Consider the following 126,245-nt stretch of genomic DNA (forward strand, 5'->3'; position numbering starts at 1 on the left):
AAAGGTTCCAAGTAAATATCAAAAAGTAATGAGGAAATTGCACATCCCTGCCTCACACTGGAGACAAGCTGGATTGGTTCACTTAACTTCTTGTTTATAATGATGCGTGTGCTGCACTCTGAGTAGGCCATTTTTACTTCTTCTAATATCAGTCCGCCGACATTAACATATTCTAATATTGAAAATAGTACTTCATGTGACACATTGTCACACGCTTTCTCCAAATCTAGTTACAACACTGCAACCCGACATGAGAGAGCATCACAGCACTCAAGAACACAGCGAGCTACATGTGTACTGGTGGAAATTGTCCTGCCTTTGATTCCACATGTTTGATGCGGTCCCACTAGTCGCGTTCGCCACTCTGCTGCTCCTGCATGCTATGTAAATTTGTTTATATTTGTAATTAACGAGAGTAGTCTTTTTTTTTTTTTTTTTTAGGGTGAGAAACACGAGCGCGCCGCACAAGACAGCACTTCGCGAAGTGCAATTATGTCTATAAGGCACCAAATTACTGCGCTGATAAGCTCTCCCTGTTAAATGGGAGCAAAATAATATAAAGGAAACATGTAGCAGAGCGTGGTTTCGATCCACGGACCTCTGGGTTATGGGCCCAGCACGCTTCCCTGCGCCACTCTGCTGCTCCTGCATGCTATGTAAACTTGTTTATGTTTGTAATTAACGAGAGTAGTCTTATTTTTTTTTTTCTTAGGGTGAGAAACACGAGCGCGCAGCACAAGAGAGCACTTCTCGAAGTGCAATTATGTCTATAAGGCACCAAATTACTGCGCTGATAAGCTCTCCCGGTTAAATGGGAGCAAAATAAGATAATGGAAACATGTAGCAGAGCGTGCTTTCGATCCACGGACCTCTGGGTTATGGGCCCAGCACGCTTCCGCTGCGCCACTCTGCTGCTTTTTTTTTTTTTTTTTTGTCTTTATTGCCGGTAATCAGCAGTACATCGGAAGGACAACATAAGGAACATATATACACAGACAGATGAACTTCTCATCCGTTAACAAAAATTAATAAGTAAAAGCCGCCTGTTATATGTGAGCCGGCGTTGTTTAAAATTCTTTAAGATTAGCCAGGGGTTCTATCCTGGCCATCCAAGGCGGTGGGCACTCATGTGTAGCAAGCACATCAAGAAAACGTGTTATTTGTTCTCGAAAGAAAACACGGGCTGGTCTTGCATCGGGATCGCAATAGAAGCCAGCCATGCGGGCTCGCCATATACAGTAGAGGCCAGTTAACATTATCTGATCGAAAGGTGTTCCGTCCTCGTCATCTATCGGTAGATACCTTATGCCATGTGGATCAAGAGGAAATTCTTTCTTTATTGTTCGCTGTAGCACATCCCAAAAGAAAACCCCCGCCCAACAGTGTAAAAAAACATGGTCTATTGTTTCTGGTTGTTTGCATATGAAGCAATCTGAGCCCCATGGCATGTAAAAGCCCCTGTCTTCTAAAAACGTTGCAACTGATAGTGTTCCTGTGTGTAGCTTGAAAAAGAAAGTTTTCATACCAGGCGGTACCTGCATTTTTTTAACACGTTTGAAAACATTCTGGCCTGGGCCTCGACTGTACATAGTTCGGTACCGAGGTGAGGGAAAAAGGCTGTCCAATAGATCATTGCGCAGCCTTTTTCTTGTGACCGTAAACAAATATTCTTTGGAAAACCGTACAGCAAGGAAACGAACACTCAGCACAATTGCCTTATAGAATCCGAACACTGCCACCGGTACACTTTCAGAGCTTATAATAAACTCGGGTAACAAATGCGCAAGTCTAACTTTGCAAACCGATTGAAGAAATGAATTATCATTGTTCCTGAAGAAAAAGAACCGTCCGACTAATTGCCTCACAAACAGGTGGGCCAGCCCTAGCCCTCCATCTTTCACCCGTCTGAAAAGATTGTTGCGGCTGCATCTCTCCCATCCAGAACCCCACACAAACACGGCAAAAACTCTGTGAAATTTATGTACATTGGCTCTGTTACAAAAAATGAATTGCATAACGTACCATCGCTTAGCCACGAAAAACAAGTTGCACACTGTAGCCCTGGCAAATACTGAAAGGTGTTTGGCTCTCCACTCCTCAGCCTTCTCTTTAACCCTTTTAAGCTCGCACTGCCAGTATTCGTCGCTCTGTTTATAAGCTTCAAGTGGTACACCTAGTTATTTTACTGGCGTTGTCGACCACGTGACATTCGCAAAGATAGCGGGGGTCTTAGGCCACTCCCCATGCCAAATACCGTGGCACTTGCTCCAGTTTACTCTACTTCCAGTGATTTCGCCAAATTTTTTAACAACATTTATCGTTTGCAAAACGCTCTCCTTGTCATTGCAACACACGGCTACGTCATCAGCATAGGCCAGAAGTTTAACTTCTGATGCTTGCATTGTAAACCCATGAATACATTTGTTCTCAATCACTGCCAAACACAGAGTCTCTAGATAAATACAGAACAGGAGTGGGCTGGCTGGGCAGCCCTGACGCACGGAACGTTGAATGCTGATGGGGGCCCCCAGTGACTTGTTAATTATAAGCTTAGTACTTCCGTTCCGGTACGCCATGGCCACCCCGTCAGTAATTATGGACCCGACATTTATATGTTTTAGAATGGCAATTAAAATAACATGAGCAACACAGTCAAAAGCTTTCTCCAAATCAAGTTGGAGAATAGCAACTCGCGACCTTAAGGCGTCACAACATTCCAGAATTGATCTCATTATGTGTATGTTTGTGCTAATAGTACGTCCCTTGATGCCGCATGTTTGGTGACTACCTACTATGGTTTCCATTACTGATTGTAACCTGCAAGCGATGATCTTCATGAATACTTTGTAATCATTGTTGGTAAGTGATATTGGTCTGTACGACGTTACATATTTTAGTTTCGTAGGCTCGTCGGTCTTAGGGATGAGCATGGTGTGTGCTTCCCCGAAAGAATATGGCAATGCGTTTACTTCATACGCTTCGTTAAAGACGTCAGCGAGAAGAGGCGACAAGTCTGATTTAAACTGTTTATAAAAAGCGGCGCAAAGGCCATCCGGACCCGGCGATTTTCCAGTTTTTAAATCATCAATTGCCTTTTCCACTTCACGTGCTGATATCGGTGCCTCTAGTCTGTTCTTCGTGTCGTCGTTGAGTTGCGGCATGCGTCCCAAAAACGTGTCTCTAAAGGCATCTACGTCAACAGGACTCGATGCAAAAAGCTGTTGAAAGTGCTGGAAAAACACTTGTGCTATGTCCTCACAGTCGGTTATTTCGTGATCATCTACTTCAAGTACATCTACGTGGTTACGCCGTGCGTGCCTCTTTTCAAGACCGAGCGCACGTTTAGTTGTAGCCTCATCTGCTGTCAAAGCCTCTGCCCTTGCGCGTATAATCGCTCCCCGATATCGCTCTTCATCGCATATCTCCAATTTCGATTTGATGCTACGCAAATCGTCTTTGTATGCGCCCGGTTGGCTGCACTCTAAGGCCGTTAACTTTTCCAACACCACCCTTAGTTCTTTCTCTTTAACTCTTTCTTCGTACTTTATTTTGCAGGAGCGATCTATGGCGGCTAGTTTAATTCGTTGTTTAAAATTTTCCCACTTTTCGGTGACTCGCAACACGTTATTTCCCACTTCTTTCAAATATTCCTGTACTTTGCTTAGGAAAAGCTCGTCAGTTAACAATTTGGAATTCATTTTCCACAACTCCCACGTGAAAGTGTGGTGTTTTGCTTTGCGTCCAACATACATCTTGACCAAACAGTGATCAGTGAATGAAAGAGGCGTGACACCGTAGCTGTTACACAGGGGTATTACGTCTAGTGACACGTACATTCTGTCTAGACGCGCGTGACTATTGCCCTGGAAGTGTGTGTAATGAACCTCGCGTGTTCCAACCAGACAGTCAGCCACGTCGTCTAGGTCGAAATCGGTTAATAATTTTCAATAGATTAAGCGCCAAAAGTGACGGCACACAAGAAGAAATACAGACAGGACAAGGCGCTACTTGCAACTGTTTATTGAAATGACAGGTGGCTGATTATATAGCCATGAGGAGAGGGGAACGAAAAAAAGTAGTGAGACTAAATATGTGAATGCGCACGTGCGAGAACACTGAAGATAGAGAGAATCATGCTTAATCTAAATCTAAAACTTATCTAAAAACATACTTTCATTCGAGTATATATTCAAAGACGGGGTACTGATACAGTTGTCCCCTCTTTTCTTAATCTCGTTGGCCTCCAACAATTCCCGCGCAACAGAATCTTTACTTTTATACATGATTGTCGTATCATGAAGCCTCGCTTCACATACCCGTTCATCCTCATTTCCGCAGGCCTTGCAATGAAGCGGCAAGTTTGAACCATATCCATTTTTCAATGATAGCTTATGCTCCCGCAGGCGTTCATTAATACATCGCCCAGTTTGGCCGATATACTCCTTTCCACACTTCAGTGGTATGCGGTATACTACCCCTTCTTCACACTTAACGAAGGGGTTCGTATGTTTAATAGAACACACTACTTTTTTTGAGTCATCCGGACCAATCAGGCGGCACAAAGTAGCAAGTTTTCGCGGTGCGGAAAAAACCACAGGAATTTTGTATTTCACGGCGACATGTTTCAGATTATGCGCCACTTTATGAGAATATGGTATCACCACCGCTTTACCTTTCTTTTCGACTGTCAGACCTTCTTGACTTCTTTTTCTTTCTTTTTTGAGTTTTTTCAATAACGCCTCTGAAACTGCGCTTAAAGCCAAGCAAGGAAAGCCCGCTTTCCTCAACTTCAAAATCTTGTCGTCAAAGCTTGCTTGTGCCTTATGACAGCATGATTTTTTCAGTGCGGATTCTAGGGACATAGTGGCAATTGCTCGTTTAACAGTCTTGGAGTGTGTAGACTCATACGGCAACACCTCTTTGCGGGCACGGGCATCGACAGAGCGCTATCGAAGGTGTTTGACGGAGGCAATGTGCTCAAGGTTTTTAGGTATGTTGACGATTTTTTAATTTTACTGACGGAACGATCTCCCTTGACTTACTCTCATACTGTGCAGGGCATTTTAACTGATTTTAAACAGCAAGGAAAAGGCTTAGATTTTACTTTCGAACTAGCCAAGGATAACAGCTTGCAGTTTTTAGATCTTAACATAACCCTTACTGACGATGGCTCCTGCTGGATGTACCGACCCCGTGCCCGCAAAGAGGTGTTGCCGTATGAGTCTACACACTCCAAGACTGTTAAACGAGCAATTGCCACTATGTGCCTAGAATCCGCACTGAAAAAAAAAATCATGCTGTCATAAGGCACAAGCAAGTTTTGACGACCAGATTTTGAAGTTGAGGAAAGCGGGCTTTCCTTGCTTGGCTTTAAGCGCAGTTTCAGAGGCGTTATTGAAAAAACTCAAAAAAGAAAGAAAACGAAGTGAAGAAGGTCTAACAGTCGAAAAGAAAGGTAAAGCGGTGGTGATACCATATTCTCATAAAGTGGCGCATAATCTGAAACATGTCGCCGTGAAACACAAAATTCCTGTGGTTTTTTCCGCACCGCGAAAAACTTGCTACTTTGTGCCGCCTCATTGGTCCGGATGACTCAAAAAAAGTAGGGTGTTCTATTAAACATACGAACCCCTTCGTTAAGTGTGAAGAAGGGGTAATATACCGCATACCACTGAAGTGTGGAAAAGACTATATCGGCCAAACTGGGCGATGTATTAATGAACGCCTGCGGGAGCATAAGCTATCATTGAAAAATGGATATGGTTCAAACTTGCCGCTTCATTGCAAGGCCTGCGGAAATGAGGATGAACGGGTATGTGAAGCGAGGCTTCATGATACGACAATCATGTATAAAAGTAAAGATTCTGTTGCGCGGGAATTGTTGGAGGCCAACGAGATTAAGAAAAGAGGGGACAACTGTATCAGTACCCCGTCTTTGAATATATACTCGAATGAAAGTATGTTTTTAGATAAGTTTAAGATTTAGATTAAGCATGATTCTCTCTATCTTCAGTGTTCTCGCACGTGCGCATTCACATATTTAGTGTCACTACTTTTTTTCGTTCCCCTCTCCTCATGGCTATATAATCAGCCACCTGTCATTTCAATAAACAGTTGCAAGTAGCGCCTTGTCCTGTCTGTATTTCTTCTTGTGTGCCGTCACTTTTGGCGCTTAATCTATTGAAAGCTATGCACCAACTAGCCCCACAACGTGTTTTACTGCAGTCGGTTAATAATTCAGCGAGGACATGGCAGCTTTTGTCATTTGTTCTTAGGCCTGTTCTGTCCCGATCTCGGAGTACACAATTAAAATCTCCCAGAATTATCACTTTTTTGTTCATGCAAATGTGCGTCCTTAAGGATGAAAAAAACAGAGTGCGCTCTTCACAAACATTAGGTGCATATACACACACAACACGCCACGAATCATTACCAACATTAAAGTCAACGTACACTAACCTGCCTGAAGGCCATGAAAAATAATTTTCGATAGATAAGCCGGGAAGTTTCCTAATAAATAAAATAACACCCGCCGACGCACCTTTAGCATGGCTCACTACCGCGTAGTATAAAGACGTAAACCTTAGCACCATGCCCCGGGTCTCCTCCTCCCCTTCAACCTTTGTCTCTTGCACGGCCAGAACGTCGAGGTCTTGGTCCACCATCATCCGGTACACTTGGCTTTGTTTACGCTTGGCGGCCAGACCTCTTACGTTTAGCGTGCCTAAGCTAAGCGTTGGGTTGGTTGCCATTGCTAATACGAGAACGTTAGAGAGGCCCGGAGCACTGTGCTCACCACAACGTCTAGCCAGCGGCTAGACGCCTCCGGGACCGTCCGGTGGTCTGGTGTGGTCCGCGGACGGCTGTGGCTTGTCGCCGGCTTTCCTATCCCGATGAATGTTTGGAGAGGGCTTAAAGCTGCTCCTTCTCGTCAAAGTTGTCTTTGCAGGTGGCCCGTCGGCATGGTTCTTTGCAGCTGTTTTCCCATCGGTAGCGTCTAGCGGCCTCTTAAAGGTAGCGTTGCCACTCGTATCCATAGGGTCGCTGGTTGGGGGCGGATCCCCACCTTCTGTCTCGCATGCGGCTTCATCAACTACAAGGCAGTTTTCCTTGCTTTTCGCCCGCTCTTCTGCAGGACCCGTTGTCGTCCCATCTTTCTTTTCGAGGGTAACAAATACATCTGTATCTTTCGCTGCCTTCGATGTCGCCTCTGCATTGCTGGCGCTCTCCTTGTCACCAGCCCCCTTGGCAGCGTCCTCGGCTTCAGCAGCATCCATCGTCATCTGCGCGACGACCTCGTTCGCTGGTGGCCCCACAGCTGCAGCGTACGTGCGCACACACTGATCTTCAGAGTGTCCAAAGCTGCGAGAAAGAGCGCAACGCGGTACCTTGCACTCGCGACGGACGTGTCCGACACCTTTGCATCGTAGGCACTGCATCGGCCGTCCAGGCGCTACGACAAGGGCCAGTTCACCGGCAACTCGGATTTGGTGCGGGAGGTCATCGACTTTCATCCCGCTCTTCAACTTCAACAGAACGGTCCGCCACGTTGAGTCCTTGTCGCCTACGCCTCTGACACGCCATCGTTCTCTCGTCACTTCCACGACCTTGCCAAAGGCCGCTAGCGCTGCCTTTATATCTTCGTCCGCCACCCAATAAAGCAGCCAATGAAGGCGGAGGCGTACCTGTTGGTCTTGAGGGTCGACGATAACGCAACGACGCCCCTTCACGTTGAGCTCTTTCAACGCCAGCATCCTTTTCGTTGCCTCGTCACTCGAGAAGGTGACTGCCCATACGTGATTGATCTGGTAGGCTCCAAGGGCCATGACCTCCTGCAGCAGTCCAGTCAGGATGAGTGCATCTCGGAAGTCTTCGACCCTATAGGGCCTCGCTCGCACGTCGCCATGCAAAAACACGGTGTTTTTCACGACAGGTCCCTTGGGCAGTGGTGGCAAAATAAACTGGTAGCTCGCTTCCTCGTCATCGTCCATAAGCCTGTTACCGCGGCCGGTGGCCGCAAAAGCCGCTCCTTCGGAGCCCATGATCCACACTTCCGTACAGCTCGGCTGCCGGAAGTAGAATCCCTGCGCCACTCTGCTGCTCCTGCATGCTTTGTAAATTTGTTTATATTTGTAATAAACGAAAGTAGCCTTTTTTTTTAAGGCGGGAAACACGAGCGCGCAGCACAAGAGAGCACTTCTCGGAGTGCAATTACGTCTATAACACACCAAATTACTGCGCCGATAAGCTCTTCCTGTTAAATTGGAGCAAAATAATGTAAAGGAAACATGTAGCAGAGCGTGGTTTCGATCCACGGACCTCTGGGTTATGGGCCCAGCACGCTTCCGCTGCGCCACTCTGCTGCTCCTGCATGCTTTGTAAATTTGTTTATATTTGTAATAAACGAAAGTAGCCTTTTTTTTAAGGCGGGAAACACGAGCGCGCAGCACAAGAGAGCACTTCTCGGAGTGCAATTATGTCTATAAGACACCAAATTACTGCGCTGATAAGTTCTTCCTGTTAAATTGGAGCAAAATAATATAAAGGAAACATGTAGCAGAGCGTGGTTTCGATCCACGGACCTCTGGGTTATGGGCCCAGCACGCTTCCGCTGCGCCACTCTTTTTTCTTTTCTTTATTTCCGAAGTTCACATGAGGAACGATGAGTCACAAACGATAAAGCACTTCAGCTACGCTTGAGCTGAGGCGAGCAAAGTTAGAATTTCTTCAAACTCACTAAATCATCAAGAAGTGTTACCCACTGAGGTGGGTCATGCTGTGCCCGGATGCATTCCCGAAGGTAAGCAGCGCTTTAAATAAAGTTTTCACGTGCACTGCGTGTATTAAAATCCGCATGCCTTACTTGCATTCGTGTTTTCCACAAGCTGTGGAGGCCAAGAAGCATGAACAAATTATATGGTACATCTTCGTGATCAACCGGTAAAAACCTGATACCATAAGGGTCTAGTGGTAACTCTTTCTTTATAGTTCTCTGTAGGACGTCCCAGTGGAATATCGCGTCCCAGCAGTCCAGAAAAACATGTTCGACTGTCTCTGGCCTCTTACATAAAAGACAGTTCGTTGTCCAAGGGACAAAGATTCCCTTTTCTTGAAGCCACGTTTTGACAGGTAATGTATTAGGGTGTAACTTGAAAAAGAATGGTTTCACGCCTGGCCTAACTGGCATCTTCTTCACTCGCTTTAAGATATTCTGCCCTGGGCCTCCACGATAAGGCGCCCGGTACAATGGCACCGGCAGCATGATATCCGCAAGATCTTTGTACAGCTTTTTCTTGGGAACACTGTACAAATAGTCTGGGGAAAAACGCACTTTTAACAACTTACAAGAAAGCACAACCTCGCGCAAAAATCCGGTGACAGCACCGCACATGTTTTCACCAGAGGACACTATGTTTCTTGGGAGTAGCCTCTGCAATCGGACCTGTATAACCGTTCTTAAGAAGGTGTCATTTTGATCACGAAAGAAAATAAAGCGTGATACCACTTGACTCAAAAACAAATGAACCAATCCAAGGCCTCCACTCTTCACTGAAAGAAACAGGTTTGTTCTCCTTTTTTCCCAGGTCGAAGTCCAAAGAAAGACGGCAAATATACGATGCAATTTTTGAATAGAGGTCCGCGAAGCACACAGCACATTCATGAGGTACCATATTTTTGAAATGAGAAAAAACATTGGAGACAAAGGCACGTGAGAAAATTGACAGATTCCTTCCCTGCCATGCTCCCGCTTTCTCTCTCGCCCTTGACATCTCTTCGTTCCAAAGTGGGCTGGGATGGCGATAACATTCTAGGGGCACACCAAGCTATCGCGTTGGCATGGGAGACCATTGCAGCCGTGAGAAAAATTGCGGTGTAATATCCCATTCCCCGTGCCAAAATCCAGAACTTTTTTCCCAGTTTACTTGACATCCAGTCTGGTTACAAAACCTTTCCAGAATGTTTGTAACTTCACAAATGCTTTCTCTGTTCGTGCAAAATACCGCTATGTCGTCCGCATACGCAAGAAGTTTCACCTGAGCAGATTGCAGCTTGAAACCCGTGACGTAGTCACTGTTGATAATGGCCAGACATAAAGGCTCTAGATACGCTGCAAAAAGCAGGCGAGAGAGCGGACAACCTTGCCTCACCGAAGAACGCACTGTGAGACGCTCAGTAAGGTCACCATTAACTATAATGCGTGTCATACAATTTGCGTACGCCATTTTTACTCCTTCTACTATTACACTACCCAGGTTTGCATGCTCTAGAATGGAGAAAAGAATGTCATGTGAAACGCGGTCGAACGCTTTAGCCAAGTCCAGCTATATCATAGCTACCTGGCTTCCAAGCGCGTCAACACATTCCAATACGGTTCTGGCCACATGTATATTTGTTGCAATGCTGCGTCCACTGATGCCACAGGTTTGGTGCGGCCCTACTAATTTGTCGATTACCCTCTGAAGTCGTCTGGCTAGTACTTTCATGTACACCTTGTAGTCGACATTAGTGAGGCTGATAGGTCTGTAGGAACCCACTAACATTCGTTTCTCCGGATCATCAGACTTGGGAATAAGTACAATGTGTGAAATACCAAAGGACAATGGAACTTTTTTACGTTCGTAGGCTTCTGTTATCACTTGTAACAAGAACTGAGAAACCATGTTTAAAGGTTTTATAGAAGGCAGCGTTCAGCCCATCTGGCCCCGCCGCTTTTCCAGACGGAAGATCATCTATTGCTTTCTCGATCTCTTCCAAAGTAATAGGCAATTCAAGACGCTCTCTTACATCATTGTCGAGTGTTGGCATTAGTCGGAGGAAATCCCCTTCAAACCCTTGCGCATGCTCGCGCCTATTGCCGAAAAGTTCAGCAACGTGTTCCGTAATAGCGCGCTGAATCTCACTAGGGTCGCTTGTAATGTGCCCCTCGTATCTTACTTGCCTGATTTCCTTCTTGCAAGCGTGCCGCTTTTCATCTGAGCGCCCGCTTTGAAGGCGCTTCGCCTGCCCACAAGTTATCGCTCCTTGAGCGTATTATTGCTTCTCTGTACCTGTCAGTGTCAATTCTTTCGATCTGACATTTCACGTCTTTTATTTCTTTACTGAAATTTCCTGGCTTATTGGTTTCCATCCTAACCAAGCACTCCAGTTGTTCGCGAAGTTCCCTTTCTTTTTCTTTTCGTTTATACCGAATTTCGCTACTTTTTCCTATAGCTTTAAGCTTCACTCGTTCTTTGATACTTTCCCATTCAACGGCAAAGCAGTCCGCTTGCTCAGCTGGTACACCATCAAGATCGCTTTGAATTTCCTTGACAAATCCTTCATCGTCTAAAATTTTCTCATTTAGTTTCCAAAGGTACCAATTAAAGCGTGATTTCCTTCCCTTCGTTCCAAAAGTCGCGCTCACAAGGCAATGATCACTAAACGACACAGGTTTTACATCATAGGCTGTGCATAGTGGCACGAGATCAGCAGAAACATACAGCCTATCAAATCTTGCGTGACTGTCGCGTTGAAAGTGTGTGTAATCAGGCCGTGTTTCAGCCGAAAACCCACTTCCAACGTCCTCTAATAAATAATCGTGCACAAATTCAGTCAACACTTCCGCGCTCTTGTCCCTCACTGGTCTACACTTCACTCGGTCAGTAGCAGCACATACGCAGTTAAAGTCTCCCAATAGAAGCAACACCTTGTCACAATTCAAGTACGGCTCAATGGAATCAAAAAAACATTTACGTTCACTTTCAACATTGGGGGCATAAACACATACAACGCGCCAGTGTAAGTTTAAAAAGAAAAATCAACAACCAAGAGGCGGCCACTTTCACATGCAAATACAGACTCCACACTTATACCTAACGTGTTGCGAATGAAGATAAGGCATCCACCCGATGTCCCAACGGAGTGACACACACAATTCAAAGTTGGCGCGGAAAGGGGGCACCATGCGGTCAGTACGTTCTTGCGGCTCTATCTTTGATTCTTGCACAGCTATTAGGTCAAGGTCATTATCAATAAGCAGGCGATTAAGCTGGCATTGCCGCCTTCGTGCTCCCAGCCCTCTAACATTCAAAGTTGCTACACGCAATGGGGTTCTTAGCTCAACTACCATACGTTTACGTAATAAAAAGGGGCGCCATCTGCATGGTGCCTACCTCTGTCGACCATGTGATTCTCCCGACTGATGTTCCGCAATGATGTTCGGGGGGTCTGTCAGGCCACCCAAAGGGTTGTCTGGTGTTTGCCTCGACGTGGTCTGAGGCAATTCCTCGTCGCATCCTTCACTTTGCATGCGCGCAAACTAAAGCAAAATAAAATAAAGGAAACATGTAGCAGAGCGTGGTTTCGATCCACGGACCTCTGGGTTATGGGCCCAGCACGCTTCCGCTGCGCCACTCTGCTTTTTTTTTTCTTTATTGCCGGTAATCAGCAGTACATCGGAAGGACAACATAAGGAACATATATGCACAGACAGATGAACTTCTCATCCGTTAACAAAAATTAATAAGTAAAAGCCGCCTGTTATATGTGAGCTGGCGTTGTTTAAGATTCTTTAAGATTAGCCAGGGGTTCTATCCTGGCCATCCAAGGCGGTGGGCACTCATGTGTAGGAAGCACATCAAGAAAACGTGTTATTTGTTCTCGAAAGAAAACACGGGCTGGTCTTGCATCGGGATCGCAATAGAAGCCAGCCATGCGGGCTCGCCATATACAGTAGAGGCCAGTTAACATTATCTGATCGAAAGGTGTTCCGTCCTCGTCATCTATCGGTAGATACCTTATGCCATGTGGATCAAGAGGAAATTCTTTCTTTATTGTTCGCTGTAGAACATCCCAAAAGAAAACCCCCGCCCAACAGTGTAAAAAAACATGGTCTATTGTTTCTGGTTGTTTGCATATGAAGCAATCTGAGCCCCATGGCATGTAAAAGCCCCTTTCTTCTAAAAACGTTGCAACTGATAGTGTTCCTGTGTGTAGCTTGAAAAAGAAAGTTTTCATACCAGGCGGTACCTGCATTTTTTTAGCACGTTTGAAAACATTCTGGCTTGGGCCTCGACTGTACATAGTTCGGTACCGAGGTGAGGGAAAAAGGCTGTCCAATAGATCATTGCGCAGCCTTTTTCTTGTGAACGTAAACAAATATTCTTTGGAAATCCGTACAGCAAGGAAACGAACACTCAGCACAATTTCCTTATAGAATCCGAACACTGCCACCGGTACACTTTCAGAGCTTATAATAAACTCGGGTAACAAATGCGCAAGTCTAACTTTGCAAACCGATTGAAGAAATGAATTATCATTGTTCCTGAAGAAAAAGAACCGTCCGACTAATTGCCTCACAAACAGGTGGGCCAGCCCTAGCCCTCCATCTTTCACCCGTCTGAAAAGATTGTTGCGGCTGCATCTCTCCCATCCAGAACCCCACACAAACACGGCAAAAACTCTGTGAAATTTATGTACATTGGCTCTTTTACAAAAAATGAATTGCATAACGTACCATAGCTTAGCTACAAAAACAAGTTGCACACTGTAGCCCTGGCAAATACTGAAAGGTGTTTGGCTCTCCACGCCTCAGCCTTCTCTTTAACCCTTTTAAGCTCGCACTGCCAGTATTCGTCGCTCTGTTTATAAGCTTCAAGTGGTACACCCAGGTATTTTACTGGCGTTGTAGACCACGTGACATTCGCAAAGATAGCGGGGGTCTTAGGCCACTCCCCATGCCAAATACCGTGGCACTTGCTCCAGTTTACTCTACTTCCAGTGATTTCGCCAAATTTTTTAACAACATTTATTGTTTGCAAAACGCTCTCCTTGTCATTGCAACACACGGCTACGTCATCAGCATAGGCCAGAAGTTTAACTTCTGATGCTTGCATTGTAAACCCATGAATACATTTGTTCTCAATCACTGCCAAACACAGAGTCTCTAGATAAATACAGAACAGGAGTGGGCTGGCTGGGCAGCCCTGATGCACGGAACGTTGAATGCTGATGGGGGCCCCCAGTGACTTGTTAATTATAAGCTTAGTACTTCCGTTCCGGTACGCCATGGCCACCCCGTCAGTAATTATGGACCCGACATTTATATGTTTTAGACTGGCAATTAAAATAACATGAGCAACACAGTCAAAAGCTTTCTCCAAATCAAGTTGGAGAATAGCAACTCGCGACCTTAAGGCGTCACAACATTCCAGAATTGATCTCACTATGTGTATGTTTGTGCTAATAGTACGTCCCTTGATGCCGCATGTTTGGTGACTACCGACTATGGTTTCCATTACTGATTGTAACCTGCAAGCGATGATCTTCATGAACACTTTGTAATCATTGTTGGTAAGTGATATTGGTCTGTACGACGTTACATATTTTAGTTTCGTAGGCTCGTCGGTCTTAGGGATGAGCTCGGTGTGTGCTTCCCCGAAAGAATATGGCAATGCGTTTACTTCATACGCTTCGTTAAAGACGTCAGCGAGAAGAGGCGACAAGTCTGATTTAAACTGTTTATAAAAAGCGGCGCAAAGGCCATCCGGACCCGGCGATTTTCCAGTTTTTAAATCATCAATTGCCTTTTCCACTTCACGTGCTGATATCGGTGCCTCTAGTCTGTTCTTCGTGTCGTCGTTGAGTTGCGGCATGCGTTCCAAAAACGTGGCTCTAAAGGCATCTACGTCAACAGGACTCGATGCAAAAAGCTGTTGAAAGTGCTGGAAAAACACTTGCGCTATGTCCTCACAGTCGGTTATTTCGTGATCATCTACTTCAAGTACATCTACGTGGTTACGCCGTGCGTGCCTCTTTTCAAGACCGAGCGCACGTTTAGTTGGAGCCTCATCTGCTGTCAAAGCCTCTGCCCTTGCGCGTATAATCGCTCCCCGATATCGCTCTTCATCGCATATCTCCAATTTCGATTTGATGCTACGCAAATCGTCTTTGTATGCGCCCGGTTGGCTGCACTCTAAGGCCGTTAACTTTTCCAACACCACCCTTAGTTCTTTCTCTTTAACTCTTTCACCGTACTTTATTTTGCAGGAGCGATCGATGGCGGCTAGTTTAATTCGTTGTTTAAAATTTTCCCACTTTTCGGTGACTCGCAACACGTTATTTCCCACTTCTTTCAAATATTCCTTTACTTTGCTTAGAAAAAGCTCGTCAGTTAACAATTTGGAATTCATTTTCCACAACTCCCACGTGAAAGTGTGGTGTTTTGCTTTGCGTCCAACATACATCTTGACCAAACAGTGATCAGTGAATGAAAGAGGCGTGACACCGTAGCTGTTACACGGGGGTATTACGTCTAGTGACACGTTCATTCTGTCTAGACGCGCGTGTCTATTGCCCTGGAAGTGTGTGTAATGAACCTCGCGTGTTCCAACCAGACAGTCAGCCACGTCGCCTAGGTCGAAATCGGTTAATAATTCAGCGAGGACATGGCAGCTTTTGTCATTTGTTCTTCGGCCTGTTCTGTCCCGATCTCGGAGTACACAATTCAAATCTCCCAGAATTATCACTTTTTTGTTCATGCAAATGTGCGTCCTTAAGGATGAAAAAAACAGAGTGCGCTCTTCACAAACATTAGGTGCATATACACACACAACACGCCACGAATCATTACCAACATTAAAGTCAACGTACACTAACCTGCCTGAAGGGCGTGAAAAATAATTTTCGATAGATAAGCCGGGAAGTTTCCTAATAAATGAAATAACACCCGCCGACGCACCTTTAGCATGGCTCACTACCGCGTAGTATAAAGACGTAAACCTTAGCACCATGCCCCGGGTCTCCTCCTCCCCTTCAACCTTTGTCTCTTGCACGGCCAGAACGTCGAGGTCTTGGTCCACCATCATCCGGTACACTTGGCTTTGTTTACGCTTGGCGGCCAGACCTCTTACGTTTAGCGTGCCTAAGCTAAGCGTTGGGTTGGTTGTCATTGCTAATACGAGAAAGTTAGAGAGGCCCGGAGCACTGTGCTCACCACAACGTCTAGCCAGCGGCTAGACGCCTCCGGGACCATCCGGTGGTCTGGTGTGGTCCGCGGACGGCTGTGGCTTGTCGCCGGCTTTCCTATCCCGATGAATGTTTGGAGAGGGCTTGAAGCTGCTCCTTCTCGTCAAAGTTGTCTTTGCAGGTGGCCCGACGGCATGGTTCTTCGCAGCTGTTTTCCCATCGGTAGCGTCTAGCGGCCTCTTAAAGGTAGCGTTGCCGCTCGTATCCATAGGGTCGCTGGTTGGGGGCGGATCCCCACCTTCTGTCTCGCATGCGGCTTCATCAACTACAAGGCAGTTTTCCTTGCTTTTCGCCCGCTCTTCTGCAGGACCCGTTGTCGTCCCATCTTTCTTTTCGAGGGTAACAAATACATCTGTATCTTTCGCTGCCTTCGATGTCGCCTCTGCATTGCTGGCGCTCTCCTTGTCACCAGCTCCCTTGGCAGCGTCCTCGGCTTCAGCAGCATCCATCCTCATCTGCGCGACGACCTCATTCGCTGGTGGCCCCACAGCTGCAGCGTACGTGCGCACACACTGATCTTCAGAGTGTCCAAAGCTGCGACACCGAGCGCAACGCGGTACCTTGCACTCGCGACGGACGTGTCCGACACCCTTGCATCGTAGGCACTGCATCGGCCGTCCAGGCGCTACGACAAGGGCCAGTTCACCGGCAACACGGATTTGGTGCGGGAGGTCATCGACTTTCATCCCGCTCTTCAACTTCAACAGAACGGTCCGCGACGTTGAGTCCTTGTCGCCTACGCCTCTGACACGCCATCGTTCTCTCGTCACTTCCACGACCTTGCCAAAGGCCGCTAGCGCTGCCTTTATATCTTCGTCCGCCACCCAATAAAGCAGCCAATGAAGGCGGAGGCGTACCTGTTGGTCTTGAGGGTCGACGATAACGCAACGACGCCCCTTCACGTTGAGCTCTTTCAACGCCAGCATCCTTTTCGTTGCCTCGTCACTCGAGAAGGTGACTGCCCATACGTGATTGATCTGGTAGGCTCCAAGGGCCATGACCTCCTGGAGCAGTCCAGTCAGGATGAGTGCATCTCGGAAGTCTTCGACCCTATAGGGCCTCGCTCGCACGTCGCCATGCAAAAACACGGTGTTTTTCACGACAGGTCCCTTGGGCAGTGGTGGCAAAATAAACTGGTAGCTCGCTTCCTCGTCATCGTCCATAAGCCTGTTACTGCGGCCGGTGGCCGCAAAAGCCGCTCCTTCGGAGCCCATGATCCACACGTCCGTACAGCTCGGCTGCCGGAAGTAGAATCCTGCGCCACTCTGCTGCTCCTCCATGCTATGTAAATTTCTTTATATCTGTAATTAACGATAGTAGTCTCTTTTTTTAGAGCGAGAAACACCAGCGCGCAGCACAAGAGGATTGCAATTATGTCTATAAGGCACCAAATTACTGCGCTGATAAGCTCTTCCTGTTAAATGGGAGCAAAATAAAATAATGGAAACATGTAGCAGAGCGTGGTTTCGATCCACGGACCTCTGGGTTATGGGCCCAGCACGCTTCCGCTGCGCCACTCTGCTGCTCCTGCATGCTATGTAAATTTGTTTATATTTGTAATTAACGAGAGTAGTCTTTTTTTTTTTTTCTTTTTAGGGTGAGAAACACGAGCGCGCAGCATAAGAGAGCACTTCTCGGAGTGCAATTATGTCTATAAGGCACCAAATTACTGCGCTGATAAGCTCTTCCTGTTAAATGGGAGCAAAAGAAAATAAAGAAAACATGTAGCAGAGCGTGGTTTCGATCCACGGACCTCTGGGTTATGGGCCCAGCACGCTTCCGCTGCGCCACTCTGCTGCTCCTGCATGCTATGTAAATTTGTTTATATTTGTAATTAACGAGAGTAGTCTTTTTTTTTTTTTTTTTTTAGGGTGAGAAACACGGGCGCGCAGCATAAGAGAGCACTTCTCGGAGTGCAATTATGTCTATAAGACACCAAATTACTGCGCTGATAAGCTCTCCCTGTTAAATGGGAGAAAAATAAAATGATGGAAACATGTAGAAGAGCGTGGTTTCGATACACGGACCTCTGGGTAATGGGCCCAGCACGCTTCCGCTGCGCCACTCTGCTGTTTTTTTTTTCTTTATTACCGACTTCAACGTTCTTAATCTTGGTTTATAAAGGATAAAACGTGTGAGCCACACTTTGGGCAACACTTTACTAAAATCTTTTCAACAACGCTAATTCATCAAATACAAAGATCCATTGCGGTGGAACAGGCAGCGCTTTGAAACCATCTCTCACACACACGACACTCTCAATGAAATTTTCCCGAACCGGTCGAACAACAATGTCTCCGTTTTGGAATTGCAGTCTAGTTTTGCACATTGCGTGGAGGCTCAGGACCATAATAAGGTCATACGGGACATCCTCGGTGTTATCAATCGGTAAGATGCGTATTCCATATGTTTCTAGTGGTAAGTGTTTTTTCAATTTTCTCTGCAGAACATCCCGGTGAAAGATGGCGTCCCAGCAGTCTAGGAATGCATGTTGTATGGTTTCCTGTTTTTTACATAAAAAGCAGTCGGTGGTCCAGGGGATGAATATACCCTTTTCATGAAGCCAGGTCTTAACGGGAAGTGTGTTTGTGTGTAATTTGAAATAGAAAGATTTAGCTGAGGGCCGTATTGGCATTTTTTTCACTCTCTTTAGGACGTCTTGTCCTGCGCCTCCACGGTGTGGAAGAAGGTACAAAGGTGCAGGGAACATCGTGTCCACGAGATCTCTGTACAGTTTTTTCTTTGTAACGGTTGACAGGTATTGCTGTGAAAAACGTACATTCAACAGTCTATATGACCATACCACTTCACGCAGGTAACCAGTCACGGCTCCTGGCAAGTTGTGAACAGTCGAAACAATGAATCCTGGAATTCGTCTAGACAGCCGTGCCTCTAACACCGTTCGGAGAAAAGGATCGTCTTGATCCCGTAAAAACACAAAACTTGACACGACTTGTCGCAGAAACAAATGAGCTAGACCAAGCCCACCTTTCTTGACAGGGAGGAACAAGTTCGTTCGACTCATCCTCTCCCAGGTAGACGCCCAAATGAGAATAGCGAAAACTCGGTGAATTTTTTGTACGCTTACCCTCGCAGCACACAACACATTCATAACGTACCATATCTTAGACACTAAAAAGATGTTGCAGACAGTGGCTCTAGAAAACATTGACAATTGCTTTCCTCTCCACCCGTCAGCCTTTTCCTTTGCTTTCCAAACTTGATCGAGCCAGTACGATTCAGGTTCACGGTAACTTCCGAGAGGCACACCCAAGTACTGCGTTGGTAACGACGACCACTTCAATCGATAAAGGGCCTCCGGCGTGTCTTTCCAACTACCATGCAAGAAGCCGTAACTCTTATCCCAGTTTATCTGGGCTCCAGTTGAATCGCAAAACTTTTCAACGACAGTCGTGGCCTCCTTAATGCTCACTTTGTTTGTGCACAAAATCGCAACATCGTCGGCATATGCCAAGATTTTTACGTGCGCTTCCTGCAGTGGATAGCCTGCTATGCGCTCGTCATTTTCAATCGCCAAACAGAGTGGTTCTAGATACATAGCAAATAGAAGGGGCGACAGCGGGCATCCTTGCCGCACTGACGAGCGCACGCGAAAGCTATCGGTGAGCTCCCCATTAACAATAAAGCGCGGGCTACATGGAGCGAATCGTCACGGCGAACGCGGCGCGGCGAACAGGGGCGCGGCGGCAAGACGTCGAAGATGCGCTGCACGGCAATACATGAGGCGAACAGCGCGCGGACGCCGCCGCGAGTTCGCCGTGTTGGCCCCAGTGTTATCAGACTTAGCATACGCGTTGTGGTAAATGATGAAACAAATATAAGCGCTTTTTAAGGTGGCATATACCGCTTTTATAACTGAAAAATACAACAACACTAGCGCAGACACCAACGTGGTTGCAGAAGACGAGAAAAGGCCCGCGCGCGATAGACCAGCATGCCTAGCGACCGGAACTGGCGCCTCCCGATTGGCTGTCGTCCGCCGCTGCGCACTCGACGCTTCCGGCGGCCCGACGAAAATATTTGGACAGGCAGGTCGGCGGCGGCCGTCATATTTTTGGACGCCGGCCGTTGGGCGTTCGACGCCCAAGGAAGTTCATCGCTCGGACGCCGGTTATTCGCTCCCTGTATTCCGGGCTTAATGCGCGTTAAGAATTCTCTCTACGCCATCATGACGCCTTCCGTTATGACGTTGCCAACGTTCGCATGTTCCAGTATGCAGAACAAAGGCTTGTGCGAGACGAGGTCGAAAGCCTTTGCCAAATCGATCTGCATCATCGCGACTTGGTCGCCAAACGCATCGCAACACTCAAGCACACTTCGAGCCACGTGTACATTTGTTGTGATGCTGCGGCCTTTAATGCCACATGTCTGGTGCGGCCCTACCAATATTTTAATTACACTTTGCAGTTGTTTGGCCTAAGCTTTCGTGAATATTTTATAGTCGACGTTGGCTAGAGTTATCGGGCGATATAACCCTGGAAACAAATGTTTTTCCTCGTCATCACTCTTCGGAATTAGCACGATATATGAGGTTGTGAAAGACAAGGGCAATTTTTTTCGTTCATACGCTTCGCTGAAATCTTGGTGAAGATCACGGGCCAATGCAGACTAGAAGGTTTTATATAAAGTGGCTCCCAAGCCATCGGGCCCAGATGCTTTACCGATGGAAAACTCATCTATTGCGCACTCTATCTCACTCAGGCTTATTGGTAGTTCCAGCCGTGTCCTAACTTCTTCATCGAGCTTCGGTATCAATGAGAGAAATTCTTTTTCGTAGCTATCTTTAAGGTCCCGCGGATGACCTAAAATGGCTTTAAAGTGATCGGCGATCCCTTGCTTGATGACATTTTTGTCGCACGTAACGTGATTGCCTATAGCTAGCTGGCGGATTTCCATCCGACATGCGTACCTTTTCTTGTCTGATAAGGCTCGTTTCGTTGGAATTTCTGCCGCCCACAACATCTCAGACCTTGATCTCACAAGTGCTGCTTTGTATTTTTCTGTATCTATCCTTTCTAGTTCAGTTTTCACTTTCTTTAATTCGTTAACATACACACCAGGCTCGACACTTTCCATGCTGATAAAGAATTGCAGTTGCTGGCGAAGATTTGTTTCTGCTTGTTTCTGCTTGTGTCTAATGACACTGCTTCTTTGAATGGCCAATGTTTTGACTTTCTGTTTCAATTCTTCCCATTTAATGGCAAAGCTTACTGGCTTAGCTGAAGTCAGGTTTTCTGCTCCTTCACTACGGCATCGACAAAAACATCGCCATGTAACAACTGCTCATTCATTTTCCAAAGATCCCCGTTAAAGGTGTGTTTGCTTTGACTTTTCCCGAACGTGGCAGTTACCAAACAGTGATCACTGTATGCTACAGCTTGCACGCCATATTCACAACATAAGGGCACTAATTCGGCTGACACGTATAATCTATCTAATCGAGCGTGGCTATCACGCTGGAAGTGGGTAAATCGCGGGCGAGTACCGCTGGCAAAAACACTACCCACATCTTCCAGGTCATAATCATGCACCACTGCGTTTAGAAATTCGGCACTCTTATCACGAACGCGTGAACATTTTGCTCGGTCTTCAGCATAGCAAACACAGTTGAAATCTCCCAGTAGTATTACGACCTTGGAACAGTTTACGAACGCTTCAAGACGCTCAAAGAAAGATCGACGGTCCGTTTCAATATTCGGCGCATAGATACAAATAGCACGGTAATCCACATCACGAAAACAAACATCGGCCACTAAGAGACGCCCAGTTTCACACGAAAACACTGATTGCACACAAATGCCAAAATTATTTCGCAGGAATATAGCGCAGCCGCCTGATCCACCAACAGCGTGACAAACGCACACATCAAAGTGAGCACGAAAATTGAACACCATTATGTCGGTTACCTCTTGGCTCTCAATTTTTGTTTCTTGGATTCCCACTATATGTAAGTCATTATCCAAGAGGAGACGACTTAGCTGACATTGCCGTCTTCTTGCACTGAGCCCTCTTACATTTCAAGTGGCTACACGTAGCGTCTCTTCAATATTAACCACCATGGCTACACGGTATAATGGTGCCCAGCACAGTTAGACAAGGATGAGTGCTCATAAAGGTGCGCCGATAACCACGTCTAATGCCTCTAAAGGAGACGCAGCTCGACCTTCCGGAAAGGGCACTCAAGTGCAACTTGGGCCCCCGTTCCTGGCAAGGTTCTGAAAAACTAGCGCTCAGAATGACGGCCATTGCACTCACCGACCCCCCAACCCCACTCGAACTTGACAGCACGGAATTACGGAGGCAGTTTACCCGCCTGCCGTGGATCGACCGTAATGTTCGGCCGCGGCATCAAGGTCGACCTCCTTATACCTGGCACTTTGGGCGATGCTTGTATACACCGCTGTCACCCTGTTTCGCCGTCCGGCTAACGGTCTGGTTGTGGGGCCGTTTCCCCGTTGGTTGGCTAGTTGGGCCGGTAAGGGAGTGCATGCCTTCAGGTTCAACGAGGCAGCAGGTCGCCTCCGTCTCAGGTGGGGTTTTCACTTCAGCATTTGGAAAGGCGGTAATGCCCTCGGCAGTCGCTTGTTGGTGTCCTGTGGCAACAGCCTGAGCGACTTGTTTCTCCTCCTGCTCAAGCCGTACGGCCGAATTTGCCACGATGTCTGCTGTTTCACCCGCCGCGGACGACGTGTCTTCCATGTCCGCTTCGTCCATGACTAGGGCAGAGTTGTCCTCGTTGCCCACGGGTCCGGTCACGCTAGCGGACGTGCGCTCGCATTGACTGTCCTCATGATCGAAGCGTCGGCAGGCACCACACCGTGGAATACGGCACTCGCGACGAATGTGGCCCGTGCCGCGGCAGCGTAGGCAGAGAGGAGCCCTGCCCGGCACAACCACGAGAGCCAGTTCCCCGGCGACGCTCACCTGATGTGGAAGGTCGTCGAGCTTTACGCCCGGCTTCAACTTCAGCGTAACCAGCCTTGTTGTTCAGTTCTTATCTGCCACGCCGTGAACCCGCCAGCGCTCGCGGACTACGTCGGTGACATTTCCAAACGGCGCGAAGGCAAGACGTACGTCCTCGTCAGGAACGCTGGGCAGCAGCCAGTGCACTTTCAGGCCTACGTCCTGGTTGGCGGGGTCGATGACGAGACACCGGCCCTTTTTGACCTGCAGCTCTCCAACGCTGACAATCTTTTTCACCGCGTCGCAGTCCTTGAAGGTCACAGCCCATACATGGCTCATACGGTAGGCCCCGAGAGCAGCCACTTCCGGCAGGAGCGATAACTGAGCGAGCGCCTCCGGAAAATCTTCCACCTGGTATGGGCGGGCCCTGATAGCACAGTGTAGGAAAACCATATACAGAACAAAACGCCCTGTTGGCAGAGTAGGCAAAACAACTTGGTACTCGTTGTCCGAGGCAGAAATCCTGTTACCGCGGCCCGTGTGGACCGCTGAAGCCGCTCGTATGGAGCCCATGACATACACGTCCGTCACGCTCGGTGGCCGGAAGTCGTTGCCGTTAGGCCACGAGGGCTACACCGTTTCGGTAGGCATACTTTATTTACAACTGTGTGGTTGGCTGCGAATTCCGAGTTGCCACAAAAGGAAGACAGATGCAGAGGAATTAATGAATGTTTGATGTTTTATGGCACAAGGGCCAAGTATGGCCAAAGAGCTCCATGTCCGTGGTAAAGATACAAAGGAGTCGCGACATTTAACTCTTCACAGAGGAACATTTGCAAGGATAATGTTTCAAAAAGGAAACGCGTACCCTCGGCGGGACTCGAACCCGCAATCCCCGGTTTAGGAGACCGATGTCTTATCCGTTAGACCACGAGGGCTGCACTTCTTTTTTTTTTCTTTATTGACTGCTTGGCATGTAACGCAATTGTATACAGTGCATTTTCGGTTTTAAAAGTGCTGTCACATCACTTTCAGCACGTGAGGGGTTAAAAGCGCAGTTGTTTCATCATAGATTGTTCCCCTAAAAGGGGGTACCACTCAGGCTTTTCAATTTGAACTTTGTACACTTCTCTCAAGTATTCTGCACTCTCAATGAAATACTCTCGTGCCGGTCGCGAATTCAGGTCCTCGTTGCGCACGGCTATCCGCGTCCTCCACACGCTGCGGAGTACTAGTGCCATGAACATGTCGTAGGGCACACCCCCTACGTTTTTGACAGGCAGAAAACGGATGCCGTACGGTGTAATGGGCAAGTCTTTCTTCAAGGTCCTCTGAAGGATGTCCCAGAGAAAGACTGTATTACTACAATTAAGAAATATCTGTTCAGCTGTCTCCGGCTTTTTGCAGATGATGCAGTCTACAGACCAGGCAACAAAAATTCTCTTTTCTCGCAGCCAAGGTTTTGTAGGGAGTGTGCCACTGTGTAGCTTGAAAAAGAACGTTTTGACTGATGATCGTACAGGCATCTTTTTAACTCTTCCTAAAACATCGTCCCCTGGACCTCTTGGGTACAGTGATCGGTATACAGGCAAAGGCAACATGGTTTCTACAAGATGTTTGTATAATTTCTTACGCGTCACCTCAGAGAGATATTCCATCGAAAAGCGTACTTTTAGGATTTCGAAAGCACCGATGATTTCACGCATATAACCCCTTGGCCGTCTTTGTTCGACATTGATCGTTGAAACAATAAATTCTGGCAAATAATTTGACAATCGCACATGTAACATCGTTCTCCAGAAGCAATCGCTTTGATCGCGTAAGAAAATAAACCTGGCCATGATCTGTCGCAACAGAAGTTGAACAAGGCCAAGCCCCCCACTGCGCACAGATCGAAACAAATTTGTGCGACTGGTTCTTTCCCACGTGGAGCCCCAAACATATACTGCCATCACTCTGTGCAGCTTTTGAACTGTATTACGTGTCATAGATAACACTTGAAGAACATACCACATTCGCGAAACAAGAAATATGTTGCACACAGTTGAGCGCGCAAACATTCAAAATTCTTGACCACCCCATTTTTTCGTCTCCTCTCGTAGTTTCTCCGTTTCATTCTTCCAATATTCTTTTTTGTCCCGGTAGTGTTGGAGCGGTACACCTAGATACTTATCAGGCGTTACCATCCATGTGACATTTTCAAACCATGAGGGTGTACTTCGCCAATTTCCATGCCAGACACCGAGGCATTTACTCCAGGTAATTCTACTACTGGTGCACCCACAGAATATCTTAACATCTATTAGTGCCACTCTGACACTTTCTTGATCATGCAGAACACCCCGGTATGATCCGCATAACTAAGCACTTTGACTTCAGCCGTCATCAAGCGGAATCCACAAACTCGTTCATTCTGAAGTTATTTTTGACAAAGAGGTTCTATGTAAACAGTGAAAAGTAATGCTAACGCAGGACATCCTTCTTTTAAGCTTGATACAACCTGAATGCTTTCACTGAGCTGTTTGTTCACTACAATCCTCGTAGTGCATCCAGTGTATGCCATTCGTACCCCCTGCAAAACTACAGATCCCAGTTTTACGTAGTCGAGGATGCACAAAAGGATCTCGTGGCTCACGCGGTCAAAGGCCTTCTCGAGATCGATTGGTAGCATGAATACCCTACACTCAAAATCTTCACAACATTCTAAAATATTCCTTGCAACGTGAATATTCGTCATCATAGGTCTGCCTTTGATGCCGCAGGTCTGATGAGGCCCTACTATTTCTTTAATAACAGTTTGTAGTCGCATGGCCAACACACCCATAAAGAGTTTATAATCAAAATTGGCTAAGGTATCGGCCGATATGATCTAATAAACTGCTGTTACGCGAGATCTTCTGTTTTGGGAATCAACACTATGTGTGATCTGCGGAAGGACGCTGGTAATTCTTTCTTTTCATATGCCTCGTGCAAGACTTCACATAAGGCTTCTGCCAAAGGGCTTTTAAATTTCTTATAGAATGCTGCGGTTAGGCCATCTGGACCAGGTGTCTTTCCACAGGTCATTTTTAAAATTGATTTTTCAATTTCTTTGACAGTGATCGGTGCCTCTAAGCTTGCTTTTATGTCGTCGTCGAGTTGCGGCATAAGTGATAGAAATTCATCCTTGAATGTGCTACGGCCCTGTTTCATGCTTCCTAATAATTCGCGATGATGTTGCACAAATGCTTGTTCAATTATTGCTTTATCGTTTGTGACGACGTTTTGATATTCTATAGCCTTGATCTCGTTTTTAGTCGCCTAGCTCTTCTCGTCTTCCAGCGCACGTTTCGTGGGCATCTCGAAACACCAAAGCCTTCCGGCGCGTGCGCGCACCACAGATCCCTTATATCTCTCTATGTCTATAGTCTCCAACTTTCTTTTCACATCTTTAATTTCCTTACTGTGCATACCCGGTTGCACACTTTCTTGACAGAGTAAAAATTTAACTGACACTGCAACTGCTTTTCTTCCTTCGTTTCGCGGTGTTTTATACACGATGCTCTTTCAATCGCGTCCATTTTTACTTTTTCTTTAAAACACTACAATGTATAAATTAAATTGACCGTGTTACACTCGCGTACTTCGTCTAATTTAGTTTTAACGTTCTGTAAAAACGTGTCATCATCGAGTAGCTTGTCGTTCAATTTCCACAGGTCACAGCTAAATCTCTGCTTTTCTTTTTTTATCGATGGTGAACATGACTAGGCTATGGTCGCTGAAAGAAACGTGCTTCACAGTATAAAATCTCGGCACAAGGGAAGTAATGATGCAGGCACGTAGGATCTGTCAAGCCTCGCCTGACTGCTAAGCTGGTAATGTGTGCACTGGGTGCTCTGAGACAGCACACTTCCTACGCCGTCCAACTCTCGCTCGCGAACCATTGCATTCAACAACATTGTGCTATAATCACGCACCGGCGCTTAGCTTGCCCTATCTTCGGGAGTGCAAACACAGTTGAAATCTCCTAGAAAAATAACTATTCTATCACACGACAAGTGCACTTCAAGATTTTCGAAAAATATTTTTCGCTCTTGCTCCCTATTTGGAGCATATACACAAACAATCCGCCAACTCGCGCCAGAAAAGGAAAAATCATACACAATTAATCGTCCCAATTGATCAATATGTAAACATTCTACTGCAATTTCAATGCTATTCTTCATAAAAAGCAAGCAGCCACCGGATATGCCATGTGAATGGCTGACACATACATTGTATCGGGAGCGAAAAGGCGAAACCGCACGGTCTGTCTGCTCTTGGGATCGATTTTCGTTTCCTGCGCGGCGGCAATATCAACGTCGTTCTCAAGAAACAAACGACACCACTGATACTGCCGCCTCCTAGACCCCAGTCCTCTAATGTTGAGCGTTGCTACGCGTATGGCTGTTTCTAATTTAATGAAAATGTTGTTATTGCTATGAGCAGGGCCACCTCACGGTTCCTACTTGAATTATCACCAGAAAACAAGGAAATTCCACGACTTATGGGTGTCTCGGCTATTTTCATGGTTTTCCGTCGCCTCTCCCCCACAACACTTTCACTTTAGTCTGTTACAGATTACTGCCACTCCAAAAAGCACGAGTCTCACCTACCCAGGTGATGACGGCAGAGGCGGTTTGACCTCTGCCCGTGGGTCGACCAGAATTTTCGGCCGCGGTTTCAGTCGGACGCCTAATCCCCGTTGTCTTCATCGGTGATTCTCCACCCTCGACGCCATCGGAAGTACTTGTCTCGTCTCTGCTTTCATCCCAAGGGCGCTTACCGGCCAGGCCGCTGGCTGCGCTCTGGCTGTCGTCCATGTTGTCCTGTCCAGGTGTAGCCTCTCTTTCATTGGCTGAAGTTTCACAGGACTGAGGCCTCTCTGAGGCCGTTGCAATCCCTGGTTGTAACTCCGACGGCTGGTCTGCAGGCTCCTCCCCGTTGTCGTGTTCCGCCGTTTTAGTGTGGCTGGTTCTGGCGTCGCCAGCACTCTGTCGCGGGCTCTGTCGCCAGAACATGCTGCGTCTTCAGCGTCACCCTCCTCCATGAGTAGCTCGAACGCGTCGCCACCATCCACGCGCCCGGTGACGCTGGCATAGGAAAGTGTGCAGTCGTGCTCCTCATGACCGAACCTCCGGCAGCCGCCACAACGCTGCACTCGGCAGTCCCGACGAATGTGCCCTTTTCCTCGGCAGCGTAGACAAACGGGCGCTCTTCCCGGCACAACAACAAGGGCTTGCTTGCCGCTCACGTTCACTTGATGAGGCAAGTCATCAATTTTAAGGCTCACCTTCAACCTGAGCGTTACCAGACGGGTAACGTTACCAGACGAGCGTTTGTCGGCCACGCCGTGTAACCGCCATCGCTCCCTGCTGACTTCCTTCACTTGGCCGTATGGCGCGAACGCACGCTTCACGTCTTCGTCGAGTACATTGTGAAGCAGCCAATGTACCTTCATCCGCACATCTTGGTTTGCTGTGTTGATGACGAGGCAGCAGGAATTTTTTACCTTGCGGTCTCCCACGCCAACGATTCTTTTCACTGCATCCATATTCTTGAACGTCACCGCCCACACATGGCTCATACGATACCCCTCAAGGCAACAACCTCGCGGACCAGCGTTAGACGAGCCAATGTGTCGCGGAAGTCTTCCACTCGGTATGGCCGGCAACGGACGTTAGCATGCAAAAAAAAACAGTATTCAGAACAACTCGTCATATAGGCAAGTTTGGCAATACAACTTCGTAATCACTTTCAGCGTCAAAAGACCTGTTACCCCGGCCGAAACGTGCCGCTGTAGCCACCCCTGAAGGACCTGCCATCCTGCGCCCACTCAGCTCGGCTACCGAAAGCAGAATCACCACGAGGGCTCCACCTTTGCGGTAGGTATACTTTATTTACAACTGCCTGGTTGGCTGCAAATTCCGAGTTGCCACAAAATGAAGACAGATGCAGATGAGATTACGGGGTTTTACGTGCCAAAACCACTTTCTGATGATGAGGCACACCGTAGTGGAGGACTCCGGAAATTTCGACCACCTGGGGTTCGTTAACGTGCACCTAAATCTAAGTACACGGGTGTTTTCGCATTCCGCCCCCATCGAAATGCGGCCGCCGTGGCCGGGATTCGATCCCGCGACCTCGTGCTCTGCAGCCCAACACCATAGCCACTGAGCAACCACGGCGGGTGCTGACAGATGCAGAGGAGTCGCAATATTTAACTCTTTACAGAGGAACATTTTCAAGGAAAGTGTTTCAAAAAGGAAACGCCTACCGTCGGCAGGACTCGAACCCGCAATCCCCGGTTTAGGAGACCGATGCCTTATCCGTTAGGCCACGAGGACTTTTTTTTTCTTTATTGCCTGCTTAGACATTAACACACACAAAAAAAAATTCATATACACAGTGCACCCACATCACATCAGGTGGGATGGTCGCTAAAATTTCTTGAGGCACACCAGCTCATCAAGGATGCTAACCCAGTCTGGGGTTTCGCCTTGTGCACGATACACTTCTCGTAATAGTGACATACTTTCAATGAAGTTCTCTCGCGCAGAGCACACATTCACATCAGCATGACGTACAGCCATTCTTGTTTTCCACAAACTGTGGAGGCCCAGCAACATGAACATGTCGAACGGTGGCCCGTCATCGCTTTCAACTGGAAGGAACCGAATTCCATAGGGGTTTATGGGGAGTTCTTTTTTAAGAGTGCGCTGCAAGATGTCCCAGTGAAAGACAGCGTCCCAACACTCAATGAAGGCGTGTTCAATTGTTTCAGGCTTTTTACACAGCAGGCAATCGGTAGTCCAGGGTACGAATATTCCTTTCTGTTCTAGCCATACTTTAACGGGGAAGGTGTTCGTGTGTAGGTGGAAAAAGAAAGTTTTCGCAGAAGGTCTTACAGGCATCCTTTTGACTCGTTTCAGCACATCTTTTCCTGGGCCTCCACAGTGAACACTCCTATACAGTGGGATAGGTAACATGCTGTCAACTAAATCTGCGTACAGTTTCTTTCTTCTCACTGAGCACAAATACTCCAGCGAAAAACGTGCGCAGAGTATTCTAAAAGATGCAACGACTTCACGATAGTAACCAGTCGCTCTAGTGATAGCACTAGATGTGGACACAACGAATTCAGGCAGTTCTGTTGCCATTTTCGCCTGAATGACTGTACGGAGAAAAACATTTCTTTCATCTCGCAGGAAGATGAACCGCGATACGATCTGTCTAATGAACAAGTGTGAGAGCCCAAGGCCCCCATTTCGAACTGTGCGAAAAAGATTTGTTCGACTGGATCGCTCCCAAGTGGAGTTCCAGATGAAGATAGCAAACACACGATGCATTTTTTGAACGTTTACACGGGACATGTACATTACTTGCAGTATGTACCAAACTTTGGCAATTAAAAATATATTGCAAGCTGAAGCACGTGCAAACACTGACAATCACCGGCCCTGCCATCCTTTTATCTTTTCTTTCATTGATTCTATTTGTCCGGTCCACAACTGTGTCCGGTCCACAACTTTGCCTGATGGCAGTTCTTCTATCGCCCTTTCGATCTCGGACACAGCTATTGGTCGCTCAAGACTTTCTCTAACGTCGTCATCCAACTTTGGCATCTCGCTCATGAATTCACTCTCGAAGACCAGTCCAGAACGCGTCACATTGCCGAACAATTCGCGATAGTGCTCCACAAAAGCTTTCTCAATCGACGAAGCGTCTGACGTCACCTGGTTTTGAAGACGTATCTGTTGGATCTCATTTCTTGACGCGTGACGCTTTTCATCGCTCATTGCCCGTTTGTTTGGTATCTCACCCATCCATAGGCGTTCATTTCTAGCGCGTATAACTGCTGCTTTGTATCGCTCGGCGTCGATAACTTCAAGCTCGCGTCTTACTTTCTTTACGTTTTCAGCTAATAGATCGTGACCCGCATTTTGTGCGCTTGACAGATATTCTAGCTGTCTTTGCAGCTCTCTTTGTTTCTGTAATTTATCGTGCTGAAGGCTGCTTCCTCTTTCTATTGCAATGAACTTGAATCTTAAATTCCTCCCATGTGGCAGTAAAATATTCATCCTCATTTGTCATCAACTCTGTTATCTTTTCCTTAACTCTGCGCACAAATGGTTCATCATCAAGCAGCTTTTCGTTGAATTTCCACATGTTCCAGTTGAATCGTGTTCTTTTAACTTTTTCCCCAATCGTGAAGCTTACCAAGCTATGGTCCGTGAACGATTGCGGTGCGACGTTATAACTATTACAAAGGGTGATCAAGTCGTCAGAAACATACACTCTGTCCAGCCTTGCTCGGCTATTTCGCTGAATGTGCGTGTACTGCGGCATCATACTGTTGTAGCGGCGGATGCCGCCCAAGTACACGAACCGCTAGCAACCAAACAATCCTCGTTTATTGCCACATACAGTCATATATATACACAAAGCGACACTGGTGCCTCTGGCGGCAGGTGATCCCCAAACCGGAACCGAAACCACATATACAACATATTCCCTTTCTTATAAAAAAAAGAGCTACATGGGTTAGTGATTTAGTAGTGGTAGTACGTAGTGCTCTTGTACAGAATAATATTTACAGTAACAACAATGTGCTTGTCTTATGCACTTAATACAAAAATATAAAACAAAAAGAGGAAAACAAGATACAACTCCATTTATGTCCATATTTCACAACGTCAGCAAACTCAACGCTCGTGCAGATTGTGACAGGTTCATGTTCACTGCAAAACGTGTCTTTCTGTACTTAGTGTCCATAGCGGTCTGGAGGTCGTCTATTCCTTGATGGCTGTACCCTACGCTGAGGTCCCGATGCTGCTGAGAAACCACTGGCGGCAGGCGAAGTCTCTTCCGGCTCACAGCCGGTCACTGGTGGCATAGGCGGCTGCTTCGCCGCAGCCACAGCTGAAGTTCCGCTTGGCGCTTCTGAAACGGGTCTCTCCAAGGTAGGCGGTGAGCTGCTTTCCCTAGCGGTGTCGTTTGTATCACTCCTTTCCCCCCACCCACAGATAGATGCAGAAGCTTGTGGCATCCTTGACAACTTTGAAGCGTTCCACGTTTTTCCATCATCAAGTTGGAAAGACGATTGCCCCTGCTTTCTTATCACTTTTCTTGGGCGGCTAAAAGCCAGGTCACCTTTAAAAGCAGTTGTTTGTCTGCGTACTCGTACAAGGTCACCAATATTCACTTTGGTTTCCCTTGCGGCCCTGCGAGCGTCTGTGTATAGTTTACTGGATTGCTGCTTTTGCTTCACCCGCTCGCGTAGGCGGTGGAGCTCTGAAGTAGGGTCGGTTGCAAATATTGCTGACGGATACCCAACGACATCGAGCCGAGTCCTTGGCAGACGTCCATGCAGGAGACGTGCTGGAGCAACTGCAGTTGTGGCATGCGGCGTACAACGGTAAATGCCCAAGTATTCTGTTACCGTTTGGCGTAAGGGACGCTGCTCGAGTGTAGCCACTTGAACAAAGCTTTTAAAAACTCTGTTGAACCGTTCTACCTGTCCGTTTGCTTGCGGGTAGTATACGGACGAATGCCGCAAGCGGATGCCGCGATCCTGCAGAAAAGCTTGGAACTCTCGAGATGCAAACTGTGGCCCGTTATCGCAAACAATTTCCTCTGGGTAACCTTCACGTGCAAACACTGACACCAAGAAGCCTGTTACTGTGCGTGTTGTGGCTTGGTTGCAAAAGTATACTTCGGGCCACTTAGAAAAGTAGTCGACCAGCGATATCGCATATCGACAATCGTGTGGTGCTCTCTCAAATGGGCCAACAATGTCCATGCCAAGCTTCAGCCACGGTTCCTTTGGTAAGGGGACCGGGTTCAATGGTGCAGCCATAACCTTCGTGCTCTTGTCTGCTGCCTGGCATACACTACACGTTTGAATAGCTAGCTCGACTTGCCTGTCCATGGCTGGCCACCAAAATTTTTCTCGCAGACGTGCTTTCGTTCGTACAATTCCAGGGTGAGCCTCATGAGCCGCGGTAATTATCCGCGCTGTAAGTGATGCGGGAACCACAAGGCGTTCGCCACGCAAAATCAAATTGTCCACCACTGACAGTTCATCGCGAAGTTTGAAGAAAGGTTGAAGCTCACCCGGCAGAGATTTTTGCGCAGGCCAGGACGATTCAATGTAGGCCTTGGTTCGTTGCAGTGTGCTGTCTTCCGACTGGGCCTGTTCAAACTCTTCCCTGGTAATGCAAGAAGATACAAGGGCAACTGATACAGTTTCATCTGGTAAAGTCTCTTCTTCCTGAGGAGGTGACGCAGGGAGACGAGAGAGCGCATCTGCTACTCGATTTTGCGAACCCTTCCGGTACTTTACTGTATAGTTGTACTGCAGTAGGCGCTCCGCCCACCGTGCTATCCGCAAAGGACGCCTTCCTGGCCCTTGCGTAGACAGCAATGCGACCAGGGCTTGATGGTCAGTTAAGCAACGTGAAATGGCGTCCCCACAAGTAAACATGCCATTTCTCGCACGCCCAAACACACGCAAGCGCTTCGCGCTCTCCTACTGAATATCTCCTCTCTGCAGATGAAAGCGCTCGAGAAGCAAAGGCGACAGTGTGTAGTTTCTCTCCCTCCACCTGTTGGAGAACCGCTCCAAGCCCACAGTCTGAAGCGTCAGTGGAAACAACTGGAAGAGATGCATCGAACATCCGCAGAACTATGTTGGACGCAAGTGCCTCTTTGATCTTTCGAAAACTGGAGTCTACTTCGCCAGACCAAACAAATGGTTGCCCCTTTCGAAGCAGAACGCGCATCGGTTCAACCATATCGGCAAAGTTGGGAACGAACCTAGAGTAGTATTCGACCAGTCCCAGGAACGATCGAAGGCTGGCTGTACTGGTGGGTGCCGGTGTATCCTTGATGGAAGCAACCTTTTCCTCCAGCGGAACAATACCACTTACTGTGATCCTGTGACCCAAAAATGAAAGTCCCTGCGTATCGAAGATACATTTGCTGTTCAGTTTGAGTCCTGCCTCTTTAATGCGTTGAAGTACTGCTGCAAGGTTATCTATGTGCTCCTGCCGGCCCCGCCCGAGGACTATAATGTCATCTATATAGAAGAGCACGCCCTTACATCCTTGCAGGACTTTGGATATCATACTCTGAAATGCAGAAGGCGCGGAAGCCAGTCCGAAGCACACTCGTTTAAAACGAAAGAGGCCTTCGTGAGTTATAAATGCGGTCAAATCGCGACTCGCAGGGTGAAGCATGACCTGGTGGTAAGCTGATGCGAGGTCTAGCTTAGAAAAATTTGTAGCCCCCACTAAACTATGCAATAGCTCTTCTGTATGAGGAAGGGGAAAGCTGTCTATTACGACAGCTTTGTTTGCTTGTCGAAGGTCTACACAGAGGCGAATACCTCCCTCTTTCTTCTTAACGACCACAATGGGTGACACCCATTCAGATGCCTCCACCCTCTCTATCACGTCCAGATTTTCCAACCGATGGAGCTCTTCCGAGACCAATGGTCGTAGCGAGAGCGGAAGGCGCCGAAGTTTGGATTGCACTGGCTGCACCGTGGATCGCGTTTTGACGTGATGCACAAAACCTTTCGCGAGGCCAAGGCCTGGATCGAAAAGAGATCCAAACTCGGCAACTAATTCCTTTGGGAGGTTAATATCCTGCACGGCTTTCGTCGGGTCAGGGCGCTGTTCCCATCGAGAATTAGAAGTTAGCGTCGTTTCAAGGCATTGCAGAGATGACCCATCAATCTGTAGACCGAGGGCCTTGATGGCATCGATACCCAAAAGTGAGGTGCCTTGTTCTACGACGTAGAAAAGAAGGCTTGTTGTGCTAGCTTTGTACGTAACGTCAGCGAAGAAACAGCCACGAACCGGAATTGGCTGTTTTGAATAGTCCAGTAAGCGAACAGTCGGGGCCAAAAGTACTTGGCCTTCCCAATACTGCTTAAAAAGATCGTGTGCAACAATGGAAACTGACGACCCAGAATCTACAAGGAAAGTTATGTCCGCACGGCCAATCGAAACTGTGACGTGAACAGCGGAGCGAGCGGCCGTCGTCACAGCCAGAATGCTCAAAACTTCCTCGCTCGGAGAGTCTTGGCTGTCTACCTCACGCACCGGAGTGGAGCCTCGTTTTTGGCAAACAGAGCGGAAGTGACCCATGACACCGCAATGGTGACAACGCTTGCTTTTGGCTGGACAGCGAACTGATGCTGCATTGTGCTGGGATGAACCGCACCGGTAACAATGAGACTGGCGGTTGTGCGACCGCTTCGAGCTCTCGTCGGATTCTGATGTACGCGTAGGCGTATTTCCACGAGTATTTATGCGTCCAACATCTACAGAAGGCAATTCTTGCAGATCATTGTACGCCTGCTCAAACTGCCTTGCCAGTAGTACTGCTCTAGCAAACGAGAGAGACGATCCTTCAAGCAGAAGACGCTCGCGCAAGCTCCGAGACGAAATACCAGCAACGAACTGGTCACGCAGCGAATCTTCTTCGACAGGAAAAAAGCATGTAGCAGAAAGCTCCCGCAATGCAGTGATGGACTCATTCACTGATTCACCAGCTTGCTGAACTCGCCTACTGAAACGATGCCGTTCGGCAACAACATTGCTTGTTGCCGAAAAATGACCGTGCAGAGCGGCGACTGCGATATCGTACGACGATACTTCAGGCCTTGTGTCGCCTGTGCCCTTGCTATCTTCCGACGTTTTATCAGTAGCAGTTTGCTCACCGAGCGTGACGTTGTCCAACGATGGAAGTGGTAATGTATAAAATATGCGCTGACCTTCTACGCCGAGGCTGTGAAGAAGTAGTGCTTTGCGACGATCCGGCGTGCAGTCAGAGGCCCCCGAAGCAAGCAGGTAGTTCTCGAAGATGCGGAACCATTGCGGCCACGCAACAGCAGGTCGACCAGGCACAGGCAGGAACGGGTGCGGCGGCGCGAGTCCAGAAATGCTCATGGCGCCGGAAAGCAAGCGGCGAAAGTCACGCCCCCCGAAATGGTCCGACCCTCGTCGCCAATGTTGTAGCGGCGGATGCCGCCCAAGTACACGAACCGCTAGCAACCAAACAATCCTCGTTTATTGCCACATACAGTCATATATATACACAAAGCGACACTGGTGCCTCTGGCGGCAGGTGATCCCCAAACCGGAACCGAAATCACATATACAACACATACCATCAGTGAGGACTAGGCCAACATCTTCTAAGTTGTGGTCTTCAATTAGTCTGCTCAAAAGGAGAGCACTTTTATCGCGAACCCTTTCCCTTTTTAGTCGGTCTTCCGGAGAACACACAGTTAAAATCACCAAGAAATATGACGAAGCGATCACATCTTAGATATTGCTCGATGCATTCAAAAAACAAAAATCGATCATTCTCATTGTTTGGCGCATAAACGCATACGAGCCGCCACAAATCGTGAGAAAAAGAAAAATTACAATAAGCAAGCGACCAGTTTCACAAACAGTTACACTTTCTTCAATAATACCAGCACTTTTCCGTATTAACAACGCACATCCGCCTGATGTGCCATTCGCATGGTACAGGCCCACATTGTAATGCGCCGTGAAAGGCATCACCATGCGATCGGTCTGCTCTTGGGTTTCTACTTTAGTTTCTTGTAAGGCAACTACATCGAGTTCCTTTTCGATACACAGGCGGCTAAATTGATATTGCCTCCTTCGCGCTCCAAGGCCCCGAACATTTAGCGTGGCAACTCTCAATGCTCTCTCTGGTTTTACCGCCATTTATCTGCAAAAGCAAGCCGATCGCACGTTGCCGCTGAAGAACAAGCGATCCGGACAGACTGCAGAAAATATTGCATGCATAACTTTTCCACTGAAAACCGCTCAATCCACACGCGTACCTTTAGAGTGTACGCGAAGCCCGATTCCAAAAAGGACGCCATCTCTTCAGAACGTTAGTCCGGGCGCCCCAGTAGGCGCCGGGTCCTAGTTAGGCAGTTTTGCCGCCAGCCGTCTGTCCGGCGGGATGTTTGGTTTCAGGCGCACGGGAACACGACGAGCCGCCTGCGCTTTTGGCGGCGGCTCGTCTTTGGCCCCATTGTGAAGGTTGCCGTCCAGGTTGCCGGTCGAGTCCCTCGCTCTTTTCATAGCCGCATTGCTTGCACTCGATTCTTCGACGTCCATCAAGGGAGTTGCCGGTCCGTGCTCCGTGGCGGTCTCCTCGGCAGTGGCGGATTTCGCGGCCGATTCTTCTTTGGTTGCTTCGTCGCATGCCCTTTGCACTGCATCTTTCGGGTCCATAGGCAGCCCATTTGCCACCTTCGTGGATTTAGCAGCCGGCACAGAAGGTGTTGCAACTGTGTCCGCCGGTGATACTAGCACGCGGGAAGCCTCATCAACGTCAGCCTCGTCCATTAACAGGTAAGCCACGTCCTCTCGAAGCGCAGGTCCTGCGACGGATGCGTAAGTCTTAACATATTCCGTATCCTGGTGGCCGTAGCGACGGCATACTGCACATCTCGGGACGCGGCAGTCACGTCGGACATGTCCGGTGTTTCGGCACTTCAGGCAAAAGGGGTGCTCTGCCCGGTACCACAACTAGGGTCTGCTCACCAGCTACACGAAGTTGATGGGGCAGGTCTTCTACGGTCATACCCGTCTTCAGAACCAGGGACACCGCCCGTGTCGACGATGCTTCATTTGAACTCCTTGAACACGCAACTTTTCATGGAAAACATCCGTGACCTTTCCGAACGGTAACAAGGCTGCCCGTATATCCTCGTCCGACACGTTATGAAGCATCCAATGCAGTTTCAGCCGCTGATTGGCTGGGTCAACGACAATGCACCGATGTTCATTCACCTTGAGGTTCTTGGCGCTTGAAAGCCTCTTCACACCTTCGTCGCTCTTGAAAGTCACCGCCCAAAGGTAGCTCATCTGATACGCCCCTAGGGCGATGACATCAGGAAGTAGGCCTAAGCTAGCCAACGCATCTCGGAAATGTTCCACACGATACGGCCTGGCACGCACATCCGCATGCAGAAAAACTGTATTTAAAACTATCCGACCTGTCGGCAATTGAGGTAGCAAAACTTGGTATTCCGGGTCTTCTGAGGCAAAACTCCTAGTACCGCGGCCCTGCTGGGCCGCTGAAGCCGCTCCGACGGAGCTCATGATCGGCACGTCCGCTCGCTAGCGCGGCAGAAAGCCGAATCCCGTTAGGCCACGAGGGCTACACCTTTGCGGTAGGCATACTTTATTTACAACAGCGTGGTTGGCTGCAAATTCCGAGTTTCCACAAAAGGAAGACAGATGCAGAGGAGTCTCGACATTTAACTCTTTACCGAGGAACATCTGCGAGGATAATGTTTCAAAAAGGAAACGCGTACCCTCGGCGGGACTCGAACCCGCAATCCCCGGTTTAGGACACCGATGCCTTATCCGTTAGGCCACGAGGGCTTTTTTTTTTCTTTATTACCTTCTTGGTACATGACAATGAAAGACATACAAAACACTAATATCGCTTTACAAGTAAAAGATGCGAGCGGTGCACTGGCCAGCTCACACCAAAGGATTAAAAGCGTTTCAGTTTGGTGAGGTCATCCATTAATGGGAGCCATTCCGGCTGTTCTTTTTGAGCCTTAAACACATCTCTTACATAAGACACATTTTCAATGAAATATTCTCGTACAGGGAGGATAGTTTCATCTGCATGCCTAAACGCCATTCGATTTTTCCATATACTGTGTAAGCTGATAAGCATAAACATGTCCCACGGCACTTCGTCACCGCTATCTACCGATAGAAATCTTATGCCGTAAGGTGATATTGGAAGCTCGTTTTTTAAAGTTCGTTGCAAGACGTCCCAGTGAAATACAGCGTCTGTGCAGTGAAGGAACATGTGATCTATAGTCTCCGGTTTTCTACAGATTAGACAGTTTGTGGACCATGGGACAAATATTCCTTTCTCTTGTAGCCATGGTTTCACGGGCAGTGTGCCAGTGTGCAGCTGAAAGAAGAATGATTTCATTGAGGGCCACACCGACATCTTTTTCACTCTCTTCAGTACATTCCCTTCAGAGCCAACACAGTATATGGAACGGTACAAAGGTACAGGCAACATAGTATAAATAAGGTCTTTATAAAGTTGTTTCCTTCTAACATCAGCAAGATACTGTGCAGAAAAGCGAACTTTCCAACACTGAAAAGCGCGCACAACCTCCCAAAGAAAGCCCCGCACCCGTACGCGTTTCACAGGGCTGGATGATACAACATATTCAGGCAGTGCCTCTTTCAACCAAATTTGCATTACCGTACGCAGGAAAGCATCTTTTTGGTCTCGGAGGAACATAAATCTTGACACAAGTTGCCTAAGAAACAAATGAGCCAAACCTAGGCCACCCTTTCCAACGGACAGAAATAGATTTGTCCGACTTGTCCTCTCCCAACTCGACCCCCAAATGAACACTGCGAAAACTCGGTGCAATCTCTGGACGCTGGTCCGTGACATACACAGTGCCTGCAGCACATACCATACCTTGGCCACCAAAAAGAGGTTACATACTGTGGCCCGAGCACAAATTGAAAGATCGCGGCCACCCCATTTGTGCGTACATTCGCGTGTGCGCTCATTTTCCGCTTCCCAATATTTTGCAGGTTCTTGATATTGGTCTAGTGGCACTCCCAAGTATTTGACAGGTGACGTTGCCCACTGAACGCTCTCAAACATTTCAGGCGCATAATCCCATTTTCCGTGCCAGAAACCAAAACACTTTTCCCAGTTTATCACACTACCGGAGGCTTTGCAAAACCTAGCCGCGTCCTTCACCACTTCAGTTAGACTTTCCCTATCTTCGCAAAATATGGCGATATCATCCGCATACGCAAGTACTTTAACTTCAGTGGACAACATCGTGAAGCCACGCACTTTTTCGTTTAATATAATTTTTAGGCAAAAAGGTTCGAGATACAGTGCAAACAACAATGGAGACAATGGGCACCCTTGCCTCACGGAAGAACGAACTGTGATACTTTCACTCAGCTGCTTATTAACAATAAGGTTTGCCGTACAACCAGCATATGCCATTTTGACACCTTCCAAGAGCACTCGGCCGACATTCACGTGTTCGAGGATACAAAACAGAACATGGTGGTTGACGCGGTCAAAGGCCTTTTCCATGTCCAGTTGCAACATGGCTACACGTTTATCAAAAGCATCGCAGCATTCTAATATGCTCCGTGCTGCGTGAATATTTGTCGTTATCGTACGTCCTTTAATCCCGCACGTTTGGTGCTGGCCTACGATAGCTTTTATTACATTCTGCAACCTTCTGCCCAGAACCTTCATGAATATTTTATAGTCCACATTCGTGAGACTTATGGGCCGATACTCCCTGACTGACAATCTCTTAACCGGGTCTTCACTCTTCGGTACTAGGACGATGTGACTTCTTCGGAAGGACGGAGGCATCATCTGCTTTTCGTATGTTTCTTGAATTACGCTGTGTAGAATATGCGCCATGTCAGACTTAAACGCTTTGTAAAAAGCTACGCCCAGCCCGTCGGGACCAGGTGATTTTCCGGAGCTTAACTCGTCGATTGCGCGCTCTACTTCCGCTGCACTAATCGATGCCTCGAGCCCCAGCTTGACTTCATCCTCTAAGATAGGCATCAGTGCCAAGAACTCCGCCGCGAGCCCTTCTTCAACACGTGACTCGTGACCCAGTAGTCCTTCGTAATAATCAACAAACGCACGTTGAATAGTATTAGAGTCACGAGCCATTTCGCCCTTGTACTCTATCGCTTTTATATCGTTCTTTACTGCATATCGTTTTTCGTCGCACAGGGACCGCTTTGTCGGCGTCTCGCCAAACCACAACCGTTCTGCACGTGCGCGTCTGACCGCTCCTTTATATTTCTCTTTATCCATCTGTTCTAACTTATTTTTTGTTTCTTTTATTTCTTTTTCGTACTGGCCCGGCTGAGCACTTTCTAGCCTCAGCAGCAAATCTAAGCGGCTCTGAAATTCTTTTTCGTCTGCCTTGTCGCTTTGACGCAGCGCACTCGCTCTTTCTATAGCGATCAGTTTTATTTCTTCTTTAAAATGTTCCCATTTTCCAATAACGTCCCTCTGAACACCCGTTTGCAAACAGTCAATTTTTTCTTTTACTGTAAACACAAAACGTTCATCCTCAAGAAGCCTTATATTAAATTTCCATAGTTCCCAGTTGAACTTCGACCTTTTGGTCTTCGTTCCTATTGTAACCATTACCATGCAATGATCGCTGAACGCAACGTTTTTAATCAAGTAGTCACTGCACATTGGGACCAGGCCAGCAGACGCGTAAACCCTGTCAAGTCTTGCATGACTTGCTTGTTGGAAATGTGTGAACTGCAGACGGGCACCTTTGACAGAGCACTCCCGACGTCTTCTAAATTGTGCTCCAGGACAATTGCATTCAAAAGTAACGAGCTCTGGTTTCGAATGGTCGCGTTAGTAACTCTGTCTTCGGGCATGCATACGCAGTTGAAGTCACCCATCAGAATAATGTATCTAGGAGACTTCAGATAGGGCTGAACCATTTCGAAAAAAGCTTTGCGCTCATTTTCCTTATTTGGGGCATACACACACATTACGCGCCACTGTAAATCAAGATACGAAAAATCACACATCACAAAACGCCCGGTGTTGAAAACTGTAACAGATTCTTCAATAACACCTAAAGAATTTCGAATTAAAATGGCACACCCTCCTGACGTACCAACAGAATGACTCACGCATACATTGTAACGGCTTCTAAAAGGCTCAACCATGCGGTTCGTCTGAGCTTCACTTTCCACCTTGGTCTCTTGCACTGCCACTACGTCCACATCGTTCTCAAGCAGGAGGCGGCTTAATTGATACTGACGCCGCCTCGCTGCCAGTCCCCTTACATTAAAGGTGGCAAATTTAAGTGCTGCTTCTGTTCTGCCTGCCATTTGCGCGACAAATTAAATAGGCCGAACGGCTTCGTGCTCACCTTCAGCCTTAATACACCGAGAAGTGAAGCTCAGCAATTTTCCCTTCTCAAGAGTTCTCGATCCCACCCGTGAGGCGTGCTCGCGTTCTGCAGCAGGCTGGCGCAGCCTCAGCGCGCTGGCCGTCGTAGTCCCGTTGTGGGTCGCCTCTCGTCCCTTGTCAAGCCAGAAGGGAGCCATGGTTGCTACGTCGGTGTAGTCTTCGCCGGCTTTTTGTCCGGCGGGATGTTGGGCTTCGGGCGAAACGTCGGCCGGCGCTGCATTACCGATTTGGGGGGTGGTTCGTCGATACTCGCAGAAGGATGCTGAACCTCTTCGACACAGGCCTTGTCGTGTGTCCTCTTTGCTGGGGCACTACTCATGCTTGTTTGGACGACGTCCATGCCTTCTCCCTCCTCTTGAGGTTTTCCATGTACTGCTTCCGTAGCAGTACTTGTGCTTAGCTCCGCTGCGTCAATCTTCGGGGCTACAACAGCCTGCTTCGACGCAGTGGTCTGGTCTTCAGTCTGTGTCGCTGCCACGCCCCCCTTGACGTCGTTAGGCGCTGCCTGCGGCGTATTCTTTTCTGCTGTTCTCGCTGCCTCCTCGGATTCGTCCGCATCCATGAGAAGTTCGGAGTCGTCTTCTCCTCTCATGTGCCCTGTGACATTTGCGTACGTTTTGACGCACTGCGATTGGTCATGGCCGAAGCGACGGCACTGACTGCAACGGGGAACTTTGCATTCCCGTCGGACGTGTCCTGAAGTATGGCACCTTAGGCAAAGCGGGGCTCTTCCAGGAACCACAACGAGGGCCTGCTCTCCAGCAATGCGTAGCTGGTGAGGCAGGTCATCAATTATGACTCCAGGCTTCATCTTCAAAGACACACAACGCGTTGACGAACCTTTGTCCATGACTCCCTGAACGCGCCAGCGTTCCTTGGCGACTTCCGTCACCGTTCCGTAAGGTGCAAAGGCTGTTCGCACATCTTCGTCTTGCACGTTGTACAAAATCCAGTGGATCTTCATCCTCACGTCCTGGTCGTCGGGATCAATGACAATGCACCGTCGTTCTTTAACATTCACTTCACGGACTGAAAGCAGCTTCTTCATTCCGTCAACACTCTTGAACGTGATAGCCCAGATGTGATTCATCTGGTACGCCCCCAAGGCGACAACCTCGGTGAGAAGTGCCAAACGAACCAGTGCGTCGCGAAAATCCTCGACCTTGTAGGGCCTTGCTCTGACGTCGGCGTGCAAAAAAAGCGTATTTGCAACAATTCGACCTGTTGGTAGCCGCGGCAAAATAACTTCATAATCCTGGTCACTCGAGCCAGCAAACCTGTTTCCACGGCCAAGCTGGGCCGCTGATACCGCTCCGTTGGAGCACATGATGCGCACGTCCGTCACGCTCGGTGGCAGGAAGTGGCTTTCAGGCCACGAGGGCTACACCTTTGCGGTAGGCATACTTTATTTACAACAGCGTGGTTGGCTGCAAATTCCGAGTTGCCACAAAAGGAAAACGATGCGGAAGAGTCTCGACATTTAACTCTTTACCGAGGAACATCTGCGAGGATAATGTTTCAAAAAGGAAACACGTACCCTCAGCGGGACTCGAACCCGCAATCCCCGGTTTAGGAGACCGATGCCTTATGCGTTAGGCCACGAGGGCTACACCTTTTTGGTAGGCATACTTTAATTACAACTGCGTGGTTGGCTGCGAATTCCGAGTTGCCACAAAGGGAAACAGAAGCGGAGGAGTCTCGACATTTAACTCTTTACCGAGGAACATCTGCGAGGATAATGTTTCAAAGAGGAAACGCCTACCCTCGGCGCGACTCGAACCCGCAATCCCCGGTTTAGGAGACCGATGCCTTATCCGTTAGGCCACGAGGGCTTTTTTTTCTTTTTTTTTTTCTTTATTGCCTGCCTAAACACTAGCACACGCACAAAAAAAACATTCATATACACAGTGCACCCACATCACATCAGGTGGGATGGTCGCAAAAATTTCTTGAGGCACACCAGCTCATCAAGGATGCTAACCCAGTCTGGGGTTTCGCCTTGTGCACGATACACTTCTCGTAATAGTGACATACTTTCAATGAAGTTACCCGCCATGCTTGCTCAGTGGCTATGGTGCTAGGCTGCTGAGCACGAGGTCGCGGGATCGAATCCCGGCCACGGCGGCCGCATTTCGATGGGGGCGAAATGCGAAAACACTCGTGTACTTAGATTTAGGTGCACGTTAAAGAACCCCAGGTGGTCGAAATTTCCGGAGTCCCCCACTACGGCGTGCCTCATAATCTGAAAGTGGTTTTGGCACGTAAAACCCCATTATTTAATTTTTTTTTCAATGAAGTTCTCTCGCGCCGAGCACACATTCACATCAGCATGACGTACAGCCATTCTTGTCTTCCACAAACTGTGGAGGCCCAGCAACATGAACATGTCGAACGGTGGCCCGTCATCACTTTCAACTGGAAGGAACCCAATTCCAAAGAGGTTCATGGGGAGTTCTTTTTTAAGAGTGCGCTGCAAGATGTCCCAGTGAAAGACAGCGTCCCAACACTCAATGAAGGCGTGTGCAATTGTTTGAGGCTTTTTACACAGCAGGCAATTCGTAGTCCAGGGCACGAATATTCCTTTCCATTCTAACCATACTTTAACGGGGAGGGTGTTCGTGTGTAGGTGGAAAAAGAAAGTTTTCGCAGCAGGTCTTACAGGCGTCCTTTTAACTCATTTCAGCACATCTTCTCCTGGGCCTCCACAGTGAACACTCCTATATAGTGGGATAGGTAGCGTGCTGTCAACTAAGTCTGCGTACAGTTTCTTTTTTCTCACTGAACACAAATACTCCAGCGAAAAACGTGCGCAGAGTATTCTAAACGATGCAACGACTTCACGATAGTAACCAGTCGCTTTTCTACTGATAACACTAGATGTGGACACAACAAATTCAGGCAGTTTTGTTGCCATCCTCGCCTGAATTACTGTACGAAGAAAAACATTTCTTTCATCTCGCAGGAAGAAGAACCGCGATACGATCTGTCTAATGAACAAGTGTGAGAGCCCAAGGCCCCCATTTCGAACTGTGCGAAAAAGATTTGTTCGGCTGGATCCCTCCCAAGTGGAGTTCCAGATGAAGGTAGCAAACACTCGATGCATTTTTTGAACGTTTACACGGGACATGAACAATACTTGCAGTATGTACCAAACTTTGGCAATCAAAAAAACATTGCAAGCTGAAGCACGTGCAAACACTGACAATCCCCGGCCCTGCCATCCTTTTATCTTTTCTTTCATTGATTCTATTTGTCCGGTCGACAACTGCGTCGAGTCCCGATAGTGCTCAAGGGGCACGCCTAGATACAGTGAAGGCACTGTAGTCCACTGCATACCGGCGAATTTTGTGGGTGTCGCGTGCCAGCTTCCATGCCATATCCCAACACTTTTTTCGAAGTTTATCTGGGCACCAGTGTACCTACAAAAGAATCTTGCAAGGCGGACAGCCTCGACCACGCTTTCCCTGTCTTCACAGAAGACGGCGACGTCATCTGCGTAAGCTAGGATTTTAACTTCTGCGGCGTGCAGCCTAAAACCACGAATGTTTTCATCCCGTATGACTGCCACACAAAAGGGTTCGAGGTACAGGGCAAAAAGCAAAGGAGACAAGGGACAGCGTTGCCGTACAGACGAGCGGACTGGTACCCGCGAACTTATTAACTATAAGCTGCGTGTAATAGTTCATAAGCCATTTTAACGCCATCTACAATGATGCTCCCAACATCACAGTACTGCAGTATAGCGAAAAGCACCTCATGTGACACCCGGTCGAACGCCTTCGCAAGGTCTCGCTGCAACATTGCCACCCGACCCCCAATGGCATCACAACATTCGAGCACATTCCTTGCAATATGGGTGTTCGTGAAAATGGTGCGGCCTTTAATGCCACACGTCTGGTGTGGCCCTACAAGCTGCTGAATCACGCTTTGAAACCGTCGAGCCAGTACTTTCATAAATATTTTGTAATCTGTGTTGGTCAGACTTATCGGTCTGTATGAACCTACTGAAAGAAGCTTTTCCCGGTCATGTGTTTTCGGAATTAATACTATGTGTGAAGTCGGGAATGAGGGTGGTACTTTTTTAAATTCATACGCCTCTGAGAGTAGTCGGTGCAATATACACGCAAACTCCTGACTGAATGCCTTGTAAAAAGCGGCGCCTAAGCTGTCCGGCCATGGCGATTTGCCTGACGGCAGCTCTTCTATCGCCCTTTCGATCTCGGACACCGCTATTGGTCTCTCAAGACTTTCTCTAACGTCGTCATCCAACCTTGGCATTTCGCTCATGAATTCACTCTCGAAGACCAGTCCAGAACGTGTCACATTGCCGAACAATTCGCGATAGTGCTCCACAAAAGCTTTCTCGATCGACAAAGCGTCTGACGTCACCTCGCTTTGAAGACGTATCTGTTGGATCTCATTTCTTGACGCGTGACGCTTTTCATCGCTCATTGCCCGTTTGTTTGGCATCTCACCCATCCATAGGCGTTCGCTTCTAGCGCGTATAACTGCTGCTTTGTATCGCTCGGCGTCGATAACTTCAAGCTCGTGTCTTACTTTCTTTACGTTTTCAGCTAATTGATCGTGATCCGCATTTTGTGCGCTTGACAGATATTCCAGCTGTCTTTGCAGCTCTCTTTGTTTCTGTAATCTATCGTGCTGAAGGCTGCTTCCTCTTTCTATTGCAATGAACTTAACTTGAATCTTAAATTCCTCCCATGTAGCAATAAAATATTCATCATCATTCGTCATCAACTCTGTTATCTTTTCCTTAACTCTGCGCACAAAGGGTTCATCATTAAGCAGCTTTTCGTTGAATTTCCACATGTTCCAGTTGAATCGTGTTCTTTTAACTTTTTCCCCAATCGAGAAGCTTACCAAGCTATGGTCCGTGAACGATTGCGGTGCGACGTTATAACTATTACAAAGGGTGATCAAGTCGTCAGAAACATACACTCTGTCCAGCCTTGCTCGGCTATTTCGCTGAATGTGCGTGTACTGCGGAATCATACCATCAGTGAGGACTCGGCCCACATCTTCTAAGTTGTGGACTTTAATTAATCTGCTCAAAAGGAGAGCACTTTTATCGCGAACCCTTTCCCTTTTTAGTCGGTCTTGCGGAGAACACACTCAGTTAAAATCAACAAGAAATATGACGAAGCGATCATACTTTAGATATTGCTCGATACATTCAAAAAACAAAAATCGATCATTCTCATTGTTTGGCGCATAAACGCATACGAGCCGCCACAAATCGTGAGAAAAAGAAAAATTACAATAAGCAAGCGACCAGTTTCACAAACAGTTACACTTTCTTCAATAATACCAGCACTTTTCCGTATTAACAACGCACATCCGCGTGATGTGCCATTCGCATGGCACAGGCCCACATTGTAATGCGCCGTGAAAGGCATCACCATGCGATCGGTCTGCTCTTGGGTTTCTACTTTAGTTTCTTGTAAGGCAACTACATCGAGTTCCTTCTCGATACACAGGCGGCTGAATTGATATTGCCTCCTTCGCGCTCCAAGGCCCCGAACATTTAGCGTGGCAACTCTGAATGCTCTCTCTGGTTTTACCGCCATTTATCTGCAAAAGCAAGCCGATCGCACGTTGCCGCTGAAGAACAAGCGATCCGGACAGACTGCAGAAAATATTGCATGCATAACTTTTCCACTGAAAACCGCTCAATCCACACGCGTACCTTTAGAGTGTACGCGAAGCCCGATTCCAAAAAGGACGCCATCTCTTCAGGACGTTAGTCCGGGCGCCCCAGTAGGCGCCGGGTCCTAGTTAGGCAGTTTTGCCGCCAGCCGTCTGTCCGGCGGGATGTTTGGTTTCAGGCGCACGGGAACACGACGAGCCGCCTGCGCTTTTGGCGGCGGCTCGTCTTTGGCCCCATTGTGAAGGTTGCCGTCCAGGTTGCCGGTCGAGTCCCTCGCTCTTTTCATAGCCGCATTGCTTGCACTCGATTCTTCGACGTCCATCAAGGGAGTTGCCGGTCCGTGCTCCGTGGCGGTCTCCTCGGCAGTGGCGGATTTCGCGGCCGATTCTTCTTTGGTTGCTTCGTCGCATGCCCTTTGCACTGCATCTTTCGGGTCCATAGGCAGCCCATTTGCCACCTTCGTGGATTTAGCAGCCGGCACAGAAGGTGTTGCAACTGTGTCCGCCGGTGATACTAGCACGCGGGAAGCCTCATCAACGTCAGCCTCGTCCATTAACAGGTAAGCCACGTCCTCTCGAAGCGCAGGTCCTGCGACGGATGCGTAAGTCTTAACATATTCCGTATCCTGGTGGCCGTAGCGACGGCATACTGCACATCTCGGGACGCGGCAGTCACGTCGGACATGTCCGGTGTTTCGGCACTTCAGGCAAAAGGGGTGCTCTGCCCGGTACCACAACTAGGGTCTGCTCACCAGCTACACGAAGTTGATGGGGCAGGTCTTCTACGGTCATACCCGTCTTCAGAACCAGGGACACCGCCCGTGTCGACGATGCTTCATTTGAACTCCTTGAACACGCAACTTTTCATGGAAAACATCCGTGACCTTTCCGAACGGTAACAAGGCTGCCCGTATATCCTCGTCCGACACGTTATGAAGCATCCAATGCAGTTTCAGCCGCTGATTGGCTGGGTCAACGACAATGCACCGATGTTCATTCACCTTGAGGTTCTTGGCGCTTGAAAGCCTCTTCACACCTTCGTCGCTCTTGAAAGTCACCGCCCAAACGTAGCTCATCTGATACGCCCCTAGGGCGATGACATCAGGAAGTAGGCCTAAGCTAGCCAACGCATCTCGGAAATGTTCCACACGATACGGCCTGGCACGCACATCCACATGCAGAAAAACAGTATTTAAAGCTATCCAACCTGTCGGCAATTGAGGTAGCAAAACTTGGTATTCCGGGTCTTCTGCGGCAAAACTCCTGGTACCGCGGCCCTGCTGGGCGGCTGAAGCCGCTCCTACGGGGCTCATGATCGGCACGTCCGCTCGCTAGCGCGGCAGAAAGCCGAATCCTTAGGCCACGAGGGCTGCACCTTTTTGGTAGGCATACCTTATAACTGCGTGGTTGGCTGCAAATTCCGAGTTGCCACAAAAGGAAGACAGATGCAGAGGAGTCTCGACATTTACCTCATTACAGAGGAACATTTGCAAGGATAATGTTTCAAAAAGGAAACGCGTACCCTCGGCGGGACTCGAACCCGCAATCCCCGGTTTAGGAGACCCATGCCTTATCCGTTAGGCCACGAGGGCTTTTTTTTTCTTTATTGCCTGTTTTCTTTTACAGGTCGTGGAAACAGAGAAACATGAATGATAAAAGGAAACATTTGGACCAAGTCATGATCCGGTGTGTTCACATTAAAATTTCTTCAAGTTACAGAATTTTTCCAAGAGAGGTAGCCAGTCAGGAGGCTCTGGTTGCGCTTTATTCAGTTCGCGTATATAATGCATGTTTACAATGAAATTTTCCCTGACAGGACGTGCGCGAAGGTCGGCATTGCGGACCGCCATTCTAGTCTGCCAGATGCTGTGAAGTGCTATCAGCATGAACATGTCGTACGGGACGCCGTCTTTATTGTCCACACTCAGAAAACGAATGCCATAACTCGTGATGGGTAGGTCCTTTTTCAATGTGCGCTGCAGAATGTCCCAATGGAAAACGGCGTCCCAGCAGTAAAGAAAAACGTGTTCTACCGTTTCGGGCGTCTTACAAAGTAGACAGTTTGTCGTCCAAGGAACGTAGAGTCCCTTATCAGCTAACCATTGCTTTACTGGGAGCGTCCCAGAATGAAGTTTAAAGAAGAAAGTTTTTGTTCCCGGTTTTACGTTAATCTTTTTAACCCTTCTTAGCACGTCCTGTCCGTGTTCGACATTGAATAAAGTTCTGTACCGCGGTGTTGGCAACAAACAGTCGACAAGGTCTTTGTAAAGTGTTTTCCGTTTTACAGAGGACAAATACTCTAGCGAAAAGCGCACTTTCAGAAATTGAAAAGAATGCACTACTTCACGCAAGAATCCAGTCACATAATGGTACATATTGTCATTCGATGACACAACAAATTCTGGAACGTGTGAACACAGCCTTAATTTTATCACAGTTTGTAAAAAGCCATTTCTTTAGTCACGGAGAAAACTAAAACGAGACACAACTTGCCTAATAAATAAATGACACAAACCCAATCCACCGTTTCGGACCGGTAAGAATAAATTTGAGCGACTTGTTCGTTCCCAGGTCGATCTCCACAGAAACACGGCGAAAATCCTGTGAAATTTCTGCACATTCACCCGCGACATACAAAGGACTTGGAACACATACCATATTTTGGCTATTAAAAACAGGTTGCATACATACGCCCGTGCAAACATAGAGAGCTCCCGCCCACCCCAGGCGTTTGTTTTTTGCCTGATTGTTTCTGCTTCGTCCTTCCAGTACTCGTTGTTGTCACGATAAACCTCGAGTGGCACCCCTAGGTACTTCAGTGGGCGGGTTTTCCATCCCACATTTACGTATACATCAGGCTTCATATCCCAATTGCCATACCAAAACGCAGTTGTTTTATCCCAGTTAATCATGCTACCTGTCATGGAACAAAATTGTTTGGCTGTATGAACAACTTCACATATACTCTGCCTATCTTGACAGAGTACGGCCACATCGTCAGCATATGCAAGAATCTTTACTTCAGTACTCTGTAATCTAAATCCGTGCACGTTTGAATTTTGGATAATTGATAAGCAAAATGGTTCTAGGTATGTGGCAAAAAGTAAGGCTGAGGCCGGGCATCCTTGTCTGATGGAACTGAGTATGTCAATTTCTTCACTTAGCGTCCTATTAACTACCAGGCGTGTTACACACTGCGAGTACGCCATCTTTAATCCATCGATAAACACGGTTCCAACTTGCACATGTTCTAACACGTTGAACAACACTTCATGGGAGACACGGTCAAAAGCTTTTTGTAAATCTAACTGCATCATTGCTATTCGGTCTCCAAAGTCATCGCAAATCTCTAAGACACTTCTTACTACGTGTATATTTGTCGTAATGCTACGACCTCTTATGCCACATGTCTGGTGCGGTCCTACAATGTTTTGAACGACATTCTGCATTCTTTTGGCCAAAACCTTCATGAAAATTTTGTAATCTGTATTCAAGAGGCTAATGGGGCGATATGACGTCACAGACTGAAGTTTGATGTCATCGTTCGATTAGGGGATTAAAACAGTGTGCGCTTCAGTGAAAGACCGTGGTAGCTTCTTCTTTTTATACCCCTCTTCGATAACTTGGAACAGCGCGCTGGCAATCTGTTCTTTAAACATTTTATAGAATTCTGCTCCGACTCCATCTGGGCCAGGTGTCTTTCCAGTGCTTAAGTCATCAATAGCTTTTTTAATCGCCTGTATACTGATAGGGGCCTCCAAACTTTTTTTAGTTTCGTCGTCAAACTTGGGCACTAAAGAAATGAAATCTTCACTAAATCCATTCCCCACCGGAATACGTTTTCCAAGCAAATTGCGATAGTGTTCAAGAAACGCGTTCATTATCTGACTTTTTTCTTTCGTCAGTCTGCCATTGTACATTATTTCCTTAACTTCTTTTCTTTGTGCATATTGCTTTTCATCACTTAGTGGCCGCTTTGTCGGTGTTTCGCCCATCCAAAGCTTTTCTGTTCTTGACCTAATAATAGCACCTCGGTACTTTTCGTTATCTAAAAGTTCCAGCTTGTTTTTGGTATTTTTGATTTCTTTAGTGAAAGAGCCCGGTTTCACACTCTCTTCCTTTAATAGTGCTTGCAGTTGCGACTGCAATTTCTTCTCGTCTTGTTTCTTCTCAAAATTAAGGATAGTCGTACGTTCTATAGCACTCAATTTAACATCTTGTTTAAAAACTTCCCACCTCGTTTCCCAATCGTCTTTTCCAACTTCATACAGCATCGTTAACGCTTCATTTACTTTTCTAGAAAAAATTTTATCTTTCATGATGCTGTTATTTAATTTCCAGAGGTGCCAGTTGAACTTAGGCATTTTTTCCTTTGTCCCAAGCGTGAATTTTACCAAACAGTAGTCGCTAAAAGACACTGGTATAACAACGTATTCGTCACAACACATCACAAGGTCAAGTGGGATGTAGGCTCGATCCAAACGTGAGTGACTTTGGCCCTGAAAATGCGTGAACTCAACCCCGCCATTAGACATGCAGAGGGCCACATCTTCTAGTCCATTCTCAGCACTCAATTCCGTCAAAAACAGTGCGCTTTGATCGTGCAAATTTACACGTTTGGAGCGGTCCTCAATCGCACACACACAGTTGAAGTCACCAATTAATATCACATATCTACTACAATCAAGGAAACCACCAATCTCTTCAAAGAATGCTTTTCTTTCGTTGTCACGATTTGGGGCGTACAAGCAAATCACGCGCCATTCAAAATTCATTAACGAAAAATCACAAACCACGAAGCGTCCGCTCTCACTGCTTCTTATACTTGTCTCAACTGCGCCCATCGATCTTTCTATAAACATTGCACACCCTCCCGATAAGCCATCGGCATGTGACACACAGACATTATACGTTGTGTTGAAAGGCGCAACCATTCGCTCAGTTTCGTCCTCCCTGTGTACTTTTGTTTCTTGCACGGCGATCACGTCTAAATCATGTTCCGCAAATAGCCTACTTAATTGGTATTGGCGCCTTTTAGACGAAAACCCGCGCACATTTAGAGTGGCGAAACGAACTGCTCTCTCAAGTCTAACAGCCATCGTTATCTTCCAAAAGGATGCGCTCACCAAACAGTCTGTGCCCCGATATTGGGGTGCACCCTCGGTGCGTTAGCCGTGTTGTCAAGTGGGCAGCTTAGCCGCCCTCTTCTCCACCTCCGGGACGTTTGGCTTTGGGGTGGGCCGCAGCCCGCGACTGGTGAACGCTTTTGTCGGCGGTTCACTGCTGTTGGCGTCCTTTGTCTCTGCACCGGCGTCGTCTCGTGGTCTCTTTCCCAGCGCACTGCTGTCTTCTGCTTCACGGCAATCCATGGCGTCCACTTCGGCACTCTTGTGGTGAACTCCCGCTGTCTCTTTATTTTCACTTGTGTTGTTGGCACCACCCTCGATGAATTCGGAGCCCTGTATTTTGGCTTTTGCGTCTGCTGCAATTTGTACCCGTACAGTGGCTGTCAAATTTTCCGCGGTAGTATTTTCCGATTGCTTACTTCCTTTGGTGCTGGTGCCTTGTACTCCTGATGTTGTTGCAGAATTCAGACATTCTTCTGCTTCCGCTTCGTCCATGGTGAGCTCGGATTTCTCCGTGCTCACCGTGGCCATGGCAGCTGCCGCATACGTCCTCGAGCAGTTTTCTACGGCGTGTCCAAAGCGTTTGCAGACGTTGCACCGCGGCACGCGGCAGTCCTTTCTTATGTGCCCAATCTGTTGGCAGCGCAAGCACCTTGGCGCTCTTCCGGGCGCTACGACAAGGGCTAGCTCACCTCCGACGCGCAGCTGATGTGGTATATCATCCAACGTAACGTCCGCCTTCAGTCGCACCACAACTGTGCGTGTCATGGTGTTCTGTAGGCTGTAGCCGTCAAGACGCCATTTATCCAGTCCTATTTCCAAGACGGTTCCGTAGGGGTTCAGGGCGTTTCGCACATCTTCTTCGCGTAGATGGTAGAGCAGCCAGTGAAGCTTCAGACGGACGTCGCGGTGACTTGGATCAATTACGATACATCTCTGACCCTTGACCGTCCATTCCGGTTCTGCCAAAAACTTCTTTGCGCCTTCAGAAGTCTTCCAGGTAACCGCCCACACATGATTCATTTGATAGGCGCCGAGCGCAAGAACCTCGGTGGGCGGAACACGTTGAAACAGTGGCTCACGAAAATCTTCCGCGCGATATGGTCTACCTTTCACATCAGCATGAAGAAAAACGGTATTTTGAACAACGTACCCACTTGGCAGTGGGGGCAAAATCATTGCATAATCCTGCGACATTTCATTCCTGGTACCGCGGCTATGGTGGGCCGCTACATCCGCTCCGACGGAGCTCATATCAGCCACGTCCGTACACTGCGGTGCGAGGAAGTCAACTCCTTAGGCCACGAGGGCTGCACGTTTTTGGTAGGCATACTTTATTTATAACTGCGTGGTTGGCTGCAAATTCCGAGTTGCCACAAAAGGAAGACAGATGCAGAGGAGTCTCGACATTTAACTCATTACAGAGGAACATTTGCAAGGATAATGTTTCAAAAAGGAAACGCGTACCCTCGGCGGGACTCGAACCCGCAATCCCCGGTTTAGGAGACCGATGCCTTATCCGTTAGGCCACGAGGGCTACACCTTTTAGGTAGGCATACTTTATTTATAACTGCGTGGTTGGCTGCAAATTCCGAGTTGCCACAAAAGGAAGACAGATGCAGAGAATCCTCGACATTTAACTCATTACAGAGGAACATTTGCAAGGATAATGTTTCAAAAAGAAAACGCGTACCCTCGGCGGGACTCGAACCCGCAATCCCCGGTTTAGGAGACCGATGCCTCATCCGTTAGACCACGAGGGCTACACCTTTTTGGTAGGCATACTTTAATTACAACTGCGTGGTTGGCTGCGAATTCCGAGTTGCCACAAACGGAAAACAGATGCGGAGGAGTCTCGACATTTACCTCATTACAGAGGAACATTCGCAAGGATAATCTTTCAAAAAGGAAACGCGTACCCTCGGCGGGACTCGAACCCGCAATCCCCGGTTTAGGAGACCGATGCCTTATCCGTTAGGCCACGAGGGCTACACCTTTTTGTTAGGCATACTTTAATTACAACTGCGTGGTTGGCTGCGAATTCCGAGTTGCCACAAACGGAAAACAGATGCGGAGGAGTCTCGACATTTACCTCATTACAGAGGAACATTCGCAAGGATAATGTTTCAAAAAGGAAACGCGTACCCTCGGCGGGACTCGAACCCGCAATCCCCGGTTTAGGAGACCGATGCCTTATCCGTTAGGCCACGAGGGCTACACCTTTTTGGTAGGCATTCTTTAATTACAACTGCGTGGTTGGCTGCGAATTCCGAGCTGCCACAAACGGAAAACAGACGCGGAGGAGTCTCGACATTTACCTCATTACAGAGGAACATTCGCAAGGATAATGTTTCAAAAAGGAAACGCGTACCCTCGGCGGGACTCGAACCCGCAATCCCCGGTTTAGGAGACCGATGCCTTATCCGTTAGGCCACGAGGGCTACACCTTTTTGGTAGGCATACTTTAATTACAACTGCGTGGTTGGCTGCGAATTCCGAGTTGCCACAAACGGAAAACAGATGCGGAGGAGTCTCGACATTTACCTCATTATAGAGGAACATTTGCAAGGATAATGTTTCAAAAAGGAAACGCGTACCCTCGGCGGGACTCGAACCCGCAATCCCCGGTTTAGGAGACCGATGCCTTATCCGTTAGGCCACGAGGGTTTTTTTTTTTTTTTTTTTTTTTTTTTAATTGGCTGATTGGTACATCACGTGCAAAGAACAACAGAACAAAACGCATTTACAGAAAAAATGACACTGAAAAATGTTTAAAAACGTCAAACACGCTTTGTTTGACGTGGGGATGATTATAATGACATGAGGTCATTCAGAACGGGTAGCCATTCCGGCTGTTCTTCGCCTGCGCAATATACATCCCTGGTGTGAGCTATACTTTCTATAAAGTATTCTCTGGCTGGGCGTGCGTTTACATCCGCATGCCTGACCGCCATACGCGTCTTCCAAATTGCGTGCATACTCAACAACATAAACATATCATGCGGCATGCCACTTTCACACTGAACCGGCAGAAAACGAATACCGTATGGTGTTATAGGGAGGTCTTTCTTTAAAGTTCGCTGAAGGATGTCCCAGTGAAATACGGCATCCCAACACTCCGAAAAGACGTGATCAATACTTTCCGGCTTACGGCACAAGAGGCTATTAGTACTCCACGGAACAAATAGGCCCTTTTTCTCTAGCCATGGTTTCACGGGCAACGTACCAGTATGTAGCTGAAAAAAAAAGGTCTTGGCTGATGGCCGAACTACCATTCTTTTGATACTTTTAAAGACATCTTTTCCGGGCCCGATTGCATACATGGTGCGATACAAGGGTTCTGGCATCATTACGTCGATAAGATCTTTATACAGCCGTTTTTTCTTAACTTGGCACAAGTACTGCAGAGAAAAACGAACCTTTAATATACTGAACGCCGATACTACTTCGCGCAGATAACCACGTATACCCATTCGCCCTGCACAAGAAGTCGATACAATGAATTCAGGTAAAGAACAGCATAGTTAACTTGTAACATGGTTCGCAAGAATGGATGACTCTGACCTCGTAGAAAAGTAAACCTCGACACCATCTGTCTTAACAACAAATGGGCCAATCCCAGCCCACCAGCTCTCACTGATCGAAAAAGATTTGTACGACTCGTACGTTCCCATTGGGATCCCCAAACAAAAGTGGCAAAGATTCTGAGTATCTTCTGAATGTTTAGCCTATTCATGCACAGCACCTGAAGCACGTACCAAACTTTCGCTGCTAAAAAGATATTGCAGACTGTTGACCGGGCGAATATCGAGAAGTTTTTCCCTCCCCACTTATTTACTTTCTCTCTCAGCCTTTCTGTTTCGTCCTTCCAATATTCATCTGGATCTTTATATTCCTCTAGTGGCACCCCGAGATACTTTGTGGGTACGTCCCTCCATTTCACATTTTCGAAAAAATCTGGCATTGCCTCCCAGGTGCCATGCCACAGACCTACACATTTATACCAGTTTATTGCACTACCGGACCACTTGCAGTACTTGTCGACTACTCTCACAGCTTCGCTAATACTTTCTCTGTTTTCACAGAAAACGGCAATGTCATCAGCATAAGACAATAATTTGACCTCCGCCATCATAAGCTTAAAACCATGTACTTTCTTATTGTGAATTATGCTCAAACAAAAGGGCTCTAAGTAAATAGCAAACAATAAAGGAGAAATCGGACACCCCTGCCGAACGCTCCTGGCAATATGAATATTTTCAGTGACTTCTTTGTTAATGACAATATTAGCCTCACAATTTTTGTATGACATTTTCACACCTTCTAAGATAACATTCCCGACATTTACATGTTCCAATACTGTAAAAAGTACGTCATGCACTACACGATCGAAAGCCTTTTCGAGGTCTAATTGTAACATCGCAATTTTCCTGTCCCATGCATCACAGCATTCTAGGATGCTCCTCGCTGTGTGAATGTTCGTTCCTATTGTTCTGCCCTTTATGCCGCACGTTTGGTGAGGTCCTACGATTAGTTGTATTACAGTCTGCAGTCTTTTGGCTAGCACCTTCATGAAGACCTTATAATCTACATTGGTGAGGCTTATAGGACGATAAGCACTCACCGATAAAACCTTCACTCGATCATCACTTTTGGGTATCAGCACAATATGCGACCTTCTAAAGGATGGGGGTGCATCTTTTATTTCGTACGCCTCAGCGAAGAGCCGCAAAAGAGCCTTCGAGAGGTCATGCTTAAACCCTTATAAAAAGCAGCAACAAGTCCGTCTGGACCCGGCGTTTTCCCTTCACTTAGATCGTCTATTGCTCTTTCTATTTCGGTTAAGCCAATTGGCATTTCAAGGCGTACTTTGGTTTCGTTATCTAATGTAGGCATTGGTGTCAAAAATTCACCGTGTAAAGAGGCCTCACTTTTACCGCTGCATCCCAGCAATCCTTTGTAATATTCGACAAACGCTTGTTGGATCATCAATTTGTCCCTTGTAATCTCTTCACCGTACGTTATCTGCGTTATTTCCTTACGTGAAGCGTACCGCTTCTCCTCGCTCAAGGATCGTTTCGTCGGTGTTTCGCCGAGCCAGAGGTGTTCTGCGCGTGCGCGTATAACTGCGCCTCTGTATTTTTCTATATCCATAATTTCAAGCTGATTCCTTATTTTTCTTATTTCTTCATTGAAAGTGCCTGGCCGCGCGCTCTCGACTGTCAACAAGAATTCCAGCTGACACTGTAGTTCCCTTTCTTTTCTTTTTTCATTCTGGTGTAAAATGGGAGATCTCTCGATAGCGCTAATTTTTACTACTTCCTTAAACCGCTCCCATGCGTCAACAAATCTCCCCGGCTAAAACAAGTGCAATTTTTCTATAAGTACTTTCACATTGTCTACAAAGACTTTATCGTTAAGTAATTTGTTATTGAGTTTCCACAACTTCCACGAAAAACCTGACCTACTTTTTTTTACGCCTATTGAAAACATCACGACACTGTGGTCAGTAAACGCTACCGGCTTAACCTCATAACTGTTGCAAAGTGGTACAAGCACGTCTGCCACGTACGCTCTGTCTAAACGGGAGTGGCAATCACGTTGGAAATGTGTATAGACAGTGCCACTTCCTTTTTGCAGTACATTTCCAACATCATCTAGTCCACACTCCTGCATAATCGTAGATAAAAACAAAGCACTTTGATCCCGAACTGGCAATCCCTTGCTCCTATCTTCCTTCAGGCATACACAGTTAAAATCACCGAGAAGAATCACTTTTCTTTCACATTTTAAATATGGTTCAACAGTTGCAAAAAACCTGAGACGATCTTTAACGCTATTTGGTGCATATACACAAATGACGCGCCATTTCTGAAACAAGAACAGAAAATCACAAAATAAAATTCGGCCGTCTTCACTAGAATAAACATATTCTTCCACAAGACCTAAAGAACTACGCAAAAAAATGGCACAGCCTCCAGAAGTACCAAGGGAGTGACATACGCAAACGTTATACAAATACCTAAAAGGTTCGACCATGCGATCCGTTTGCTCCTGACTTTCAACCTTTGTCTCCTGAACAGCTATCAAGTCAAGGTCATACTCGCGGAAGAGACGACTGACCTGATATTGCCTTCGTCTAGACCGTAGTCCACGAACGTTCAATGTGGCTACCCGTAACGCTGTTCTAGATTGCGAAGTCCGCGTGCCAGTACGAACGGATCGCATGGTTCCTACCTCACACATAGGCCTGGCGTCGCCGGTGCAAAACCTTGAAGGACTTGCGGGTATACACGCACACGGCGTGCACCCGCCACACACGTCACATGATGCTGAAGCCATTCTAGCCGTGTCCTTTTCCGTCTATGGTTTTAAGGCCCTTGGTTGAAGCACAACCCTCGTTGCTACGAGGGTGGCTTCCGCGGCGGTCGGGTGCCCGCTCCGATATTGGGTGTGGGCTTAGTGCTGATTCGCCTGCCCGTGGCCACCTTCGTCGCCGGCTCACTCCCTGCCCCCTTGCCTAGTCGGCCGCCGTCAGGAGCGACCTCTTCAATCGGTCGCTTTGGAGATGCGCCACTTACGTCTGCACTCACGACGTCCATGTCTTCTGGCTGGCTGTTGGACGCGGTGGTATATTCTTTCCTTCGTCTCTGTTGTTTTCGTCCACTGTAGCATCGTTGAGCGCTTTGGTTGGCTCGACAGAATGCCCGACCTCTTCCGCGCGTTCCACGTTCTTTTCTTTCTCCGTCGACAATTTAGAAAGGGGCGTGTACACGGGCTCCCGCATTCTGCTGCTGGCTGCTTCTTCTGCGTCAACTTGGTCCATGATGTGCTCTGAGACACGGTCGGCTGTAACCGTACCTGCCACCTTAGCATATGTCTGAGTGCATTCGTTGTCTTCATGACCATAGCGCCTGCACTGACCGCACCGCGGTATTCGACAGTCACGTCTAATATGCCCCGTTCGGCGACACCGTAGGCACAGTGGCGCTCGGCCTGGCACAACCAGAAGTGTTGTCATGCCACCCACTCGAAGCTGATGTGGTAGGTCCTCGATAGTAACTCCGGGTTTCAGTTCCAGTGCCACGGTACGAGTCGAAGTTCCTTTGTCCGTGATACCATGGACGCGCCATCGCTCCTTCGATACTTGTGTAACCTTCCCGTAGGCCGCAAACGCGGTGCGTACATCTTCATCCGGTACATAATGCAAAAGCCAATGTAGCTTTAGCCGAACATCTTGCTTATTTGGGTCGATAACAAGGCATCGCCTCTCCTTTATCTTGACGTCACCAACCGCGAGCATCTTCTTCATTCCTTCTGCTGTGCTGAAGGTCACCGCCCATACGTGTTTCATCTGGAAAGCCCCCAAAGCAAGCACCTCGGGCAGCATTCCCAGACGAACCATCGTGTCTCGGACATCTTCCACACGATAATATGATATGATATCTCCGTGTAGAAAAACAGTATTTGTAATACACGCACCTTTAGGTAACTGTGGCAGAACGACTTCATATCCTTGGTTTTCTTCGGCAAAAAACCTGTTTCCACGACCCATATGGGCCGCTGTATCCGCTCCATCGGAGCTCATGGTGACACAACCTTTCGCTAGCGCGTCCGGAAGTGGAATCCCCGCCACTCTGCTGCTCCTGCATGCTTTGTAAATTAGTTTATATTTGTAATAAACGAGAGTGGCCTTTTTTTTTTGTTTTAAGGCGGGAAACACAAGCGCGAAGCACAAGAGAGCACTTCTCGGAGTGCGACTATGTCTTTAGGACACCAAATTACTGCGCTGACAAGTTCTTCCTGTTAAATTGGAGCAAAATAATATAAAGGAAACATGTAGCAGAGCGTGGTTTCGATCCACGGACCTCTGGGTTATGGGCCCAGCACGCTTCCGCTGCGCCACTCTGCTGCTCCTGCATGATTTATAAATTTGTTTATATTTGTAATAAACGAAAGTAGCCTTTTTTTTTTTTCAGGCGGGAAAAACGAGCGCGCAGCACAAGAGAGCACTTCTCGGAGTGCGACTATGTCTTTAAGACACCAAATTACCGCGCTAATAAGTTCTTCCTGTTAAAATGGAGCAAAATAATATAAAGGAAACATGTAGCAAAGCGTGGTTTCGATCCACGGACCTCTGGGTTATGCGCCCAGCACGCTTCCGCTGCGCCACTCTGCTGCACCTGCATGCTTTGTAAATTTGTAATAAACGAAAGTAGCCTTTTTTTTAAGGCGGGAAACACGAGCGCGCAGCACAAGAGAGCACGTCTCGGAGTGCAATTATGTCTATAAGACACCAAATTACTGCGCTGATAAGTTCTTCCTGTTAAATTGGAGCAAAATAATATAAAGGAAACATGTAGCAAAGCGTGGTTTCGATCCACGGACCTCTGGGTTATGGGCCCAGCACGCTTCCGCTGCGCCACTCTGCTGCTCCTGCATGCTTTATAAATTTGTTTATATTTGTAATAAACGAAAGTAGCCTTTTTTTTTTTTTCAGGCGGGAAAAACGAGCGCGCAGCACAAGAGAGCACTTCTCGGAGTGCGACTATGTCTTTAAGACACCAAATTACCGCGCTAATAAGTTCTTCCTGTTAAAATGGAGCAAAATAATATAAAGGAAACATGTAGCAGAGCGTGGTTTCGATCCACGGACCTCTGGGTTATGGGCCCAGCACGCTTCCGCTGCGCCACTCTGCTGCTTTTTTTATTTATTTATTGCCTGTTAGCGATACAATACGAAAAAATATGGAATGACTCAATTCACAATTTTGAATTCAAAGGAAAACCACATTCACAATGAAATGAGGCGATAAAAACACCGGCTGTATTACACATTATACAGCTTGGTTAAAGGTATTTGTTGTCGTGAGGTCGTCAAAGATCCATAGCCATTCTGGGGGCTCGCATAAAGACCTATATGCGTCACGTACATATACAATATTTTCAACGAAATACTCTTTTGCTGGTCGTGCGACTTGGTCTGCATTTCTAACCGCCATTCGCGTCCTCCAGAGACTGTGCATGCACAACAACATTATTAAGTCATACGGCACCATCTCTGTTTGCTCAACAGGCAGAAACCTTATCCCGAAAGGCGTTAATGGCAAATCGTTTTTGAGAGTTCTCTGTAGGATGTCCCATAAGAATATGGAATCCCAGCAATACAAGAAAATATGCTCTATTGTATCTGGCTTTTTACAAATGATGCAGTTGACGCTCCCAGGCACAAAGATACCTTTTTCCTGGAGCCAAGGTTTGACAGGTAGTGTGCCGCAGTGTAACATAAAGAAGAAAGTTTTTGTAGAAGCCTTCACAGGGAAACCTTTTACACGTTTCAGCACATTCCGCTCTTGTCCTAAATCATATGCTGAACGATAAATCGGTGTAGGGCACATGACATAAATAAGGTCCTTGTAAAGCTTATTTCTGGAAACATCTGACAGATAATCTACTGAAAAATGCGCTCTCAGAAAACGGACACTATCCACAACTTCACGCATAAATCCTTTCACAGCTACATTACGAAGCGTGTGTGACGTAACAATAAAATCAGGCAATGCATCACGCAATCGCAGTTGAATAACAGTGCGCAAGAACGCGTCACTTTGGTCGCGAAAAAACACAAATCTCGACACGACCTGTTTCAAGAACAAATGAGATAAACCTACACCTCCATTCCCCACCGCATGAAATAAGTTTACACGACTCATCCTTTCCCAACCAGATGCCCACAAAAAAAACAGAAAATATTCTGTGCAATTTCTGCACACAATTTCTTGACATACACAACACTTGTAACATATAAAACACTTTCGCTACCAAAAACAAGTTACACACCGTCGCACGGGTGAAAATAGACATACTTCTTCCGCCCCACTTTGATGTCTGCGCTTTCATTTTTTCAGTTGGCTCTGCCCACTGGCTCGTTGCATCTTTATAATATTGAAGCGGAACACCAAGGTAGCTGGATGGCACAGTTGTGAACTTTATGCTTTCATAGCATTCTGGCTTATCTTCCCATTCTCCGTGCCAGAAACCTAAACACTTCTGCCAGTTTATGGCACTGCCAGTAAAGCTACAAAATTCTTTAACATCTTTTACTGCTTCTTTAATGCTTGTTTTGTCTCCACAAAAAATTGCAATGTCATCTGCGTAAGACAAGATTTTAATTTCATGCGTGAACAAACGGAAACCTCGTATATTCTGGTTGTTCTGCACTTTAAGACAAAAAGGTTCCAAGAACATTGCAAATAATAATGCTGAAATCGGATCTCCCTGTTTTACACCAGTTACAACTGATATTCTATCACTTAATGTCTTATTAATTATTAGATTGGTAGTACAATCAGTGTAAGCCATTTTTACCCCATCTAGGACCACCTTGCCAACGTTAGTATATTCCAGTAATCTAAAGATCGCCTCGTGCGCTACCCTATCAAAGGCTTTCTCAAGGTCCAGCTGTACCATCGCCACGTTCCCGCATACCATATCACAGCACTCCAGTACACTTCGACCTGTATGAACGTTCGTGAAAATTGTCCTCCCCTTTATGCCACATGTTTGGTGTTTACCAGCTACCAATGTTATTACACTTTGCAGTCTTTTAGCTAACACTTTCATGAATATCCTGTAATCAACATTTGCAAGGCTTATCGGTCGATATGCTTCCACTGAAAGTAATTTCGAGGGGTCCTCTGTTTTAGGTATTAGTACAATATGGCTTCTTTTAAAAGATGGAGGCATTCCACGGCTGTCACACGCTTCATTAATAACATGGTAGAGTATTTCAGCCAATTCCTGTTTAAAAGCTTTGTAGAATGACGCGCCAAGGCCATCAGGCCCAGGCGACTTTCCTACACTTAACTCTTTTATTGCTGTTTCGATTTCATTAACACTTATTTGAGCTGCCAGTGTATTTTTCGCATCGTCGTCCAACCTCGGCATTAGTGGCATAAATTCTGTAAAGAAGCCTTCGTGTACAGGTGTCTTACACCCCAGCAAACCCGTGTATCTTTCAACAAATGCTTTCTGGATCACATTTTGATCAGTCGTGACTTCATCACGATAGCAAATTCTATTGATTTCGTTCTTTGCGCCGTAGCATCTTTCGTCTCCCAGTGCACGCTTGGTTGGGGTTTCCCCCAGCCAGAGCCGTTCACCCCGCGCTCTTATCACGGCCCCTCTATATTTTTCAGCTTCCATGGCTTCCATCTTTCTTTTAACTTCTTTAATCTCTTTTGAGAACAGCCCAGGTATTGTGGTTTCAGCATTTAAATGTTAGTCCAGAGTATTTCGCAGTTCTTTTTCTTCCTGTTTAGATTTGTGCCGCAGTGCGCATGCTCTATCAATTGCAGTAATTTTAACATCAATTTTAAATTGTTCCCACAACGCACCAATCCTGTCAGACTTATCAGAGTTAACAGCTTCAATTCTTTCTGTCACTGCCCGCATAAAAGTTTCATCATGTAGCAGCTTTTCGTTAAGCTTCCAAAGATTCCAATTAAACTGTGAAGTTTTTCGTTTCGTGCCTATTTCAAACATGACCAGGCTATGGTCGCTGAAGCTTACATGCTTTACCAGGTATTTGAAGCATAATGGCATAAGGCTTGCTGAAATGTATGCGCGATCTAACCTGGCATGACTCGCACCTTGGAAATGCGTATACTGCACACAATTACCGCGGAAAACATCCCCCACATCAAACATATATTTTTCTTGTGTAACTGTGTTCAATAGATCAGCGCTCAAATCTCTAATAGGTACATTTTTGACTGTGTCCTCAGGCAAGCACACACAGTTAAAATCACCAAGAAGCACAACATTCCTTTCACAAGACAAAAATGGTTCAACATACTCGAAGAAAACCTTGCACTCCCTCTCTCTATTCGGGGCGTAGATGCACAAAAGACGCCACTCAGCTTCATTAAAAGAAAAATCACACAGGACTAGCCGACCATTTTCACTGGTGAGGACTGCTTCCTCTAGTATTCCGATACTATTGCGCAAAAAAAGGGCACATCCTCCGGACTTGCCAGCAGCATGACACACACAAACGTTATATCTTGCTTTAAAGGTCTCGACCATCCGGTCTGTTGCTTCCTGACTCTCAATTTTTGTCTCCTGAATAGCCAAAATATCTATGTCATTATCGAGCATTAGGCGACTAACTTGCACTTGCCGTCGTCTTGCTGTCAATCCCCGTACATTCAACGTTGCAATACGAAGTGCAGAAAGATTTGGGTCCATTGTCTTATTTTTTTTTTCACAATACCTAATACGCTACGCAAATACAGGTGAGGGAGACTTACATCACCGGTCAGTGTGCACAGCAGGCGGATTCGTCCACACGGGTAATTAGCCCCGCTTCTACCTTGAAGACACTCAACTCAACCAAAGTCTCAACATGATTGTCCTCATACATACAGTTGAACAAGAAGGGAAAAAAGTATCCCCGCTAACGCGGAGGCACTTGCGGCCCTTGCAACCGGTCTGGTGGGACCGTCGGCTTGGGCTTGAAGCTGCTCCTACGAGTGGTCGTTGACTTCAGCGGTGGTGGTCCCACAGCGCTCGCTGGGTCGGAGTAATCCTCGTCGCTAGCCACCTTCTCATGAGGTCTCTTAGTAACGGCTGTTGCAGGTTGACTTCCTTTTTCACTTTTCGGGAGTGCCTCGTTCTCCGAGTCATTCTGCGAAGCCGATGCGCCACCTCCGAGATTTGTTTCCATTTCGGGAGTACTTTCGGGTGTGCTTGGGTGGGCCGGTTGTCGTTTTTCATCCTCCGTTCTTGCTTCTTTGTCCTTTTCAGAAGACGCTACAGGCGGGTTCTCTTGCCTGCTCGCCTTATGCCCACTTCCCGCAGAAGCTTCTTCGGCGTCGGCCTGGTCCATAACGTGCTCTTGCACAATGTCGCTTCCACCTGTTCCGGTTACGTTGGCATAGCTGCGTACACACTGGCTCTCCTCGTGGCCATAGCGACGGCAGGCACCGCAGCGCGGTACCCGGCACTCGCGCCGTATGTGACCGGTGCCGTGGCACCGGAGGCAGAGCGGCGCTCTACCAGATACGAATACAAGTGCGTTGTCTTCGCCTATGCGCAACTGGTGCGGCAGGTCTTCGACAGTCAAACCGGACTTCAGGCGCAAGGACACCAAACGTGTGTGCGAGCCCTTCTCGTAACAGCCTGAGACACGCCACTTCTCTTTGGAAATTTCAATAACTTTGCCAAAAGGTGCCAAAGCCGTTCGAACTTCGTCGTCGGGCGTGGTGCGCAGGAGCCAGTGAAGCTTCATCCGCACATCCTGTTTGCATGGGTCAATAACAACGCACCGGTGCTCCTTGACGCTGAACGCCTCGAGGGAAAGTGTCTTTTTCTTTGCGTCTTCATCCTTGAAGGTTATCGCCCACACATGATTCATTTGATAGGCCCCAAGGGCCAGCACTTCCGGCATAAGCTGTACTCTGACAAGCGCATCGCGAAAATGTTCTACGCGATACGGTCTTGCTTTTAAGTCTCCGTGCAAAAACACTGTCTTAGAAACCGTCATACCTGAAGGCAGCTGAGGCAAAACAAGCTGGTATTCCTGTGTAGTCGACTCCGTAAACCTGATTCCACGGCCCGGCAGGGCCGCTTCAACCGCCCCAACGGAGCAAGACATTCTGCGACCGTACCGTACGGTAGCCGGAAGTAGAATCCTGCGCCACTCTGCTGCTCCTGCATGATTTGTAAATTTGTTTATATTTGTAAGAAACGAAAGTAGCCTTTTTTTTTTTAAGGCGGGAAACACGAGCGCGCAGCACAAGAGAGCACTTCTCGGAGTGCAATTAGGTCTATAAGACACCAAATTACTGCGCTGATATGTTCTTCCTGTTAAATTGGAGCAAAATAATATAAAGAAAACATGTAGCAGAGCGTGGTTTCGATCCACGGACCTCTGGATTATGGGCCCAGCACGCTTCCGCTGCGCCACTCTGCTGCTCCTGCATGCTTTGTAAACTTGTTTATATTTGTAATAAACGAAAGTAGCCTTTTTTTTTTAAGGCGGGAAGCACGAGCGCGCAGCACAAGAGAGCACTTCTCGGAGTGCGACCATGTCTATAAGACACAAATTAGTGCGCTGATAAGTTCTTCCCGTTAAATTGGAGCAAAATAATATAAAGGAAACATGTAGCAGAGCGTGGTTTCGATCCACGGACCTCTGGGTTATGGGCCCAGCACGCTTCCACTGCGCCACTCTGCTGCTCCTGCGTGCTTTGAAAATTTGTTTGTATTTGTAATAAACGAAAGTAGCCTTTATTTTTAAGGCGGGAAACACGAGCGCGCAGCACAAGAGAGCACTTCTCGGAGTGCAATTATGTCTATAAGACACCAAATTACTGCGCTGATAAGTTCTTCCTGTTAAATTGGAGCAAAATAATATAAAGGAAACATGTAGCAGAGCGTGGTTTCGATCCACGGACCTCTGGGTTATGGGCCCAGCACGCTTCCGCTGCGTCACTCTGCTTTTTTTTTTTTTCTTTATTGCCGTCTTGGACGTGTAATACAAAGTAACATATGGTAAAACACTTCAGCCACACTTGGGCTGAGGCGAGTGGTGCTAAAAACTTTTCATTTGTGACAAATCATCAAACAGTGATATCCACTCTGGTGGATCAGTCTGAGCCCTGAAACATTCGCGAAGATAAACAACACTTTCGATGAAGTTTTCACTTGTGGATCTTGTATTTATGTCTGCATGTCGCACCTGCATTCGCGTTTTCCACAAACTGTGGAGGCCAAGAAGCATAATTAAATCGTAGGGCACTTCTTCACTTTCAACTGATAAGTACCGAATGCCGTAAGGACTTAAAGGGAGTTCCTTTTTAATCGTCCTCTGAAGGACATCCCAATAAAAAATTGGATCCCAACATTCTAGGAAAACATGTTCCACTGTCTCGGGCTTCCTGCATAACAAGCAGTTTGTTGTCCATGGCACGAAAAAACCTTTATCATGCAGCCAGGTTTTAACAGGCAGCGTACCGGAATGCAGTTTAAAAAAAAAGTTTTGACCACAGGTCTAACGGGCATAATCTTAACTCTTTTTAAAATATCTTGCCCTGGGCCTCCAAAGTGTGGTGTCCGATAAATGGGTACCGGCAACATCACGTCAACCAACGCTTTGTACAGCTTTTTCTTATTGACATTACATAGGTATTCAGGGCTGAAACGTACTTCCAACATCTTGCACGAAAGAACAACCTCGCGCAAGTATCCTGTCACAGCACCACACATGTTATCACAGGAGACTACCCTTCCAGGGAGCAGTCTCTGTAGGCGCACTTGCATAACAGATCTTAGAAAGGGATCACTTTGATCACGCAAAAACATAAATCGCGAGACCACTTGACGCAAAAAAAGATGCGCCAGTCCAAGCCCTCCGCTTTTAACAGAAACAAAGAGGTTAGTTCGGCTGGTTCTTTCCCAGGTGGACGCCCAAATAAAAACAGCAAAAACACGATGCATTTTTTGAATAGCTGTTCGGGTCGCACACAGCACATTCATGACATACCAGAGCTTCGAAATCAAAAAGACATTACAGATAGAGGCACGGGAAAACATTGATAGCTGTCTTCCTTGCCACGCGACCGCTTTCTCTTTCATTCTCGAAGTTTCTTCTTTCCAGTACGAGCTGGGATCCCGATAACAATCCAGAGGTACTCCTAGATACCGCGTTGGCAAGGTGGACCATCGAAGCCTAGAAAAACAACCCGGTGTTACGTCCCATTCGCCATGCCAAAAACCGGAACTTTTTCCCCAATTGATCTGACTTCCAGTCTGAGCGCAGAATTTTTCAATCACAATTGTCGCTTCACAGATGCTCTGTCTATCAGCGCAAAAAACCGCTATATCGTCAGCATACGCGAGTACTTTCACGTGTGATGACTGCAGTCTGTAACCTGAAATTCGGTCAGAGTTGATAATTGCCAGGCATAGTGGCTCTAAATACACTGCGAAAAGCAAGGGGGAAAGCGGGCATCCCTGTCTTACTGAGGAACGTACAGCAAGTTTGTCAGTGAGATCGCCATTAACTATAATGCGGGTCGTACAGTTCTTGTAGGCCATTTTTACGCCCTCTACTATAATGTCACCTAGTTTGGAGTGTTCCAGGATGGAAAAAAGGATTTCGTGAAAGACGCGGTCAAAGGCTTTCGCCAAATCGAGCTGCATCATTGCTATCTGACCGCCAACTGCACCGACACACTCTAATACGTTGCGTGCGACATGTATATTTGTAGCGATGCTACGGCCTTTATTTCCACACGTCTGATGAGACCCTACCAATTTCGTGATCACAGACTGCAGTATTTTTGCTAGAACCTTCATAAATACTTTGTAGTCGACGTTGGTGAGACTAATCGGTCGATATGACCCCACCAACAGTCGTTCTTGCGGATCATCAGTCTTGGGAATTAGAACTATGTGGGACGTATTGAAAGACAATGGAACCTGTTTGCGCTCATAAGCCTCAGTTATCACATGGAGCATGCACTGTGCAACAGGAAGCTTAAAGGTTTTATAAAAGGCCGCACTTAGCCCATCTGGTCCAGGAGCTTTCCCAGATGGTAGGTCGTCTATTGCTTTTTCTATCTCCTGTAAAGTTAGAGGCAGTTCAAGACGTTCCTTAATTTGATCATCTAGTCTTGGCACCAGCCTCAAGAAGTCTACATGGAAGCCTTCTATGGTCTCGAGCTTATTGCTAAGAAGTTCTGTGAAATGTTCGGCTATAGCACACTGAATGTCTCTCGCATCTTCCGAAGTCCGGCCGTCAAATCGGATGCTCCTAATTTCTTTCTGGCAAGCGTATCTTTTCTCGTCTGATAGCGCTCGTTTTGTCGGCGTTTCGCCAGCCCACAATTTTTCAGACCTTGCGCGTATGACGGCGGCCCTATACCTGTCGGCGTCGATTCTTTCGAGCTGGCATTTCACTTCCCGTATTTCTTTCGTGAAAGTTCCCGGCGCGCTATTTTCCATGCTCAGCATCCATTCAAGTTGCCCGTTCATTTCTTTTTCTTTCTCTTTATAGCGAGCCACGCTGCTCTTTTCTATTGCTTTCATTTTTACCCACTCTTTGAACCCCTCCCATTCAGTTGCAAAACTAGCTGGCTGCGCGTCTAGCAGTTTGTCTAGCTTGGTCTTTACTTGCATAATGAACCCTTCATCCTCCAAAAGCTGTGTGTTCAATTTCCATAAGTGCCAGTTAAAGCGCAATTTCCTGCCCTTCATTCCTAAAGTCATGCTCACGAGGCAATGATCACTGAAAGGCACAGGTTTAACGTCATAACTTGAGCATAGCGGCATAAGATCGACAGATACATACATTCTGTCTAGTCTCGCATGGCTCTCCCGCTGAAAGTGCGTGTATTCTGGGTGGGTCCCAGTGGAAAACACATTGCCAACATCCTCGAGACCATACTCATGCACAAAAGTATTCAAAACTTCAGAGCTCTTGTCTCTCAGTGGCCTAAACTTCACTCTGTCAGCTGCGGCGCACACACAGTTGAAGTCTCCCAGTACAAGCAAAAACTTGTCGCCATTCAACCATGGCTCAAGTGATTCAAAGAAAATTTTACGCTCGCTTTCTACATTAGGAGCATATACACAAACAATTCGCCACCAAAAATTCGAAAAAGTGAAATCAGCAATCAAAAGGCGACCACTAGGGCATACAAATACAGACTCTACGTTCACTCTTAACGTCTTACGTATGAATACAAGGCACCCACCCGACGTCCCAACAGAATGACAAACGCACACATGAAAGTTTGCTTGAAAGGAAGACACCATGCGGTCAGTGTGCTCTTGGCTCTCTATTTTCGACTCTTGTAAAGCAAGTATGTCAATATCGTTATCCAGAAGAAGGCGATTAAGCTGGTATTGTCGCCTTCTTACTCCCAGACCTCTGACGTTCAACGTCGCAACTCGAAGTGGAGCAATAAGATTAAAAGCCATGTCTTAGAAGAAGAAACGCCTCTATCCGCATGGTGCCTATCTTCATGGTTGACGTAGCCTTCCTCACGACTGCCAGGACCTCTTGACACCGGTCGACCAACACAACCGGCGCTGACACCGACCAGGACACTGTGTTACTACGGAGGCTGTTTCCCCGCCTTCCGCGGGTCGGCCGGAAGGTTCGGCCGCGGTTTTAAAGACGAGCGTCTCACTCCCCCTGCCTTCGGCGGAGGCTCATCGCCGCTACCGCCAGGCTGCAGCTTGACGTCTCCGCTTTCTTCATGCGCACGTTTTCCAGCAATGGTGCTGGCCGCTTCCTGGTTCGTCTCCATGGTATCAATGCCGGGGGTCTCCACGCTGCTTTCTTTAGCGTCCGCGGCTTTCGCCGCCTCCTTTGCCTTGTCATCGTCGTCCTGTTCAGGCTTATGCTGCGCCTGTACACTACCATCTGTTGCGCCGGAGGGCCCCGCCTTCTGCTTCACCAGAGTCGTGAACGATGGCTGAGTATGGCGCTGTGGTTGTCCACGTACACGGGCTGCTTCCTCAGCATCCGTCTCGTCCATCAGCATCTCGGACGAGTCCTCGCTGGTTCCCGGGCCTGTAATGCTCGCGTAAGTGCGAGTACACTGGTCTTCTTCGTGCCCGAAGCGTCGGCAGATTCCGCAACGCGGGACTCGACATTCCTTGCGGATGTGGCCCGTACCGCGACACCGAAGGCACAGCGGGGGTCTGCCTGGTACCACGACAAGCGCCAACTCACCGCCAACGCTCAGCTGGTGTGGCAAGTCGTCCAACTTCACGCCCGCTTTCAACTTGAGGGTGACAAGCCGGGTGGTTGATCCCTTCTCTGTCATACCTTGCACACGCCAGCGCTCCCGGGCTACTTCGGTAACTTTTCCATAGGGCGCAAAGGCGACACGCACGTCCTCATCAGGCACATTGTGTAGAAGCCAGTGGAGCTTCAGTCGAACGTCCTGGTTCGCCGGGTCAATCACCAGGCAGCGGCGGTTTTTTACACGCAGCTCCCCGATGCTCGAGATCTTCTTCACCGCGTCCGCGTCCTTGAAAGTGATAGCCCAGACATGGCTCATGCGATACGCCCCCAGGGCGATAACATCCGGAAGAAGCGAATGCGGTGCCAATGCGTCACGGAAATCTTCAATCCGGTACGGTCGCGCCGTAATATCAGCGTGCAAAAAAACTGTATTCAAAACATAACGACCTGTTGGCAGACCTGGCAGAACAACTTGGTAGGTGCCCTCCTGTTCCATCGTCCGGTTTCCGCGGCCAGACAAGGCCGCTCAAGCCGCTCCAACGGAGCCCGTCATCATGCGTCCGTCACGCTCGGTGGCCGGAAGCAGAATGCTGCGTCACTCTGCTGCTCCTGCATGCTTTGTAAATTTGTTTATATTTGTAATAAACGAAAGTAGCCTTTTTTTTAAGGCGGGAAACACGAGCGCGCAGCACAAGAGAGCACTTCTCGGAGTGCAATTATGTCTATAAGACACCAAATTACTGCGCTGATAAGTTCTTCCTGTTAAATTGGAGCAAAATAATATAAAGGAAACATGTATCAGAGCGTGGTTTCGATCCACGGACCTCTGGGTTATGGGCCCAGCACGCTTCCGCTGCGCCACTCTGCTGCTCCTGCATGCTTTGTAAATTTGTTTATATTTGTAATAAACGAAAGTAGCCTTTTTTTTTAAGGCGGGAAGCACGAGCGCGCAGCACAAGAGAGCACTTCTCGGAATGCGACTATGTCTATAAGACACCAAATTACTGCGCTGATAAGTTCTTCCTGTTAAATTGGAGCAAAATAATATAAAGGAAACATGTAGCAGAGCGTGGTTTCGATCCACGGACCTCTAGGTTATGGGCCCAGCACGCTTCCGCTGCGCCACTCTGCTGCTCCTGCATGCTTTGTAAATTTGTTTATATTTGTAATAAACGAAAGTCGCCTTTTTTTTAAGGCGGGAAACACGAGCGCGCAGCACAAGAGAGCACTTCTCGGAATGCGACTATGTCTATAAGACACCAAATTACTGCGCTGATAAGTTCTTCCTGTTAAATTGGAGCAAAATAATACAAAGGAAACATGTAGCAGGGCGTGGTTTCGATCCACGGACCTCTAGGTTACGGGCCCAGCACGCTTCCGCTGCGCCACTCTGCTGCTCCTGCATGCTTTGTAAATTTGTTTATATTTGTAATAAACGAAAGTCGCCTTTTTTTTAAGGCGGGAAACACGAGCGCGCAGCACAAGAGAGCACTTCTCGGAATGCGACTATGTCTATAAGACACCAAATTACTGCGCTGATAAGTTCTTCCTGTTAAATTGGAGCAAAATAATATAAAGGAAACATGTAGCAGAGCGTGGTTTCGATCCACGGACCTCTGGGTTATGGGCCCAGCACGCTTCCGCTGCGCCACTCTGCTGCTCCTGCATGCTTTGTAAATTTGTTTATATTTGTAATAAACGAAAGTAGCCTTTTTTTTTTTTTAAGGCGGGAAACACGAGCGCGCAGCACAAGAGAGCACTTCTCGGAGCGCGACTATGTCTATAAGACACCAAATTACTGCGCTGATAAGTTCTTCCTGTTAAATTGGAGCAAAATAATATAAAGGAAACATGTAGCAGAGCGTGGTTTCGATCCACGGACGTCTGGGTTATGGGCCCAGCACGCTTCCGCTGCGCCACTCTGCTGCTCCTGCATGCTTTGTAAGTTTGTTTATATTTGTAATAAACGAAAGTAGCCTTTATTTTTAAGGCGGGAAACACGAGCGCGCAGCACAAATGAGCACTTCTCGGAATGCGACTATGTCTATAAGACACCAAATTACTGCGCTGATAAGTTCTTCCTGTTAAATTGGAGCAAAATAATATAAAGGAAACATGTAGCAGAGCGTGGTTTCGATCCACGGACCTCTGGGTTATGGGCCCAGCACGCTTCCGCTGCGCCACTCTGCTGCTTTTTTTTTTTTTTCTTTATTGCCTGTTTTATAAGAAATACACGATTCACAGCTATTCTCCGCTGCGATTACAAAACAAAAAAGACAGTTCAATGTGCGGGTGTACCTTGTCGTTTAATTTTGGTTTAAAAAGGCTGAATGTTTGCAAGCTGTTCAAATGCTGTTAACCACTCAGGTGGTTCGCTGAGCGCTTTAAAAGCTTCGCGAATGTACAATACATTTTCAGCAAAATATTCTTTGGCCGGTTTTGCGTCAACATCCTCATTACGCACCGCCATTCGTGTTTTCCACACGCTGTGCATGCAGAGTAACATCACCATATCACATGGCACGCCTTCTGTCTCTTCAAACGGTAAAAAACGGATTCCAAAAGGTGTTAAAGGAAATTCTTTTTTTAGTGTCCTTTGTAGAATGTCCCAAAGGAAGACTGAGTCCCTGCACTCCAGAAAAATATGCTCCATTGTCTCCGGTTTCTGACATATCTGGCAATTCACACTCCAGGGTACAAAGATCCCCTTCTCCTGCAGCCATGGCTTGACAGGAAGCGTGCCAGTGTGTAGCATGAAAAAAAAAGCTTTTGTTGTTGCTCTTACAGGCATTTTCTTAACTCTTTTTAAGACATTCTGCTCACGCCCCAGTGCAGATACTGCACGGTATATTGGTACTGGACACATGATATTAACTATATCTCGGTATAATCGCTTTCTTGCGACTGTGTTCAGGTATTCCAAAGAAAGTGTACTTTTAGAAAACGGAAAGTGCTTATCACTTCAAACAAAAAACCTCGGACAACCACTTGACGTATGCCATACGACGTCACAACATATTCTGGCAGTGCGTCACCTAATCGCGTCTGGATAACGCACCGCAAAAAACAATCGCTTTCGTCGCGCAAGAACATGAAACGCGACACTACTTGTTTCAAAAATAAATGCGACAAACCCAACCCTCCTTTCTGCACAGCGTGAAACAGATTCAGACGACTCGTGCGCTCCCATCCTGATCCCCACACGAACATAGCAAAAACCCTGTGCAACTTTTGTACACACACTCGGGATATACATAAAACTTGCAACATATAAAACACTTTAGCGACAAGAAATAAATTGCAGACAGTGGCTCTCGTGAATATTGACAGATTCTTGCCTCCCCACTTCGTTGTTTGTGCTTTAGCCCACTCAGTTTGTTCAGTCCATTGCGTCGTGGTATCGCGATAGTATTCCAAAGGAACACCAAGATAACTGGGGCGCGATCTTGTACGCGTTCCAAAATTGAACGGACCGCCTCCGTTCTAAACGTCACGAAATAGGCGGTTCGCAGTGTTCGCGAGAACGAGAGGAAGCAAACAGCCAATGAGCGAAGTGGAAGCCTGCGTCACGCTTTTGACGTCTGCTTGGGGACCGTATAATATATTGAGAAGCGTTTGCAACATGTTGAGAAATATTTTGCTATTATGAGTGAGTAGCAAAATGTGTTGGTGTTGCTTTTCAAAGATTCAATTTGGAATGGAAAACGACTGAAACAAAATATTGCGGTTAATGTCTTCAAATGGCGCTAGGTGGTGTCGCAGTTTTGCGAAACGTTTAGTGATGGCGCTAGCCACCACCCCGTTTCAAGCACACGGCGCGAATTTTGAAGCGGTTGGTTCAGTCGTTCAGTCGAGCACTGGAAGCCATGGCGCTAAACGTGACAGCACCGGTGAAGGGGCCACGTGTGTCGGAGGGGCAGAGAGAGACGGTGGTCGCCTTCATGGAAGCGCATCCCCAGCTGGCTATAAGATCCAGCGAGCTGGGGCCGCGCTTCACTGCTGGCGACCGCCGACGGCTGTGGCAGCAGCTAGCGGACCAGCTCAACACTCAAGGCCCCGTTGTGAAAACCACTGAGCAGTGGCAAGAGTGGTGGCGGAAGCAGGTGTTCGAGGCCCGCCGCAACGCTGCCGCACTTGCCCAAGAACAAAGGTGAGTGACCGTCCAATGGCCTGGGCGATTTGTCCTTCGACATTGGCGTGTATTTTCAGAAGCACAGGAGGGGGGCGGCTCCATGGCTTTCATGGCCGAGTCCTGGAGCTCACCGGGACGGTCCGCCTCCACGGTGTGACCGACCTCCCCTACCAAGAGGTAAGCACACTGCCGCCGTAATATCATGGGTTCCTGAATGGTGCCGGTTTAGAGTTTGCCAGTTTGCCAGTTGCCAGAGTTTGCCAGTTGTAAGTGCTACCTTTAGCAGAACGCGACACCGTTGGTGAACAGGAAAATAGCGTAGGAGAGAACGGAAAAGCAGGTAGGTTAATCAACTAGAATCTCAGTTGGCTGCGTTTTCGGGAAATGGGGGGTTAAGTGATTAACACAGAATTAAAATGCCTTCGCGGAAGTGCACGAGGACGGTAACACATGGGATCATTAAGCACTCAATAATTGCACAATATTTTCGCAAATTAGTACGAAAACTTGCAACGTAGGCATTGTAACAAATAGCCACGCTTATGACATTTTCCAGCAGGCTGACGTCCCCACCTGCGCGATGGAAGTCGTCGTGCAAGGCGAGGCTGCGGGCGTGAGCACAGCGACACGTAAGCATCAGAGGAATGAGTGTTTTAATTATCGCCAATTGTGTGTGCAGTTCGTAAACATTAATGTGTTTACTCTACAGCGGCAGAGGATCCACCGCGCGGCGCGGCGCCTGCCGAAAGGGTGGCCGCTGCACCTGGTAAGTTATTGATCCTCAAGCTGTTAAATAAAATGAGCTCTTGTATTTTACTGAACTAGCCCAATAAGCCATAACATGGCCATAGCCACTTTTATTCGTACCATAACATGCAGTGCAACTGTAGAAAATGCTGTATGTTCTCAGTGTTGCAGCACCCTGTTCGGCCACCACGTCGACAGCGACCGCGACGGGTGGATACCCTGACGACGATGTCGTCGCAGTGCGCCCGCAGCCTGGAACAGGGCGACGAGGTGCTGCAGGTTGGTAGGCCCTTTGGTGTCATTTTACATGAAGGACATAAATATTCTTTATGCTTTGTTATAAGTAAATCATCAATCTGAAAAACAAATCAGCTTGGGATGTAAACAAGAAATATGCGTTGTATAGAGGGCTCGGTAACGTGTCTTGCCAACGATCAGCCGCCGGACGAAAAGTTGGTTAGCCCTGAAAAGGGCTGTTTGATGGTGAGAGATGCATTAGAGTAGATGACGGAAGAGTAGTTCCAGCAGGTCTTTGTCTGTCCAAACGAAGAGGGCATAGCTTGTACGCGACGCTTGACACTGCCAAAGGATGCCATCAGGCCAGTGGCTCTTCAGCAGAGAGGGAATCGTTGTGCACGTTGCAATTCTTCACAACAGCAGCTTGCAGCCGTGAGCTGGTTGCGAGTAATCAGCAACTGATGCGAACAGTTCCACCATGATTATTCATTCCAGGTGCTGCGCAGAATCGAGGCCTCCACGACCCGCCTCGCTGTCGCGGCAGAGCGGACGGCAGCAGCCCAGGAGGGGATCCTGGAGCAGGTGCGCGCCATAGCGCAGGACATCACTGAGCACCTGCAGCAAGCAAGACATTAATTTATCATTTTATTCATTTGTTTCACCAGTTCCGTTTGTTTTGTTTATTTATTGTTTGAGTTTCCTTTCAGTAATAGAGGAGGATTTTTTGGTTGAGAGGTGCAATGCGCGCACCCATTTTTGTTCTGTTGTTTGAGTTTCCTTTGAGTAATAGAGGATTTTTTGGTTGAGAGGTGCAATGCGCGCACCCATTTTTGTTCTGTTGTTTGAGTTTCCTTTGAGTAATAGAGGATTTTTTGGTTGAGAGGTGCAATGCGCGCACCCATTTTTGTTCTGTTGTATTTGCCTCTTTCTATTTATGCTTATCCAGCTGCAATGCCAGCGTGATTTTTTTATTTACACATTTCGAAGGCGCCTAGTCATTCACACTGGAATCGTTACAAATAGTTGTCGATTTCTGTGTATGGGTTTTGTAATGCGATATTTATATTGCTTCACTGTGTTGTAGCTTACTGCATTCACTATGAAGCGTTACCGCATAGTGTTTGCACTGTGATATTTTCATTTCGGCACAGTGAGGCTAAGGTGCAACGACTACAATGTCTTTTTTTCAGAGCACCAAACTAGTCACTCTTTAAGTTGCATAGTTTCAAAATGAAAATGACCATCATTGCACCACACCAGTGATTGGTTTACTCTAGTCTTCGTTCCAAGGGAGTCATTGCAAGAATAACTTTCACGCATGACACTTTCTGGGTGCTGTGAGATTGCAGAGCCAATTATTCATGTTTTATGTAACATGTTTCATCACAGCTGGCAAGTGCACTCAGCTTTTTACAATTATGATTCACCTGTTTAGCATCGCACTACAATTGCTGCCGAGAAATGAATGCTTCTAGTCAGTGACTCATAACACTGACAAGGGAATGGACATACCTGGGATAGTCATACTTTCTTGCAAGGTCACGTAAATGTAATTGCAAGTTTTACATGCCGTGGTGAAAAAGAATTGTGTGATGCTGATGTTGCAATGTTGTCACATGCTTTGCTACCTGAAGCATGTTGTACTACAAGGTTTGTGATGTACTTGTCATCATAGTGTGATAAAGTTGACCTATCTGTTTTTTGCACTTTTACGTTAATTTACATCTACCCATTTGGACATGATGTGACGAGTATAATGCTGTCACTACACTCGGCGTTACATTTTGTTTGTGTTTGAATCCGCATTCATTACGCGTTACTTGCTTGCCTCGCCTGCGTATTCATGCTTGCACAGAAGTTTTGATACACCTAGCACAAGAGATGGCTAGCAAGCATATTGCCTCACTCCTACCAACGTACACTGAGCGTCAAAATGCACAGGATGCGGCGGTTGCGTTCATTCTGATGTGCTTTATGAACATTTTTCGCACCTTTTGCTGATGGTGACCATGAGTACAGAGTGCCAATCATATGCATTGCTTCCATCAAGTCTGTCATGACTATGATGGGTCAAGGGATGTTTTTATTTCATATTTCATGTGATATTTAAAGAAAAGGCTGCACTTTCACGTTGCTACCGCGTTTCATGTTCCACTAGGGAAGAAGTACTTTATGATGTGCATATTGCATAAGACAATGCTAGCTTGGGAGCAGCAGCGAATGCAGTTCTTCACAGATGAAGGGGCATGAAGCATTGCGACTGCTTCGCGAGTACTACTGTTAATAAGTGGCAGCCTTGGAGACTCTTGCATAGTGGCGAGGGTACAATTGTTTCCACGGCCGTGGCATTCTATTTAAAGGATTCTTTGTATAAGTGTACTTCATCATCATCATCCTGGTTACGCCCACTGCAGGGCAAAGCCTCTCCCATACTTCTCCAACTACCCCGGTCATGTAGTCCCTGCAAACTTCTTAATCTCATCCGCCCACCTAACTTTCTGCCACCCCCTGCTACGCTTCCCTTCCCTTGGAATCCATTCCGTAACTCTTAATGACCATCGGTTATCTTCCCTCCTCATTACGTGTCCTGCCCATGCCCATTTGTTTTTCTTGATTTCAACTAAGATATCATTAACTCGTGGTTGTTCCCTCACCCAATCAGCTCTTTTATTATCCCTTAACGTTACACCTATCATTCTTCTTTCCATAACACGTTGCGTCGTCCTCAATTTAAGTAGAACCCTTTTCGTAAGCCTCCAGGTTTCTGCCCCGTACGTGAGTACTGGTAAGACACAGCTCTCTTACACTTTTTGCTTGAGGGATAATGGCAACCTGCTGTTCATGATCTGCGAATGTCTGCCAAACGCACTCCAACCCATTCTTATTCTTCTGATTATTTCACTCTCATGATCCGGATCAGCAGTCACTACCTGTCCTAAGTAGATGTATTCCCTTACCACTTCCAGTGCCTCGCTACCTATCGTAAACTGCTGTTCCCTTCCGAGACTATTAAACATTACTTTAGTTTTCTGCAGATTAATTTTTAGTCCCACCCTTCTGCTCTGCCTCTCCAGATCAGTGAGCATGCATTGCAGTTGGTCCCCTGAGTTACTAAGCAAGGCAATATCATTAGCGAAGCGCAAGTTACTAAGGTATTCTCCATTTACTCTTATGCCCAATTCTTCCCAATCCAGGTCTCTGAATACCTCCTGTAAACACGCTGTGAATAGCATTGGAGAGATCGTATCTCCCTGCCTGACGCCTTTCTTTATTGGGATTTTGTTGCTTTCTTTATGGAGGACTACAGTGGCTGTGGAGCCGCTATAGATATTTTTCAGTATTTTTACATACGGCTCGTCTACACCCTGATTCCGCAATGCCTCCATGACTGCTGAGGTTTCGACTGAATCAAACGCTTTCTCGTAATCAATGAAAGCTATATATAATGGTTGGTTATATTCCGCACATTTCTCTATCACCTGATTGATAGTGTGAATATGGTCTATTGTTGAGTGGCCTTTACAGAATCCTGCCTGGTCCTTTGGTTGACGGAAGTCTAAGGTGTTCCTGATTCTATTTGCAATTACCTTAGTAAATACTTTGTAGGCAACGGACAGTAAGCTGCTCGGTCTATAATTTTTCAAGTCTTTGGCGAAACGAAGTGTACTTCGTTTGTGTTTAAATTATCATCTGTCGGATGTGTGGATTGGGAACACTGACCATTCGTATGGAGGTGCACTTGTCGTGTATACAAATTTTTAAATGTATTTTCCGCTGTACAAACACACCCCTGTGATAGCCTAAGGGCACTGCACTTTGTATAAATAAATTATGTATTATGAAAACTCACCATTCCTGTGTCCTTCAGAAAAGGTTGACAACTGCGCTGCGCTGCTGCCTTCCTCTGAGGAACACGTCTTGTGGTGCCAGCACCTGGATGTCTCCTGGCTCCTCTGGCTCCTCAGCTGGTGGCACTTCCCCACCATAATCCTCCAATGTCCAGTCGCCCGCCTCCAAGGCAATGTTATGGAGAGCAACGCATGCATAAATGATTCGCGCTGCTCTATCGGGGCTGTACAGCAGTGTCCGAAAGCGCTGCAAGCAGCGGAACTTGCTTTTCAACACCCCGATACATCTCTCCACAACATTGCGCATGGATGCGTGCTCCTGGTTGTAGTGGCCTTCAGAGGTGGTGCCGGCATGGCTGCCAGGTACTGGAACAAGCAGCCATGGCTCGAGAGGATATCCTGAGTCTCCTATTACAGAAAGTGACAGCTGAGTGCTCTGCCCTAGTTAGGGGTACGCATTACGAATACTAACCAAGCAGATACTCGCCAGGCTGCAGTTGTGCGGCTAGGCGTGCACGCAGCGGGTTACGCTGCCACACCCAAGAGTCATGGCACGAACCAGGGAACCGGGGGTCTACAACAAGAATGCGAAGTTCCGCATTGCAAACCTGCAATGGGGATCAATACAATATAGCGCTGCAGATATGCTCGAAATCCGTTTTGCCATTCATATGCACAAAAGAATACACGTACGCTGGTACAAGTAGCAGACTGTTTCAGCCATAGGCGTGCATAGGGTCTTGCAATTGGGGGGGGGGGGGGGGGCAATGCGCCACCCCCCCTTATGTGGACGCCTATGGTTCGAAGTAATTGATAGCTAAATGAAAACTCGAGGCCCGATATTGCGCAAGAACCCCCATACGAGCCAAAGCCAGCCCATGCAATGGTTGTAAGTACTTCCGTGTTCAAAATGCTTCCATCGTGTCTTCCCTACAGTGTATCCATTTCTGCTACGACTGCTGCCCATTTAAAACACAATTTTGGAACGGCAGACTGATTATGCACAACACATGGCACTCATCATTACTCCCGACATGTCAGATTTCAACGAGCTCGTAAACAGTTCCCCGCATGTCCTCTTTTAATCGTTACATTACTTGTTATGCCAGCTTGGGCATTAAACCGAACAATTGCAACTATGGGCGAGTAAAAATGGCAACCACAGTTTGAAGTAAAACATTCCAACGGTACTTACGACCATGACGTTCAGGGCGTAATAACCCTTTCTCGACATGAAGCTCGCCGTGTCAGCCGGGCTGAGTCCTTCTGGCTTCATAATGGCGATCAATGTGCCATCGACGCACGCTAGCACGCCTGGAATGGCGCCGCGTCGCGCAAACGCCGCCTTTGCCTCATCCTTGGCAGCCGGTGTTAATGGAAAGTCCACCAACTTTCGCCGGGCAGACACGGAAATGATGGCCTCCGTCACCTCGTGAATGGTGCTGCTCACGGCCGATTGTGCCATGCCTACGTGTTCCTCGCGACCAACGCTCCTCTGGAAGCTTCCGGTGCCGAAGAATCGCAGCGCGCACAACACCTTCCTTTCTGTAGAAAGGCCACTGGCTCGCTGGCATCCAATGATAGGGTCAAGCTCGTCGCACAAGCTACGCACTGTTCGTTTGGACAGACGAAAATACTGTCGGAACTCTTCTTCCGTCAACTCTTCAAATGCATCATCTACCTCGGGTCGTCGTCTCTGCGCGACTGCAGCAGCCGCACAGGCGACACGAAAAGGCACGGCAGAGAAAAACGCCATGTTCTCCAACTGTTGGAACGCGGAATCGGATCGACCCGGATACGAAAGATGCTAACTGTTCCAAGCACTTACGTTCTAATCCAATCCAAGCCGTCTGGTAGCCGTTCTAATCCGTTCTATCGCTCCGGACGGACTCTCCGTCCGTTCCGTGGCGTTCGTCCGTTAGCAGACGACACGGAATAATTATGAGCAGCAAGACGTCACGGCTCACGTGACAATTGACGTCATGGCATTCGTCGCGGTTCAAATTGACCAATCGTGTGCGGCTCGATGGAACGGTCCGCCTCCGTTCTATTTTGGAACGCGTACAAGATCGCACCCCTGGTTGGCGTATCTGTGAACGGTACTGTTTCTAACACTGCAGGCCGGCTGTCCCATTCACCGTGCCAGAAGCCTAAGCTTTTTGGCCAGCTTATGGCACTCCCCATTAGACTGCAAAACTTTCTTGCATCCTTGACTGCCTCCCGAATGCTCTCTTGGTCAATGCAAAAAAGTGCGATGTCATCTGCGTAAGCTAGTATTTTTACTTCCTGAGTTAAAAGACGGTAGCCGCGAATGTTTTCGTTTTCTCGTACCTTCAAACAGAAAGGTTCAAGAAAAATCGCAAAAAGTAAGGGCGACAAAGGGCACCCCTGGCGCACACTGGATAATACTGGTATATTTTCGCTGAGTCTTTTATTGATTATAAGGTGAGCGGAACAGTTCTCATAAGCCATGGCTACTCCGTCCTGAATCACTTCGCCTACATTAATGTGTTTTAGCAGGGCAAGAAGTATGCTGTGAGCAACCCTGTCAAAAGCTTTTTCTAGGTCTAACTGAACCATTGCTACACATTCGAGGTTCGCATCACAGCATTCCAATATACTCCTAGCGATGTGAATATTCGACAATATTGTTCTATTCCTAATACCGCATGTTTGGTGTGGGCCTACTATGGATTTAATAACTGACTGCATCCTTTTTCCGAGCACCTTCATGTAGATTTTATAATCCGAATTCGTAAGACTTATGGGCCTGTATCCAGCGACAGATTTCAGCTTTACCGTATCGGTGGTTTTTGGTATAAGCACAACATGACTTTTTCTGAATGATGGCGGCAAGTGCTTAGTTTCATGAGCTTCTGATATTACACAGTGCAGTATCTCGCTTATTTCGGCCTTGAAAGTTTTATAGAAAGCTGCTCCTAGGCCGTCTGGTCCAGGCGCCTTTCCTTTACCCAAGTCTTCTATGGCTTCTGTAATTTCTTTCGCAGAGATCGGTCTCTCGAGTCCCTCTTTTATTTCGTCTTGTAATTTTGGCAGAAGTGTTAGAAAGGTGTTCACAAACTCTTCTGTTACGGGCACCTGCCTACCGAGCAACGCTCGGTAGTGTTCAACGAAAGCTTTTTCAATTACTTCTGGGTCTTTTGACATTGTGTTGTTAAAACAAATTTCTTTTATAATGTTTTTGGATGCGTAACCCTTTTCGTCACTGAGCGCGCGCTTAGTCGGCGCCTCTCCCAGCCACAGCCTCTCGGATCGTGCTCTTATCGCGGCTCCTTGGTAAATTTGAGCGTCCACCCTTCAAGTTCGCGTTTAATTTCTCTAATCTGTTTCGAAAACAATCCCGGTATTGTGCACTCCGCGTTTAGAAAATAATCGAGCATGCTTTGCAGTTCTTTCTCTCTTTGTTTAGCTTTATGACGCATCACACAAGCCCTCTCGATCGCACTCATTTTCACTTCAATTTTAAACTGCTCCCACAGCTCAGCCCAATTTGTTGTAGCATCTATTTGCATTACGTCCATTTTTCCTTTTACCGTTTTGACAAACCATTCATCACTTAAGATCGTTTCGTTCATTTTCCACAGTTCCCAGTTAAAGTGAGACCCTCTATGTTTCGTGCCCAATGTACACGTTACTAGGCTGTGATCACTGAAGCTCACGTGCTTTACTGCGTAGCTATTGACCGTTCGCGCAAGGTTTGCTGATACGTACAATCGATCTAGTCGAGCGTGACTCTGCCCTTGGAAATGAGTAAAAACAACACTGTTACCGCTTAATATGCTTCCAACGTCTACTAAATCATAGTCTGCCACGATTGCGCAGAGTTGAAGCGCACTTGTATCCCGTATTATTTTACTGGGCACCCTATCTTCGGACATGCAAACACAATTGAAGTCACCAAGAAGAACAACATTTCTTTCACACGTCAGGTGTGACTCAACAAAGTTAAAAAAAAAATTCCTATGACTAATTTTGTTTGGAGCGTACACACAGACAATTCGCCAATCAATATTATTGAAAGAGAAATCACATAGGACCAATCGCCCATCTTGGGCCGACATTACACTCTGCGCAACAATACCTATTGAATTACGCAAAAATAAAAGACAGCCACCGGCCTTACCTACTCCATGACAAACACAAGTGTTGTAACGGGATTTAAAAACCTGAACCATTTTGTCCGTTTGCTCTTCGCTTTCAATTTTAGTTTCTTGAACAGCAAGAATATCTCTGTCATTTTCCAGCATCAGGCGACTTAATTGTGCTTGTCGCCGTCTAGCCGTTAGCCCTCGTACGTTAAGCGTGCCAATACGTATTGCTATTCCATGATTATTTGCCATTGAAAGAGAAGAGCAAGCACAAACTACAATACATTTCGGAGATCCAAGACCGCCAAACTTACAAAAAACAAAACCCTACACCATCATAAGCTCCGTCTCATACGGCGAAGGCATGACGTTACCAAATGCGCTACCCATCATTCACTTAAAGGTTCCGCAGCACCTAGTCCTTACAGAGCCTTCTACCGAACAGCACCCCGCTACCGCGGGGGAACTGTCGGCGTTGTCCGCTTATCTGGTGGGACAGTCGGCGTCTGTCGCCCGTCTGGTGGGACGGTCGGCGTCTGCCGACCACCTGGCGGATTGGTCGGCGTCTGGCGCCCCTCAGGTGGATGTTCTCGCGTCTGCCTCCTCTCGAGCGGAACGTTCGGCTTGGGCTTGAGTGTAGACCGCCGGAAAGAGGAAGCCTTCGTGGGTGGCCCTTCGCTGCTATCACCGTCGTCTTGCTCAAGCCTGACATCTTGATCGGGTATTTCGCGAGGTCTCTTTGAGACGGCGCTGGCCTGGTCCATTTTCTCGCCGGATTCTTCGATGAAGGCAGCGCCAGAGTTGCCCTGTCGCAGAACGCCCTCGGCAGCCTCCGCGTCCCCCTCACTTTCACGCACCGTAGAATTTTCTGCAGACGGTTCACTTTGCACTTCATTCTTGGCCACTGCCTCGCTACTGCCCTTTCTGGGTTGGCTTTTGACGCTTGCCATGACCACTGGCTTCTCTTCCGTGCCTCGTGGGTCTCCGCCCGCTCCAGCAGTCTCTTCCGCGTCCGCTTGATCCATCAAGTGCTCGTCTAACGCGTCGCTCCGGCCAGACCCGGTCACGTTAGCGTAGCTTCTCACGCACTGGGTCTCGTCGTGGCCGAAACGACGACAGAGTCCACAGCGTGGCACACGGCACTCGCGCCGTATATGGCCGGTGCCGCGGCATCGGAGGCAGAGCGGAGCTCTGCCTGGAACAATCACGAGCGCATGGTCCTCTGATACTCGTAGCTGATGCGGGATGTCTTCCATGGTCATACCAGCCTTCAGCCGTAACGATACCAGACGCGTGTGAGAACCTTTGTCGCCGCACCCTGGTACTCGCCACCGCTCCCTGGAAATTTCGGTCACCGTTCCGAACGGCGCCAAGGCTGCTCTGACGTCCTCGTCGGGAGTCGTGTGAAGCAGCCAGAACAGCTTCATTCTAATATCCTGGTTGCAAGGGTCAATGGCGACGCAGCGGTGTTCTTTGACACTAAAGGCCTTCGCTGACAGCAGCTTCTTTTTTCCGACTTCGTCCTTGAATGTTATAGCCCAGACATGGTTCATCTGGTAGGCCCCGAGGGCCACCACCTCCGGCAACAGCTTATGACGGTCAAGCGCATCGCGAAAATGTTCGACTCGATAGGGCCTGGCCTTCAAATCACCGTGCAAAAACACGGTATTACACACGGTCATACCTGATGGCAGATGCGGCAAAACAAGCTGGTAATCCTGTGAAGACGTTTCCGTAAGCCTGATACCGCGGCCCGGCTGGGCCGCATGAACCGCCCCTACGGAGCACAACATTCCGTGACCGTCCGCTGTGGTGGCCGGAAGTGGAATGCTGCGCCACTCTGCTGCTCCTGCATGCTTTGTAAATTTGTTTATATTTGTAATAAACGAAAGTAGCCTTTTTTTTTAAGGCGGGAAACACGAGCGCGCAGCACAAGAGAGCACTTCTCGGAGTGCGACTATGTCTATAAGACACCAAATTACTGCGCTGATAAGTTCTTCCTGTTCAATTGGAGCAAAATAATATAAAGGAAACATGTAGCAGAGCGTGGTTTCGATCCACGGACCTCTGGGTTATGGGCCCTGCACGCTTCCGCTGCGCCACTCTGCTGCTCCTGCATGCTTTGTAAATTTGTTTATATTGGTAATAAACGAAAGTCGCCTTTTTTTTAAGGCGGGAAACACGAGCGCGCAGCACAAGAGAGCACTTCTCGGAGTGCGACTATGTCTATAAGACACCAAATTACTGCGCTGATAAGTTCTTCCTGTTAAATTGGAGCAAAATAATATAAAGGAAACATGTAGCAGAGCGTGGTTTCGATCCACGGACCTCTGGGTTATGGGCCCAGCACGCTTCCGCTGCGCCACTCTGCTGCTTTTTTTTATTTTATTTGTTGCCGGTCTTCGACATTGTACAGAGCACATAATACAGAACAAAATTATAATGCACAATTAACAAATACAATACATCTTGAAAGAACATACATGCCATCAGTCCTATAAGGACTGGCGTTGTCTAATTAAAATTCTTTCAGTGCTGTCAGAGGTTCTATTCTCGACAGCCATTCGGGTACACATTCTTGTATTTTCTTTATTTCAATGAAACGAGACATGCTTTCGCGGAAATACGTACGCGCAGGCCTAGCGTCCGGGTCGCAGTAGTACCCAGACATCCTTGCACGCCATAAACTATGAAGGCCCTTGAGCATTATTAGGTCGAAGGGAACCCCATCGTCATTCGTTACCGCTAAGTACCTGATGCCACGCGGATTTAACGGTAACTCCTTCTTCATTGTTCTTTGTAGGACATCCCAGAAGAACACTCCGGCCCAGCAATGCAAAAAGACATGGTCTATTGTTTCTGGTTGCTTGCAAATCAAGCAGTGCGAGCCCCAGGGTACAAGAAAGCCACGTTCTTCCATGAATGTCTTAACTGAGAGTGTTCCTGTGTGTAATTTAAAAGAGAATGTCTTTACCCCAGTAGGCACCTCCATATTTTTCACTCGCTTAAGGACATCCAGTCCTGATCTTCCACTGTATAGCGCTCTGTACAATGGCACTGGAAATACAATATCGCAAATATCTTTATACAATGTTTTCCTTTTAACGTTACATAAATACTCAAAAGAAAAACGCACAGAAAGAAAGCGCACACTATCTGCAACTTCTTTAAGATAGCCACGAAGCGTTCCGGGCATACTATCTGTACTAACAATACGTGCCGGCAAAGCACCTCTCAACCTGAGTTGGCATACAGTGCGCAGAAACGGATCACGCGCATCCAGAAAAAACAAAAACCTGTTCACAAGCTGGCGTACAAAAAGATGCGCCAAGCCCAGCCCCCCTTTCTTCACGTGCCGGAACAGATTGGTTCGGCTACTCCTTTCCCAGGTAGAGCCCCCGATAAAAACCGCGAACACTCTGTGCGACCTTTGCACGTTTACCCTTGAACAGTACAACGTTTGCATGACGTACCACAACTTCGTAATAAAAAACATGTTACACACAGTTGCTTTTGCGAAAATCGACAGGTTGATGCCTTTCCACCTGTCTGCTTTTTCTATTGTTTCTTTTGCTTGGTTCGTCCAGTATTCGTCGCTATTTTTGTAACTTCCCATGGGGACACCTAAGTACTTGGTCGGGGTTTTTATCCAGCTCACATTTGCAAAATGGTCCGGGGCCGAAGACCACTCTCCGTGCCACAAACCGAGGGACTTTCCCCAGTTCACTCTACTGCCCGTCACATCACAAAAATTTTTCACTACCCTTATTGTTTCCGTCACACTTTCTTTGCTTGTACAACACACCGCGATGTCATCTGCATATGCCAAGAGCTTGATTTGTGTGGCTGCCAAGCTATACCCGCGTATTTGCTCATTCTCAGTTATTGCCAAACACATAGTTTCTATGTAAATGTCAAACAAAAGAGGACTGAGAGGGCAGCCCTGACGCACAGAACGCATGACGTTAATGGGGGCCCCCAATGATTTATTCACAATTAAGCGTGTTGTGCAGTTCTGGTACGCCAACGCCACTCCCTCAGTGATGATGGAACCAACATTAACGTAATCCAAAATGGCAAACAAAATATCATGAGAGACACAATCAAACGCTTTCTCGAGGTCCAGCTGGAGCACCGCGACTCCACCCGAGGTGGCGTCACAGCACTCCAGCACGCACCGCATCGTGTGAATATTCGAAAAAATGGACCTTTCTTTGATACCACACGTTTGGTGATCTGCCACTATGTCATTTATGACGCCTTGAAGTCTGGCAGCCAAAACTTTCATAAAAACCTTATAATCAACATTGGTTAAAGATATTGGCCTGTAAGATGTTACTAGCCTAAGTTTCTCCACTTGGTCACTCTTAGGGATGAGTATGGTATGAGCTTTTCCAAAAGAAGGCGGCAAAGTTTTGTTATCATACGCATCATTAAACACCTCTGTTAGTAACGGCGACAGTTCTTTCTTAAAAGCTTTATATAAACACGCGCCCAGACCGTCCGGTCCAGGTGATTTGCCTTGGTTCAAATCATCAATCGCTTTTTCAACTTCACGTTCTGTTATTTTCCATTCCAATCGTTGTTTTGTATCGTCACTCACTCGCGGCATCCGAGATAGAAAGGCCCTTCTGAACTCGTCTATATTCACTTCTTGAAACGCAAAGAGTGACTGCTAATACTCTAGAAACGCTCGGCCTATGCTCTTACTATCGTCGGCAACTGTGCCGTTCCATAAAATTCTGTCGACATGATTCCGTCGAGCTTGCGCTTTTTCGAGTCCCAGCGCCCGTTTAGTGGGCGTCTCTCCAGCTACTAATGCATTTGCTCTTGCTCGCACAATCGCACCTTGATACCGTTCCTTGTCAATCTGCTCGATTTTTTCTTTAATGGCTCCTACATCTTGCTTATACGTGCCAGGCTCTTCGCACTCCAGCGCTATCAGCTGCTTAAGTGTCTTTCGTAAGCCCCTTTCTTTCATTTCCTTCTCAAATCGTAAGCAGCTCGATCTTTCTAAAGCTTTCATTTTTACGTTTTGTTTGAAGTATTCCCACTTCTCTGCTATTGTTTCACTGTTTTCTTCACTTACTTTCCTGACGGCCTCACGTACTGCCTCTACAAATGGCTCGTCTTTTAGTAGTAAGGCATTCATTTTCCATAGTTCCTAATTAAAATCTTTTTTCTTCCTCTCCGTGCCTATATGACATTTCACAATGCAGTGATCTGAAAACGACACTGGTGCCACCGAATAACTATGGCACTTTGGAATTATGTCTTGCGATACGTATATGCGGTCTAACTGCGCATGACTACTACCTTGGAATCGTGTGTACATGACTTCCCGCTCCCCCTCCAGGCACTCACAGACATCGTCCAGTTCATTATCACTAATTAGCTTAGTCAACACACTACTGCTTTTATCGCGAATACCAGCATTATTGACTCTATCCCGAGCCCTCAAAACACAATTGAAATCCCCCAACAAAACCATGCACTTATCAGTGCTAATATACTGAAAAAGGTTCGCAAAAAATGAAGCGCGTTCTTCCACAGCATTCGGTGCATATATGCACATGACTGAATTCCAATTCACGAAAAACAAAATCACAAAAAACGATCCTTCCGGTTTGACATGAAAATACATTTTTAACAACAAGGCCAGGCAACTTCTTAAACAGGACACAACCGGCGGACGTCCCTACCGCATGGCTCACGACCGCATAATATCTAGTCATGAAACGCCGCACCATGCTCCCGGTCTCCTCCTCTCCGTCAACCTTTGTCTCCTGGACAGCTAGAACGTCTAGGTCTTGGTCAGCGGCCAACCGTAGGACTTGGCTTTGCCTACGCTTGGCCGCCAACCCTCTCACGTTTAGTGTGGCAATAGTGAGCGACGGATTAGGAGTCATTATGAACTAAAGTATGAGATAGACCCGGAGCATGGTGCTTACCTTTCACGACCAGCCCTCGGCTAGCCGCCTCCGGGACCACCCTTCTTCCCGGCGTTATTCTTTTGTTGTGCTTTGTCACCAGGCTTTCTCTCGGGCGGAACATTTGGCTTCGGCTTGAAGACCGACCGCCTCCCAAGAGGCGTCTTCGCTGGTGGCCCGTCACTTGTGCTGGATGCCGCGCTGTCCTTGTCTCCGCCCTCTTCACGGGGGCGCTTGGAGGTGGCACCGAGACTAGCCGCCCGGTCCCCGTCGTTTGCATCCTCGCCCTGTTGCATCGCTGACTCATTCTCCTCGCGTTCGCCTTCATTAGCACCTGCCTTCACAGGGTCTTCGTCCCTCTCGACACGTGCAGGCCCAGTCACCTGCTCAGCACCCTCGACTACCTTGGCTTGAGCGACCTCCGGTACCGTCGTGGCATTTGTCGTCAATGAAGGCACTTGCACACCGGCTCCCTTAGCAGCTTCTTCTGTCTCGACTGCGTTCATGACGTGCTCTGCAGCAACATCACTCACTGCTGGTCCTGTCACGGCCGCGTAAGATTTAGCGCAGTCAGCGTCGACGTGGCCGAACCGTCTGCATCTCGAACAGCGGGGGACTTTGCAATCACGGCGTACGTGTCCTGTCCCTTGGCAGCGCAGGCACTGCATGGGCCGCCCAGGTACGACCACCAATGCCAGCTCTCCGCCGACGCGGACCTGGTGAGGCAGGTCTTCCACTTTAATGCCGCTTCTCAGCTTCAGTAGCACGGTCCGGGTGGTCGAGGTCTTGTCTCCCATGCCTTGGACGCGCCAACGCTCCCTGCTCACCTCTTCTACCTTGCCGAAGGTTGTGAATGCCGCCCGGACGTCCTCGTCGGAAACGCCGTACAGCAGCCAGTGAAGCCGGAGTTTCACCTGCTGGTCCTGCGGGTCGACGATGACACATCGACGCCCTTTCACCTGAAGCTCCTTCAGGGCCAGCAGGCGTTTTGTTCCAGCTGCGTCACTGAGGGTCACGGCCCAGACGTGATTGACCTGGTAGGCCCCGAGAAACACAACTTCCGGCAGCAGGCTTGTGGGCGTAAGCGCATCCCGAAAAACCTCGACCTTGTACGGCCTCGCTCTTACATCACCGTGTAAAAAGATGGTGTTGAGAACAATTCGTCCTTTTGGCAGTTGGGGCAAAATAAACTGGTAGTCCCTTTCATCGTCGTTGCTGAACCTGTTTCCGCGGCCCAAAGTGACCGCTGTCGCCGCCCCGCTTGAGGCCATGATTCAACGATCCGATCAGCTCGGCTGCCGGAAGCAGAATGCGCCACTCTGCTGCTCCTGCATGCTTTGTAAATTTGTTTATATTTGTAATAAACGAAAGTAGCCTTTTTTTTTAAGGCGGGAAACACGAGCGCGCAGCACAAGAGAGCACTTCTCGGAGTGCAATTATGTCTATAAGACACCAAATTACTGCGCTGATAAGTTCTTCCTGTTAAATTGGAGCAAAATAATATAAAGGAAACATGTAGCAAAGCGTGGTTTCGATCCACGAACCTCTGGGTTATGGGCCCAGCACGCTTCCGCTGCGCCACTCTGCTGCTCCTGCATGCTTTGTAAATTTGTTTATATTTGTAATAAACGAAAGTAGGCTTTTTTTTTAAGGCGGGAAACACGAGCGTGCAGCACAAGAGAGCACGTCTCGGAGTGCAATTATGTCTATAAGACACCAAATTACTGCGCTGATAAGTTCTTCCTGTTAAATTGGAGCAAAATAATATAAAGGAAACATGTAGCAAAGCGTGCTTTCGATCCACGGACCTCTGGGTTATGGGCCCAGCACGCTTCCGCTGCGCCACTCTGCTGCTCCTGCATGCTTTGTAAATTTGTTTATATTTGTAATAAACGAAAGTAGCCTTTTTTTTTTAAGGCGGGAAACACGAGCACGCAGCACAAGAGAGCACGTCTCGGAGTGCAATTATGTCTATAAGACACCAAATTACTGCGCTGATAAGTTCTTCCTGTTAAATTGGAGCAAAATAATATAAAGGAAACATGTAGCAAAGCGTGGTTTCGATCCACGAACCTCTGGGTTATGGGCCCAGCACGCTTCCGCTGCGCCACTCTGCTGCTCCTGCATGCTTTGTAAATTTGTTTATATTTGTAATAAACGAAAGTAGGCTTTTTTTTTTTTTTAAGGCGGGAAACACGAGCGCGCAGCACAAGAGAGCACGTTTCGGAGTGCAATTATGTCTATAAGACACCAAATTACTGCGCTGATAAGTTCTTCCTGTTAAATTGGAGCAAAATAATATAAAGGAAACATGTAGCAAAGCGTGGTTTCGATCCACGAACCTCTGGGTTATGGGCCCAGCACGCTTCCGCTGCGCCACTCTGCTGCTCCTGCATGCTTTGTAAATTTGTTTATATTTGTAATAAACGAAAGTAGGCTTTTTTTTTAAGGCGGGAAACACGAGCGTGCAGCACAAGAGAGCACGTCTCGGAGTGCAATTATGTCTATAAGACACCAAATTACTGCGCTGATAAGTTCTTCCTGTTAAATTGGAGCAAAATAATATAAAGGAAACATGTAGCAAAGCGTGCTTTCGATCCACGGACCTCTGGGTTATGGGCCCAGCACGCTTCCGCTGCGCCACTCTGCTGCTCCTGCATGCTTTGTAAATTTGTTTATATTTGTAATAAACGAAAGTAGCCTTTTTTTTTTAAGGCGGGAAACACGAGCGCGCAGCACAAGAGAGCACGTCTCGGAGTGCAATTATGTCTATAAGACACCAAATTACTGCGCTGATAAGTTCTTCCTGTTAAATTGGAGCAAAATAATATAAAGGAAACATGTAGCAAAGCGTGGTTTCGATCCACGAACCTCTGGGTTATGGGCCCAGCACGCTTCCGCTGCGCCACTCTGCTGCTCCTGCATGCTTTGTAAATTTGTTTATATTTGTAATAAACGAAAGTAGGCTTTTTTTTTAAGGCGGGAAACACGAGCGTGCAGCACAAGAGAGCACGTCTCGGAGTGCAATTATGTCTATAAGACACCAAATTACTGCGCTGATAAGTTCTTCCTGTTAAATTGGAGCAAAATAATATAAAGGAAACATGTAGCAAAGCGTGGTTTCGATCCACGAACCTCTGGGTTATGGGCCCAGCACGCTTCCGCTGCGCCACTCTGCTGCTCCTGCATGCTTTGTAAATTTCTTTATATTTGTAATAAAGGAAAGTAGGCTTTTTTTTTGAGGCGGGAAACACGAGCGCGCAGCACAAGAGAGCACTTCTCGGAGTGCAATTATGTCTATAAGACACCAAATTACTGCGCTGATAAGTTCTTCCTGTTAAATTGGAGCAAAATAATATAAAGGAAACATGTAGCAAAGCGTGGTTTCGATCCACGAACCTCTGGGTTATGGGCCCAGCACGCTTCCGCTGCGCTACTCTGCTGCTCCTGCATGCTTTGTAAATTTGTTTATATTTGTAATAAACGAAAGTAGGCTTTTTTTTTTTTAAGGCGGGAAACACGAGCGCGCAGCACAAGAGAGCACGTTTCGGAGTGCAATTATGTCTATAAGACACCAAATTACTGCGCTGATAAGTTCTTCCTGTTAAATTGGAGCAAAATAATATAAAGGAAACATGTAGCAAAGCGTGGTTTCGATCCACGAACCTCTGGGTTATGGGCCCAGCACGCTTCCGCTGCGCCACTCTGCTGCTCCTGCATGCTTTGTAAATTTGTTTATATTTGTAATAAACGAAAGTAGCCTTTTTTTTTAAGGCGGGAAACACGAGCGCGCAGCACAAGAGAGCACGTCTCGGAGTGCAATTATGTCTATAAGACACCAAATTACTGCGCTGATAAGTTCTTCCTGTTAAACTGGAGCAAAATAATATAAAGGAAACATGTAGCAGAGCGTGGTTTCGATCCACGAACCTCTGGGTTATGGGCCAGCACGCTTCCGCTGCGCCACTCTGCTGCTCCTGCATGCTTTGTAAATTTGTTTATATTTGTAATAAACGAAAGTAGGCTTTTTTTTTTAAGGCGGGAAACACGAGCGCGCAGCACAAGAGAGCACGTCTCGGAGTGCAATTATGTCTATAAGACACCAAATTACTGCGCTGATAAGTTCTTCCTGTTAAATTGGAGCAAAATAATATAAAGGAAACATGTAGCAAAGCGTGGTTTCGATCCACGGACCTCTGGGTTATGGGCCCAGCACGCTTCCGCTGCGCCACTCTGCTGCACCTGCATGCTTTGTAAATTTGTAATAAACGAAAGTAGCCTTTTTTTTAAGGCGGGAAACACGAGCGCGCAGCACAAGAGAGCACGTCTCGGAGTGCAATTATGTCTATAAGACACCAAATTACTGCGCTGATAAGTTCTTCCTGTTAAATTGGAGCAAAATAATATAAAGGAAACATGTAGCAAAGCGTGGTTTCGATCCACGGACCTCTGGGTTATGGGCCCAGCACGCTTCCGCTGCGCCACTCTGCTGCTCCTGCATGCTTTGTAAATTTGTTTATATTTGTAATAAACGAAAGTAGCCTTTTTTTTTAAGGCGGGAAACACGAGCGCGCAGCACAAGAGAGCACTTCTCGGAGTGCAATTATGTCTATAAGACACCAAATTACTGCGCTGATAAGTTCTTCCTGTTAAATTGGAGCAAAATAATATAAAGGAAACATGTAGCAGAGCGTGGTTTCGATCCACGGACCTCTGGGTTATGGGCCCAGCACGCTTCTGCTGCGCCACTCTTTTTTTTTTTTTTTCTTTATTGCCAGTCCTCGACATATCACAACACAAATTCCTAAATGATATAAACAAAGACCAAAGAAGCAAAAAGGGATGAATACACAAACGGAACAAAGAACAGTGATATTTGCATTCGCTGCCGTCCGCTACTGTGGCACGACGTTGTCGGATTAAAATTCCTTTAGTGCTGTAAGGGGTTCAGCCCTCGACAGCCACTCAGGAACAGGCTGTTGCAACTTGATCACTTCCACATACCGTTGCATGGATTCACAAAAGTACAGACGCGCCGGTCGGGCATCCGGGTCACAATGGTAACCCGCCATTCTTGCGCGCCATAAACAGTGGAGACCCGTAAGCATGATCAGGTCGTACGGGAAACCTTCGTCGTCATATACTGGCAGAAACCTAATTCCGTGGGTATCTATAGGTAGCTCCTTTTTTAGAGTCCTTTGTAACACGTCCCAGAAAAAGACCCCTTCCCAACAGTGGATGAAGACGTGATCTATGCTTTCTGTTTTTTTACATATAAGGCAGTGGGTTCCCCATGGCATGTAGAACCCACGTTGTTCAAGGAAGATTTTAACAGGTAGAGTACCGGTGTGTAATTTAAAAAAGAACGATTTAGTGGCTGGTTGAACTGGCATCTTCTTCACCCTTTTCAATACATCTAGGCCTGGGCCTCCACTGTACGGGGCTCTGTACATAGGTACCAGCAAAACACTGTCACATAAATCACGATATAACTTTTCCCGTTTTACACTCCACAAATATGCACTTGAAAAACGAACACGCAAAAAAGAAACACTCTGAACTATTTCCCGAAAGAAACCACGGACTGGTCCTGGCATTATTTCCGTACCTACAACGAATTCGGGAAGTGATCTTGACAGCCTCATTTGGATCGCCGTGCGCAGAAATGGGTCGTTTGTATCTCGAAAGAAGGAGAATCTATTCACCAGTTGACGCAAGAAAAGGTGCGCCAACCCCAGACCACCATCCTTCACACGTCGGAAGAGATTACCTCGGCTGCATCGCTCCCAGCTCGATGCCCACACGAATACAGCGAACACGCGGTGCAGTTTCTGCCCATTAATACGAGAGCACTGTAGGACCTGCATTACGTACCAGATCTTTGACACGAGAAACATGTTGCACGCTGTAGCTCTCGCGAACATTGACAAGTGACAGGCGTTCCATCGGTCGGCTTTTTCTTTTAGTTCTTTTGTCCACTCCTTCCAGTACTCGCTACTGTCCTTGTAAGCAGCAAGGGGTGCTCCAAGGTACTTAACTGGCGTCGTGACACAGTTTACGTTCGAAAAGTGGTCTGGTGTAGACGCCCATCTTCCATGCCAAAACCCCAAACATTTCTGCCAGTTAACGTAGCTGTTAGTGACGTTACCAAACTTTTTGACGATATTAACAGTGTTCAATACACTTTGTTTGTCTTTACAGCACACAGCCACATCGTCAGCGTATGCCAGTAGCTTCACTTCTGCTGATTGAAGACTAAACCCCTTAATACATTCATTTGCGATGATGGCCAGACATAGCGTTTCTATGTAGACACAAAACAGGAGTGGACTGAGTGGACAACCCTGGCGAACGGAGCGCTTCACGTTAATGGGGGTCCCCAACATCTGATTAATTATAAGTCTGGTATAGCAGCTCCGGTACGCCATGGTCACCCCTTCAGTGATTATGTGGCCAAAATTAACGTGTTCAAGGATGGCAAGCAATATGTCGCGAGAAACACAATCAAACGCCTTCTCCAAGTCTAGCTGGAGGATGGCTACTGCATCGCACATGGCGTCACAACACTCCAGCACACACTTCATTTTATTGATGTCAGTGAAAATGGTTCTTCCACGAATACCACACGTCTGGTGTGGGCCGACTACTTCCTGAATAACTGACTGGACCCGTCGTGCCAACACCTTCATCAATATTTTGTAGTCGCAGTTAGTAAGCGCTATGGGTCTGTAGGAGGAAAGTTGCTTGAGCTTTTCGGTCTCTTCTGTTTTCGGTTTTAGTACTGTATGGGACTGGCCAAAGGATGGTGGAAGTATTTTCAGTTCATATGCTTCATTGAAAACTGCTGTTAAGATAGGAGCTAGGTGGCTTTTGAACGATTTGTACCAAGCGGCACAAAGACCGTCTGGACCTGGCGACTTCCCAGGATTCAGGTCTTCGATGGCTTTCATCACTTCATGTTCTGTTAATGGTCGTTCTAAGGTTTATTTAACCTCACTCGACAGCTGTGGGATTCGTCGCAAAAATAATTTCTTGAAATCGTGCATGTTGACAGGCCTGAATGCAAAACGTTCTTTGTAATGCTCAAGAAAGCACGCCCTATATTATTGTTATCCGTTAATACCACCCCTTCATATTCGATAGCCTCAATCTGCTTACGTCTCGAGTGCTTTTTTTCTAGCCCCAGTGCTCTTTTCGTTGGCGATTCCCCGCATGATAGCCTTTCTGCTCTGGCGCGCACTAGCGCACCTCGGAAGCGATCTTCGTCGAATACCTCGAGCTTCTTCTTAACGGCGCGCATATCTTGTTGATAGGCGCCAGGTTGCATGCATTCAAGCTTCGCAAATTTTTCTAGCAATGTTGTTAAATCCTTTTCTCTGGCCTTTTGTTCATATCGCAGTACGCTACTTCTTTCGATTGCCTTCAATTTAATGCTTTGCTTCAGCAACTCCCATTCCTCACCAAATTTCGTGGAACTCTCTGTTCCAAAAGAATTCAGAGCAGCCACTACATTTTCGTTAAAAGTTTCATCCCGTAACAGCTCTGCATTCAATTTCCACAGTTCCCAGACGAACTTGTTTCGTTCTTTCTTCCTGCCCACCGTGCATTTTACCAGGCAGTGGTCAGAATATGATATGGCCGTAACTGTGTAGCACTGGCATTTTTCAACTAAATCATATGAAAGATAGATACGGTCTAAGCGTGCGTGACTTGTGCCCTGAAAGTGAGTGTAGCTTACGTGTCCGTGACCGCGAAAACATTCTGCGATATCTTCTAATTCGAATTCGTGTGTAATCTGCGCCAGGATATCACTACTTTTGTCACAAACCACGCGACGCGTAGACCTATCCTCAGCTTTCAATACGCAGTTGAAGTCGCCTACACAGGCTATCATTTTTTGCACATGTAAATGATGCTTTAAACTCAAAAAGAAATTTGCCCTCTCTTGCACAGTATTAGGCGCATAAATGCAAAACACGCGCCATTGGACATTACAATAGCTGAAGTCACAAAAGACAAGTCGACCAGAAGTACAGGAGAAGTAACCATCTATAACAAGACCAGGGAGCTTCCTCACGAACAGCACACACCCTGCCGAAGTCCCTAAGGCGTGGCTCACTACCGTATAGTAGTTATACGTGAACCTTTGCACCATGCTCCCGGTCTCCTCCTCGCCGTCTACCTTGGTTTCTTGCACGGCTAAAACGTCGAGGTCGTGGTCCACTAGTAGTCTGTAAACCTGACTCTGTTTCCTTTTGGCGGCCAGACTTCGAACGTTTAGCGTGCCGAGGCTAAGCGACGGGTTGGTAGCCATTATTGGTGAAAACCGGAGGGGAGAAGGCCTGGAGCATGGTGCTCACCTTAACGTCTAGCTGACCGCTAGACGCCTCCGTGGCCATCCGGTGGCCGTCGCCCGGGTTCCTCTTTGGTCGGCTTCGGGGTAAGCCTACGGTCAGTCTCCAGGTTCGGCTTAGGCTTGAGCGTGGAGCGCCTTCCAGGTAGCGTCTTAGCGGGTGGTGCCTCGGAGTCACCGCCGGCCTTTCCGTTGACTTTCTCCTCGTGCTGCAGGGATCTCTTGACCGGTGCCGAGACGGATTCGACGCGGGCGCTAGCAGGGGTCGCGTTGTCGTCCACCTCTACCTGCGTTGCATCCGTAGCTGGCTGGTGGCTCTCATTTTCTTGCGGGGCCGTCTTCACGCTCTCGACTGTAGCTGCTGGTTCTTTGGGGGGAGGGATATTCCTTCCTCCTTCGGCTTGCTTGGTCGTCGCGCCGGTTTCTGCCGCCACTTTGGCGTTTCCAGCTCCCGCGGCGGCTTCCTCCGCCTCGGTCACGTCCATTACATGGTCTAACGTCGACGGCTCGCTCTCCGCCGAACCCGCGGCTACTGCGTATGAACGCACACAGTCCGCGTCGTTGTGTCCAAAAAGCCTGCACCGCGAGCAACGGGGAACCTTGCATTCACGACGAACGTGTCCAGAGCCCCGGCAGCGCAGGCACTGCATGGGACGTCCTGGGGCTACCACCAGCGCAAGCTCGCCGGCGACGCGGATCTGGTGGGGCAGGTCGTCGACTTTCATTCCTGCCTTCAGCTGCAGCAGCACTGCTCGGGTCGTCGAGCCCTTGTCGGAAACGCCATCCACTCGCCAGCGCTCCCGGGTCACTTCCGTCACTTTGCCGAAGGAGGCCAGCGCGGTCTTGACGTCTTCGTCGTCCACCCCATGCAGAAGCCAGTGGATACGAAACTTTACCTGTTGTTCCTTGGGGTCGATGACCAGGCAGCAACGCCCCTTCATCTGCAGCTCCTTCAGGGCCGCCAGCTTTTCGGCAGCCTCTGCTGTCTTCATCGTCACCGCCCATACATGGTTGATTTGGTATGCTCCAAGGGCGACGACGCCAGAGAGCATACCAACAGCTTGAAGCGCGTCTCGAAAATCTTCTACACGAAACGGGCGAACACGAGCGTCGCCGTGCAAAAAAACTGTGTTTAAAACACTACGTCCTGTAGGTAGCCGAGGCAAAATTATCTGGTGATCCTTGTCTTCTTCCGTCGAAAGCCTGTTGCCGCGGCTAACAGCCGCATATGCCGCTCCATTGGAGCCCATGATCCCGCGATCCGTTTAGCTCGGGAGTCGGAAGCAGAATGGCGCTGCGCCACTCTGCTGCTCCTGCATGCTTTGTAAGTTTGTTTATATTTGTTATAAACGAAAGTAGCCTTTTTTTTTAAGGCGGGAAACACGAGCGCGCAGCACAAGAGAGCACTTCTCGGAGTGCAATTATGTCTATAAGACACCAAATTACTGCGCTGATAAGTTCTTCCTGTTAAATTGGAGCAAAATAATATAAAGGAAACATGTAGCAAAGCGTGGTTTCGATCCACGAACCTCTGGGTTATGGGCCCAGCACGCTTCCGCTGCGCCACTCTGCTGCTCCTGCATGCTTTGTAAATTTGTTTATATTTGTAATAAACGAAAGTAGGCTTTTTTTTTAAGGCGGGAAACACGAGCGCGCAGCACAAGAGAGCACGTCTCGGAGTGCAATTATGTCTATAAGACACCAAATTACTGCGCTGATAAGTTCTTCCTGTTAAATTGGAGCAAAATAATATAAAGGAAACATGTAGCAGAGCGTGGTTTCGATCCACGGACCTCTGGGTTATGGGCCCAGCACGCTTCCGCTGCGCCACTCTGCTGCTCCTGCATGCTTTGTAAATTTGTTTATATTTGTAATAAACGAGAGTGACCTTTTTTTTTTTTAAGGCGGGAAACACGAGCGCGCAGCACAAGAGAGCACTTCTCGGAGTGGGATTATGTCGATAAGACACCAAATTACTGCGCGGATAAGCTCTTCCTGTTAAATGGGAGCAAAATAAAATAAAGTAAACATGTTGCAGAGCGTGGTTTCGATCCACGGACCTCTGGGTTATGGGCCCAGCACGCTTCCGCTGCGCCACTCTGCTGCTCCTGCATGCTTTGTAAATTTGTTTATATTTGTAATAAACGAGAGTGGCCTTTTTTTTAAGGCGGGAAACACGAGCGCGCAGCACAAGAGAGCACTACTCGGAGTGCAATTATGTCTATAAGACACCAAATTACTGCGCTGATAAGCTCTTCCTGTTAAATGGGAGCAAAATAATATAAAGGAAACATGTAGCAGAGCGTGGTTTCGATCCACGGACCTCTGGGTTATGGGCCCAGCACGCTTCCGCTGCGCCACTCTGCTGCTCTTTTTTTTTTTTTTATTGCCTGTTTTCTTTTACAGGTCGTGGAAACAGAGAAACATGAATAATAAAAGGAAACATTTGGACCAAGTCTTGATCCGGTGTGTTCACATTAAAATTTCCTCAAGTTACACAATTTGTCCAAGAGAGGTAGCCAGTCAGGAGGCTGTGGTTGCGCTTTATACAGTTCGCGTGTATAATCCATGTTTACAATGAAATTTTCCCTGACAGGACGAGCGTGAAGGTCGGCAGTGCGGACCGCCATTCTAGTCTGCCAGATGCTGTGAAGTGCTATCAGCATGAACATGTCGTATGGGACGCCGTCTTCATTGTCCACACTCAGAAAACGAATGCCATAACTCGTGATGGGTAGGTCCTTTTTCAAGGTGCGCTGCAGAATGTCCCAATGGAATACGGCGTCCCAGCAGTAAAGAAAAACGTGTTCTACCGTTTCGGGCGTCTTACAAAGTAGACAGTTTCTCGTCCATGGAACGTAGAGTCCCTTATCGGCGAACCATTGCTTTACTGGCAGCGTCCAAAAATGAAGTTTAAACAAGAAAGTTTTTGTTCCCGGTTTTACGTTCATCTTTTTAACCCTTCTTAGCACGTCCTGTCCGGGTCTGACATTGAATAAAGTTGTGTACCGCGGTGTTGGCAACAAACAGTCGACAAGGTCTTCGTAAAGTGTATTCCGTTTTACAGTGCACAAATACTCTAGCGAAAAGCGCACTTTCAGAAATTGAAAAGAATGCAATACTTCACGCAAGAATCCAGTCACATAATGGTAGATATTGTCATTCGATGACACAACAAATTCTCGAATGTGTGAACACAGCCTTATTTTTATCACAGTTTGTAAAAAGCCATTTCTTTGGTCGCGGAGAAAAATAAAACGAGACACAACTTGCCTAATAAATAAATGACACAAACCCAATCCACCGTTTCGGACCGGTAAGAATAAATTTGAGCGACTTGTTCGTTCCCAGGTCTATCTCCACAGAAACACGGCCAAAATCCTGTGAAATTTCTGCACATTCACCCGCGACATACAAAGGACTTGGAACACATACCATATTTTGGCTATTAAAAACAGGTTGCATACATACGCCCGTGCAAAAATAGAGAGCTCCCGCCCACCCCAGGCGTTTGTTTTTTTGCCTGATTGTTTCTGCTTCGTCCTTCCAGTACTCGTTGTTGTCACGATAAACCTCGAGTGGCACCCCTAGGTACTTCAGTGGGCGGGTTTCCCATCTTACATTTACGTATACATCAGGCTTCATATCCCAATTACCATACCGAAACGAAGTTGTTTTATCCCAGTTAATCATGCTACCTGTCATGGAACAAAATTGTTTGGCTGTATGAACAACTTCACATATACTCTGCCTATCTTGACAGAGTACGGCCACATCGTCAGCATATGCAAGAATCTTTACTTCAGTACTCTGTAATCTAAATCCGTGCAGGTTTGAATTTTGGATAATTGATAAGCAAAAAGGTTCTAGGTATATGGCAAAAAGTAAGGCTGAGGCCGGGCATCCTTGTCTGATGGAACTGAGTATGTCAATTTCTTCACTCAGCGTCCTATTAACTACCAGGCGTGTTACACAATGCGAGTACGCCATCTTTAATCCATCAAGAAACACAGTTCCAACTTGCACATGTTCTAACACGTTGAACAACACTTCATGGGAAACACGGTCAAAAGCTTTTTGTAAATCTAATTGCATCATTGCTATTGGGTATCCAAAGTCATTGCAAATCTCTAAGACACTTCTTACTACGTGTATATTTGTCGCAATGCTACGACCTCCTATGCCACATGTCTGCTGCGGTCCTACAATGTTTTGAATGACATTCTGCATTATTTTGGCCAGCACCTTCATGAAAATTTTGTAATCTGTATTCAAGAGGCTAATGGGGCGATATGAGGTCACAGACTGAAGTTTGATGTCATCGTCCGATTAGGGGATTAAAACAGTGTGCGCTTCAGTGAAAGACCGTGGTAGCTTCTTTTTATACCCCTCTTCGATAACTTGGAACAGCGCGCTGGCAATCTGTTCTTTAAACATTTTATAGAATTCTGCTCCGACTCCATCTGGGCCAGGTGTCTTTCCAGTGCTTAAGCCATCAATAGCTTTTTTAATCTCCTGTATACTGATAGGGGCCTCCAAACTTTTTTTAGTTTCGTCGTCAAACATGGGCACTAAAGAAAGGAAATCTTCACTAAATCCATTCCCCACCGGAATACGTTTTCCAAGCAAATCGCGATGGTGTTCAAGAAACGCGTTCATTATCTGACTTTTTTCTTTCGTCAGTCTGCCATTGTACATTATTTCCTTAACTTCTTTTCTTTGTGCACATTGCTTTTCATCACTTAGTGCCCGCTTTGTCGGTGTTTCGCCCATCCAAAGCTTTTCTGTTCTTGACCTAATAATGGCACCTCTGTACTTTTCTTTATCTAAAAGTTCCAGCTTGTTTTTGGCATTTTTGATTTCTTCAGTGAAAGAGCCCGGTTTCACACTCTCTTCTTTTAATAGTGGTTGCAGTTGCGACTGCAATTTCTTCTCGTCTTGTTTCTTCTCAAAATTAAGGATAGTCGTACGTTCTATAGCACTCAATTTAACATCTTGTTTAAAAGCTTCCCACCTCGTTTCCCAGTCGTCTTTTCCAACTTCATACAGCATCGTTAACGCTTCACTTACTTTTCTAGAAAAAATTTTATCTTTCATGATGCTATTATTTAATTTCCAGAGGTGCCAGTTGAACTTAGGCCTTTTTTCTTTTGTCCCAAGCGTGAATGTTACCAAACATTGGTCGCTAAAAGACACTGGTATAACAACGTATTCGTCACAACACATCACAAGGTCAAGTGGGATGTAGGCTCTAGCCAAACGTGCGTGACTTTGGCCCTGAAAATGTGTGAACTCAACCCCGCCATTAGACATGCGGAGGGCCACATCTTCTAGTCCATTCTCTGCAATCCATTCCGTCAAAAACAGTGCGCTTTGATGGCGCAAATTTACACGTTTGGAGCGGTCCTCAATCGCGCACACACAGTTGAAGTCACCAATTAATATCACATATCTACTACAATCAAGGAAACCACCAATGTCTTCAAAGAATGCTTTTCTTTCGTTGTCACGATTTGGGGCGTACAAGCAAATCACGCGCCATTCAAAATTCATTAACGAAAAATCACAAACCACGAAGCGTCCGCTATCACTGCTTCTTATACTTGTCTCAACTGCGCCCATCGATCTTTTTATAAAAATTGCACACCCTCCCGATAAGCCATCGGCATGTGACACACAGACATTATACGTTGTGTTGAAAGGCGCAACCATTCGATCACTTTCGTCCTCCCTGTGTACTTTTGTTTCTTGCACGGCGATCACGTCTAAATCATGTTCCCCAAATAGCCTACTTAACTGGTATTGGCGTCTTCTAGACGAAAGCCCGCACACAATTAGAGTGGCGAAACGAACTGCTCTCTCAAGTCTAACAGCCATCGTTATCTTCCAAAAGGATGCGCTCACCAAACAGTCTGTGCCCCGATATTGGGGTGCACCCTCGGTGCGTTAGCCGTGTTGTCAAGTGGGCAGCTTAGCCGCCCTCTTCTCCACCTCCGGGACGTTTGGCTTTGGGGTGGGCCGCAGCCCGCGACTGGTGAACGCTTTTGTCGGCGGTTCACTGCTGTTGGCGTCCTTTGTCTCTGCACCGGCGTCGTCTCGTGGTCTCTTTCCCAGCGCACTGCTGTCTTCTGCTTCACGGCAATCCATGGCGTCCACTTCGGCACTCTTGTGGTGAACTCCCGCTGTCTCTTTATTTTCACTTGTGTTGTTGGCACCTCCCTCGATGAATTCGGAGCCCTGCATTTTGTCTTTTGCGTCTGCTGCAATTTCTACCTGTACAGTGGCTGTCAAATTTTCCGCGGTAGTATTTTCCGATTGCTTACTTCCTTTGGTGCTGGTGCCTTGCACTCCTGATGTTGTTGCAGAATTCAGACATTCTTCTGCTTCCGCTTCGTCCATAGTGAGCTCGGATTTCTCCGTGCTCACCGTGGCCATGGCAGCTGCCGCATACGTCCTCGAGCAGTTTTCTACGGCGTGTCCAAAGCGTTTGCAGACGTTGCACTGTGGCACGCGGCAGTCCTTTCTTATGTGGCCAATCTGTTGGCAGCGCAAGCACCTTGGCGCTCTTCCGGGCGCTACGACAAGGGCTAGCTCCCCTCCGACGCGCAGCTGATGTGGTATATCATCCAACGTAACGTCCGCCTTCAGTCGCACCACAACTGTGCGTGTCATGGTGTTCTGTAGGCTGTAGCCGTCAAGACGCCATTTATCCAGTCCTATTTCCAAGACGGTTCCGTAGGGGTTCAGGGCGTTTCGCACATCTTCTTCGCGTAGATGGTAGAGCAGCCAGTGAAGCTTCAGACGGACGTCGCGGTGACTTGCATCAATTACGATACATCTCCGACCCTTGACCGTCAATTCCGGTTCGGCCAAAAACTTCTTTGCGCCTTCAGCAGTCTTGCAGGTAACCGCCCACACACGATTCATTTGATAGGCGCCGAGCGCAAGAACCTCGGTGGGCGGAACACGTTGAAACAGTGGCTCACGAAAATCTTCCGCTCCATATGGTCTACCTTTCACATCAGCCTGTAGAAAAACGGTATTTTGAACAACGTGCCCAGTTGGCAGTGGGGGCAAAATGATTGCATAATCCTGCGACATTTCATTCCTGGTACCGCGGCTATGGTGGGCCGCTACATCCGCTCCGACGGAGCTCATATCAGCCACGTCCGTACACTACGGTGGCCGGAAGTCAACTCATGCGCCACTCTGCTGCTCCTGCATGCTATGTAAATTGGTTTATATTTGTAGTTACCGAGAGTAGTCTTTTTTTTCTTTTAGGGCGAGAAACACGAGCGCGCAGCACAAGAGAGCACTTCTCGGACTGCAATTATGTCTATAAGGCACCAAATTACGGCGCTGTTAAGCTCTTCCTGTTAAATGGGAGCAAAATAAAATAAAGGAAACATGTAGCAGAGCGTGGTTTCGATCCACGGACCTCTGGGTTATGGGCCCAGCACGCTTCCGCTGCGCCACTCTGCTGCTCCTGCATGCCATGCAAATTTGTTTATATTTGTAATTTTCGAGAGTAGTTTTTTTTTTTTTTTTTTTTTTTAGGGCGAGAAACACGAGCGCGCAGCACAAGAGAGCACCACTCGGACTGCAATTATGACTATAAGACACCAAATTATTGCTCTGATAAGCACTCCGTGTTAAATGGGAGCGAAATAAAATAAAGGAAAGATGTAGCAGAGCGTGGTTTCGATCCACGGACCTCTGGGTTATGGGCCCAGCACGCTTCCGCTGCGCCACTCTGCTGCTTTTTTTTTTCTTTATTTCCGAAGTTCACATGAGGAACAATAAGTCACAAACAATAAAACAGTTCAGCCACACTTTAGCTGAGGCGAGCAAAGTTTGAAATTTCCTCAAACTCACAAGGTCATCAAGAAGTATTACCTACTGAGCTGGGTCTTCCTGTGCCCGGATACATTCCCGAAGGTAAGCAGCGCTTTCCATAAAGTTTTCACGTGCACTGCGCGTATTAACATCCGCATGCCTTACTTGCATTCGTGTTTTGTACAAGCTGTGGAGGCCAAAAAGCATGAACAAATCATATGGTACATCATCGTGATCAACCGGTAAAAACCTGATACCATAAGGGTCTAGTGGTAACTCTTTCTTTATAGTTCTCTGTAGGACGTCCCAGTGGAATATCGCGTCCCAGCAGTCCAGAAAAACATGTTCGACTGTCTCTGGCCTCTTACATAAAAGACAGTTCGTTGTCCAAGGGACAAAGATTCCCTTTTCTTGAAGCCACGTTTTGACAGGTAATGTATTAGGGTGTAACTTGAAAAAGAATGGTTTCACGCCTGGCCTAACTGGCATCTTCTTCACTCGCTTTAAGATATTCTGCCCTGGGCCTCCACGATAAGGCGCCCGGTACAATGGCACCGGCAGCATGATATCCACAAGATCTTTGTACAGCTTTTTCTTGGGAACACTGTACAAATAGTCTCGGAAAAAACGCACTTCTAATAACTTACAAGAAAGCACAACCTCGCGCAAAATTCCGGTTACAGCACCGCACATGTTTTCACCAGAGGACACTATGTTTCTTGGGAGTAGCCTCTGCAATCGGACTTGTATAACCGTTCCTAAGAAGGTGTCATTTTGAACACGAACGAAAAAAAAGCGTGATACCACTTGACGCAAAAACAAATGAACCAGTCCAAGGCCTCCACTCTTCACTGACAGAAACAGGTTCGTCCTCTTCGTTTTTTCCCAGGTCGAAGTGCAAAGAAAGACGGCACATACACGATGAAATTTTTGAATACAGGTCCGCGAAGCACAAAGCACATTCATGAGGTACCATATTTTTGAAATGAGAAAAAACATTGGAGACAAAGGCACGTGAGAAAATTGACAGATTCCTTCGTTGCCACGCTCCCGCTTTTTCTCTCGCCCTTGACATCTCTTCGTTCCAAAGTGGGCTGGGATCGCGATAAGATTCTAGGGGCACACCAAGGTATCGCGTTGGCATGGGAGACCATTCCAGCCATGAGAAAAATTCTGGTAAAATGTCCCGTTCCCCGTGCCAAAACCCAGCGCTTTTTTCCCAGTTTACTTGACATCCGGTCTGGTTACAAAACCTTTCCAGAATGTAACTTCACAAGTGCTTTCTCTGTACGTGCAAAATACCGCTATATCGTCCGCATACGCAAGAACTTTCACCTGAGCAGATTGCAGCTTGAAACCCGTGACGTAATCACTGTTAAGAATGGCCAGACATAAAGGCTCTACATACCCTGCAAAAAGCAGGGGAGAGAGCGGACAACCTTGCCTCACTGAAGAACTTGCTGTGAGGCGCTCAGTAAGGTCACCATTAACTATAATGCGTGTCATACAGTTAGCGTACGCCATTTTTACTCCTTCTGCTATTACGCTACCCAGGTTAGCACGCTCTAGAATGGAGAAAAGAATGTCATGTGAAACGCGGTCGAACGCTTTGGCCAAGTTCAGCTGTATCATAGCTACCTGGCTTCCAAGCGCGTCAACACATTCCAATACGGTTCTGGCCACATGTATATTCGTTGCAATGGTGCGACCTCTGATGCCACAGGTTTGGTGCGGCCCTACCAATTTGTCGATTACACTCTGAAGTCGTCTGGCTAGTACTTTCATGTACACCTTGCAGTCGACATTAGTGAGGCTGATAGGTCTGTAGGAACCCACTAACATTCGTTTCTCCGGATCATCAGACTTGGGAATAAGCACAATGTTTGAAGTGCCAAAGGACAATGGTACTTTTTTACGTTCATAGGCTTCTGTTATCACTTGTAACAAGAACTGAGAAACATAATGTTTGAAGGTTTTATAAAAAGCAGCATTCAGCCCATCTGGCCCCGGAGCTTTCCCAGACGGAAGATCATCTATTGCTTGCTGAATCTCTTCCGAAGTAATATGCAATCCAAGACGCTCTCTTACATCATTGTCGAGTGTTGGCATAAGTCGTAGGAAATCCCCTTCAAACCCTTGCGCATGCTCGCGCCTATTGCTGAAAATTTCAGGAAAGTATTCCGTAATAGCGCGCTGAATCTCCCTAGGGTCGCTTGTAATGTGCCCTTCGTATCTTACTTGCTTGATTTCCTTCTGGCAAGCGTACCGCTTTTCATCTGATAGCGCCCGCTTTCTAGGCACTTCGCCTGCCCACAAGTTATCGCTCCTTGAGAGTATTATTGCTGCTCTGTACCTGTCAGTATCAATTCTTTCGATCTCACACATCACGTCTTTTATTTCCTTACTAAAATTTCCTGGCTGATTGGTTTCCATGCTAACCAAGCACTCGAGTTGTTCGCGAAGTTCCATTTCTCTTTCTTTCTGTTCATACCGAATTTCGCTACTTTTTCCTATAGGTTTAAGCTTCACTCGTTCTTTGAAACTTTCCCATTCAACGGCAAAGCAGTCCGCTTGCTAGGCTAGTACCCCGCCGAGATAGCTTTTAATTTCCTTGACAAATACTTCATCGTCTAAAATTTCCTCATTTAGTTTCCAAAGGTACTAATTAAAGCGTGATTTCCTTCCCTTCGTTCCAAAAGTCGCGCTCACGAGGCAATCATCGCTAAACGACACAGGTTTTACATCATAGGCTGTGCATAGTGGCACGAGATCAGCAGAAACATACAGCCTATCTAATCTTGCGTGACTGATGCGTTGAAAGTGTGTGTAAGCAAGCCGTGTTCCAGCCGAAAACACACTTCCAACGTCCTCCAATAAATAATCGCGAATAAGTTCAATCAACAGTTCCGCGCTCTTGTCCATCACTGGTCTACACTTCACTCGGTCAGTAGCAGCACAGACGCAGTTAAAGCTTCCAATAGAAGCAGCACCTTCTGACAATTCAAGTACGGCTCAATGGACCAAAAAAAAACTTTACGTTCACTTTCAACATTGGGGGCATAAACACATACAACGCGCCAGTGTAAGCTTGAAAAAGAAAAATCAACAACCAAGACACGGCCACTTTCACATGCAAATACAGACTCCCCACTTGTACCTAATGTGTTGCGAATGAAGATAAGGCATCCACCCGATGTCCCAACGGAGTGACACACACACACTTCAAAGCTGGCGCGGAAAGTGGGCACCATGCGGTCAGCGTGTTCTTGCGACTCTATCTTTGATTCTTGCACAGCTATTAGGTCAAGGTCATTATCAATAAGAAGGCGATTAAGCTGATATTGCCGCCTTCCGGCTCCCAGCCCTCTAACATTCAAAGTTGCTACACGCAATGGGGCTCTTAGCTCGACCACCATACGTTTACGTAATAAAAAGGGGCGCGATCCGCATGGTGTCTACCTCTGTCGACCATGTGATTCTCCCGACTGATGTTCCGCAATGACGTTCGGGGGGTCTGTCTGGCCACCCAAAGGGTTGTCTGGTGTTTGTCTCGAAGTGGTCTGAGGCACTTCCTCGTCACACCATCCACTTTGCATGCGCGCAAACTCGAAATGTCAGCCAAAAACATTGTGTCGGTCGACACACAACCGACGCTGACATTCCACAGAACGCATAAAAAAAATTACGGATGCATTTTACCCGCCTTCCGTGACTCGGCCAGAAGGTTTGGCCGCGGCTTCAACGACGAGCGTCGACTTCCTGTCATTTTCGGAGGCGGCTCCCCACTGCTACTACCACCAGGCTGCAGGTTCTCACCGGCGCTCTCTGCGTGGGACCCTTTTCCAGCGATTAGGGCAGCCGCTTCATCGTCGGCGTCCATGGCGTCGGCAATGCGAGGCTCCATGCAGTCCGGGGTTTTCAGCGAAACTTTCGTATCGGCCACCGCACTGTGACCGCTGTCGCTTTCGGGGCCACGCTGCGCTAGCTGAGATGCCACCACTGCAAGAGGCGTCAACGTTGTCGTTGCCTTTTGCTTAACCAGAGGCGTAAACGAAGGCCCATCTTTCATCCCCGTTTTCCCAGTTGTCCTCGCTGCCTCTTCGGCGTCCGCCTCATCCATCAAATGCTTCGAGGCATCTTCACTGGTTCCAGGGCCGGCGATGCTCGCATAAGTACGGGGGCACTCACCGTCTTCGTGACCGAAACGTCGACAACCTCCGCATCGCGGGACCTTACACTCCCGACGAATGTGTCCCGTACCTCGGCAGCGAAGACATAACGGAGGCCTTCCAGGCGCAACGACGAGTGCCAACTCACCCCCAACGTTAAGCTGGTGCGGCAAGTCGTCCAGTTTAACGCCAACTTTCAATTTCAGCGTGGCCATCCTGCTTGTTGAGCCTTTCTCTGACACGCCGTGCACACGCCAGCGCTCTCGGGCCACCTCGGAGACCATTCCGTACGGTGCAAGCGCGACACGCACGTCCTCGTCCGGCACGGTGTGAAGCAGCCAATGGAGCTTGAGAGGAGGCCACGAGCGCCACACTTTCTTTTTTAATTTATTACCGGTCTTTGGCAGAAAGTGCAGTTTGCACACATTACAGTATCACATATGCAATACAAAAAGAAGAAAGAAAAGAGTCACACGGTATAACAAAGCCGTCTGTCCATATTGGACAGGTGTTGTCAAATTGAGAGAGAGAGAGAGAAAATGATAAATGAAAGGTAGGGAGGTTAACCAGGACTGAGCCCGGTTGGCTACCCTACACTGGGGAAAGGGAAAGGGGGACGGAAAGATTTAAAAAAAAAAGGAAAAGAGAAAGTCCACTGGAGATATCAGTCGGTCACTCAGTCTGGATCACAGACGCTGACTCAATCCGGTCGCTTTCAAATATCGCAGCAGCGCTTTTGTGGCCTTTTGTAGCTGTGATATGCGAGGCCATGATCCCAAGATCTTGTTCAAGGTGAACGGCTTTCCATCTAGCTGATGGAGAGCTGTGCAGAGGTCTTGCCTTTCATTTTCATAAGATGGGCAGTAGCACAGTAGGTGTTCGATGGTTTCCTCGACACCGCAGGCATTGCACTCGGCGCTATCAGCCATTCCAATCAGAAATGCATAAGCATTTGTGAATGCGACGCCCAAACGTAAGCGGCACAGCACTGTTTCATCATTTCGCGGAAGACCTGGTAACAGCCGCAGTTGCATATAGGGATCGAGGGAATGCAAGCGATGGTGAGTGAATTCAGGTGTGCGCCACTTCTCCAATGTCAAAGAGTGCGCTAGCTTGCCTAAGTGTTGGGCTGCGTCGGTCCGCGATAAAGGTATTGAAACAAGGGTTGCTCCCTCGTGAGCTTTTCTAGCAGCTTCGTCAGCGAGGTCGTTGCCGGAGATACCGCAATGACCAGGCAGCCACTGAAACACGACGTCGTGTCCTTTCGCGATCATGTGATGGTGCATTTCTCGTATCTCCGACACGAGTTGTTCACATGACCCGCGACGAAGAGATGCCAGAAGACATTGTAAGGCCGCCTTCGAATCGCAGAATATAGCCCACCTATTAGCCGGTTGGTTGTTAATATAATCAACGGCACCTCGGAGGGCAACAAGCTCCGCACTAGTCGATGTTGTCAAGTGCGAAATCTTGTATTGGATGCTTAGTGAATGGGATGGTATAACCACTGCGCCGGTGGAGCTGGTCTGAGTGGAAGAGCCATCCGTATATATATGTACTCGATCAAAGTAGAAAGTGTGCAAACAATCCAGAGCTGCTTGCTTCAAGGCCAAGGTAGGCAGGTCGGTCTTCTTTCTTATCCCTGGAATCGTAAGACGCACTTGAGGTTGTTTTAAACACCACAAAGCTGAGGTTGAACGTGCAGAGGGTGTGAAACCCGATGGTAAGGAGGCACGATGGATGTTGACCTTGTTGGAGAAGGACGCCTGTGGTCGTCGTTCTGGCAGGCACGCAAGAAAGCTTGACTGCATCCGTGAAACATGACGAACATGGGCTCTAAGCGTTTCGGTGCTAATGTAAGTTGTGATCGGATGGTCTTGAGCGATTATAATGGTTCCAGCTGTCGAGGCGCTGCGCGGAAGGCCTAGGCAAACACGTAGTGCCTGTGCCTGCACGCTCTGAAGTTCTCGAAGATTTGACTTGCATGTTTTAGCAAGCACGGGGGAGCTATAGCGTAGGAATCCGATGAACAGTGCTCGATATAACTGTAGCATGGAGCCCACTGACGATCCCCATGTTTTGCCGGCGATGAACTTGAAGACGTGAAAAATAGATGTGAGCTTCTTCTTTAAGTGGGCAACATGAGGGCTCCAAGTGAGGTCCCGGTCTACAATGACACCCAAAAACCGGTGATTTCTCTTGTAGGAGATAGGCTGACCATTGATGCATACTGGATAAGGAGTCATCGTTTTTCGCGTAAAAGCGACTAATGCACATTTTTCTGTTGAGATGGTAAGGCCTTGTGTGTGAAGGTAGTCTGATGCCTGTGTTGCTGCTTTCTGTAGCCGTGCGCGAACCTGCAGGCGAGTGACCGCTGATGTCCAGATGCAGATGTCGTCGGCGTAGATTGAAACACTCACTGTTTCCGGTAGGGATTCGGCCAGCCCAAGAAGCGCGAGGTTGAAAAGAATAGGGCTTAGAACACCGCCTTGGGGAACGCCTCGGCATGTGTAGTGGTCGGTAGTCGGACCATCTTCCGTTCGTACGAACAAGGACCTTTGTGTCAAGTAGTTACTGACCCATCGATAGACTCGCCCTCCTAGTTCAATTGTCAGAAGTGCGTCTAGAATGGTTTGATGGCAAACGTTGTCGTAAGCGCCTTTCACGTCAAGAAAGAGCGCTACTGATAGTCGCTTCCGAGATTTTTGTTGTTCCACAGATGATACTAGATCGATGACACTGTCAATCGATGAACGACCGCGTCGAAATCCCGCCATAGAGTCAGGGTAAATTTTATGATGTTCAAGGTACCATTCGAGACGCATGAGGATCATACGTTCCATAAGCTTCCCGACGCAGCTGGCAAGAGCTATAGGCCGATAGGATGCCAATTCGAGCGGTGACTTTCCTGCTTTTAGAAGCGGTACCAGGCGGCTGCGTTTCCATTCCTGTGGGACGACACCATCTTGCCATGAAGTATTAAAAAGCCTGAGGAGTTCTCTTCGTGCTTCTCTGCCTAGGTGGCGCAAAGCAGTATATGTTATGCCATCGGGTCCTGGTGAAGACGAACACCTACATAGCGCCATAGCAGCTTCTAACTCTTCCATAGAGAATGGAGCGTCCATACTTGCATCTCGTGGGCCGGGGATGTTGCCTAGAGCCATGTCAGGGACTGAAACTGTGCCGCCAGCGACGTTCGCACAAAATTCCTCTGCGACGTCTATCTCGCGGCGGTTTTGATAGAGAGCAAGGGCGTTGAATGGGTGTCGTTGCTGGGGACTTGAGCAAAGACCCCGTAGGGTACGCCACACACAGGACAATGGCTTGCGGGGGTCTAGTGAGTCGCAAAAACATTTCCATCTTTGATCCGCTAGCTTATCCATTCGGCGTTTGATCTTCTTTTGCATGCGCCGAGCTTCTCTGAGGTCAAGAATTGACTTCGTGCGCCTGTACCTCCTTTCAGCTCGGCGACGTAGTGCACGAAGCCTTTCCAATTCAATGTCATTCTCTGTACGCTTTGATGGATGTGTGAAGCGGCGTGTACAATCTTGCATAGCGTCAGCAATTATGTCTTCTAATCTGCGTGCAATATGTGTCTTGCATGTGTCTTCTACGCGATCTTGAAAGACTGACCAGTCGATTTGGCGAGAGACAACCGGTAATGCGGCGTCTAGTCCATCGATTCTCACATAGGTCGGTATGTGATCACTTCCATGGGTTTCAACATCAGTGAACCACTGCACGCTCAAAGTCAGGCAACGTGACACCAAAGTCAAGTCAAGGCAGCTACTGTATGTAGTTCCTCGCAGAAATGTCGGGCTTCCGTCATTTAGAAGACACAGGTTGTGGCCTGATGCAAAGGATACTAGTGACCTGCCCCTCGAATTTATCCTGGAGCTTCCCCATATATGGTGGTGAGCGTTGAAGTCCCCTGTTATTATCCAAGGACCGGGAGTATCAGCCATAATATCTTCCAGTCTTTTTCTATCAAACTGACTTGTTGGGGAAAGGTAGACGCCAATAAGAGTAAAAGACAGCTTCTTCTTTTTCACAGTAACACAGACGTATTGGTTACCGTCGTGTGGCGCTACGTGTTGGGAAAAATACGTAAGGTCCTTGCGAATGTAAACCAGAACCTTACTACTACGGACACACGTGTTTGAAAGAAAAGGTTCATATCCCGATAGTCTTATGCAGGCTGATAAGTTCGGTTCACAGATTACCAGTATAGGAAAATGGTTTGCAAATACGAACTGTCGGAAATCCGAAATACGAGACCTCAGGCCTCTCGCATTCCATTGGAATATGGAGGCACTTCTCACATCATCCCGGAACGATCTTTGTTGTTGTCGATGAGCCGTGGTTCTGCTGTAGAAGTTCTCAAGCACTGGACTTCTGAAGGCTCGCCAGAACCGGACTGATGGCATCCAGCACTTGCAATGCACTTCGAGCTGTTGGTGTCTGTAGCTTGTCGAGTAGAACACGAATAGCACGCACCAGAGAGCTGATCATAACAACAATTTGTTGATCTTGGTCCGCCAATTTATCAGGAACAGACGAAGTGTCCTCTACTGTAGAAGTATCATTACGCTCAGTAGGGGCATGTAGCTTCGGGAGTGCAGGCCACGCGTCAGCAGCCGTGCTGTTCGGTGCACCCTTGTCCTTTGAGCTGACTGCGTTTGACCTGGGTGGAAGAGTGGGTGGTAATATACGTGTGTGGCGTTCTGCAGAGGCTTTGGAGGCTCTTGATCGACGTCGGCGACGTGATCGTCGTCGCTTAATAGATGCTGCTGCTTCTCGGTGAGACGAGTGGTCTCTAACCATTTTCTTCAATATTTGCATTTCCTTTCGAATCAAAGGGCATTCCTTCGAAGATGCATCGTGAGGGCCGCTGCAGTTTGTGCACTTCAGCACACTGGCCTCGCACGTGTTTGTGGTGTGGGGCCCAGTGCAGCGAGAACAGACGGTAGTGTTATTGCACACACTACTCACATGTCCAAGCTTCTTGCAATTCCAGCACTGCAGCGGTTTTGGTATAAAGGGGCGAACTGCGTGTCGGAAGTGGCCCACTTTTACGTGCGATGGGAGGGATTCGCCCTTAAATATGATCTTCACACACCGTGACGTGCCGAGACGAAACGCGTTTGTGATGATGGTGCTTTCCGTAGCTGGCTTGATTAAGATTGACAGATCGGAGTCGACGATGGTCTCGTCAACATCGTAAATTACGCCAGTACGGACTTGTTTGCCGAGCGGAATATAAGGGCGGACTTTCATCCCGCCAAGTTCCGTGACCTTGCGCAAGGAATCCAACGCAGCCGCGTGTTCTACGTCAATAGCTAGCACGTTCTTACGGGTGTTCACCCTGATGTCTTTGATTTCGTTTGGAGCCAGCGCCTCTAGATGAGAAGACACGGCTTGCCTGTTGAGGCGTCTCAGGTTGTCACTGGCGAGAACTGGCGAGAACAGGATGGTGAGCTCCTCGGTATCCCGCGAAGATCTCACGGTGGATTCACTCGAATTCGATGATGCGCTGAGAAATCTTCGCTTTGCTTTGCGACTCCGCACCAGCTCGAAGGTGTCGTCGCAAGAATCTTCACTGCTGACATAGTACTGCATGGTGTCGTCGCTGTCAGTGTCGCTCTCGGTGCCGTTGCGCTTCCTGGAGGCTGCCGCCGCGGGCACTGCCGAGCCCGGCGGACGCGCGTGAGGCTCCATCTCCATCGCAGTTAAGGAGGAAATAGCAGTCCACTAGCAAAGTCTAAGAAATTCACAAAATGAGTAGAGCTGGAAGAGCCGGCGTTCTGCCTGAAAGCGTCAAATTGAAATTCCTTCATGGCTGTCAGAGGTTCTAGCCTCCACAGCCATTCCGGAACACATTGTTGCGTTTTCTGTATTTCGATAAATCGTGACATGCATTCTCTGAAATAAACACGAGCGGGCCTAGCGTCAGGATTACCATAGTACCCTGCCATGCGAGCCCGCCATATACAGTGGAGAGCGTTCAACATAATGAAGTCATATGGAACCCCGTCATCATCCTTAATTATCAGATACCTGATCCCTTGGGGGTCCACCAGTAACTCTTTTTTCGGGGTTCGCTTTAAGGCGTCCCAGAAAAAAGGCCCTCCCAACATTCTAAGAAAACGTGATCTATGGTTTCCTGCTTTGGCAGATCAAGCAATGCGTTCGCCATCGCACGCTACAACCCCGCTCTTCCATGAAAGTCTTCACGGAGAGCGTTCCGGTGAGAAGCTTAAAAAAATGGTTGCTACGCCTGGTGGCATGTCCATGCGTTTTACCCGCTTAAGTACATCAAGTCCTGGCCCTCCACTGTATAGGCTCTGTATAATGGCACTGGGAACAGAATGTCGCACACATTTTTATACAATCTTTTGCTTTTCACTTCACAAAGGTAATCCATTGAAAATCGAACAAAAAGAAATCTTACACTGTCGACCACTTCCTTAAAGTAGCCACGAAGTGATCCGGTCACGCTTGCCGTACTAACAACATGTGCCGGTAAAGCACCGCTCGACCTGAGCTGACATACGACGCGCAGAAATGGATCGAGCACATCGCGAAAAAAACAAAAATCGGTTTACCAGTTGTCTAAGAAAAAGATGCGCCAGATCCACTCCTCCGTCCTTCACTCTTCTGAACAAATTTGTTCGGCTGCACCTTTCCTATGCTGACCCCCAGATAAAAACCGCAAACACTCTGTGCAGCCTTTGCATATTTGCTCTCGAACAATACAACGCTTGCATGACATTATATAACTTAGTGACAAAAAGCACATTACAGACTGTCGCCATTGCAAAAATAGACAGCTTGGTACCTTTCCATCTATCCGCCTTTTCTTTCGTTTCAACGGCTTGGCTCCTCCATTATTTATTGCTACTATTGTAGCTATTGAGAGGAACACCCAGATACCTCGTCGGCGTTTTGACCCAGTTGACGTTCGCGAACTTGTCTGGTGCAGAAACCCATTCCCCGTGCCAGAGGCCTAGGGATTTGCCACAATTAATTCTACTACCCGTGACTTCATAGAAATGTTTCACTACCGATACTGTTTCCGTTACACTTTGTTTGTCTGTGCAGCACACTCCAATGCCATCTCCATACCCCAGTAGCTTCACCTCTGTCGCTGTTAATCTGAAACCTCGTATTTTGTTATTTCTGCTAATTACTACACACATTGCTTCTATATAAATAACAAATAAGAGCGCACTGAGGGGACAGCATTGACGTACTGAATGCATGATGTTAATGGGGGCCCCCAGAGACTAATTAACAATTAATCTTGTGTGATTCTGGTACGCCAAGGCCACGCCCTCAGTGATGATGGAACCGACATTAACATGATCCAAGATGTCAAACAGAATAACGTGAGCGACACAATCGAACGCTTTCTCCAGATCCATCTGAAGCACTGCAACGCTGCCGCCGGTGACGTCACAGCACTGGAGCACACACCGCATCTGATGGATGTTCGAAAATGTGGACCGTCCCTTGATGCCGCAAGTTTGGTGGTCTGAAACAATTTCCTTGATGACGCCTTGAAGTCTGGTTGCTAAAATCTCCATAAAGATATTGTAATCAGTCTGTTAGTGATATAGGTCTATAGGATGACAAGAATGTGAGTTTGTCTGTTCGATCACTCTTAGGTATTAGTATTGTGTGCGCTTTTCAAAAGGTAGGGGGCAATGATTTCTTCTCGTACGCGTCCTTAAATACGTCTGGTAATAATGGGGCCAGTTCTCTTTTGAAAGCTTGATATAACGCTGCACAGAGTCCATCAGGCCCAGGCGACTTGCCCGAGTTCAAATCACCGATTGCCTTTTCGACTTCCTTCTCGGTAATGTTGCCTTCTAATCGTTCTTTGGCGTCATCTCCCAGTCTCGGCATACGCTGAAAAAATCTGCTCTAAAACTCTCTATATTCGCTGCCTGAAATGGAAAGAGCGACTGGTAGTACTGAAAGAAGGCGCGTCGAATGCTCTCGTTGTCATCAACAACAACAACCCCGTTCATTAAAATCTGATCGACATGGTTTCGTCATCCGTGCGCCTTCTCGAGTCCGAGCGCCCTTTTTGTGGGCCTCTCCCCCGCCGCTAATGCATTTGCTCGTGCTCGCACGATGGCACCTTGATAACGCTCCTAGTCGAACTGTTCAAGCTTTTCTTTGATGTTTCGCACATCGTCTTTGTACGCACCAAGCTCTCTGCATTCAAGCGTTATCAGCTGTTGAAGCAGTCTGGGCAAACTCTTTTCGTTCATTTCCATCTCAAATTTTAGACAACTTGCCCTTTCTCTGGATTTCATTTTAACCTTTTTTTTAAAACATTCCCACGTCTCTGCGATTGTTCCCTCTACATCACTGCGTACATCATTAGTCGCACCCCTACCTCCTTCCACATCTCCCAATTAAACGCATGTTTCCGTTTCCCTATACCTACGTTACGTTTTGCGAGACAATGATCTGAGAATGACACGGGTACTACACAATAACCGTGGCATCTTGGAATTTCGTCCAGCGAAATGTAGATTCGGTCCTATCGCGCATGGCTACTGCCCTGAAAACGCGTAAAAGTCACGTCATACCCCCTTTCCAGGCACTCAAAAACGTCGTCGAGTTCATTTTCACTAATTAGTTTTGATAGGACTTCACAGCTTCTGTCACGCACACCGGCATTATTGGCTCTGTCTCTAGCGCTCATTACAGAATTAAAATCTCCTAGCAGCATAACGCGCTTATCGCATCGAACATACTGCGAAATGTTCGAGAAGAAACGGACACGCTCCTCTACAGAATTCGGCGCATATACGCATATGGCGCGCATCTCAACATCACACAAAACAATATCACAAAAAACAATCCTTCCAGACTGACAAGAAAAAATATTTTTATTGTGCGGCCCAGGCAGTTTCTTCACAAAAAGAATGCACCCCCCAGCCGCGCCTAACGCATGGCTTGTCACGGCAAAATACCTAGTCGGGAAATGTCGCACCATGCTTTTCGTCTCATCCTCTCCGTCAACCTTACTTTCCTGGACGGCTAGTACGTCTAAATCGTGGTCAGTGACCAACCGCAGGACCTGACTTTGCCTACGACTAGCCGCCAACCCTCTCACGTTTAAAGTGGCAATACTAAAAGACAGTATTTGAGCGCTCTTGAGCTAAAGACAAAAGTAGGCCCGGAGCATGGTGCTTACCACTGACGACTAGCACTCGGCTAGCCGCCTCCGGGACCTCCCGGCTTCCCCGCGTTGTTTGTGGGCGGCACTTTGTCCACAGGCTTTCTCTCAGGTAGGACATTCGGCTTCGGTTTCAAGCCCATCCGCCTCCCAAGAGGGGTCTTTGTCGGCGGTCCTTCGCTGGTGCTGGTCGCACCCTCGTTCCGGTCCTGTGTCTGGTCATGGGGGCGCTTGACTGGGGCACTAAGAGTCGCAGCCCGGTCGCTGTCGTTGGCGGCCTCGTCCTGCGGCATCACCGTTATCGGGCGTGTCTTCAATACTGGTCTGCGTAGACTGGCCCATAAGCAGTCGCGACCTTTTGCGTCCCACTCGGCTTGAGGGTAGTGTCAGCCACCTTTCTGTCCACGCCCAAAGTCGTCGTCCCACTGGCCGTAGCTGTACACAACATACCTACAGTTCCTTTAGCAGCGTCTTCCTCCTCGGCCCGGTCCGTGACGTGCTCTCCCGCAACGTCACTAGCTACTGGGCCTGTTACGGTGGCATAAGATTTTACACAGTCAGCGTCGACGTTGCCGAAGCGTCTGCATCGAGAACAGCTGGGAACTCTGCACTCGTGCCATCATGGCGAACGTGTCCCGTGCCGTGGCAGCGCAGGCACTGCATCGGTCGACCGGCAACGACGACCAAGGCTAACTTTCCGCTGACACGGATCTGATGAGGCAGAACCTCCATTTTCACGCCGCTTTTCCATTCGAGAATGACTATCCTGGTGGTTGAGGTCCTGGTTGCCATGCCTTCAATACGCCACCACTTCCGGCTCACCTGCTCCACCTTGCCGAAAGCCAAGAACGCCGTCCGGACGTCCTCGTTGGACGGGCCGTACAGCAGCCAGTGAAGCCTTAGCCTCACCTGCTCTTATACACGTAAATATTTCTGGGTGTCTTCTTCGGCACGTACACAGATTGAACGTTTATAACAGCAGTAAAACACAATCGTCACTTAAGCCGGGAAGTACATTCACATTTGTTAAAATGTTCGGGACATTACACAAGCGCAAGTCAAGTAAATGACCTGTACCGTCGCTCCGTGATACATCACGAGTGTACTGTGGAAACCTAAAATCACATACAAGATCCAAAAATGCAGAATACACATGGTCAGTGATCGACGCTACTGGCTAATCGCACGAACAATCTATGCCCGGAAGATTAAAATGTCCCCCTAGTATTATGATATCGTTTTCAAGCGTATCAAAGAAAGCAGAGAGCTGAAGAAACTGGTCATATGATGATCCGGGAGGACGGTAATATGATCCAATAATTACACTTTTCCCATTATATAGACTCACTTTGCAAAAAACAGACTGAAGATCGGCTGTAGAACCTTCCAGTGGTACAAACGATAAGCTTGAGCTAACAAGAATAAATATCCCTCCCCCTCTTGCTCCTAGATCGCATCTGAAACAGTGATAGCCATCAGGAAAAACTTCTAAATTTTAGACGCTCGAGTCCAACCATGACTCCGTGCCAATAACTGTTGACGGCTCAACTGATCTAAGAAGGATATAGAAAGATCCGACTTTATTTCTTATGCTCCTGCAGTGTATCACCAAAACGCTGAGCATTTCCTTAATGTTAGTCAATGGTGATGGTCACATCTGCTTCACTTTGATGGTCACGCTATCAATCTGATAGCGTTTGTTGTCCATGTACAAGGTATCAAACTTTAGTACTGCTTTTATACCTTCTTGCCGATTCTTTTTCGCAAACTTCCATAAATGGCTTCTTTTATCCCTCACCACGCGTGAAAGATCTTCGGAATCTTGCCCTTTAACTTGCGTGCATTATTTAACACTTGTTGGCGTACTTTGAAAGAGGAAAACTTCACTATAATTGGGCGTGCTTTATCTGCTCGATAGGTTCCTATCCTTTGAGTGTGCTCAATTCCAACATCATTAAGTTCCAGTTTAGTGCAGCGCAGGTTGGGAGACAATTTCACTTGATTTGGTTGCGTTTTCGCCAGTATCACTATCCTGAAAACCATAAAAAGGTAGGTTATCCCGCCATTGACAATTACCAGTATAGTCTCAATATACGTTCTCAATATTGTCACGTGCTGGTGACGTTGCAGAACACAGTAGCAATACTGTGAAAGACAAAACTAACTTTTATTGGGCGAACTTGTGCCCTCAAAAACAGGCTACACTCAATGAACGGCGAAAGCGGCGAACATAATCAGCGATCGTTGAAAATCTGGTCAGCGGGTCAAGAGCGTCGGCTTTTATACATTAGTCGTCGAATGATCCAGAGTAAGCGCTGGTACCCGCGTGTATTCCACAAAGTTCTACACCACTCGCATCACGCGATGAAATCAGATAACACAAGGTTTGGTGACAACAAAAAGCGGATAGAAGCATCGATAACATTCCACATACTTCCCATACATGCAGGTGTCACGCGCTGTGCGATAACATTTGTTAGGAGGTGAAACGTGTCGCCCGATAAAGACAAGTACACCTGTCAATACCCTCCTCTTTAAAAGCATCGACCCGGTGCTGCAAACAAACGAAAGTAATAAAGAAGCACTCGTAGCACAGAAAACAACAAAATAAGGAAAGTTCGTCAGCGTCCGTAAAAGGGTTGAAGACGCACCACGTGGACCACTTCAGATCGAGTGCGGCGCCGCTGTGAATGCGAAATGCCGTCTGGCACGATCTCATAGTCCAGTGCGCCAATTCGTCGGGTGACCTTGTAGGGTCCGAAATAGCGTCGCAATAGTTTCTCACTCACTCGTCGTCGGCGTATAGGGGTCCAAACCCAAACACGGTCACCGGGCTGGTACTCGACGAAGCGTCGTCGGAGGTTGTAGTGTCGGCTGTCGGTACGCTGCTGGTTCTTGATCCGTAGGCGGGCGAGTTGTCGGGCTTCTTCGGCGCACTGGAGGTAGGTAGCGACGTCAAGGTTCTCCTCGTCAGTGACGTGCGGCAGCATGACGTCGAGCGTCGTCGTCGGATTCCTGCCGTAGACCAGCTTGAACGGCGTGATCTGTGTTGTTTCTTGCACCGCCGTGTTGTAAGCGAATGTTACGTACGGCAGGACGGCATCCCAGGTCTTGTGTTCGACGTCGACGTACATCGCTAGCATGTCGGCGAGGGTCTTATTCAGCCGCTCCGTAAGACCATTCGTCTGCGGGTAGTAGGCCGTTGTCCTCCTGTGCCTTTTCTGACTGGATTTCAGAATGGCTTGGGTGAGATCCGCTGTAAAGGCCGTTCCTCTGTCGGTGATGAGGACTTCTGGGGCGCCATGTCGCAGCAGGATGTTTTCGACAAAGAATTTCGCCACTTCGGCTGCGCTACCTTTCGGCAGTGCTTTTGTTTCAGCGAAGCGGGTGAAGTAGTCCGTCGCCACGACGATCCACTTATTTCCGGTTATTGACGTCGGAAAGGGTCCCAGCAAGTCCATCCCGATCTGCTGGAATGGTCGGCAAGGAGGCTCGATGGGCTGTAGTAATCCGGCTGGCCTTGTCGGCGGTGTCTTGCGTCGCTGACAGTCTCGGCATGTTCTGACATAACGGGCGACGTTGGCAGTCAGGCACGGCCAATAATACTTTTCTTGTATCCTCGATAGCGTCCGGGAAAATCCGAGGTGTCCATCGGTCGGATCGTCATGTAGGGCGTGCAATACGTCACCGGGCTGGTACTCGACGAAGCGTCGTCAGAGGTTGTAGTGTCGGCTGTCGGTACGCTGGTGGTTCTTGATCCGAAGGCGGGCGAGCTGTCGGGCTTCTTCGGCGCACTGGAGATAGCTAGCGACGTCAACATTCTCTTCGTCAGTAACGTGCGGCAGCATGGCGTCGAGCATCTTCGTCCGTGTTCCAGCCGTAAACCAGCTTAAACCGCTTGATCTGTGTTGTTACTTGCACCGCCGTGTTGTAAGCAAAGGTTACGTACGGCAGGACCGCGTCCCACGTCTTGTGCTCGACGTCGACGTACATTGCTAGCATGTCGGCGAGGGTCTTGTTCAGGCGCTCCGTGAGTCCATTCGTCTGCGCATGGTAGGCAGTTGTCCTCCTGTGGCTTGTCTAGCTGTATTGCAGAATGGCTTGATGAGCTCTGCTGTAAAAGCCGTTCAGGGAGAATCCGAGGTGCCCAGCGATTGGATCGTCGTGTAGGGCGTGCAGTCCTTCTGGACGCAGCGCTGACGGTACAACAAGAAGGGAGCTGTAGCGGACTGGTGAGAAGTTCTTCACGAGCAAGTTGTTTTGTAGCGTGAACGAAGACAAACCGTGCTCAAATACCCTAGGGACAACGTCGGTGTTCCCTTCCAAATACTCGGCGAGGCATTTTAGCTGCGGGTCTGCTCGTTGTTGTTTAGTGAAGTCTTCCGCGCTTATTATTCCAAAGAAGGCGTCGTCGTCCTCGTCGTCTTACGGCAGGAATCGATGGGGGCGCGTGACAAGCAGTCGGCGTCAGAGTGTTTTCTTCCGGACTTGCATATTGTATATTACCGTGACATCATATTCTTGCAGTCTGACGCTCCACCGCGCCAGCCATCCTGAAGGGTCCTTTAAGTTAGCTAGCCAACACAAGGCGTAATGGTCGCTGGCGACTTTGAATGGCCTGCCATAGAGGTAAGGGCGGAATTTTGCTGTAGCCCAAATGATGGCGAGGCATTCCTTTTCAGTCGTAGAATAATTGCCTTCCGCTTTTGACAGCGACCGGTTAGCATAAGATATCACCCGTTCAAGTCCGTCTTTCGTCTGGACTAGGAAGGCACCGAGGCCTAGGCTACTGGGTATAAGGGGGTATACGTCTTTCTTCGTGATCTTGTTCAGTCGACAATAATCGACGCAGAAACGCAGGGTTCCGTCCTTTTTCTTCACCAGGACAACAGGTGATGCCCACAGGCTTTTCGACGGCTGGATGATGTCGTCGCGCAGCATTTCTTCGACTTGTTGCCTAATAGATTCACGTTCTCGCGTCGAAACTCGGTAAGGGCTCTGGCGGAGTTGTCGAGCGCACTCTTCGGTTATTATGCGACGCTTTGCAACTGGTGTTTGTCGAATCCTCGATGACGTCGAAAAGCAGTCTTTGTATCGTTGAAGACTCCTGATCTGCGCTGCTTACTCATAAGAATACTTGGGTATACGTCGAAGTCTGGTTCGAGGACAATGCTCATCGGAGTAGATGCGGCAGAATCCGAGAGGACAAAGGCATTGCTGGTTTGCACACTTTCCTCGATGTACGCGATTGTCGTGCCCTTGTCGATGTGCTTGAAATCTTGGCTGAAGTTGGTTAGCATAACTTCCGCTTTCCCTCCGTGGAATCGAGCGATCCCTCTTGCGACGCAAATTTCATGGTCGAGCTGTAGATGTTGGTGGCCCTCGATGACGCCTTCTACGTCCGCGGGTGTTTCGGTGACGACGGAAATAATAATGCTAGAACGCGGCGGGATGCTCACTTGATCTTCGAGCACACTCAAGGCGTGGTGACTACGAGAGCTCTACGGCGGTATCGCTTGATCTTCTGACACCGTTATCGATTTTTACTTCAGGTCTATGATAGCGCCGTGTTGGTTCAGGAAGTCCATGCCGAGCATGACATCTCGTGAACACTGTTGGAGGATAACGAAGGTGGCAGGGTAAGTCCGGTCATGAACGGTGATTCTTGCTGTGCATATTCCAGTCGGCGTAATGAGGTGCCCTCCAGTGATTCAAATTTGATGGCCTTCCCATGCAGTCTTGCTTTCTTCAACTGGGCGGCGATGTGTCCACTCATTACGGAGTAATCAGCCCCTGTGTCCACTAAGGCAGTAACTGCGTGGCCATCGAGAAACACGTCGAGATCGCTGGTTCTTTGTCTGGCATTGCAGTTAGGTCTTGGCGTCGGATCACGGCTGCGTCGTGTTGAACTGAAGCTGGAACGTCGTCGCATCGTCAAGTCGTTTTTCGTCGGTGTAGTCTTGGCTTCCTGACTTCGTCGGGAAGACGGCATGTCGTTATTATGTCGTCGAGATGGTCTCTTCGGCGTCTTCGTCAGCGGCGGTGGATTTTCGTCACGTCGACGAACAGCAACCGCACCTCCATCGGTTGCTGCGTTTAGTTTTCCGGATATGGGCTCGCCGAGCGGCCCCGGGCTGGGCAGGTGTATGGTCGGCGCTG

General features: G+C 47.7%; 3 protein-coding genes and 27 non-coding genes across 32 annotated transcripts; 1 reads left to right on the plus strand and 29 right to left on the minus strand.

Annotated features, from left to right (window-relative positions):
- Positions 1 to 8,291: 8,291 nt before the first annotated feature.
- Positions 8,292 to 8,363, minus strand: TRNAM-CAU (transfer RNA methionine (anticodon CAU)). Its single transcript has one exon. It is a non-coding gene; the product is annotated as a tRNA-Met (tRNA).
- A 3,964-nt stretch (positions 8,364 to 12,327) lies between these two features.
- TRNAM-CAU (transfer RNA methionine (anticodon CAU)) lies at positions 12,328 to 12,399 on the minus strand. Its single transcript has one exon. It is a non-coding gene; the product is annotated as a tRNA-Met (tRNA).
- Positions 12,400 to 17,456: 5,057 nt separating this feature from the next.
- On the minus strand, positions 17,457 to 17,528 carry TRNAM-CAU (transfer RNA methionine (anticodon CAU)). Its single transcript has one exon. It is a non-coding gene; the product is annotated as a tRNA-Met (tRNA).
- A 202-nt stretch (positions 17,529 to 17,730) lies between these two features.
- TRNAM-CAU (transfer RNA methionine (anticodon CAU)) lies at positions 17,731 to 17,802 on the minus strand. The gene has a single exon. It is a non-coding gene; the product is annotated as a tRNA-Met (tRNA).
- A 5,992-nt stretch (positions 17,803 to 23,794) lies between these two features.
- On the minus strand, positions 23,795 to 23,867 carry TRNAR-CCU (transfer RNA arginine (anticodon CCU)). Its single transcript has one exon. It is a non-coding gene; the product is annotated as a tRNA-Arg (tRNA).
- A 14,435-nt stretch (positions 23,868 to 38,302) lies between these two features.
- TRNAR-CCU (transfer RNA arginine (anticodon CCU)) lies at positions 38,303 to 38,375 on the minus strand. The gene has a single exon. It is a non-coding gene; the product is annotated as a tRNA-Arg (tRNA).
- A 3,743-nt stretch (positions 38,376 to 42,118) lies between these two features.
- Positions 42,119 to 43,303, minus strand: LOC126530088 (uncharacterized). The gene has a single exon (XM_050177533.2). The coding sequence runs from the start codon at positions 43,301 to 43,303 to the stop codon at positions 42,119 to 42,121; it is 1,185 nt and encodes a 394-aa protein (XP_050033490.2).
- Positions 43,304 to 43,735: 432 nt separating this feature from the next.
- TRNAR-CCU (transfer RNA arginine (anticodon CCU)) lies at positions 43,736 to 43,808 on the minus strand. The gene has a single exon. It is a non-coding gene; the product is annotated as a tRNA-Arg (tRNA).
- Positions 43,809 to 49,159: 5,351 nt separating this feature from the next.
- TRNAR-CCU (transfer RNA arginine (anticodon CCU)) lies at positions 49,160 to 49,232 on the minus strand. The gene has a single exon. It is a non-coding gene; the product is annotated as a tRNA-Arg (tRNA).
- Positions 49,233 to 54,230: 4,998 nt separating this feature from the next.
- TRNAR-CCU (transfer RNA arginine (anticodon CCU)) lies at positions 54,231 to 54,303 on the minus strand. The gene has a single exon. It is a non-coding gene; the product is annotated as a tRNA-Arg (tRNA).
- A 379-nt stretch (positions 54,304 to 54,682) lies between these two features.
- Positions 54,683 to 54,755, minus strand: TRNAR-CCU (transfer RNA arginine (anticodon CCU)). The gene has a single exon. It is a non-coding gene; the product is annotated as a tRNA-Arg (tRNA).
- Positions 54,756 to 54,908: 153 nt separating this feature from the next.
- Positions 54,909 to 54,981, minus strand: TRNAR-CCU (transfer RNA arginine (anticodon CCU)). Its single transcript has one exon. It is a non-coding gene; the product is annotated as a tRNA-Arg (tRNA).
- Positions 54,982 to 55,134: 153 nt separating this feature from the next.
- Positions 55,135 to 55,207, minus strand: TRNAR-CCU (transfer RNA arginine (anticodon CCU)). The gene has a single exon. It is a non-coding gene; the product is annotated as a tRNA-Arg (tRNA).
- Positions 55,208 to 55,360: 153 nt separating this feature from the next.
- Positions 55,361 to 55,433, minus strand: TRNAR-CCU (transfer RNA arginine (anticodon CCU)). Its single transcript has one exon. It is a non-coding gene; the product is annotated as a tRNA-Arg (tRNA).
- A 5,173-nt stretch (positions 55,434 to 60,606) lies between these two features.
- TRNAM-CAU (transfer RNA methionine (anticodon CAU)) lies at positions 60,607 to 60,678 on the minus strand. The gene has a single exon. It is a non-coding gene; the product is annotated as a tRNA-Met (tRNA).
- A 448-nt stretch (positions 60,679 to 61,126) lies between these two features.
- TRNAM-CAU (transfer RNA methionine (anticodon CAU)) lies at positions 61,127 to 61,198 on the minus strand. The gene has a single exon. It is a non-coding gene; the product is annotated as a tRNA-Met (tRNA).
- Positions 61,199 to 61,394: 196 nt separating this feature from the next.
- On the minus strand, positions 61,395 to 61,466 carry TRNAM-CAU (transfer RNA methionine (anticodon CAU)). Its single transcript has one exon. It is a non-coding gene; the product is annotated as a tRNA-Met (tRNA).
- A 5,467-nt stretch (positions 61,467 to 66,933) lies between these two features.
- On the minus strand, positions 66,934 to 67,005 carry TRNAM-CAU (transfer RNA methionine (anticodon CAU)). Its single transcript has one exon. It is a non-coding gene; the product is annotated as a tRNA-Met (tRNA).
- Positions 67,006 to 67,197: 192 nt separating this feature from the next.
- Positions 67,198 to 67,269, minus strand: TRNAM-CAU (transfer RNA methionine (anticodon CAU)). Its single transcript has one exon. It is a non-coding gene; the product is annotated as a tRNA-Met (tRNA).
- A 5,846-nt stretch (positions 67,270 to 73,115) lies between these two features.
- On the minus strand, positions 73,116 to 73,187 carry TRNAM-CAU (transfer RNA methionine (anticodon CAU)). Its single transcript has one exon. It is a non-coding gene; the product is annotated as a tRNA-Met (tRNA).
- A 460-nt stretch (positions 73,188 to 73,647) lies between these two features.
- Positions 73,648 to 73,719, minus strand: TRNAM-CAU (transfer RNA methionine (anticodon CAU)). The gene has a single exon. It is a non-coding gene; the product is annotated as a tRNA-Met (tRNA).
- Positions 73,720 to 75,010: 1,291 nt separating this feature from the next.
- LOC140212924 (uncharacterized) lies at positions 75,011 to 77,281 on the plus strand. The gene is made up of 5 exons (XM_072284037.1): positions 75,011 to 75,838; positions 76,218 to 76,290; positions 76,371 to 76,427; positions 76,572 to 76,687; positions 77,141 to 77,281. Exons 1-5 carry the CDS (start codon positions 75,695 to 75,697, stop codon positions 77,279 to 77,281), a joined length of 531 nt encoding a protein of 176 aa, XP_072140138.1. The 5' UTR covers positions 75,011 to 75,694.
- On the minus strand, positions 76,749 to 82,546 carry LOC129381847 (putative nuclease HARBI1). Of its 3 annotated transcripts, none has more exons than XM_055065041.2 (4): positions 81,689 to 82,542; positions 80,966 to 81,101; positions 80,496 to 80,901; positions 76,749 to 77,260 (listed from the first exon to the last, which is right to left on the minus strand). In XM_055065041.2, the coding sequence occupies exons 1-3, from the start codon at positions 82,247 to 82,249 to the stop codon at positions 80,510 to 80,512; spliced, it is 1,089 nt and encodes a 362-aa protein (XP_054921016.1). In that variant the 5' UTR covers positions 82,250 to 82,542; the 3' UTR covers positions 76,749 to 77,260; positions 80,496 to 80,509. The 3 variants fall into 3 exon arrangements, with proteins under 3 accessions (XP_054921016.1, XP_054921018.1, XP_054921017.1); XM_055065043.2 differs by having other exon boundaries at positions 77,172 to 77,260; positions 80,496 to 80,859; positions 81,689 to 82,546; XM_055065042.2 differs by having other exon boundaries at positions 77,172 to 77,260; positions 80,496 to 80,898; positions 81,689 to 82,546.
- Positions 82,547 to 86,902: 4,356 nt separating this feature from the next.
- Positions 86,903 to 86,974, minus strand: TRNAM-CAU (transfer RNA methionine (anticodon CAU)). Its single transcript has one exon. It is a non-coding gene; the product is annotated as a tRNA-Met (tRNA).
- A 7,724-nt stretch (positions 86,975 to 94,698) lies between these two features.
- Positions 94,699 to 94,770, minus strand: TRNAM-CAU (transfer RNA methionine (anticodon CAU)). Its single transcript has one exon. It is a non-coding gene; the product is annotated as a tRNA-Met (tRNA).
- Positions 94,771 to 94,951: 181 nt separating this feature from the next.
- Positions 94,952 to 95,023, minus strand: TRNAM-CAU (transfer RNA methionine (anticodon CAU)). Its single transcript has one exon. It is a non-coding gene; the product is annotated as a tRNA-Met (tRNA).
- Positions 95,024 to 100,650: 5,627 nt separating this feature from the next.
- TRNAM-CAU (transfer RNA methionine (anticodon CAU)) lies at positions 100,651 to 100,722 on the minus strand. Its single transcript has one exon. It is a non-coding gene; the product is annotated as a tRNA-Met (tRNA).
- Positions 100,723 to 101,180: 458 nt separating this feature from the next.
- Positions 101,181 to 101,252, minus strand: TRNAM-CAU (transfer RNA methionine (anticodon CAU)). Its single transcript has one exon. It is a non-coding gene; the product is annotated as a tRNA-Met (tRNA).
- Positions 101,253 to 106,295: 5,043 nt separating this feature from the next.
- Positions 106,296 to 106,367, minus strand: TRNAM-CAU (transfer RNA methionine (anticodon CAU)). Its single transcript has one exon. It is a non-coding gene; the product is annotated as a tRNA-Met (tRNA).
- A 204-nt stretch (positions 106,368 to 106,571) lies between these two features.
- On the minus strand, positions 106,572 to 106,643 carry TRNAM-CAU (transfer RNA methionine (anticodon CAU)). Its single transcript has one exon. It is a non-coding gene; the product is annotated as a tRNA-Met (tRNA).
- Positions 106,644 to 126,245: the final 19,602 nt, after the last annotated feature.

The sequence above is a fragment of the Dermacentor andersoni genome, chromosome 1, assembly GCF_023375885.2.
Source record: "Dermacentor andersoni chromosome 1, qqDerAnde1_hic_scaffold, whole genome shotgun sequence".
NCBI classification, from domain to species: Eukaryota; Metazoa; Arthropoda; class Arachnida; order Ixodida; family Ixodidae; genus Dermacentor; species Dermacentor andersoni.

Coding starts and splice junctions, on each gene's coding strand:
- LOC129381847 (XM_055065041.2), bottom strand. CDS start 82,249: ATGGCGTTTTTCTCTGCCGTGCCTTTTCGTGTCGCCTGTGCGGCTGCT. Junction 81,102..81,688: donor ACGCCCTGAACGTCATGGTC/GTAAGTACCGTT, acceptor TCCCCATTGCAG/GTTTGCAATGCGGAACTTCG. Junction 80,902..80,965: donor GCCTGGCGAGTATCTGCTTG/GTTAGTATTCGT, acceptor TTTCTGTAATAG/GAGACTCAGGATATCCTCTC.
- LOC126530088 (XM_050177533.2), bottom strand. CDS start 43,303: ATGTGCTCCAACGGAGCGGTATCAGCGGCCCAGCTTGGCCGTGGAAAC.
- LOC140212924 (XM_072284037.1), top strand. CDS start 75,695: ATGGCCTGGGCGATTTGTCCTTCGACATTGGCGTGTATTTTCAGAAGC. Junction 75,839..76,217: donor CCGACCTCCCCTACCAAGAG/GTAAGCACACTG, acceptor GACATTTTCCAG/CAGGCTGACGTCCCCACCTG. Junction 76,291..76,370: donor GGGCGTGAGCACAGCGACAC/GTAAGCATCAGA, acceptor TTTACTCTACAG/CGGCAGAGGATCCACCGCGC.